The 134,028-nt window shown below is 41.4% G+C and overlaps 5 protein-coding genes across 9 annotated transcripts; 3 read left to right on the forward strand and 2 right to left on the reverse strand.

Moving 5' to 3' along the window:
• Positions 1-212: 212 nt before the first annotated feature.
• Positions 213-54,504, reverse strand: loxhd1a (lipoxygenase homology PLAT domains 1a; the record flags this gene model as incomplete). Its single annotated transcript, XM_080755581.1, has 42 exons — positions 213-693; positions 931-1,086; positions 2,024-2,162; positions 3,833-4,003; positions 4,908-5,093; positions 6,914-7,091; positions 9,080-9,197; positions 9,481-9,608; positions 11,684-11,869; positions 12,257-12,459; positions 13,574-13,709; positions 14,013-14,222; positions 14,556-14,710; positions 15,833-15,995; positions 17,411-17,527; positions 18,380-18,561; positions 18,707-18,874; positions 19,298-19,423; positions 19,876-19,980; positions 20,384-20,535; positions 20,769-20,902; positions 20,991-21,142; positions 21,602-21,938; positions 22,404-22,564; positions 23,498-23,690; positions 25,339-25,535; positions 26,410-26,486; positions 30,547-30,707; positions 31,128-31,282; positions 32,798-32,933; positions 33,394-33,480; positions 33,599-33,762; positions 34,493-34,628; positions 36,719-36,969; positions 38,168-38,291; positions 39,069-39,217; positions 40,115-40,213; positions 41,798-41,982; positions 44,107-44,187; positions 48,380-48,391; positions 49,235-49,349; positions 53,688-54,504. 42 exons carry the CDS (start codon positions 54,502-54,504, stop codon positions 213-215), a joined length of 7,383 nt encoding a protein of 2,460 aa, XP_080611707.1.
• Positions 54,505-59,671: 5,167 nt separating this feature from the next.
• On the reverse strand, positions 59,672-87,130 carry st8sia5 (ST8 alpha-N-acetyl-neuraminide alpha-2,8-sialyltransferase 5). 2 transcript variants are annotated; one of them, XM_080755474.1, is made up of 9 exons: positions 86,669-87,130; positions 83,828-83,938; positions 83,362-83,457; positions 78,907-78,999; positions 64,116-64,202; positions 62,450-62,594; positions 61,831-61,943; positions 61,537-61,629; positions 59,672-61,423 (listed from the first exon to the last, which is right to left on the reverse strand). In XM_080755474.1, the coding sequence occupies exons 1-9, from the start codon at positions 86,812-86,814 to the stop codon at positions 60,961-60,963; spliced, it is 1,347 nt and encodes a 448-aa protein (XP_080611600.1). In that variant the 5' UTR covers positions 86,815-87,130; the 3' UTR covers positions 59,672-60,960. The 2 variants fall into 2 exon arrangements, with proteins under 2 accessions (XP_080611600.1, XP_080611599.1); XM_080755473.1 differs by lacking the exon at positions 83,362-83,457.
• A 3,164-nt stretch (positions 87,131-90,294) lies between these two features.
• On the forward strand, positions 90,295-93,003 carry rpl37 (ribosomal protein L37). The gene is made up of 4 exons (XM_080756059.1): positions 90,295-90,364; positions 91,280-91,415; positions 91,828-91,912; positions 92,812-93,003. Exons 1-4 carry the CDS (start codon positions 90,362-90,364, stop codon positions 92,879-92,881), a joined length of 294 nt encoding a protein of 97 aa, XP_080612185.1. The 5' UTR covers positions 90,295-90,361; the 3' UTR covers positions 92,882-93,003.
• A 1,881-nt stretch (positions 93,004-94,884) lies between these two features.
• LOC308309567 (prostaglandin G/H synthase 1-like) lies at positions 94,885-105,976 on the forward strand. 4 transcript variants are annotated; one of them, XM_080755466.1, is made up of 11 exons: positions 94,885-95,105; positions 95,204-95,284; positions 97,265-97,381; positions 98,834-98,974; positions 99,602-99,745; positions 100,690-100,871; positions 101,419-101,502; positions 101,815-102,061; positions 102,356-102,642; positions 103,113-103,260; positions 104,082-105,976. In XM_080755466.1, the coding sequence occupies exons 1-11, from the start codon at positions 95,099-95,101 to the stop codon at positions 104,429-104,431; spliced, it is 1,788 nt and encodes a 595-aa protein (XP_080611592.1). In that variant the 5' UTR covers positions 94,885-95,098; the 3' UTR covers positions 104,432-105,976. The 4 variants fall into 4 exon arrangements, with proteins under 4 accessions (XP_080611592.1, XP_080611594.1, XP_080611593.1 ...); XM_080755468.1 differs by having other exon boundaries at positions 97,265-97,313; positions 99,606-99,745; XM_080755467.1 differs by having other exon boundaries at positions 95,246-95,284.
• Positions 105,977-106,852: 876 nt separating this feature from the next.
• On the forward strand, positions 106,853-123,821 carry pdcl (phosducin-like). Its single transcript, XM_080755451.1, has 4 exons — positions 106,853-106,939; positions 109,630-109,816; positions 119,882-120,063; positions 121,972-123,821. The coding sequence occupies exons 2-4, from the start codon at positions 109,642-109,644 to the stop codon at positions 122,533-122,535; spliced, it is 921 nt and encodes a 306-aa protein (XP_080611577.1). The 5' UTR covers positions 106,853-106,939; positions 109,630-109,641; the 3' UTR covers positions 122,536-123,821.
• The last annotated feature ends 10,207 nt before the right edge of the window (positions 123,822-134,028 follow it).

Below are 134,028 nucleotides of genomic sequence, written 5' to 3' on the forward strand. Positions count from 1 at the left end.
GTATAGTATTTCAAGGCAGGCCACATTCTCAGCTTGCAATGGAATGTAGCATGGTCTAAAAAAGAATGAACATAAAAACATCTAAGCGCAATTCCTGAGGTATCAACCTAGCTGGTGCAATTCAGGATTTCTTTGGTCATTAAAGTATGTAGTGTCACAAAAAATAATAACGTAATCGGAGGAACCTTTAGCTCTAAACACGTGAATGTTTCTTAGTATTTCGGGAACAGGACCCGGACGATCTCCCCATCGGCTCTCTTACTATCCAACCACTTTCCACAGAGGAAGATGGTGGTGACGCCATTGGCTGTGTTGGTGACCTCCACGCGATCCAGCAACCAGCCAGGACTCGCACCAGAGTCGTCGTGCTCCATTCGCACCTTCAGCAGGTCTCCCATCTCCAACATCTCCACAACGAAACGGTCGGTCTGCTCACGTTCAAACAAGTTACGGAACTTCTGTCGCAGAGGACGACATCCTGATTCTCCGTTGGTTCCATAAATTGTGATGAAAACATTGGCATCAGTGCCTGCACCCTTTTCATCCGCAGTGATGACGATGATCTCATATTTGACAGGCACTAAGCTGCGAGCCTTACTGGCAAAGCTCTCGATGGTCTTTGTGCACTCAAAAGTCTGGAATTCATCCTTCTTTGAACAGAGAGGGATGGGGGCATTGCAGCTCATTATATACCTGGCGTTGGAAAAAAGAAAAGGTATCATTAAACATGCCAAGGTGTCATGGTAATGATATTGAGGGAAATGTGTTTGACAACAAAACAAAAACGAATTATTTGTAATGGTTCATATTTACATGGCTCTGGGCATAGCCAACGAGCATATAGATTTAAATAACACCTCTTAACATTTTAAAATATCACCTGTTAATCAGTTTACATTTTCACCTGTTGATCAATTAAAAAAAGCTCACCTGTTGCCCAATTCCCTTTCTAGAACCATGACTTCCTCCACATGCCAAAACATCTCCCCTTTGACTTTTTTCCCATCCTTGGGGATGTGGCCCAGACAGATTCCAGCGATATCACCAACATTTTTGGAGGAAAACTCAAACTTGTCAACACTTCCCCTGTAAAAATCAATAAACAAATCCTATGGATTAATGCCAAGATAACATATTGCATCTCATACCAAGCGTTTATTTGTGGTGGGTGAGGAGGGACTGTAAGGACAGAGCAGATTGATATAAGCTTGGGCGGATATGGCAAACAAAGTGTTTTTTGACTGGGGGGTCATATTTTGACAGCAGGAATTGCCTGTCATAATTTTACCCCCCAGTATCAGGATGTATTAGGTAATTAGGATGTTGATATTCATTCCTCAGCCAACACTCCCCACTCACTGGACTACAATTCCCATAATGCTTTGGTGCACTGTTCCTCCTTGTGGATAGGGAGAGGGCTGTCTTACTGAGACAACACGTAGTCCAGGAATTAAGTGAGCCCAGTGTCCATAACTTCAGAGACACTGGGCTCACTGCTAAAATCTAAAATATCTAAAACCACATATTACACACATAAAGACCCCAGGAAAGTGTTCTATATCTTCTAAACATCATTAACATATTATTTTGGCAAAAAGGGTGAATCGTCGCTTTAAGTCCTATATAGGCTACTTCGTCATAGTATGGTGAATCAGATTTTGTAATATATTATGACAAATAGCAAAAATAGCAGATCTACAAGTTCACAACGTGTCACGAGTACGACGTGAGCTGGTAGATCGTCTATTGTCGTCCCATGACCATGTCACCCATGCAATCTTTATAGCCCTTGGCAGCTAAATGTCCAAGTATATACTATTGAAATCTGGATTGAAGTACATTGGAAGTATTGAAATGCCAGAAGAACCTAATCGGAGCATGAAGCCTGATTCATACTTCATCCCGTGACATACAAGCTCACAATGTGTGTCGAGTTTATACTGTATCGTAAATTAGGCTTAGCAGAGTTCCTCCACTCCTTGTTCATAGAAATGTCAGTGAACTAAACTCAAGAGCCTCCTACCGTGAGAACCGCTTCTTCTTTGATGAATTCTCCATCAGCAATTCTTTTGATCGCCCCTTCCTTCCTTCAAGTACAATCCAAACGTTCTCTTTGGTGTCGGCGTCATCTGTGTCTGCCGTTAGGACTATAATCTCGTATTCTTTTATAGAGAAAACATTGAAAATATATGTTAACCAAATGGGTGTTACATCAGTTGTATCGTAAAAAGAACTGGACTGTTATGATACAGTGTGCTATACTATACATGTTCATGATTACAATATCGGAGCTTTCATTGCTGTTGGGGCAGAAACCTTTTATCTCCATATTTACATATGTAAATGTATGTATGTAGTGTACGGGAAGAAGGTCAGTAGACCGAAAGCTTGCTAAATAAATACATTGATTGTGCGCAGATCTGAGCTCACTTAAGAGCTCAGTGACCAGCTCATGAACAAACACTATTTCTGAATTACTTTTGTAAAGTAATCGCTTCTGGAAAACAACAGAAGATATAACACATTATTGTCTGCCATCTTGCTTTTCGATGTGTACACTGTGTAAAGTTTATAGAAGTGTGGTATCTAAAGAGCACAATTAAGTACCTTTCTGAACGTACTAAGTATTGCGAGACTTCCCACCGTTTCCTGTCTGGCAGCCAAATCTTGCGATACCTCAGAGCCAGAAACGATACCTACTGCTGTTTAGATCCTCAGATAAAATTATATACTGTGCACTCTGTGCACATCGAAAAGCAAGAGATTAGTAAACAACCTGTGATATGTCTTCATTTATATTCCTGAACCGATTATATGACAAAGGTCTCAATTGTTCAGAAATAATATTTGTCATGAGCTGGTCCAGCCGGCTCCATTCACTGCCATGTATTCATTGAACTTCCGGTGGGAGTTTGGCTCCTATGAAAGTGTCATGGCACAGCCCAGTCACATGACCATTTCCCAAGAGCACAGGAAGTGCAGGGATCAGGGGTTCCATTTTAGGTATCAAAAAGAATGTTTGGTGGTGGTTTGTGAAAGAAACTCTTTTAAGGCTAATACTAAACCATAATCAGAAATTGATGAACCACAGAGTAGTGGGGCCGGAAAATGTAGACATCTAAAGAATAAAAGTTTGATCGGGGAACATTTCTGAGGGTTTAGCTCTGAATCCAGTAAGAGCTTTTGGACAGAGGGGAACCTGCTGTTGGCGTCTTGACTGGGTGAGTTATATACTTTTTTTCTTTAATATAACTCATATAGGCTACAATTTTATGGTTTTGATTGTTATATGTGTCTGTGGGTTTTATAAATGAAAAGTATTAATACGTAACGAATAATAACTACATTGGATCCATTTGGAACAGAGGTTCTTTATACATTAGCTGCATTTTGCAACACTATATACTATATCATAATGGGTTGAATCTGGAGTTGCAACACCAGCTGTTGTACTGAAAGCTTGAAAATCACATTGGTGAGTGGTTAAACCAGGCTACCCATAAGCAATACAACAATAGGCCTACCTATACCAATACACCAATACCTATGTAGAAGAATTTTGATATGCCACAGAATCTTTCATTTTTATATATGGTAGCAGTAGCATGTATATAAAGCACTGCAGAGCCTCGTGTGTGCGAGAAAGGAGGCCTTTGAAGTCAGCTAAGGCACCTACTGTAGTTCCTATCACCTAGCTCCTATTCTATCCCCTGTCATCGAAGTCCTAAGACCATTTTTATAGGGGTCGCAAATACTACTATTACAAGAATTGACTCCTGTATAACGACAGTTACCCAAATGTCTGTTCTTTGATGCACACAAGTGGACTTACTGGTCTTCTCATTGAGGTCTAAGACATCATTGTTCGCACAGGGCAGGTCCCTCATGATCTGTCCATCATCGTCGTTCTTGGCCAGCCAGCGGTCGTTGGGGAATCGAAAGTTTTTGTCCAGGATCTCGTCCTTGACATCGATGTACTCAAGGTGCCACCCTGGAGCAGGACCTGCTCATCACACCATATATGATACAAATGTTATTCAAACACATCACTCGTACTTTCTGATTTACCTCAAGTTCAAGTTATTTTATTTAAGAATGTACATAATGTTTGTTAACCCATTCTGAACGGGAACCCATTTTGGTGTTAGCATTATGTTATGCTTTAGCTATTGAAAAATAGCAGATCTACAAGCTCATAGCGCGCCACCGAGTGGCGCGCTACGAGCTTGTAGGTCTGCTATTTTTTGAAAAATCGAAGAACGACTGACATTTTTAGAATCTGATCTCAGGTCAGAATGGGTTAATCAGACCAGTGTGTGTCCAGTGGAAACCTCGTATGAATCTGATCTCAGGTCAGAATGGGTTAAGGTGTGTGATGGTGTGATGGGGCGGCAGTGGCTCAGGGGTAGAGTAGGCGGTAGGGCGCCTCGATGGGAAGCGCAAGGTTCTCAGTTAGATCTCCCAGAGTTGGTGTCGAAGTGTCTTTGAGCAAGACTCTGAACCCCTAATTGCTCCCAATGTGCATTGCATGGTTTCCTCTGCAATCGGTGTATGAATGTGTGTGTGTGTGTGTGTGTGTGTGAATGTACATTAATGCACTATCTATGTAAAGCGATTTGGATGCTATATTAATTCACCATTTACTATTTGATGGTAAGAAAGGTCACTCGGGTGGCGCTGTGTTAACGTGACTGCAGTGCCCACCACTGTGGAGGTTGTGGGTTCAAATCCACTGTGGTGCTTCCCGGCTTGGTCGAGTCGCCCTGTGCCCGAATGCAACGTAGATCTGCTTTTTTGCACAACAACATTGTACAATTTGTGATTGGTATTTAAAATAAGGCTTAAGGTATTCAGACAATTTGCTGCACCCACAATGTCACAGCACATCTGACCACTGATTGGCTAACCTTTGTTGTCATGCCAGACGCGTACTTTGCAGAGGTCTCCCAGGCTGAAGATATCTGAGAAGCGGAACGTGTCCGTTTGCTTGCGTTCAAATTTGTTTGACGTCTGGCATGCTTTAAGAGCCAGAGTTCCTGTGTCACCATTCTCTCCAAAGACGATGATCCAGACATTTGCATCAGTGCCTGCCCCTGAGGACATATGGAAGAGACAATTGTGTTATTGTCTAGTCACAGCTTTGCTCATATACATTGCTTATTATTCTACCCTATTGGTCTGAATATAAGACTACATTTTTTTCCAATGGAAATATCCTAAAAAACTGGGTCGTATTATAATCAGGGACTAGACTATTTGACATTCAATGTTCTTTTTCCACAAATGAGTCTTGAAAAATGTGGGTCGTCTTATAATCAGAGTTGTCTTATATTCTGGGGTGTGTGTGTGTGTGTGTGTGCTTTGGAAAACAGTCAGTGCCTAACTCAAACCACATCCAAGAGTTGGACTGATGTGTTGTGGGGAGGAGGCAAAACAGCAGAGGAAGACTACTGTACATTTCTCTCACTCCTAAAACCCCTCAGTGCATATTTTCAGCACTGCGGTAACTCTCTCTCTCTGTGTGTGTGTCTGTCTGCCTGCCTGCCTGCTTGTGGGTGCATGCGTGCGTGCGTGCGTGATGACAGCTCAGGCTTATTATTCCTCCCAGAGTCTCAGGGGTGCTACATGACTTGACTATGTCTTAATTTACAGTATCTGCCATGGGCAGAGACAGGGGTCCTTTGAAGTCAGCTCAGACAACTACTGTAGTTAATATTACCTAGCTCCTATCACCTCTTACCACCTATAGTGCCCTATCACCTACAGTAGTAGGCCTACCTAGCTCCTATCACCTGGCTCCTATCATCACCTAACATTATAGCTCCTACCCCTAGCGCCTATCTGCTAGTTCCTATACTTCCTATCCTTAGCCTAGCTACTATCCTCACTATCACCTAGCTCAACAAAGCTGTGTTATATCTGAAGAGATTTCCAAATAGTCATTGCATTGTTCCAGTCAAACAACCTATTGTTTCTGCATGACCTCAAACCATCTGCACCAGGGAAGAGAAGCTGGAATCTGCAACATTACAATACAGAGAGCTGCACTAATTAGTGTTGTGAAATTAATTGGCATTAAGAATGGACAATCTTTATTCCACAGAGGACAGAATCATCTTTCGGCTGTGTAATTCAGTGGAATGATTGCAGTAAGTTACAACAACATGTTACTAGTTATGCCTAATTATATGAAAGCGAGTTTATGACTCTTTATAATGAATAATCATCACAGTTAGGCAGAAGCCTTGCATCTCCATATTTCAACTTTTTGTTTTGTTTTGTTTTTTTGTTTGTTTAAAAAAATACACCCTCCAATTTAGTTTAATTGATTCCTCCCAACACAGATTCTGTGTTGTTGTCACTGGGAGGAACCCTAACCGGGAGGACGTAGCGTAGAGCCTTCGTCCTACTCCCACCCAACACTCCCTGCTGATGTGTCCCCCCAGCCCGTAGGAATACATGCAATGACCAATGAGTAGACCAATATCACCCTCCCCGCCCAGCTTCCCTCCCCTGAACACGGGCAATTGTGTTCGCATATCCATAGACGCTCAACCAAACCTGCTGGTGGGACTTTTGCCTGTAGGCATAAGTTGATTCTCACCTGCTCCTCCAGGTTTGGTGGTTAATAAATGCTTTAACTCCCCCCTGTCAGGTGAATGGACTCCTCATGCATAGAAGGAAGCATGAGGTCAGTCCACTGGTTGGCAGAGGAAGTGTAGCGCTCAGGATTACATTAGATAATTGATACTGGGTGAAAAAATGGGTTGAAAAATTGTGGGATAAAAAAATATAATAATAATAACTATCTTTGGGACCCCAATTCACACAATAAAATGATTTTCATTTAACTCAGAGAGTGTTTCTATTTGTAAACCAGTGTATTAATAGCTTGAATGTGCTGGAGACTGACCTGCCACATCGCTGGTCTTGACTGAGATGGTGTAGGTGGTGACTTCTACTTGGGGTTCATCGTCTACTACAGCAGCCATCTCACAGATCATGGTCCTCTTTGACCCTTGTGTTGAGGACAGCCAGTTCTCATACGTGAAGACAGAGACCTCCTCTGTGGCCGGGTTACGCAGCGTCAACTACAATGATTTTGTATAATGATTTGAAATATAATGATTTGATGATAACCACAAGAAATGTCAGTATCATGTCAATTATAACAAGAGCACTGATCAGACAAGTAGTTCACAGTTCAATGTGTGTCTCGCACAAAGCAGTCTGAGTAAACATTTTTTCACAAGATTATGGCAGTAGTAGAAAAAGTAAAGCACACCATTAGCTGTGGTGAGGTGCTGACAACTGGAAAAAACATTAACTTGAAATTGACACTTGACTATGATACTGACCATTATACTGACCATGATACTGACATGATTATGTTAGATTGCAACATAGTGGCAGAAAACAGCACATCTTTACATCTTTGCAAAAGAGAAAGCATTAAACCACATTACATCCACTTTAAATAGGACATTTTCCTTTTCATGTTATGCGCAAATAAATTAAGCAGTCACTTCTGGAAATGTAAAGGAATAATTAATAAGAGGGGGGGCGGGGGGGTTGTTATTGTTTTGTTTTTTTATCACAGTAGTTCCTGCCCTGCCCTCCCAAGGCAGGATGTGGGCGCATTGTACATTACTATGAAAGTCAGACAGATCAATATTAGGTTACAGTATAGTTTCCCACCTTCCATATTAATTTGGTCAGATTCCTATACGGAACACTGCAGTGTCCGTTTGAATACTCTAATCAACATCGATATCCACAGCTGTGGGAAGTAGTTTTGACCAGGGGGTACATGGGTGTGGAGCATCACTTCTCCCTGTCCACTCACTCGCAGCGGAACATAGAAAAGTACCCTGTAGGTGCCTTTCAGTACCATGACAGCAACGCTCTCACAAACCAAACAATGTTTTAAACTGGGCTGTTGCTCTATTGAGTCTATTCGAAGAAACATGGGTCTTTTTTTTATTAAGACAGGCAATAACCCTACATTATTCTCTCTCTGGTATATGCAATGAAAATCAAAGCACATTTAAAATCAAAACCTTTAATTGACTGATTAACACAATTGACACAAGGAATTAACTATCAGGCGGGAAGTGCGGGATGGGAGTCTTTCGGGAATGTCTTTATGCGCCGTCGTTTTCACATTATTGCAATATATTGTCACATAAACTTAACTCAATTGTTGCACGGCGGCCCAACCAGAACATAATACATGTACTGTATTAGTATTGTAACTAATTGTATATGTATTATATATTCACAATCTGGGAAACCATTCGATAAAAAAAGAAGAAATTTTGTGTTAAACCAGAACTCTGTTTTTATATTCTACAATAGGCCAATTTTCTTTCATTCCCCTACACCAGTCCCATTATTATTTATATGAATATTTATTTTGCATCAACATTTGTTCATTCTCGTCCATCCACTTAGTTCCTGCGGCTATGTCCATAATGTGTTTGTCATGCTGTACACACAAGATGCTTGGGCGGTGGCAAAAAATTGTATTGTGCAAGTCATTTGCCAAAACAGACCTTTTCAATAGAAGAAAACACCAGTGCACATCAACACTCGTACTCTCATACTCACACTCTTTTCATAAAGGCATAAATTAGGTTTAAGTCCTAGGTGTGGACAGACTGGACTTGGTGTCATTCCTGACGACTTAGTCGTATAGACATATTCATCAGAGAGAAAGTTGTGTTTTGTTGTGGTCAAAGTGGTATGCTAGATGTGGTTCTGAGTTTCTGACATGTCGCTGTCACGTCCAGGCCTTGGACTGCCTCTTAGTGTCTGAGACATTACCGACCTCACCGAGACTGGGGCGTCGGAGATCAATCCCCATACGAGACACACCAAAGTTGAAATGGTACCCAAAGACAAAGTTTTGATATTTTGCCTGTTCCCTTTGATGATGTCAGAATACAGAAATCTGATCTGCACATAACAGTTTGGAGAGTCAGTGCTAACGATCAGTTTTGAGAAACATTTGCCTGCAGTCTGAACAAAAACCTTAATAACCTATTTTGTTACTGTTGTGAATGTTGTCTGAGCATACCTGATCAAGGAACCAGTCAGGTCGGCTGCCGGATCCATCGATACGCAGTCTCATCTTCTTCAGGGGGGCAATATCATCAACCAATAGGCTGAACGTGTCTACCTGACCTCGCTCAAACCTGCCAAACACCACATAGAGACAGATCATACAGTATGTTACAGTAACAGCGGAAAATGTACTTTATTTAGAATCTATTGAATTGACAAAATATAACATTACAATGTGGCAATAGCTAACATTTATGTGCCAAGGGGGCAAATTATTGAAGGTTTTGGCTATATAAAAATACCAAACTTTATTTAAATGGAGTTTACTATACTGTGTTTGGTATGGTGTTTGCAGGAATGATCATTTAAGATTTCATGTGCATGCATGGGCACATTCAGTCTGCATTCAGTCACCTATCTTCATTTTTGGCCAGTGGCATCTCCTCAGTGCTCCCATTGGCTCCAAACACTGACATGTAAATCTGTGTGTCCGTTCCTGCATTCTGCACGTCACCTGTCGTCACGGTCAGCTCATAGATGACCTGACAACAGAGATGACATTATAATAATAATAATCTTTATTGATAGAGCACCTTTCAGACACAAGTGTAGTTCAAAGTGCTTTACATACAAGTAATAAAATGGGGGGTAAAAACAAAAGTAATGGGTTCAAATCTGGTCAGTAGAAATTTGTTGAAATGAACAGTGTATAGTGAGGTTGCCAGTCTGATATGTAAGGGAAGAGAGTTCCACATCCTCGGTATGTAACTGGCAAAGGCAGCTTCGCCGTGTCTCTTGCCATTTGTTGGGATTTCGATCAGCCATTCTGTACAGAGTGACCTGAGGGGGCGAGCTGGGACATACTCATGTAGGCAGTCTGACAGATAGGAGGGCACCAGGCCCTTCTTGACGCAAGTAAAATAACTAAAAAATCTGTCCTAAATTTTACAGGGATCCAGTGTAGGGATGCTAGTACTGGGGTAATGTGGTCCCTTTTCCTGGTGTTTGTTACGATTCTGGCTGCTTTGGATTAGTTGTAGACGGTCCATGGTTTTCTTGGGCAAGCCTGTATACAGTGCATTGCAGTAATCTAAGCGAGACAATACAAGTTTCTTGTTCTGACTCTTGCAATGTTTCTTAGGTGGTAGTGACATTACTAATGTGTTTTTCAAAATTTAAATCGTGGTCTAGAATCACACCCAGGTTTTTCACAATTGGTTTGACCTGTGAGGACAAGTTTCCGAATTTGTTTGTTATTGCAAGCTTTTGATCGTCTGTACCACTGCTCAATGCTGGAAAGGCAGTTTAACAGGGGGAGGAGTGGGTCGCTGCTATCTGGATCTACCGACAGGTATAACTGGGTATCATCAGCGTAACTGTGGAAATGGATACCATGGCTGCGGATGATTTCTCCAAGCGGGAGCATATAAAGGGAGAACAAGAGTGGACCAAGGATCGAGCCCTGGGGGGCACCGAACAGGGAATTTCGCTTCTCTGAGACGCGATCCCCGGCCTAGACTCACAGAATAATTCCGGCCTGTGAGGTAGGTGCGGAACCAATTGAGTGTGGGTCCTGAGAGGCCTATTCAGGAGTATTCCGTCGATAGTGTCGAACGCAGCACTTAGGTCGAGGAGGACAAGGACAGAGACTTTCTTCTGGTCTGTGTTCAGCCTAATGTTCATGACTGTAATGAGTGCTGTTTCTGTGCTGTGTCCGCCTATAAAGCCGGACTGGAACTTTTCTTGAATGTCGTTTTCTCTCAGAAACGCCTCAAGCTGTTTCAGAACAGTTTTTTTCCATGATCTTGCCTAAGAAAGGTAGATTAGAGATTGGCCTGTAGTTGTTCATGAGAGAGGAGTCTAAGGTTGGTTCCCACTGACGGTGGGGTGTGTGTTGTTGTCGTTATGACATATAATACTGTTTCTAATGTTCAAAAAATGAAGCAAACTCCTCGCACTTTGACTGAGGGTTCATGGAGATGCTCGTTAATGTGAGGGGAGTTTAGAATCCGGTCAATAGTGGAGAATAGTATTCTAGGGTTGTTAAGTGTTATTACTTATGATTCTAGAAAAATAGAGAGATTTGTTGTATGTGTGGATGCACTTTGAGAAAACACGCACGTCTGTACAGAATTCAAACTGTAGGAATTGTTGTTATTACGGACAGAAGTGATTCTTTTCTTTTCCAACTGCATCGGGAGTTCAGTACTCGGGATTCAAATACAAAAATATAAATGTGCCGTGTTTCGAGACTCTCAAAATCTGCATTACTTAATTTACAAGAAGTCTACTCTACACATATAGAGAATGTAGAAGAATTGTTATTTTGATCGTTTGCCTGCTGTCTCTCCTATGACACCACATCAATACAGCATGGAATTGTGGACAAAATCTTATGTAATGAGAACAAAAATATTCTACATTTTGGGTCTGAGAGGCTAAATCTCATCGGATGGTGGTGCGAGGCTCAAATGCCACAGACCAAGCTTCGCACAAAGCTTTTGCGACGCATTGTGAGCTTGTAGATCGGTTATTTTCACTAGTCTGGGTCCCGGGCGAATATAACATTTCTGTTTTGGGTCACAGGCTAAAATGTTTGGGAACCACTGTTCTGTACCTGCTGGGTGATGGCGATGATGTCGGCATCCAGCACGTTGAAGATCCGAGCAGTCAGGCCGTCTCCTCTGTCTTTGGCCAGCCAGCACTTGCAGGGAAAAATGTATTTGACCCCTCTGGTTGGCACGGCAACGGCCAGCTCATCGACCAGCCAGCAGCTCTCAGGAGTGGCTCCGTCATGACCGAGCTGCATGAAGAGACACACAATCACTAGTGTGTGTGTGTGTGTGTGTGTGTGTGTGTGTGTGTGTGTGTGTGTGTGTGTGTGTGTGTGTGTGTGTGTGTGTGTGTGTGTGTGTGTGTGTGTGTGTGTGTGTGTGTGTGTGTGTGTGTGTGTGTGTGTGTGTGTGTGTGTGTGTGTGTGTGTGTGTGTGTGTGTGTGTGTGTGTGTGTGTGTGTGTGTGTGTGTGTGTGTGTGTGTGTGTGTGTGTTAAAATTACGGTTCAGATTAGACATTTAGGGCTGTATTTTGTGTGCCTAACTTGAGTAAACTAAAGACCTGGATGCGCTCTTTGGCCAATCAGAATAGCCAAATGGCATTGATCCAGATCACTGCATGTCTCTTTTTCCTCACCTCCACATTCTTGATCTCTCCTACGTCTCCGCCGTCAATCTGGAAGCTCTCCAGATTTCCGACCTCAAAGCATCCGTCGTCGTGATCCAGCCACAGCCTCTGGGTCCGGCTCTGATTGGCTCCAGTGACGATCACGAACGCCCTGCTGGTGGTGCTGGCGTCCTTATCCACACCCGTGGAGATACTCATGTGGTAGGGAATGACTAAACAGGAGAGCAACATATTATAGTAATAATGATGTGGTAGGGAATGACTACACAGGAGAGCAACATATTAACCCATTTTTACCTGAGATCAGATTCTAAAAATGTCTTCCACATCCTGACAGTTTTCTGAAAAAGATATGTTTCTATGTCAGTCGTTTTTCAAAAATAGCAGACCTACAAGCTCGCTATGAGCTTGTAGATCTGCTATTTTTCAATAGCTAACACCAAAAGGGGTTCCCGCCCAAAATGGTTAAGTAATCGCTAGTTCTCTGGTTCTAGAACCGGTTCTGTTCTAGATTCTTGGAACCTGGGTGCTTTTACGGAATTTCCGAAGCAACTTTTAAGGTTCTGAACCAATTCATTTTCAGTGGAAACATTCTGAACTGGTTCAATACTAGGCGGGAAAAAATAACTGAACTGGTTCAACCCAGGTGGAAAAGGGGTCTCGAAAGTGTATACAAATAGAACCCGTTTGGTTCCATTTGTGCACTCTCACAGTTACAGACCGTAACGGTATAGGGTCCACATACTGTAGTGTCGTCCGTCCCCCCCCGTCCCCCCCGTCCCCCCTACACTATGTGGCTTAGGTACATGTAAGGGGCCATTTAGGGTCCACATAGTGTCCCCCTGTGGCTTAGGTACAGTATAGATCCATTTAGGGTCCACATAGTGTCCCCCTACACTATGTGGCTTAGGTACGGTATAGATCCATTTAGGGTCCACATAGTGTCCCCCTACACTATGTGGCTTAGGTACGGTATAGATCCATTTAGGGTCCACATAGTGTCCCCCTACACTATGTGGCTTAGCCGGTACATAGAGTTACAGACATGTAAGGGTCCATAGGGTCCACATAGTGTCCCCCTACAGTACACTATGTGGCTTAGGTACAGTATATAATATGCTTCATTGTAAGACGAATAGAATGAAATGTTTTCAAAGTATGTTTTAGAAAAATGTTATCAATTTAGACATTTATAGACACTCAAATTATGGCGAAGGTACAAGCAGCAAACTGTTGCCTGATGTATGGCTGTTACTACTTTGTGTGTTATTCTATGGCTACCAATGGGCATGGTGACAATTTAGTATTGTTATATTGTTTACTTACTAGGTAGTTCTTCCATGACCTCCTCCACCTCCTTGTTCTTCTTGCTCTTCTTGTTCATATTACTGTCCAGACTTTGGGCTGTCAGAGCTGAGCTGCTCTTTTTGCTGTCCAGACCCTCTCTCTCCCCCTCATAATCCTGTATCAATCAGCGAGAGAAATAAGCAACCAGGTCTACGAAAACAAGCGACTAGGCCACATTACTGTAACTATACTGTAACCTACATACTGTATACAATTAATTTGAAAATAGCCGATCTACAAGCTCACAACTTACATTGCGACGCATTGTTGCAGGCTTGTAAATCGGCTATTATAAAAAAAATGTTGAAAGAAGGCCATTACATCTATTTCTGGGGGCCCTTGACATGAAAGGTTTTTCAGAAAACTGTCAGGATTTAGAAGACATTTGTACGCACGCACACGTGCATGCGCATGCTACCTTGACGTAGAAGACCCTCTCGATGCGTCGGTCCTCTCTCTTCCTGGAGAGCCAGCGTTCACACAGGAACAGGAACACCTCCTCTGTGTCGGCGTCGTACACCTCCACCTGGTCCAGGTACCAATCAGGTCTCATCATGCTGTTGTCATGGCGTATTTTCACCTTGAACGCCTGTCCAAGGTCCACCGCCTCCATGGTGAACTTATCCACCTGCAACCATCAGAGAACGTTGTGGCATGTACGCACATGTCATAAATAATTCATCATAATAGTAATAATAACTATAATAATGGATATAAGAGATATTTCCCATTTTCAATACATGCTTCTACTTCCACTACATGTCAGAGGCAAATATTATACTTTTTACTCGACTACAATTATTTGAAATCATGAGTTACTATATAGTTACTTTGTAGACTGTGGTTATTAGGAAAACATGCATTAACCACTTTTACTTAAGTAAAACCTCTCACTAGATATTAGAGTGTAAAGATGTACACTCTCAGGGTTCAACGAACAGTGCACGTTATGTTCTCTTACAGATCCCCGCTCAAACTTGTTGCCGTTGGTCTCTGACTTGCTGAGCTTGCGTTCTCCGGTGTCTCCCTGGTCTCCATATATGGTGAGGAAGACGGCAGCGTCGGTGCCGCAACCGTAAGTGTCACCCGTCATGACTGACACGTTGTACGTGTGAACTGGAGGAGGGCACAGACACAGACATGACTGACACGTTGTACGTGTGAACTGGAGGAGGGCACAGACACGGTACAACTTTACACCAGTGGGTCTCACACACCTTTTCTTGTCAAGGACCCCCAAAATGATACTCATTATCCTGCGGACCAGACCCCCCATTTGAAAATATATGCCAAGGACCACCATACCATTTTCATTTCCAGGGCCTGTTTGACCTGAATTAGGCTACGGTCCCCTATTTTAATGGCATTTCTATCTCTGGGACCCCATGCAATGTATATTGTAAAATAAAAGTTAATTTAACTCTGAGAGTGTACACATGGAACCAAATGTTGGACCTGTCCATTTGGTTCCATTTGTACACTCTCTGAGTTACAGATAGATACATAAGGGTCCATTTGGTTCCATTTGTACACTCTCTGAGTTACAGATAGATACATAAGGGTCCATTTGGTTCCATTTGTACACTCTCTGAGTTACAGACCCATAAGGGTCCATTTTGTTCCTAACTATCATTTAGCTGGGGACCCCCTGGAACTCCCTCAAGGACCCCTATACATGCCCAATATAGAAACGCTAGGATGAAAGTGGATAAAATATATATATTGTTAGGGTTGATAATTACTTGCGCAAGCAGAGCGTGCAAGTAAAGTTGTTTGTCCGATGCGTACGCCGTGGCTGCATGAATTGAGGTAATGAAGATATGTACCAATGCCAGGGTATAACTGGCTTTCGATGGTGACGTAATAAAGGTAGGTTTCAGATTACATGCATGTATACATAGAGGCATTACCTTTAATCCACCCGACACTGAAACATATCTTCATTACGTCACTCTCAGAATCATGCAGCCACGGCATACGCATAAAACAACCCAAGTAACCACAGTATCAACTTACAAATTACATATACATATATACAACCTACATGTATATGTAAGTTGTACCGTTTATATGAAGATATGTACCTCTATGTTTCAGTGACACATAGCTAAACCTAATAACTCAATATTGAAACCAATATTTCACAGACTTATGTGTACTGTACACACAGACAGTGACTGTAACTGCATGTAGCATGTGTGCATGCATGCGTGTGTGCGTTCGTGCATATGGACATACGCTCCAGTGCGTCGTCAACTTCGACCTCAGTGACCTTCAGGTTGCCGTCCCGAGACAGTTTCTGAGTGATGATGTCAGAGGGTACCAGCTCTCTCACTATTTCTCCATCATCCTCTGATTTGGCCAGCCAGTCTTCACATGGGAAGATGGTGGTTTCTGAACCCTGGAGAGAGACATTCACATGAGAAGATGATGGTTTCTGAACCCTGGAGAGAGACATTCACATGAGAAGATGATGGTTTCTGAACCCTGGAGAGAGACATTCACATGGGAAGATGATGGTTTCTGAACCCTGGAGAGAGACATTCACATGAGAAGATGATGGTTTCTGAACCCTGGAGAGAGACATTCACATGGGAAGATGATGGTTTCTGAACCCTGGAGAGAGACATTCACATGAGAAGATGGTGGTTTCTGAACCCTGGAGAGAGACACTTCAAATACCACACTGTGCATGGATGCATGCATGTGTGCAATAAAGTCATTCAACCTTTTAGTAAAGAGAACACCTCCACCTGCTGACCAAAGAAAGGATTGTTTTCTCTTGGGTCTCTCAAGAATCGGCTTTATTGCCACATCTCATCACAGATTTACAAAGTATAAAAGAGTGAGTGAAATGTGTTTTTGTCCATATAGTTCCTGTTTCCATGTATCATTTTTCCTTAGAAAATGAAAGAAGTATCAGAGAGGGGGTCCCCACCCCCTCTCTGATATCAAGATCAGCAAAGTCAGAAAACTACATAACATAAACATATTCATGGTAGTCAATGTTTGTATTCTATTGATAACTTTTTTTGATGAATCAAATAATCCAACATCTGGCTTTCACTCGTGACATCATGTGGCAGCCAAGTCTATGGACTTTTAATGTTTGCTTTAAGCAATGCTACATTATAATCATCATAATGAGTACTTTCTACTGTTGGTACTTTAAGTACATTTTGATGCCAATACTAATTAAATTTAGAATTCAGGACATTTACTTGTAAAGGAGTATGTCCTATAAATATACACACACATAAAACGGCTTTCTATAACATGCAAGGACTAATGTTTTAAACTGGTGTATTGAAAACTGTTCACTGATTCTTTGCTTTGTCTCTCCTGCACTGCTGGTGGCATTTCCCTTGATTTAGGAAGGGGCCAAGTGCTATGCAGGAGAGGGGTGTTTCTTATGCTGTCTTATTATTGTCTGAGTTTACATGCTGATTTATACTTTAATTGTAACGCATTATTGAGAATGTTTAGGTTACTTGTATTCAAGGTGTTATTTATGGAAGTATTTATATTGAAAGTATTTATTGAGAAGAAATGGTGCTAATTGTGGTAGGATCCACTCCTATTTAAGGGAGGCTGCAGGGACAGACAAGTTATTTGGATGTGGGCATTGACACAAATAACATCCCTGAGGGAGAGCTACAGGGCCTTGTGTGATCAAGGTACAGCCTGAAGAGAGCTCTCATCCTGGTTGGGTTTTGTTAAGGAGTGTTGCCCAAGTATTTCTTTATCTTTTGGTCATTTCTTTATTTTGTTTCTTATTAAGTATAACATTTGAGTACTTTCTCCACCACTGGGTACCTTTCCCTTCCTGAGCAGCCGCCTGATCTCCACTCGGTCCAGGTGCCATCCGGGGTTGATTCCTCGGTTGTCGTGTTCTACTCGAATCTTCTCAAACACGTCGCCAATATCCTCCAGCTGCACACAAAATATGCAATATGTAACACTTCTTAGTACAGGCTAGGGCACATCCCAGATCCCAGTGGGCCAAGTGATTAATACATTGACCACATAACTGCGATATACTCTTGAACTGTGGAATTAATGTCGCTGCAGAACTGCCTAAAAACAAACTTTAGAATCCTCCAATGGCTTCCAGCGAGGTAAGGATTAAGGAACATGCATTCAAGAACATAAAAACCTTTGGTATCCTTTGAAAGCCTCAAGAGTCAACAGTAATGTAAAGTATACATCATTAAGTCGATGCGCAAAAACTGTGGCATGGTCCTACCAACCAATTAAACTGTGGCATGGTCCTACCAACCAATTAAACTGTGGCATGGTCCTACCAACCAATTAAACTGTGGCATGGTCCTACCAACCAATTAAACTGTGGCATGGTCCTACCAACCAATTAAACTGTGGCATGGTCCTACCAACCAATTAAACTGTGGCATGGTCCTACCAACCAATTAAACTGTGGCATGGTCCTACCAACCAATTAAACTGTGGCATGGTCCTACCAACCAATTAAACTGTGGCATGGTCCTACCAACCAATTAAACTGTGGCATGGTCCTACCAACCAATTAAACTGAAAAGCCTGTAGTTGACTGGATATCCTGGGTCTTATTCTAGTAACTAGTTCCTAGTATTTTCCTGCACCAAATCACTTCCTGAAAATAGCTGCATCTATCTATGACACGTTGTGAACTAGATCAGCTATTTTCACAAAATGTTTGTCTGCAGAATAGGGACACAGGATTTCAAGTGGTTAATGTTGGCAGTTGCTCAAATACAGTATTTGAGACCATAAGCTAGTCTTGTTTACCTCGACAATAAACATCTCGTCAGCTCCTCTCTCAAAATAAAGCCTCCTCTCTCTCTTGTTCACACACAGAGACTTCTGCTGGCTGCAGACTGCATTCCGTCCATACAGGACAATGGAGACATCTGCGTCCGTCCCTGCTCCAAACTCATCACTGGTGCAGATTTTAATCTCGTAAGGCACAACTAAGGAAAACACAAGACGACATTATTAAGTATTAATATATTATGCACATTAGATACTTGTTGTACTTGAAAAGTAACAGATTTGAACATATGCAACAAGTGCTGGATTAGTTGAATATATGCCATACATACATACAGTACATACATGGTGTATAATACACTGTCTGAAGAGTGTTAGGGAACAGGTCCCTGGCAATGGCTCCATCATCTTCCCCTGTGTCCAACCACCGACCACACGGGAAACATAACTTTTGGCCAAGAGATGGAGCATCGATCTCTACCGAGTCAAGGAACCAGCCTGCTGATCCTCCTCCTGAGACATTGATGCGAATTTAGATCCATTTGCGTGTGCTGTATGTGTATATTGTGTACAATAAAAAAAACCCTAGTCTTAATTTAAACCAGCAATTCGTAACGTTTATGTTCTACATCAGTGGTTCTCAAACATCCATGTCAAGGACCCCTAAATTGATACAAATTGATATGTGTTTGAAACGATTTAGTGCCAGGGCCCGCCGTCCGTCATAAAAGAACATCCGTCAAGTCCAAAAATAAATAGGGCTTAACTGTTCCTCAGTTTAATGTGGACCCCTTGTAAACCCCTCAAAGACCCCTGGGGGTCCCATCTATGAGTGTCCTACTCAGGATTGGAACTGAGGTCTCCTACATGATAACATTTCTACCATTCAGCCAAGAGACAAAAAAATAATAATACAACAATATTTGTCTTTACCACGGTTGTCATGTCCAACGCATATCTTCTTGAGTTGTCCCAGATCCACAGCTTCCACAATGAATTCATCGGTCATACCCTGCTCAAACTTATTCCTGTGGGTCTTTGAAGCCTTCATGCTTATTTTGCCTGTAGATATTGAGGTATTATCTAACCTGTGGCCTGGGCCGCCCCTCATGGGCGACAAAGTTCACAGGGAGGGAGGGGGACTTGTCTAGCCCGGTAAACCATACTGGTCACGTTAATTCAAATAATGTGAATTCACGTGACCAGGATGGTTTACCAGTTGTCTGCATGGGGGTAATTATTGTCAAGAATTGTTGCCAATTTAAGCATTTAGCAGATGCACTTAATCCAGAGCGATTTACAGTAAGCAAGAACAACACATCAAATACATCAAGGATCATAAGCAAGCTAAGAGCCTAACATCCGTCTAACAGTCAAATATCTGTATAATGAAACTATACACTATGTCTGCATAAAATGCTATCTAATTTACATACATTGCCTTTGCATATACACCATAAGGTCGTTAAGGCTAGTGCAAGTGGTAAGAATGCATCAGTGTCTGTTTTTGTTACCTGTATCATCCTTTGTACCATACAGGATCATGAACACGTTGGCGTCTGTACCACCATACTTCTTATCACCTGTTTTTATCCTTACTGTGTAGGTTGTGGACATGGCTGTCACAAGAGAACATTGAGCAAATTAAACTCACCCAACAGCAATCACAAAGTGAACTCGGGATTGCTCAATTATATTTCTTTGTCAAGGACCTGAACATTAGGCTATTTCATGCGTTGCCGTGACAAGAGACAGAAATTATATTACAAATAAAAAATAAAAAATCTGATGCAGGAGGAAGGGAGCGCTCGTTTTGTGTTATGCCAAAAACAATTCCATCCACCACAGCTTGTCAATTCATACGGCGCGCTCACTCGCCAGCCCGAGGGTTCACTAGGGCGTGGCTTGCGAGCCTCAAGGCTGTCGACGCGGCTGCCTTAAGTAATTTTACGAAAGTAAAAACAAGCGCTCCTCTTCCCCAACCCTATAATTTACAATACCAACATGACGCTTGTTTCTCACCTTTCTGCTCCAGACCCAGTGTAGCTTCAGAATCTTCATCATCCTCATCATCACCCTTCCTCATGAAGGCCTCATCCACAGGAACCAGCTCCCTGGCTATCTGTCCATCGTCCTCATCCACAGCCAACCAGCGTTTACAAGGGAAGTAGTATCTAGAATAGCATTGTCATATATTTTTGAACTGTAATTTCTACTTGACCCTGGTTTGGTATATGTGAAATGTAATGTCGCCTAATGTGTCTAATGAATAATGATAGTGTCATAATTTGTGGTATGGGGTCGAATATAATATGATATCTAAGGTGATTGATTGATTGATTTACTTACTGGATCGAGATGCAGTATATAATCCAAAACAAAATAGTGGGTACAACATTTAACGTACGTAGTGTCATCTTTGTTGTCTACTATCTCCACTCTGTCCAGGAACCAGCCAGCGTGGGCCCCGCTATTGTCATGACGGATCCTTAACTTCTGCAGAACCCCGAGTTCTACTGCCGTTACCTCAAAAACGTCCTCCTGGACCAGGCACAGAGAGTGAAGACAAGTCGGGACTTGGGAGTCATATGGGTCCATGCTTCACTATGCAGTCCAAACTGCAGCTCACCTTGCCTTTCTCAAACTTGTTGAGGTTGTTGGCCCTCCGGAGATGTCTCTCTCCTGTGTCACCCTTCTCCCCGTAGAAATTGATGTAAACGTTGGCATCAGTCCCCGCCAGCCACATGGTCCCAGTGAACACATGAACCTCATACAAGATCACTGCAAGGCAACCAGTCATACCAAAATACCCCCCAAAATATATAATAATGTGAATAACCGTAAAACTTAGAAAACTCTCTCCTCTGCAAGTTTCATAATGGGCACTGAGCCGGCAGGAACTCGTTAGGAAGATTTTCAGCCAAATCTGTGAACTCCGTCTATACAGTGTCTTTAATGCAGTTTTCTCTTTAGTGGGTTGGTCAGGTCAATCAATTTGCACTTGTGCATGGGCACTAAGCATTGGCACGTGCATGCAGAGATTGGCCAAGCTCATATTTCACTTTGAAACAGGTTGAGAATCACCACTAGACCCGTACAAATCTTCTCTTATGGGGGTCCCTGGCATATATTTTCAAATGTGGGTCTGTGGGCTAATTATTGTCAATTTGGGGGTCCTTGACATGAGAAAGTTTGGGAACCAATGCGTTAACAAATAACATGTCACAATGCTCTCCTCACCTTCCAGGTCTTCAGAGTCCTCAGGCAGCAGCTCAACCCAGAGCTCCCCGTCCTCCTCATCCTTGGCCAGCCAGCGGCCACAGGGAAACGTCAACGAAATCACCACCTCCTGCAGCTGCTCAATGGTCTCGTACTCCTCCTCCTCCTTTTTCTTCTTGTCCTTTTTCTTGTCCTTTTTTTTGTCTTTCTTGGTGTCCTCCTTCTTCACCTGGACCTGCACCATGCCCATGGTCAGCCACTTCAAGTCCACCGTCTCCAGAAACCAGCCATCACCGATGCCACTTCCATCGTGGCCGATGCGCATCTTGTAAATTTTACCAACATCGAGGCCCTCAAGCTAGGAAGAGCACAGCGTTACATTAGTCATCCTATTTACTTCTCCAGACCACTAGACCAGTATTTCTCAACCTTTTTAATTTCAAGGACCCCCAGTTTGATGTGCATCAGGCCACAGATGTTTCTTTTTTTCTTTTTTTTAATGCAATAGACTAGAGAATCATTCTATTTGGGCTGTGGGGGCTGCTTAATGTCTGATTTAACTTGCTTGGTTTCTTCCAATAAATCATGATATGTGTCATCAGTGACACTGATGACGAAGGCTGGATAGTCGAAACGTCTGTCCATTGATGATGTAAAGAATAAAACAGTGACGCAGTCTGACTGTCTTGGTCAGCTGTGCGACCTTTTACCTTTATTACAATGATGATTTAAGCAGGAGCAGGTAACGCACCTTAATTCAGAGCGCGGTGGGCACAAGAAAAGTTACCAAATGCATTTCTTAGACATAATGAGACAGACAGACCTTGAAAATCTCAGTGGTTCCACGCTCATAATTGTTGGAGCGGCTCTTGAGGTTGATGAGCTCCGTTTTACCATGTTCTCCATAGATCTGACAGAAGACGTTGGCATTGGTTCCAGCCGCATGACGGTCCCCAGTGACCACTGTCGCTTCATAGTTTATCACTGGGAAAGAATCACACAATGACAATGGTATCACGGTTTTCGGTTCACGGGGTGTTGTGTTGCATAAACGCATTGAACACTGAGTTTAGGGATGCAACAGTTCATTAAAGTAATCAAAAATGTAATAAAAAATAATAGATTTCAATAAAGTAATCAATATTAGGGTGGAATAAAGAAGTTCAATTTACTGTATTTGGTAAATTTTTAAACCAGTTAGCCTGGGGGCGAGAAGCGTGCACTGGCCATATATGGAGCGTATCTTGAGTGTACAGGGTGTGATGAGGTCATGGAATGTCGGAAACAGGTCAGCTACATATATGGAGATCTAAGGGTGGCAGCGGGGGAAATGTATTGAATATATACGGGGCTTACCCCATGTACGGGGATTTTGAGTGATACACTGACTGACTGACGTTCGGAAATGCATGATTCCATACTTAATTGTAAACTTTGCGGCAACCACAGTGGTTATCATGAGACTGTCCCAATATGATCATATATTGGCATTCCCATATATGGGCTATATATTGAACACAGTCAGGGATCTCCATATATGGGTATAACAGGGATTGTTAGGGTATCAGCTGGGAATGCCCATGTATGGAACTTTTTCACGTGATGTCACGATGACCTGGGGGCTTGCCAGGTGTGAGCGACGGGGATTTGAGTTAGGTGTCAAAAAGGTTTCATAGTTATCTGCGACCTCCGGTCACAAAAAATAGACATTTCTATTTAAATGTTCTAAATCATTAAAAAATACAAAACATTATCGATCGTACAAGCTCACAACACAATTTGAATATCTTTCACTTCGAGAGATATAGGCCTACTGTATGAAAAATGAGAATGAATATGAAAAACATCCTTCTTTATTTTCAGTGAATCCATAAAAGTACTGTTATTTACATAATAAATGTAATTATGGTCATTTACATTGCTCAACTTCCACGACTTCGCTGGGATAAATCTCGATCTCCACCTTCCCATCAGCCTCATCCTTACAGAGCCAGCGGTGGCTGGGGAACATGTACTTTTTCCCATGGACTGGCACTGTGATCTGCACGTTGTCCAGGAACCAACCTGCACTCAGACCCTCGTTGGTATGGCCAATAAGCATACGATGAATCTATGATCACAATTGAAGTGGATGTGGTACAATTAGCCATTAGGACGTGACATGTCGTTGTAAACAATCATCAAACAAATATCATATGGCTGCTCATAAACATCAAATATCCATTATCTCCACCAGGCCAAAGGTATTGCATTCAACTCTGTCTGTCTGTCTGTCTGTCTGTCTGTCTGTCTGTCTGTCTGTCTGTCTGTCTGTCTGTCTGTCTGTCTGTCTGTCTGTCTGTCTGTCTGTCTGTCTGTCTGTCTGTCTGTCTGTCTGTCTGTCTGTCTGTCTGTCTGTCTGTCTGTCTGTCTGCCTGCCTGCCTGCCTGCCTGCCTGCCTGCCTGCCTGCCTGCCTGCCTGCCTGTCTGCCTGCCTGCCTGCCTGCCTGCCTGCCTGCCTGCCTGCCTGCCTGCCTGCCTGCCTGCCCAAAGACCTCAGTTCCCAAATACTTTTGCAGTTGGTCAATGACAACTATGTAATTTTCTTGAATGAATCATCATAGTGTATTTGTCTCTCCAGGCTATGTGATGCACATCCTACAGTATACCAGTAAGTCACCCTGATCGAGCCTGAGGGCGAGAAGTGACCTAAAGGGCGAGGTCATGTGCACGCATCCGCCTGGGTGATGGCAGACTGCTGGCCGAGAAGTGATCTCAGCTCCATAGATCTAAGGGTGGAAGCGGGGGAAGTGTCTTGTTTGTACAGGCTTTGATGAGGGCCCAGGTAGGGCCGGGCCTTAATTTTCCGGCCTGTTGAGAACTCTAGCTTTCGCCGGCTGCCGGGCACGGCTGCACTAATAACTTTGGGGCGGGCCCGTCTAGAGTTTGAATGAACAGGCCAGCCTATCAGTCAAAAGGGAGATATCGAAGAGGAAGGACAGGTGGGGAGGGATCAACATGTGGAATGTCAGAACAGGTCAGCTCCCTATGGAGATCTAAGGGTTTGAGGTTTTTAGGTCGGATGTAGAGTTGTTGGCCGGCTCCATATATGCAGATCTAGGTGATGATCCAGTCTTCTACATGTATTGCTATCCAGGGTTTGATGAGTTTGAGATCTACACTATAACTAGCCAATTGATTGTATGGGAATCCCTCTGTTGTTTTGAGGTTGTATTTTCATTATTTGTCTTACGAAGAACAATATAGGGCTTACATGCAAGGAAATGTCCACCCCTGTGTTGTTTTCAAAAATCAAACTTGGCATATGAATTTGAGTTAAGGCTATATGACATTGTAATGTCATCTCCTAGTGATGACAACATGCCACATTTCTTTGATTGTGTTCACTGTCCAAAGATGTGTCTCCATGGTTGCACCATAATAATGTAACGACAGTGCTTTATTGTATACCTTCCCCCCACTGCCCTAAGCCTTTTCATGCAAGCACACAACCCCAAAAATATTGTCCCAGACGGAGAGAGAGATGAAGGGAAATAGGCCATATGCCTCCTGGCAGAAATGTGCGCTCTAATTCAGCCCACCTTTCTAGCGTATTTATATTCTTAGATAGATAGATAGATAGATAGATGGATAGATACCTTGATACCTTTATTATCCCGCCCAGTTAATTTCACAGAAGTTAAGCTTTACAGTATGAAAAGGTACTGTTGTGTACAGCAAAAATAAAACAAGAAGCATCAACAATACAAAGCACATACTTGTCCAATGTCAACAGTCTCCGCTATAAAAGTGTCAGTCTGTCCGTCCTCATAGTAGTTTCCCAGGTCATTATGGGAGACCACTAGCATCATTCTGCTGGTGTCTCCCTTCTCTCCATACAGCTTGACGAACACCCTGGAGTCAGAGCTAGCCCCGGGGACATCGCCTGTCTTAATTGCAATCCAATAGTTGATATCTGAAGAGAAATGGAATTACATAATACATTTCATGAAATTAATATGGTAATTGAAAAGAAACCACACAATTTACAACCAGTAAGACGCGCAAACGCGGGAAGCGAACGCAGCTGAGACCCTGCAGATCATGTCTGTCTGTCCCGCTGTTACTGTATATGTGGACCTGGCCCCTTTTGTGCCCATATATGGAGCTGAGTGGACCTGGCCCCTTTTGTGCCCATATATGGAGCTGAGTGATTGCTGATGCAACACACTCCATATTTGGATAGCGGGACAGACACACGGACACACGGACAGACAGACAGACAGACATGATCTGCTAGGTCTCATAGTAAGTGCTCACTGCGTTCGCAACTAATGTCATGATATGGATATAATATTGATGGGATGTCCCGATCATGTTTTTTTGCTCCCGATCTGATTCCGATCACTTGAAAATGACATGATCGGCCCCGATTTCCGATCACGTGATCGGATCGGGACAACCCTAATCATAAGTGTCAGGTAGAATCCTTGTACTGTAGGCTATGGGTCCAAAATCATTACTTTTTAGGAAAGGGAAAAAACAAAAAACAACACTCCAATGGATCCGTATTTAGTTTAAAAAAAAACAAAAACCTGGCATCCCTATTTTTGGCATGTCATTATAGGCAAATATCATAAACATCTTCCAAAATAGATCTACAAGCATGTAGAAAATGCGACACAATTGTGATCTTGTAGATCGCCAATTTCCGTTACTTTGCAACGTTGTAGGGCATTCGTTTATGAAAGCAGAAAGTTGAAAACAAAAATTTGAAAAATGAAGATGGAAGCTTTCTGCCCGACAGAGATGATGAGACATCTATCTCTCTTTGAGCACTCTTTACTCACTAAAGAGGCGGAGCCCTGGACCAGCTGGAACTAACTCACGGACAATCTGACCATCATCTTCATTGCGGTCCAACCACCTGAGGAGACATGATAATAGGTCCATTCACTACATGAAACTACACTGTCAAATCCTGAGCGTTCATTTACTCTCTTGAGGGTGTACGGATGTAACCAAATCGACCCTTATTGGACCATTTGGTTACATTTGTACACTCTCAGATTTATAAATTAACATTGTAGAACAGCCATTTTTAATGTTTACTGGATTAAAAAAAGAACGGTATGAAAATCTGATCCTTCTCTCCTTCTCTACTCTCCCCCCCCCGACATGGTCGAGGCAGGCGGTGTGCCTGACATTTCTGTGGCAGTTCACCCTGCCACTGAGACTGAAGATAACCAACAGAGTTTGAATTTGCAGAAAATGAGTTTAGTTTGACATTATTTATTGTGCATTTGTTGATTGATAATTGATTGTTGACTTCATTGAAGGGAGCAACTACTGTGGGGTATGGGGAACATGCCAACAGTGGGAGGGTTTGTTTAGAGAACTCTTTAATCATATTATGTAGATAATTTATAATATTATGTGACACTAAAATATGTTATGAATTGTGATGTCTCTGGACATTGGGAATGCACTGGTATACTGGTATGATTGTGGAATCAATTGCACTGGTATGATTGTGGAATCAATCCAGGGTTGGTTTGGTCCATGGGAGGGGCCTAGCCTTTATAAGGAGCACCTGCCACTGCCTGGGCAATCAATTGGATTGCACAGGGTGCAGAGCAGACCTAGATAGAGCCAACCTGGCCAGTGGGCTGTATATACTTCTTTTTTTTGTATGCTGTTTGTTGGAACGACTTTCATGTGAACTCTGCAAGGTGAATAAAAACATATTGATTGTTCATCAAAAGACTTGTTTTCAGTACCTTTCACTATTTTTGAGCTGGTTCAGTGCCATTTTTGGGCCCACACTACCTTCACACTAGGACAAAGTGTGACAATTTCCACCAGTTTTTCATTGCCACTCTTGCAAAAGAATTGCTTGCTGCAGGTTGATACAATGTCGGGTCTCTACTCTGTATGAAAAGTGTCTGGAAACAACTTATTTTTCACAATAGGCTATAATAATAATAAGACTGCATTAAATTGAATTGTGAGATTGTATAGTCTACCCTATCCAGTGGTTCCCATACTTTTTAGCTTGTGACCCAAAAGAGAAATGAGACGCGTTTTGCCTGGGACCCAAACTAGTGAAAATAGCCAATTTACAAGCTCACAAAACATCACTTTCGCACTTTCAGCTATACTTCTTAAACATAGGCCTATCTGCTTTGAAATTCATGGAATTTCTTAGATGTTTCTTTGATTTTTTCATTAGCCTACTGAAATGAAACCATTGCATTTGTTTTGAATTCATGAAATGTTTTGTTTTTTTGGGGAATGTTTTTGGAAATTGTTTTTAAAATGATTAAAAACTAAAATGTAGGAAACCAAAAATATAGGGACCCAAAATAAATTGTCCGTGACCCACAAATGGGTCCAGACCCAGTGTTTGGGACAAAGTGGACTTTATATCTTGTAGAAAATGTCAGAAAGGTACAACCTTCATTCAGTCCAACTTGAATGAAAAAAAGGAATGTTATTGTCTGGTGACAAGCAGATGTAACCTGGCACCATGCAGCTCAGCATGTGCTTTAGCACCACTTATAGGACAGACAGACAGGCAGGAGGGCAGGCAGACAGACAGACAGGCAGGCAGGCAGACAGACAGACAGACAGACAGACAGACATGGAGCTGGCTGACCAGTGTATTTACTATTTAGTCCCTATTTGTAACCAGACTCTGCTCCATCAACTCCCAAACTAGTTAAGCACCGGCCACTGGAGAACAACCAAGGGTCAACACAACACTATGGAGCTGCTATAGTGAAATCCATCCTTATCCTTTAAGTGGATTTGCTAGTCTATTCTTGTTTTTCAGCTTTAGCCAAAAAAGCCAAACAAATCCAAGTTTATAAACACAGTAACACACAATACAGTTAACGTTTTTTATTTAGTTATGTTAGTTCGTCAAAAATAGTATACAATAGGCCTACAGTATATGAGCAGGGGGGACCTTTACCTATTTTACACCCCAGCTAAAGGACAGAGAGTTGGTAATCAAATGCCCTTACACTTGAGAGTGTAAAATGAAACCAAATGGACCCGGGTTTCATTTTACGCTCTCAAGAATTAAATGATACATATAGGTTGCAGAGTTAGTTCAGTCAGATATACTCGAGGGGTTTCATGCTGTGCTCAAGGGCGCATACATATACTCAAGGGGTTAATATGCTGCATTACTATGTGGGTGTATTCACTGTGTGCAAGACCCAAATGTCATTCGCTGATGTGGCAGTCAGCTGACCAATTGGGCGGGGTACTTAAGCTCACTAGACTGCATGCTTCTTCCTGCCTTCCTTCTGCTCATGGTTCCTGGTTGTTGTTATGTGATGTTGCTCCCAAGACCACCGGTGGGCTCTGTTATTTATGTTCCCCATGGCTGGGTGGTTGTTATTGTATATCTATCTCCCTGCTCTTAATGTTTAATGATGGGATTTAATTGTGGTGAGCATGGAGAAAAATGTAGCAGAGCTGAACGCCAAGATAATATATTATATGCACACTTGTATTCTCATTCTATAATAAATATTAGTTAAATCTATTCGTGACTTATCTGACTGAAATTAATAATGGTTCTTTATAGCTCACTGTCTTTCTATAATGGCTCTTGGCTAGCTCACTGTCTTATACCTTACTTATTTACTTATGTACAAAGCTTATGGTGTCTCTCTCAACCTGCGCCACAGGTACATGAGCCAAGTCCAGCTTCTTCTCAGCCCTGAGTCCATTCTCCTGTGACATGTGAATGCTGGACCCTAGAGCCTGCCCTAAATCTCTGCCCACTGCAATACACCAGAATGCGATGTGCAGTACTAAACATCCAAGGCTGAGTGAGAAGATGGCAGCCAGGAGAATGAGGCTGGTCGGTGCCATTGATACTGGGAGCAAAGTACTGGCCAGCTAGTCAGATGTATATGGAGGATGGAGATGACTGGAGGGCTAGTTTTGACACTGGCAAGTTTACACAACTGATGAAGTCAAGTAAAGACGGCTCAAGGTAGGAACTTTGTTTTTTGCTTCTTTGCTAGTGCTGCTTGCTTGTGTTGTATGCTGTGCATTTGTGATTCAAGCTGGTGTACTATCACTGTCATTTTGGGACCCAATTATTGATTAGCAATGATGTTCTGTAACTGTTTGTGGCTCTGGAATTGAATGCTGAGGCTGCGGATCTACAGTGTGTATGTTGTGTTGCATCTGCCGAAGGTATATGCGAGTTGTAACAGGGAACAGTATGTGTGGCTCTTGATCACTTCAATAATCCGATGAGTGAATTTGCTATTTCTTTTTGATTCAAGCTAGTGGTTTTGGGCTTTGACATAACAACCAATTCCAAATGTTAATTTTCAATTGAAGACTGATAAACAGTACGTTATGTGTGTTGTGTTGTGTTATGTTAGCCCCGTGAGTCAGAACCCAATGGTACGGTTTCTGACATTTGGATAACTTTACACATAGACCTATGGCTACATGGTACACAAACCACAAACTAGTATACCAGTGATTGCCATTTTGCCTTCACACGTTATATGATCATTGATACGTAGCTTGCAGAGTTAGTTCAGTCAGATATACTCGAGGGGTTTCATGCTGTGCTCAAGGGCGCATAGAGTACATACTGTAGGCTAGTGTATACTCAAGGGGTTAATATGCTGCATTACTCAGCTGACCAATTGTGGTGGGGTATTTAAGCTCACTAGACTGCATGCTCTTCCTGCCTCCCTTCTGCTTATGGTTCCTGGTTGTTATGTGATGTTTGCTCCCACCACTACCCCAGCACCACCGGTGGCCTCTGTTATTTATGTTCCCCATGGGGGGTTGTTATCTGTCTCCCTGCTCTTAATGTTTAACGATGGTGTTTAATTGTGCCGAGCAGGGACAAAAATTTAGCAAAGCCGAACGCCAAGATAAAATATTATACAGTATGCACACATTCTCATGGGTTATCTGACTGAAATTAAATATTGCCTTTCCTGTCGCAAGGGAACTCAATGGCTAGAGATTCTGGTTGGCCCTCTTCCCTGACCAGAACCTTGTCCAGGTACCAGCCACAGCCTCCACCGCGGCCATCATGGCCCACACGAACCCTGTGCACCTGGCCCAGAGTCACCGACTCAATCAGGAATTCATCGTGCTACAAAAAAACATGAAGTCATATTAAGTTCAGACGCGGGTTCCAATTTCAACCTGGCATCCCTATACTTCGGTAAAGTCATCAAAGGTCAACCTTTTCAGGCATTAAAACTTAATAATAATCACAAATGTTCAGAAATTGTAAATAAATTAAATATCACAATTCTTTCTAAATGTTTTAAATATGTAAAAACAAAATCAAAAGGTTAACAAAATATTAAACATTAAACATTAAAACAAAAGTTCAATAATAAATATAGTAGATTTACAAGATTTTTGCTATTCGTCATGCGACAAAACGTATACGCTGAGAGTGATTAACATAGAACAATTCCAAAAACAAGTATTATTCCTAATATTCATCTTTAAAGTTATCAAAAATAATAATACTAAATAATTGTACTGTGAATCAGGTACTCACGTTGCCCTTTTCAAACTTGTTGGCGTTGTTTTTGCTCATGAACATTAGGCGGTCCCCTGTGTCACCCAAGTCACCAATGACATTGAGGAAGACACAGGCATCGGTGCCACTCCCACTGATGGTGCCGGTGCAGATGGTGACACGATACTTTATCACTGAGACGGATGGAAGCAGAGACCAACTCTTAGAACATTCTTATGGCAGAAAATTACACAATGCAATTAAGCAATATTACACAAGAGGGGTGCATATGTTGGTTAGACATATTAACAGTCCAACAGGCATTAGTCCGACAACACACTCCCGACATGCGTGGCTGGTTGACAACTAACCTGTGGCGGGTTAAAACTCACCTGTGGATCCTGACATGCGTGGCAGGTTCAAACTAACCTGTGGCAGGTTAAAACGAACCTGTGGCTCCCGACATGAGTGCCAGGTTAAAAGTGAAACTAACCCGTGGCAGGTTAAAGCTAACCTGTGGATTCCTGTAAGGCTATAGGTTTAGAGTTTGGGTAGGGTGTCAGACTAATGCCTGTCGGACTGTTAGTACGTCGGACCAAACACATGCACCCCTTACCCCTATCGGGTACCATTTTTTACAGTCTTTGGTAGGACTCGACCGGGGAGTGAACCTCAACCTCCCTGTCTCAGGGCGGACACTCTGGATCATCATTAGCAGAGGACGCTTTCTGGAGTCACTAGACAGAGCCCTCTGTAATCCACAATAAGCCTGTTTCCAGTTTAAATATTCATCATGAGCTAGAACAGCTGTTTGCGTGTGTGTGTGTGTGTGTGTGTGTGTGTGTGTGTGTGTGTGTGTGTGTGTGTGTGTGTGTGTGTGTGTGTGTGTGTGTGTGTGTGTGTGTGTGTGTGTGTGTGTGTGTGTGACTGTGTGTGTGTGTGTGTGTGTGTGTGTGTGTGTGCGTGTGCGTGTGCGTGTGCGTGTGCGTGTGCGTGTGCGTGTGCGTGTGCGTGTGCGTGTGCGTGTGCGTGTGCGTGTGCGTGTGCGTGTGCGTGTGCGTGTGCGTGTGTGTGTGTGTGTGTGTGTGTCATAGGCATGCATGCCAATGTATGACTTGACTCGTGTATCTTTGAGCAATCTACTTCTATGCCTGCATGTGTTACTATGACAACCACCTCACTGTCATGTCATTGCACCCACGTCCCACAAACATCCCCCCCTGTTTTAGGCCTCACTCACACCTAAGACACACGCAAGACACACTTGTGTCCTGTGTCTTGTGTGTGTTATGGTAGCCTCAATGCATTTCCAATGGGAGTCACATGGTTTCATGACACATTTGCATGCAACATGCAGCATGGCTGTCTTCTGCCCCCCCCCCCCCCATGCAACAAAGTTGTGTCTTCAAACCATGACACACACAACACACACAACACAAGTGTGTCTTGCGTGTGTGCCCTTAGGCCTCACTCACACTGTTGCAACATGCATACAACATTTGTCTTATGTCTTATTCCAATGCATTTCCAATGGAAGTCACATGGTTTGACTTTTTTTTTTTATGCGGGGGAGGGGGGCACAACACAGCCATCAAACACACAAACAGTGCTGACTGTGCCAATGTGCATGCGTGTGTGTGTGCGTGCGTGTACGTTTGTATGCGTGATCCATTACAATAGGTGACAGTGCCTGCATTATTTTGTCTCACAAGGCAGAGGCTCGGGGATGAGGGCACCGGTGGCTGGCAGCTCTCGGTTGATCTCGTTATCGTCCTCGTTGACGTCGAGCCAGCGTCCACACTGGAAGTTGTACTTCTCCCTCGTCAGGGTCTTCATCAGAGTGGCCTGAGGAAGAGGAAGATTTCATTGTGTTATACACATAGGTCCACAGGCCTCGTATCAGCCCTGTGGCCATCTTGCCTCCTCCTGGCACCTTTCTTTTTATAGTTTGAGTATAGGCCCACTGTACTTTGGCAGAAATACAGGGCTGAAGTGGTTAATGTACAGTATGTTTTGTATTAATCAAAATCTACAAAACTAAAGTTTTCAAATATTTGTAGTGGAGTAAAAGTAAAAGTATTGAAAATCGAAATACTCCTGAAAAGTAAAAACTAACTGAACAAAAAAATACCTCAAATGTGTACTTTAGTACAGTAATTGAGTAAATGTATTTAGTTACTTTACAAGACTCATCATCACCACTATACCCACCAACGATAATAAAGCTATGTATTTGAACAAAATATATCACTTAATTTTAAAGCCTAATATTGACAGATGAAACAAAGCACTGAATGGATCTCACCCTTGCTAAATGCCAGCCAGCAAATGGACTCCTCTTCTCGTGCCAGATTCTTATTTTGGTCAATTTTCCTATGTCTGGCATTTCAATCTATTGAGAATAACAGAACGAAAATAAATATATTGTGAAACGGATTTCTGATAATATAGGAGATAGCTTGCACATAATTATATGGTTATTAAGTGTGGAACATGCAGTTCATTCTCACCATGAATTGGTCCAACTGGCCCTGTTCAAAACTGTCCGATTTGCTGTCCAGTTTGATCTCGTCAGACTTCATGCCCTGCTCCCCGTAGATCTGAAGAAACACCTGAGCATCGGTTCCTGCCCCCTTCTCGTCTGTTGTCCAGATCCACAGAGACCATGGGTACTCTGGGGCAAAGGAGGAGGTACCGTGCATTCAGAAATAATCAGTGGTGTGCACAGACATTTAGAGGGGCAGGTGCAAGTATTGGCATAAAATGTACTTAATATACCAAAAGTGAAAGTAGTCATTATGTAGAAATATAAAATGCATGTAAATCTTTTGAAAATAGCAGACCTACAAGCTCACAATGGGAGCACATATACATAATTTGTAGTAGCGTAAAAGTACAATACTGTATTTGCCTCTGGTGGTAAAAGTACTGAAAATGATGTCAATATGTCAAAAAAGTACAGTACTTCAGTAAATGTACTTAGTTACTTAACACCACTGCCGTAAAGCCACTGCCTACAGTAGACTACCTGGCTACCTACACCCGAGTATAGGTAGGCATGGCAGGGTTTAGAAGACCCAAGATCGATAACAAAGAAGACCTCTTGCTCACTGTCTTCTTTATTTATTTAGCATAGAGCAGGGATTCGCAACCATTTTAATTGATGACTTTCATCTCTGCGATCCCAAACAACTACACAGTAAAATCCTCAGCGTTAACTGCAGTGTTAACTCAACTCAGTTACAGTACAGACCCAAAGGGTCCAGTTGGACTCCTTGGAGTTCCCAGACCCACCCAATGTTGAGTATCACTGCCTTTAGGCTGTATGGTCAAATTGAGTTGTGAGTAAAAGTGGGTGATTGACTTGAACTGCTTGTGCAAAGGAGAATGAGTTGATCACTCACGCTTGATTTTCCTCTGTCTGAGAGAAACCATCTCATAGAGCTCCCTCTCAATGAGTCCATCACCCTCGTCCTCGTCCAGCCACTTTCCACACGGAAACGTCTGCTCAAGGCCCGTGAACGGACAGTAGACAGTCACCTGGCGTGATGGGAACATTGGGAACAATGACACGTTCAATCTTGATACGTTCTACGGTATAGGTTCTGCTCGGAGTCGTAATATTCAATCATTATAAAATGATCAAGGGTGTCAGCTCACAGCTCAGCATTTTGTTTCCAGTCCATGGTTAATTATTGATTTGGCATTTCAGAAGCAGATTGGGTGAGCTACCTGCATGATCATGAGGTTAGGTTGGTCATATGTACAGTATCATAACCAATGGTTTGTGTACAGTCAAATCCAAATGCTCAGAGGCCTAGAGTAGACGTTGATAGCTGAATTATTCTAAAATGAGGAAACTCTAAAGCAGCAAGCAGGACCCAGCTTGACTGTGTGTGATCAATGAGAGCGACAAAACTGCCTCATCAATTGTGTCAGCAACAACTTGATAGCACTCAGGGTGCTACAATGATAACAACCAATTGCCAGAGTAGGACTTTACAGTTACGTGGCTGTTTGCATAGTTTGGATGCATGATGGCATGCATCCCAGAAATTAGACTAGTTATACTGTAGTAATATCATATTATATTGGTTAACCTATAAAGCCTAATACATACTTTATAACTCGTGTCGCTTGACAAAAAGACTGTAGATCTTCTATTTTCGGCAAGCACCATGCTTAAAGGTAGGTTAAGTGATAGGTTTTGGTTTAAACAAAAATATTAAAAGGTTAAATCACTAGTAATCATTGCTAGTATAGACTCTAGAGTGTTTGTTCAATAACAGTTGTCTTCCCGTCTTTCCAACTCTTTATCAGCTTAATTTTTTATAGTGTTCAAGTTCAAAATTTGCCTGCTTATTTCTTTGTGTCACCACTTGTTTTTCAATTCCACGTGTTTAATCTGTATCCTGACTGAGTTCTCTATCCTGATTGGATAAAATTGGTACCCCGACCTGAAATTTTCAAAAGCTGGAGAGACATGGAGACTACTATCTACTGAACAAACACACTATACAGCAATGAGTACTATCAAAATATAGGGCTTTTTAACACTTATTTTAACCAAAGAAAATTACTTACCCTACCTTTAATTTATAATAACATTAATGACAATTCAATAATTCATGTTTATGAGTAGCAAGTAAGCATGCGAGATACACAGTACCTTTAAGTAAGCATGCGAGATACACAGTACCTTTAAGTAAGCATGTGAGATACACAGTACCTTTAAGTAAGCATGTGAGATACACAGTACCTTTAAGTAAGCATGTGAGATACACAGTACCTTTAAGTAAGCATGTGAGATACACAGTACCTTTAAGTAAGCATGTGAGATACACAGTACCTTTAAGTAAGCATGTGAGATACACAGTACCTTTAAGTAAGCATGTGAGATACACAGTACCTTTAAGTAAGCATGTGAGATACACAGTACCGTTAAGTAAGCATGTGAGATACACAGTACCTTTAAGTAAGCATGTGAGATACACAGTACCTTTAAGTAAGCATGTGAGATACACAGTACCTTTAAGTAAGCATGTGAGATACACAGTACCTTTAAGTAAGCATGTGAGATACACAGTACCGTTAAGTAAGCATGTGAGATACACAGTACCTTTAAGTAAGCATGTGAGATACACAGTACCTTTAAGTAAGCATGTGAGATACACAGTACCTTTAAGTAAGCATGTGAGATACACAGTACCTTTAAGTAAGCATGTGAGATACACAGTACCTTTAAGTAAGCATGTGAGATACACAGTACCTTTAAGTAAGCATGTGAGATACACAGTACCTTTAAGTAAGCATGTGAGATACACAGTACCTTTAAGTAAGCATGTGAGATACACAGTACCTTTAAGTAAGCATGTGAGATACACAGTACCTTTAAGTAAGCATGTGAGATACACAGTACCTTTTAAGTAAGCATGTGAGATACACAGTACCTTTAAGTAAGCATGTGAGATACACAGTACCTTTAAGTAAGCATGTGAGATACACAGTACCTTTAAGTAAGCATGTGAGATACACAGTACCTTTAAGTAAGCATGCGAGATACACAGTACCTTTAAGTAAGCATGTGAGATACACAGTACCTTTAAGTAAGCATGTGAGATACACAGTACCTTTTCACAGTACCACCCGGCGCCAATGGCGGCGTTATCGTGTCCAATGGTCACCCTGCTGAGAGGACTTATGAGCTCACAGATCTCCACGTTGAAGATGTCAATCAGGGCGCGCTCAAACAATCCGCCCTCCAGGAAGATCTTGCCGCTGTTCTTCTGGCCCTTTGCGCCATGCATTACCAAGTGGATTTTGGAGTTGGTGCCTGCACCTCTCACGTTGCCAGTCATCACCTGGACATTGTAAACGATCCCTAGTATGGAAATACAGAAATACGGTCTGCCGTTCATCAATGTAACGGTGAATTATTGAAATATAATCTTATACCTGCGTGTTTCGTTGCTGTCAGAAGGTATACTGTATGTTCAAAACTAGCGATGCAGTATCAGCCACGTAATCGGTATCGGCCGATATTGCTGTTATCTGTCAATATTGGTATCGGCAAATAAAAATGACATTGTTGATAAGCATACATTTAGCATTGGCTATGTTGGTTATCTGTAGTCTACCAAGCTGAAGATTCTGAACATTTATTTCTTATTCATATTGAATATGTATTTGTTTCTCTAGCACAGTGGTTCCCAAACTGTGGTGCGTGCACCCCTTGTGGAAAAGTCAAATGGTGGTGCTATGGTTTTATTTTAAATATATTAACATATTATGCCAATATATGGCAAGTATATGCAGAATATAGCATAATTATGCTGCCATATTCAGGTTCATATATGTGGATAAATAGGAAATATATGTCTCTATAGCTTATGCAATTTATATTTCCATTTGGAAATGTGCTCTAGAACAAAAGGGGAAAATAAAAACATCACAAACTAAATAAACATAAGTCGTTATTTTAAACTTCGATATCGGTATCGGCCAATCATTTCCATATCGGTTACTTTTCAGGTAATGAAAATAAAAACCTGTGTTCCAATATAGCTATACTTTTGTCACAAGATCTTGACTGGCAGAATTGTTTCAGGCTGCGTCCCTTGCCTACCAAGGTCTCCAAGCCGAATGTCTTAATCTTATCTTTTGAAGACCTTAACTCCTGGGCAGAGAACCGGAAGTTAGTAATGGTTAGCAATGGCTATATACTGTATGTAGAGTTAACCCCAATGTTTTTTAGCATTGGGAGGTAAAGGGGAGACACTTGATTGTGAAGGGACGACAGAATGAGGAGAGGTGTTGTTGCTGCGTATTTGTCGAGAGTAATGGCGTCGTGCGATATTGAACAGTCAAAACTATATTTGTATCAATACACCTGTATCAACAGAATAATTATGTCATAGGTACAGTATATATGGGGGCCTCAAATTTGGTCTTGAAACGGGCCTCCAAATTCCTAATGCCGCCCCCTGACCCATACACAACACTGTAGGTCACATATAGCGACAATATTTGATTACTCCACCAAATCTGTATATATCCTTTTAGTAGTGAGTTATTCTTACCCATGGGTGTTCCTGACCCCACCAGTACATCTCTCTGTATTTTCCCATCACCCTCATCCATCGCAAACCAGCGGTTAACTGGGAACTCATAGATCTCCTTATTCCCCATGTCATCAATTAGCACCTGGAGACAGACACAGACCAGTGATCCTCAAATGTTTTCATTTCAAGGACCCCCAGTTTTTAATGCATTCCATTGAGTCACTAATGTTGACTAATCATTACAAGTGGCTCTTATTTTGAAGAGGAAGTCAGTTTCGGTTGTAGCCAAGCTGCCATTACAAATGATGCTGGCAAGCGCTATAGTCTAATCTAATGAAGTAGTAAACAAGAACGCACATGGATTAAACACAAGCTTTTAGCCAAAGTTCATGTATTTAAAATGAAAAACATGCATCTGTGACTAAAACAATTTACACACTTTGGAAGTATGTTCAACATGGAACCTCCGTGGCATTAGTAGTTCATGTATCCAAATATCTACCTGTTTCCGGTGCATGGTGAGCCTTTGTGACCAGTGTTGCCATATTTTGTAAGAGAAACAAGCGGCTAGGTCTATGAAAACAAGGCCAAATGTTTTACCACTTTAGTGATTATTTTTTCAATTTAACAAAAATGTGCTGTTATTTAAATTGAAGTTCACTTAGCTTGCTTATATTATTCCCTTAGTGCTTGTACATGGAACTGTTAATTTGGCTGCCAGGCCAATTCTTATAAACACTTAGTTGGATGGGGGGGGGGGGGTTCTGTTCGGGGTGCCAGATTGTGCGCTGTGCGATCACTAGGGTTCTAAACTGGTGTTGACTAGCTGTGTGTGTTTGGAGACTGGAAAGAAGGCAGTCCATATTTTTTGTTGCACATGGTGACCCTAGGCCGGGTCATAACATGCAGTAAGTAGTACCTTATCCAGACACCAGCCAGCTGATGAGCCTTTATTGTCGTGGCCAACGGTTATTTTCCGGAGACTCCCAAGATTTGGTGCTTCTATCGTAAACTTGTCCTCCGTTGCGCGTTCAAAGTTGTCCTTGTCACTGTCCAGTCGTCTCTCTCCTTTAATGTGCAATGAACACTATTTTCATGTTATGAGTCAAAGGCATTGCTATAAAAGTGATGCTAGCTATTTGTACACTCCAAACACTAAAAACGCTTAGTAATTTTTAAGTGGTGCAACCACTTCTACAACCAGCTCGCAATCCATGTACCTGTATGTGTACGTGTTTACGTGTGCAATGAGCACGAGTATGTTACTGATTTATACCAGTAGGGGGCGCCAGAAACAGAGAGAGGGGTAGTGCTGTGTCTCTAATGAGAGAGAGAGAGAGAGAGAGAGGGGGGGGGGTTGCACCACTTGGTTCACACAGGTGTGATTTTTCTTTATGTTGTTGCTTATGTACAAATAACTCACAACTGGTCATGAGCTTGTACTGTAGATATGCTATCGGGGAGTGATGTCATCGTACAACAAATCAGTCTTTAAACACTGATTAATATGAAGAAGGATAGCCTGGACCTGCCTTCTATCCATTCAGGCACTTGTCTAACATTTATTTATCAAAGCAGGCAACATATGACCAAGACGGACGAGTTTAGGCTACAAAGCCTTTCTCAGCGCAGCTTTGTAACCGAAACGTGTCCGACAGTCCGTCTTGGTCATGTTGGGCCCGCTTTAATAAATAAATAAAGTCCCTGAATGGACAGAACGTGAGTGCTGGCTCACGCTGGAACATTCTTACAGGTTTATTCACTTTTGGAACCACCTGCACCTGGCAGCTGGTTTATTCACTTTTGGAACCACCTGCACCTGGCAGCTGGTTTATTCACTTTTGGAACCACCTGCACCTGGCAGCTGGTTTATTCACTTTTGGAACCATCTGCACCTGGCAGCTTGCTCTTGTGATTGGAGTTTATTGCGCTTGTGTTCATTAGTTTTAAACACCACTAATTCACCTGAGTCTCCATTCTCTCCAAAGATGTTCAGGTAAACATTAGCATCTGTACCGCTGCCCTTCTGGTCGGAAGTGAAGACACTCACTATATATTTATTATCTGCAAAAAGACAAAACACAGCAATCACAAACATGGCATGAGGTTAAGACAAGGCCAGGCCACCGAAGTGTAATGCAAGACTGGCGTGCAAATAAGCAGTGGTGTAAAATAACCAAGTGCATTTTACTGATGTACTGTTCTTCAGTAAATCTTTGAGGTATTATTTACTTTACTTGACTATTTCCATTGTCTGATTTCAACCGAAGGTCGCCGTTAACTATGGAATTGTGCATTTGTGCATTTCCCATCAGTCAGTCAGTCAGTCAGTCAGTGTATCACTCCCCCCTCACGTGACATCACGTGACATCATCGGGGATGATAGTAAATCAGGGATCATAGTAAAGGCGACTTGCTGACGCAATTAAGCCCATATATGGTGATCCCTGATGTCGTCTTACTGGTACTTTATACTTCTAATGAAATTAAACCTAGACCTAGCTCTGGTCCATAGGTTAGAAGGAATTCTCCTTCGAAAGTATGAGACTTTCGAACCTTTGCGCACCTTCCAAAGGGTGCGCAGTCTGCGCACCTTCTAAGGAGAACTCCTTCTAATGCTATGGACCAGAGCTACCCCTAGACATGATGCTACAGTAGTAGGCTAGTATATGTTATGATGTTCAAGTACACACGCTGGTCATGATGTGTAAAGTATGTTGCAGGGACTTAGCCCCAAACCAACCCTTGATCCTGAGTGCCAAGCAGGGAGGCATCATGTTCCATTTTTCTAGTCTTTGGTATGACTCGACCGGGGAGTGAACCCCATGCAACCTCCCTCATGTCTAGGGTGGACACACTAACCGCCTCATTAGCAGACGATGCTTTCTGAAGTCATTAGAGAGACCTCTGTATTTCAGTTTAAATATTCATCACGTGTGTGTGTGTGTGTGTGTGTGTGTGTGTGTGTGTGTGTGTGTGTGTGTGTGTGTGTGTGTGTGTGTGTGTGTGTGTGTGTGTGTGTGTGTGTGTGTGTGTGTGTGTGTGTGTGTGTGTGTGTGTGTGTGTGTGTGTGTGTGTGTGTGTGTGTGTGTGTGTGTGTGTGTGTGTGTGTGTGTGTGTGTGTGTGTGTGTGTGTGTGTGCGTGCGTGCGTGCGTGCGTGCGTGCATGCATGGGGGGCTTTTATGACTTGGCTCATGTAGCTTTGTTCAATCTATTTGCCTCTAGCTGTTACTATGATAACCACTTCACTGTCACGTCCTGGTTTGCACCCACAAACATCGATTGTGCCAAATATTGCAGTATATAACACATTACAAAACCTGACACTGCATTTATTTACTTTTTTATTTTATGTGTGCTAAAATAATTACTTTGAGAGCTCAGATCTGTATCACTGAGCAATGTAACTAAATGATGAGGAGACACATTTTGGAAGATCAGTTTTTAATCAATGAACTGTTGAAGCTATTTCACCAATATTTGGAGGTACATCATGGCTAGGCAACTACACAACCCAAACCTCTACTTAAGTGTAATTTTGCTTTATAATGACACTTCTCCACGTATACTGCTCCTAAATAGTTAGGAATAGGATGAGTAAATGCAGAGGACAAATTCTAAAAGGTGTGTGCTGCAGGGTGACGTACTTCTGGGGAGATCCATTGGGTTTTGGCTGCCCAGCAGATATCTGACAATCAGGCCGTCGCCCTCCTCCCTGCTCAGCCAGTTGGTGCAGCAGAAGTAGAAGCGGAGATGCGGCCGCTGCATGTCCGTCACCACCACCCTGTCCAGGAACCAGCTGGTTCCGATTCCTGTGTTGTCATGCTCGATCCTGAGGAACCAGAGGTCAGCTATTCAGAGTAGTATGAACTCAATTGATTGATTGACTGACTGAATTAACAGTTTGCAAAATAGTATATGATTGTTTGGGCCATTGTGTGGTCCTATGTATTCAATTCATCAAGACATTTAAAGACATACCATAACCAAATCGTCAACACTAGTAGCAATAAAAGTACATGTATGTACAATAAACAATTGGGGGGGGGGGGGGGGTCATTTCCCTAGGACCAGTTGCAAATTGCAGACAGGTGCTCTTTTATTGCTTTAGTTTTGAAGGAGGATATAGGGACTATGGAGTCACAGTTTTGAAGGAGGATATAGGGACTATGGAGTCACAGTTTTGAAGGAGGATATAGGGACTATGGAGTCACAGTTTTGAAGGAGGGTATAGGGACTATGGAGTCACAGTTTTGAAGGAGGGTATAGGGACTATGGAGTCACAGTTTTGAAGGAGGATATAGGGACTATGGAGTCACAGTTTTGAAGGAGGGTATAGGGACTATGGAGTCACAGTTTTGAAGGAGGGTATAGGGACTATGGAGTCACAGTTTTGAAGGAGGGTATAGGGACTATGGAGTCACAGTTTTGAAGGAGGATATAGGGACTATGGAGTCACAGTTTTTGATGGCTGTCTGTAGGGTATTCCACATTTTGGTGGCATAGCAACAAATGTATCCCCATGTTTGTGCCAAATCTGCGTTGAACGAGATCAGTGGAGCTCCCTCTGATGTTGTACCTACGTTTGACTATTGAAATAGATCAGTGCATGGGCTCTGATCCCTTGAGTATCTTGAAGACCAGGCCCATTGTAAAGTTGCTGTAGGCTAGTCTGTACCCTGAGCCAATGAGCCATCCCACCCAGGCATAATAAGCAGGGGTTATTCTCCACAATATGTTGTGGAGAATATCACTACAAACCATGAGTCCATGATTATGCAACATTGCAGCCTCTGCACTGTTTTTCATCCCACATTGTCACAGCGATCCAGGTTCTGCCATGTCTCTGCAGTACTAATCTGGTTGCCCGCTTTCACTTTTGTCTGTGACGTGCATACAGCCCCAGCAGTAAGACATAAACCATCAACAACAGATGGGGCTTAACTCAATAACATCACTTAATGAAATCTCCAAAGCAGCCTTGCCGGAAAACTCAATTTGTAAGCTGATGTTATTACTATTCTCTGTGGCTGCAACATACAGAAAATGATATGGACTGTTAAGCAGTTGTAGGATTTACATCCATTTTGTTTATTTTATTTAGATAGTAGCTAGTAGACACAGGAAATACAATCGTCTCCACTCTCCAGTCAGAATTGAAGCGAGGACATTGTGATTATGTACAGTAGTATCCACTTAGTAGCTATTCATTCATTACAATCAGTAATCATTCCAGTAACCATTCTTTTGAATGTTTATTCAATGCCTATGTTGAATGTAACATTAGCCAGTGCATGGAACCCTATAGTATTCCTATTTTGGGATGAACATTCTGGGAGAAATAACTGATCTGCAAGTTAAAGGCTCATACATAGTCTGGATTTTCGGTGGTTAGGTGACCACCGAACTACAACATGACGTCACGAGCCGTGGTAAAGAGCAAACCACCGCCACCGCCCCAGCCCTTCTCTGTGTTTTTACTCACCACCGCTCAACGTTATTTCAGCTCCGGTGGTCACCTCAACACCGGAGCGGTGGTCACCTCACCACCGAAACTCCAGACTATGAATGAGCCTTAATTCTGCTGTTTTCAGCAAAGACATTTGTCGAGCGAAAACATGCTGAGGGTACCTGGTAGAGAGCCCTGGGTGACTCCGGTCAACTAAGTATATAGAGTTTAAGTGGTTAAGAGTGATGTATTTTGGCCCGGGCCGACCAAGTGGTCCAGGCACCCAGGCTGCTAATCCAGCCTGACAGCTTGATGCGGGTTCAATTCCTGACACTCCCCATCTCTCTCTCCCCATTTCCTGTCAGCTTACTGTAAACTATCAAATAAAGCAAAAAAAAAAGGCCCAAAATATCTTACAAAAATAAATAATAATTATGTATTTTAAATGTATATTACATCATTCAGTTTTAGTATAATAATTGAATCACTTAGTTCACTAAGCAGTACCTGAGCTTCTTGATTGGCCCCACGTTGTGTGTTTTGATGCGGAACACATCCGTCTTATTCTTCTCAAATGCCGTTCGACTTCTGTAATTTGGGAAAGGCACAATGTAAGATTAAAAAGTGTGTGCGATTGTGTGTGGATGGAACCATTTTGTAGTTTATTGTTTTCGAGTTCAGTGAAAAAAAACAGGGTAAAAACATGGCAGGCTGAACCTCATACTAGTACACCAAGCAACACAACTGTGGCTAATTAAATGAATAATGGGTGTAGTAGATTTAATGTGCATTGACAATACTGTTATTATACTTTACTACGTGAATCCTGGCACACCTAAATCTAACCCACCCCTTGTTCATTTGAAAAGATGCAGAGTGTTGCTTAGTCTGCCATGTTTTTAACCTGCTGTAGTTTTTTTTACAAAAAAAACCTACAGCAGTTTTTAACCTGAACTGGAAAACAAACTACAAAATCAGCCTAGTAGGGCACTGTTTCTCGAAGTTGGTGCCAGGGACCATCAAATGGACCCATATGGGACCGTAAGTAACTCTGAGAGTGCACAGATGGAGCCAGTTATAGAGTTAAATTAACGATGAGATTGGGGTCCCAAAGATACAATAATAATAATAATCATAATAATAATACATAAATGTATGAAATGAGGGTCTGGTGGCCTGATACGATGCCTATCACACTGTGGGCCGGGGTCCTTGAAATGAAAAGGTGTAATCACTGGCCTAGGGTTTCATGTTCCTTTCAGCCGTCAGAGTGATGATCCATGGGTCTACGTGGATGACTGAACTCCTCTGCCAGCTCTGCTGAATCAGACACCCTTGCTCTCAACAATAGAGGGTACCTGCTTTTGTCTCATTGTCTGTGACCCAGATCTCCTCCTACGCTCCCCTGCTTGCAATAATGGCCAATATTTAATCTGCTGACAAGGACATGGTAGCATGCACTAATCATGGCTCAAAGAGCATAGACAGAAGAATCACAGACAGAAGCGGCTGTACACCACACATGAACACAGCCTGTCCTGCAAAGAAAGAAGTTTGAGAAGCCATTGCAGAGAAAAAAGCAAAACCCTCACACAAACTTTGGAATTCATGCAATTTGAACGTGTGTCAATTACATTGGAATTCCAAATATTTTGTGTGTTTTTCTGTTTCTGTCTTGATTGCTCAATCAGACAGATGACAGGTGCTGAGATCCATACAGTGGCATCCATCACTTACCAGTAACATGCTGAAAAGAGTTCTCTTACATTAAACATGATACAGGTGGACCTAATATCTATCGGAGTAAGGTGAAACTCCTCTTCATTGATGTTGTTGCTATGCAATGGAACAACTTTCAAACTGGAGGCACTATTTGTGGAAAGTCATCATAGGCAAACATATTCCTAAAGTATTCTAGAAATTGGTTAAAAGAAATGTGTACACATTTCTAAAGATTTCTAAGAATGTCTATATCTTCAAAAGATCAACTATAGCTGATCTGCAAGCTCACAATGCATCGTGTTGCGACATGTTGTGAGCTTGTAGATCAGCTATTTTCTCTGTTTGCCGTATGGAAATGTACAGTATAGTGCTCAAGTTGTTAAATAGCGCTAAATTATAATAGATAAACATTCATTCTGTTCCAATAAGTGGATTATTCATGACATAGCATTGTACACGGAATACATGACATGTTGCTATTCTGCAGTGGTGTAAAGTAACTAAGCACTCAAGTACTATACTTCTACTCCACTACAATTATTTGAAAACTTTAGTTACTAGTTAATTTGTAGATTTTGATTATTTATCACTATAAAAAAGGGTATCTTTGGAAAACAAAGAAAAGGTCCCACACACTGTTGCTCTTTATTAGGTCGACGTCTTGGTCGATTAGACCTTCATCAGGACAGACATTAATATATGCTCTATTGCTCTACGCACCTAGCCTTCTGAGGTGTGCATCTGCCTTTTGCTAAAAAAGATTATTATTACTAAACATACATTACCCAGTACAGCCCTACCAATATACATTTCGACCATTTGAAAATAGTCCATCTACGAGCTCACAATGCATCGCAATGCAACTTGCACATTTTCTATTTTCTAAATATTTGTATACGTTTGAAAACTAGTGAAATGCGACATTCTGCATATGAGTACTTTCAACTTTTTGTACTTTAAGTACATTTCGAAACCAATACCTTTGTACTCAAGTACATTTTGAATTGCAGACTTTTACTTGGAACAGAGTAGTCCTATATAGGCCTATTGCAGCATTGATACTGCGTGTCTGTGGTGCAGAACAGAGTAGTCCTATAGGCCTATTGCAGCATTGATGCTGCGTGTCTGTGGTGCAGAACAGAGTAGTCCTATATAGGCCTATTGCAGCATTGATGCTGCGTGTCTGTGGTGCAGAACAGAGTAGTCCTATATAGGCCTATTGCAGCATTGATACTGCGTGTCTGTGGTGCAGAACAGAGTAGTCCTATATAGGCCTATTGCAGCATTGATGCTGCGTGTCTGTGGTGCAGAACAGAGTAGTCCTATATAGGCCTATTGCAGCATTGATGCTGCGTGTCTGTGGTGCAGAACAGAGTAGTCCTATATAGGCCTATTGCAGCATTGATGCTGCGTGTCTGTGGTGCAGAACAGAGTAGTCCTATATAGGCCTATTGCAGCATTGATACTGCGTGTCTGTGGTGCAGAACAGAGTAGTCCTATATAGGCCTATTGCAGCATTGATGCTGCGTGTCTGTGGTGCAGAACAGAGTAGTCCTATATAGGCCTATTGCAGCATTGATGCTGCGTGTCTGTGGTGCAGAACAGAGTAGTCCTATATAGGCCTATTGCAGCATTGATGCTGCGTGTCTGTGGTGCAGAACAGAGTAGTCCTATATAGGCCTATTGCAGCATTGATACTGCGTGTCTGTGGTGCAGAACAGAGTAGTCCTATATAGGCCTATTGCAGCATTGATACTGCGTGTCTGGTGCAGAACAGAGTAGTCCTATATAGGCCTATTGCAGCATTGATACTGCGTGTCTGTGGTGCAGAACAGAGTAGTCCTATATAGGCCTATTGCAGCATTGATACTGCGTGTCTGTGGTGCAGAACAGAGTAGTCCTATATAGGCCTATTGCAGCATTGATACTGCGTGTCTGTGGTGCAGAACAGAGTAGTCCTATATAGGCCTATTGCAGCATTGATACTGCGTGTCTGTGGTGCAGAACAGAGTAGTCCTATATAGGCCTATTGCAGCATTGATACTGCGTGTCTGTGGTGCAGAACAGAGTAGTCCTATATAGGCCTATTGCAGCATTGATACTGCGTGTCTGTGGTGCACAACAGAGTAGTCCTATATAGGCCTATTGCAGCATTGATACTGCGTGTCTGTGGTGCACAACAGAGTAGTCCTATATAGGCCTATTGCAGCATTGATACTGCGTGTCTGTGGTGCACAACAGAGTAGTCCTATATAGGCCTATTGCAGCATTGATACTGCGTGTCTGTGGTGCACAACAGAGTAGTCCTATATAGGCCTATTGCAGCATTGATACTGCGTGTCTGTGGTGCACAACAGAGTAGTCCTATAGGCCTATTGCAGCATTGATACTGCGTGTCTGTGGTGCACAACAACCCTGCTCCATGGTGTGAGTGACGGGGATTACAGTAGTCAGGCCTAACACCTGTGTTGGTATATCCTATCGACTGTGCAACCTTATCTACCGTACCTGTATGCCGAGATAAGAGCACAGCCTGCTGCTCCTGATAACATCAGCTCTCAGGCCTTTTTGTGTTTTATCCTTTTGGTCTGGAATGTTCACAGTCATGTATGCATTCTTGTCAATAAATACATCAATCAATAAACAGTAATGACATCGTGGTCTTCTTTCATTTACGTTGTAAATGGAACAGAAGACCTGCCATGTCACATAGTTCATCCTTACTCCAGATATTCTGAGTGTCCGATTCTACTGTATAGAGAAGAGATTCCTGCACCTCAATTGTAGCCTACTTCTGTTATATAGTTGCTTCAGAGGTATCATATGACACATCAGGGTCAGAGTAAATTGCCTACAAGGTCAGGTATACCAATTGTGTTAAATACACTGAAGCAATAACAGTTTAGCAGTAGGGATAGCAGTTTGTTCTCTCATTGATTTCATAGAGGTCACAGCATGTGAGACAACACTTTATAGGTTGTCCACATAACAGGAATACTCTCTTATACAGTGCCATAAGTGTAAAACAACATCAGCATCTTGACTCATAAGAAAATACCTCTTTTCTGTGCTGAGGGGTTAGAGGAATAGAAAAGGTTAACAGTTAAAAGTTGACATGAATATATTTTTATTACCAGCTATACCTGCTGTCCACCAAACAACACATACGATATAACATATGATTGATGTATACAATATTGCAGTACCAGTATTTAAAAGCTATCCCAACTCCTTTGCAGACAGTATCACAGTAGTATTAAGGCCATATAGCCAGGACTGTGTTGATTAAAGCAGTGGTTCTCAAAGTGTGGTCCAGGGATCATTGAGGGGGCTCCACGGGGACCCACCAAATGGACCCTTGTGGGTCTTTAACACCGAAAGAGTACAAATGGAACCAAATAGACAGGCCCATTTGGTTCCATTGTACACTCTTGGATTTGTGTAGTTTGGGGTCTCAAATGGGGGTCCATGGCATAATTCATAGCAGACTGGGGGACCCTGAAATGAAAAAGGTTGAGAATCCACTGGTTTAAATAATTTGTTTAACTGAGTAGAAGTGTGTGTGTGTGTGTGTGTGTGTGTGTGTGTGTGTGTGTGTGTGTGTGTGTGTGTGTGTGTGTGTGTGTGTGTGTGTGTGTGTGTGTGTGTGTGTGTGTGTGTGTGTGTGTGTGTGTGTGTGTGTGTGTGTGTGTGTGTGTGTGTGTGTGTGTGTGTGTGTGTGTGTGTGTGTGTGTGTGTGTGTGTGTGTGTGTGTGTGTGTGTGTGTGTGTGTGTGTGTGTGTGTGTGTGTGTGTGTGTGTGTGTGTGTGTGTGTGTGTGTGTGTGTGTGTGTGTGTGTGTGTGTGTGTGTGTGTGTGTGTGTGTGTGTGTGTGTGTGCGTGCGTGCGTGCGTGCGTGGCTCCCTTGAACTCACTTGCTGGCCAGGTGCACTTTTGGAGTCACTCCATACTCTCCGAATAGACTAACAAACACATTGGCATCAGTGCCTGCTCCTTTAACATCACCAGTGACAGTTACCACCTCATATACTGAAAGTGGGGAGAGAGAGATAATTATGCAAAATCTGAATCACACAGTATCAGTTAACAGAAAGACATGGCATGATAATGGAGAAAATATACACAAGATATATACAGTGAGGGGCGCCCACTGTATCTATATCGGCCACATGACATCATTTAGTGCTCTAAACAAACATAATTTATCCCTGGAGACTGTAGACTTGGCTGGCAAACGATTTACTAAATCAAACGATTTAGTAGACTTGGCTATAGCAAATGTCTACCAGCCAAGTCTATGGACTTTGATGTAAAGTGCTCTAAACAATCCCATAGACTTGGCTCCCATATGGCGTAATCTTCAAAAGCCATGCTTTGGAGGGGCTATTGCATCCCTCGAAAAATGACTTGGGTAATGTTTCATTCCATTCCATGCAGCATGGCTGCAAATAATCTGCAGTGTCTGCCTGGTAACCATGGCAACTAACACGCCAGCCACACCTCGCTCATGTTCCACAGCTTCATTTGACAGACAGACAGACAGACAGACAGACAGACAGACAGACAGACAGACAGACAGACAGACAGACAGACAGACAGGGTTGTTTCCAAAATAGCAGATCTACAAGCTCAGCTTATATATCATCTATTTTTGAAAATGTTTGACCTAAGTGGTTAAGCATGACATTGCACAATTTCCCTACAGAGCCTCCCAAAATAAACACCCTAGTCAGGATTGCTCTACTTTAGGCTATATAGCTTAGAGCTCTGTAATGGGTCTGCACTCTGCACTCATCTTCCATTCTTTTTCCTGCTACTTTTCAATGTTTTCTGTTGCTGCTGCAACTCTTAGTTCAATGTATTGGAAATCAAGCACACTCGCAACTTCTTTCTATAGGAACACGATAGTCGCTATCTGTACGCTAGAGTCAGATACTTGACACCAACTCAAATTAATTAACAGAAATGGGGGGGCTAATAGGAGCGATTTTGCTGTCCAACCAGCCATTGAATTGAGTATTTCAACCCGGACCAAGTAGATGCCAATAGGCCCATCATTACCACGGTAACCTCATCTAGGTGCCGTGCTCCTGATGGGAAAGGGCAGCAGGGAGTGCTTTACATTGCCAGTGAGACTGAGCGACTGTGGCTACCTACCAGAGAGCTTGGACTGTGGCTACCACAGAGCTTGGACAGTGGCTACCACAGAGCTTGGACTGTGGCTACCATGCACAGAGCTTGGACTGTGGCTACCATGCACAGAGCTTGGACTGTGGCTACCATGCACAGAGCTTGGACTGTGGCTACCATGCACAGAGCTTGGACTGTGGCTACCACAGAGCTTGGACTGTGGCTACCTGCACAGAGCTTGGACTGTGGCTACCATGCACAGAGCTTGGACTGTGGCTACCATGCACAGAGCTTGGACTGTGGCTACCATGCACAGAGCTTGGACTGTGGCTACCATGCACAGAGCTTGGACTGTGGCTACCATGCACAGAGCTTGGACTGTGGCTACCACAGAGCTTGGACTGTGGCTACCATGCACAGAGCTTGGACTGTGGCTACCACAGAGCTTGGACTGTGGCTACCATGCACAGAGCTTGGACTGTGGCTACCACAGAGCTTGGACTGTGGCTACCATGCACAGAGCTTGGACTGTGGCTACCACAGAGCTTGGACTGTGGCTACCTGCACAGAGCTTGGACTGTGGCTACCACAGAGCTTGGACTGTGGCTACCACAGAGCTTTGGAGTGGGCAGAATCATTCACGAGGCAAAGTTGTCACGGCAGTGATTTCAAGTCTGGCCGAAGCATATACTGACTGACCACTTCTCACTATTATGTATACACAAAAATCCCAGTGATATTAATCACCCATTCCCCATATCCAATAATAATAATAATAATACAATTTTGTTTTGTATAATTGTGGAAAATGTCAATACAAATATTTGACTAATAACAATAACAGAGCAATAACAACTAGGCATGTCCCTAAGCATGCTGAGAAGGCTCTCCTCGGCCTGGGACGCTACAGTATTTTGAAAAGGTGCCACTTCGGTTACCACCTTCATTGAGATTGGTGAACACTTTGCTGTTATGAGATAAGTGCCATGATCCAAACCTTTAATGGGCTGTCCCATAAATGTTCATATAAAATATATTATATTGAAATATTTTATTCACTCTTCTACTTGACATATCTAACTGTATTACTATTTAATGTAGCAGGACGGACTACAACGTGCAAAGATGTCAATACTGTATATCACCACTCAATAGTGTAACTATAGTCCAGTCAGTCCCAGCTTAGTAAGATGTTAAAGTAAAAATGTTTAGGACGGCCGTTGAGCCGATTCTACTCTATGGACACTTTCAAAGAAACTAGAGAAACGGTTGGATGGCACTTACACCGCCTTCTAATGAGAGCGCAAATCTGTCTTGGAAGAGCCACCCATCGACTAATCTAATATACGGCAACCTTCCCCGTGTTTCTTCACTAGTCCGATCCAGAAGAACACAATTTGCCAGCCACTGCTACAGAGCTGACAATGAGGTTATATCTTCCCTTCTTCTCTGGAGTCCTGCCTCAAAGCAGACCAGAGGTAGAAAACTGTCGTTCCCTGATGTCATCGCTAGGGACACAGGCATCAGTAAGCAGGAACTGGGGATGGCAATGAAGGACCGGGAAGTCTGGCGTGTTATTGTGAAACCCACGATCTCGACTACGGTCGAAAAATTATGATGATGATAGTCCAGACTCCAGACGTCTGATGCTACAGCAGACCTTTAGCAGTATAGTAGCTTCCCTGCTATTATCTATTGTCTATAAGAAAGGACACATTGGTAACAGTATAGTGGTTTTGTGTTACTGAGCAACAATGTAAGCTATATGTTAAATCCCTACCCTGGGGTTATGTAACTGAAAAGTGTTCAATATTGCATGTACAGGAGGGGAAACAATGGTATATGGCTTGTGTCAACACACTATGGGCAGTCCTCGCCATGTAGCCTATGACCGACTGTGGGGCAGAGGGGGGCTCCCTGACAGGATGGGGTTTCCCACCCCTTCAGTAGGACAGTAGCAAAATGGTCACCATGTGAATAAGGTCAATTTAGGAAAGAGAGGTCTAATAGACAACTTCTAATGGCTGTGGTTTCACCATTATACATGACTCGGAGAGCATTCAGATAGGCCTAGTAGTTATTATGAGCATCAGTGTTATGGCTTAACATTGGGGAACGTTTAGTCAACAAAGTACACGCATGCATACTGTATACAGTGTAAGACATGGCAGACCATAGCCCAGCTAATACTGAGGAGGTGTAGGAAAGTATACTGACACCTGATATCTAGCAATTTGAGAATACTTGAACAGAGACAGACTTAGAGATCCAATTAACAGGGGAGACCTATTAAAACCTGATTAAGAGAAAGAGAGACACCTCCAATCAGATGGATGGTGGCCCAGGAAATGTGACCAGAGACATCTATCCTCTCGCTCTAAATGTTGTTTAACCACAATCACTTAACCGATCTGTACACCCATTACACGCTAGGCCTGGGATACTGTACACTGGACTCAATGACCTCATTAAGTTAAATGAACAAATGGCAATAGGAAAGCTGAAATACAGGTAGGACATTAAAATGGCACACAGTGCCGTCGCTACGTATACGCGCAATACGCACTGCGAGTAGGGCAACACGCTGAGGGGGGGGGCAACAAAATTTGCCAAAAAGTGCCAAGCCGATCGTCATAATAACAAATTTCTCTAGCGAGCTCATTTTGCGATCTATGACCTACATCGCAACCTACGTATAGCTTTAGTTTGCGATTTATAGGTCGCAACCTATATGCGTTATAGGTCACGACCTATAACACATACGTCGCGACCTAAAGCTATAGGTCGCGACGTAGGTCATAGGTCGCAAAATGAGGACCAATAATTCCATTAAATGCCCTTAAACATATGGGCCCTTGCCTATTTTATACTTTGACTATTCAGAAATAGTTGATCTACACACATTTTGAAGCCCCCCCCCCCCCCATAATTGCCATGCCCAAAACAGGGAAGTCATGAAGTGTTCTGTTCTATTCTATTAAAGGGATGTGTTTCTGGCTCTCAGCCATGTCCCTGGCCTCAGCATTGTTCCCAGCCCATGGGCCCTGCACCCAGCACCTGTCTATACCTCCCCTCTGTCTCTGTTGAGTTTCATTCATGTGGAACATACCTGAGCTTTCACCCAAGAACAATCACAGAGGATCTCCCAGCATAGTATGTCCCATCCCCATGCCCATGCTCACAGATAACAATTTTAACATTTGTGTTGTGTTGTTGTTGTGTGACATGTATTCCTACCTTTCTTCTTGTGGTACTCGTCGTCGCAATCTTCCGATGAGTCCGTCACGTAGTTCAGAAGCTGGTTCTGGTAGAGCTCAGCATAGTCCACCTGCTTGCTCTTGGATTTTTTCCCCTTTTTCTTTTTGTCCTCCTGCTCGTCATCACTGTCCCCAGATCCCTTTTTTGGCTTTTTCTTCTTCTTCTTTTTCTTGGAATCCTCCTCTGAGTCCTCTCCTTCATCACTGCCCCCAGATCCCTTTTTTGCTTTTTTCTTCTTCTTCTTCTTTTTCTTGGAATCCTCCTCTGAGTCCTCTCCTTCTTCCTCCTCCTCTTCCATTATGGTTTCTTCGTCATCATGAGACTTCTTCTTCTTCTTCTTTTTCTTCTCTCCATCTTTGGACTTACTCTTGGAGCCCATCTCCGCCTTTGGTTCCTCTGTAGATGGTTTCTTCTTATTTTTCTTTTTTTTGTCCTCCTGACCTCCGTCTGTCACTTTCTCTGTAAGCTTCTCTGATGTCTTCCTCTTAGACTTGATGTCATTGTTATTCTGCTCGTTCCCTTCCTTCTCATCCTCAATCAAACCATCTCCTCCAGTGTCATTATCAGATTTGTTTTTCTTTTTTTTCTCTTTTGTTTTATCACTGCTTTTCCCTTTCGTCTCCTTCCCTGGGGACTCCTGGCCCCCGGAGGCCTCTGCAGTCTTGTGTTTCCTCCCACTCTTTTCTGGGTCTGCGGTCTCGCTCCTCTCTTTCGCTTTTGGCTTCGTTTCCCCCAGTCCGTCATCCGCCTCTTCGGTTTCTTCTGAACGTGTGGATTTGTTCTTCTTCGAAGACATCTTTTATTCATCCACACTTCCCTGACCTTTCGTTTCGTAAGAGCTGCCTTGAGTTTCTAACACTGTAAGACAATTCATTTGACCTGTGTGGCTGCCGTGAGGCGCTGCGGGGCCCTGCCCCAGGGTTCAGATACGACTGTGTGGGGGTGTGTGGGGTGGAGGTGGAGGAGTCTGGGCCCTGCCTGAGCAGTGCGGCCCACACAGCTCACACACTCACTCACGGTCATGAAAAATTACTGCCACCTCAGCGCTCACGTGACCCACGGGAGAAAGCCCTGTGAAAAAGGAGCCTTGCAAAGAGAACTTATCCTCTCTGCTACGGCACTCTCCATTATTCATGGTGTCAGGATCGCTTTACGGGCCGGTGGCGTCTCGCTTTTACTCGCACGCACGCACACACGCACATGCATGCATGCACGCACGCTGGTATGCAGTATGCACGCTCACTCTGGTATGCATGCACACGTGTATGTGTTTACGTGCATGTGGTTTAGGTGCATACAAGTGCATATACATAGCCTACTGTACACTGAACTCAACTCAACTAAACTTCAAGAAGTGTTGAACTATTTAACTTTACTAGATCACAGTGTAGGCCTTGTGAGGGATGTAAATTATCGATTGATTCAATTATTGATAGTTGATAACCTTATGTATCGATTAATCGATTAATTGATAAGCAGCGTTAGGACCAAATGGAAATTTCTTGTCTAAAACCGAAAATAAACAGAAACATAATTGCTTTGATAACATTAATGAGCATCAACAAGCATCAGTTGAACACAGACACACACACCACCCTCTGCAGTGCTTTATGGAGTCTGTCTAATTTCTCACCAAAGGCCCTTGAATATGATGATTAAGGATTACTATCGTTATGGTAAACTCACATCACATTTCATATCAACTTTAACCTTTTTCCTGCATACTTTTTCCTTTTTGATGGAAGATGTATTAGGTTTCTCGAGATGTCACTGGGCTGACATCTTGCAATTTTACACAAGAATAAAAAACATCCACATACTCACTTGCTCAATTAAGAAATTATGTTTAATCACAAGGTTTTGGTCAAAGACGTTGCAATTATATTTAATTATTTGAGCAAGTAAAGACAGTGTGTGTGTGCGTGCAGTTTTTTATTCTTTCATCTGTATACTCCAACGAACCTGTCAAAAAGATTTTGACACATTTGATTGCCAATTTTATCATATTAAACTGAAACACTAGAAAATAAAGGCTACGGTGCATAACATTTACATCAGACAAGAACTGCTGCAGTTCCATAACCTTGAAATACAAATCTACACCTGTGTATGAGCCAAATCATTCATTAGCTTTATTGGTGTCACCTGATACTGCATATGATCTAGCTTATAAGGCTGTCTAGGGGAAGGGGTGCATGAGAAGGGCATATTAATGGTAACATATCTATCAGCATTTGATAGCCCAATTCATGAATGACAGTAGCCTACAAAGACAAACCTCATTTGACCTGCTGAAATGACATGACTGTAGGTATATGTGTTATGCCTACAAAGACAAACCTCATTTGACCGGCTGAAATGACATGACTGTAGGTATGTGTCATGCTGCAGTCATAAGCCATATCATAGCAGAAAAAACGTGGAGATACTGTATGGTTTTAACTACCACAAAAAGTAGACCTTATTTATGCTTGAATATTGGGACATTTATTGCATTACTTTAAATGGCCATGTTTACTCCTGCTAATTGACTGGGACAGATTCTTGCTATGTTCAGAAATAGTAAGTCATGTCCTGTCTCCTTTAGCTATGGTCCAAAGGGAAGCACGCACATCTCAAAAAGTTATACAGGAGCTGAACAAAAAAGTACGTACAATGAGAAAGGAGGGTTGCCCGCACACTGAATATCTGCTCCCAGGAAACTTTATTGAAGAGTTACAACGTTTAAACCCTTCCGGTGTCTTCACCTTGACGAAGACCCGGAAGGGTCGAAACGTTGTAACGCTTCAATAAAGTTTCCTGGACGCAGATATTCAGTGTGTGGAAACCCTCCTTTCTCCTAATCCTAGCTGCCTGTAGGTTACAAGATGACTTGGCTCAGGACTCAGGAGGTAGAGTGGCATTCTTGGAATTGGAAGGTTCCTGCTTCGATCCTGCAGGCTCCTCTCCTGGCTGTGTGTTGAAGTGTCTTTGAACAACACGGCACGCTGAACCTTTAAGAAGTTCTCCCTAACGACAGGCTGGTGCCTTGCATGGTTGCCTCTGCCATCAGTGTGTGGATGTAATGTTCTTTTATATAGGCTCTGTAGATACACCAAAAAGATTCCCATATGATTACTAGCCAAAGAACCACTAGTGGCATAAATCTTTGTTTAGTGTCCTCAACTCTTGTCCTCCCTATGCACACACACACACACACACACACACACACACACACACACACACACACACACACACACACACACACAAAAGATGAATGATTAAGTCTTAAAATCCAAACAGGTTTATTTACACAATACTGGTATAAAGAATGACACAGAATCCAGTTAAGAAACACTATTGAAGTTGTTCTATTCTTCCGTCCATTCCATATACAGACATTCCATTCCATGTATTGTACATACAAAGTCCCTTTCCTATTCTATCAATACAGGTGGGCAGTCTATAAAATTATTCTAAAATTCAAGAATAAAAATACAGTAGAGGCATACACTCTGAAAACATATAGGAGTGAATAATATATGTTGCATACTCAGGCAGAGGCAACTTTATTGAGTGTTTTAGGAGAGTCGGCACATCAAGCAGGTGTTATCTCCACTCCAAACTCCAAAGTTCAAACCAATAGATACTGTATTTTTGGTGTGCTCGTGCTTATGAAAGTCACGTCTTTCATGCACACACTGTATAAAACTGTCTGTATACTGTAGATTAAAAAGGAGACAATAATTTAAATTAGTTAAATAGATTATTTATTTGAGTGGAAGGGGCCAAATGCATTGCAGATGTGATGACTCATGTCACTCATGACAGATTTAAAAAACAAGCAAAAATAATATAGTTTTTGTAGGTCTTGCTTTCCCACAAACCTATACAAATTCATAATGTAAAAGAAACAATATGACATTGCAGAAGCAGTAAAGCAAATCATTTCACGAGGCATAACAACCATTTTCAGTCTTTCATTTAACATCAATAAAAAATGCATCCAATATTACATCTTCATAAATCCATATAGATTTTGTTTGTGTATATCTCCAAATGCACTGTGAGTTTTAGCAGAGGTTTAAGTGTAAACATATTTCAGTGATCATCGAAGCAGGCACACACAAAGCCAAGTATAGAAAGTCATGCACGGCATTAACATGATCATGAATGGAGACTAGTTCTATCTTACAAGAGGGGAGGACATTTTCAGTTTCGATTGGAATTGAAGAAGAGAACTGTACACTTCCTTTTATCTGAGAGTTTTGAAAAACCTGTTGATTCAAAACAATATAAGAATGAGAGTTTGACATTTACATATACTCAAGATATAGTCTAGTAGCCAGCCCATAGAGCTCCATTGTGAACCCGGACATGTTTAGTACACCAAGGTTTTATGTTAGAAATGTTTAGTATGGGTCCCCATCATGTAGAAACTGCCGGATGCTAACTTGCATATGTTGGGCAATTTTCATAATTGGCATAATATGTGACCATACCAATTACAACCTAGGCAAAATATTCAAAATTTCATCATGCTTTATGTAGCATGTGATGTGTCAAACTATAGGGGGTTTTCATGATGCTGAATCCATTCCAGGCATTAGTTTAGCAAAAAAAAAAACATTCATTGGGCTAAAAACGGCTAAAAGGTGGGTTTTAAGCCCAATGAGGGTTTTTTTTGCAAAACTAATGCTTGGAATGGATTCAGCATCATGAAAACCCCCTAGTTTGACACATCACATGAAGCATGATAAAATTTTGAATATTTTGCCTTCTATAGCTGGTTGTTAATGGTATGGTCACATATTATGCCAATTATGAAAATTGCCCAACATATGCAAGTTAGCATCCGGCAGTTTCTACATGCTGGGGACCCATACTAAACATTTCTAACATAAAGCCTTGGTGTACTCAACATGTCCGGGTTCACAATGGGGCTCTATGGGCTGGCTACTAGACTAATAAGCAATCCATGTGGGTGAAGTGCATATCAGTGAGGTGTTTGATATCTCATAAGGCAGCATGGTTTAAGACAACAATGACAAGAGGCTGGGTTGCTCGACAGTGCTCTGAGACGATTTATACTTTGTTGCGCATTTTGTCTCACATCGAAAATAGCCATTGTCCCATTTGTCCGTGTGAGACGCCACCGTGCAATCAGGGGTGATAGGATGACCTATAAGTAGTTGTAAAGTTGCGATGGTGGTGTCATTCTCTAAAAATATCTCTAAAAACACTCAGTTTTCCAAAAGAAACATTTGATTAATCTTTCCAGTGTTTTAGTTTAATGGAATAAAATAGAACACAAAAAATGGCCAGTGTTTTAAAATGTTCATCTAGAGTTAATGTGGTGAATATGAAATATATCAAGACAACTTAAAGTTACAGATTTTATGTCAGATTTTTTTTCATCAATATTTTGTTTTCTCTGTCTTTTTTTACACAAACAATTAAAGCTGCCACTATAGTGTCTGAGAGAAATATAGAAGCGATGGGAAAGGGGGGGGGGGGGGGGGGGGGGTGGCACCGCAAAATCCTCAGTATTAATTTGGATGGATGATACACGTCCTATAGCTCCTGGGTGTGTGCGCTCATAACAACTGGACTGGAAGTCTGCATGTCTATGCCGAGACAGGACAGAGCAGGCTGTCAGGTCCTTGGGTGTGTGCAGCAGAATACTGAAGAGGTTATACCAGCGATTTGTTCTTTGCTGTGGCGTTGCTGGCGAACATCAACGCTGCGGAGCTGCATGAGCCCGACAAGCTGGTGAGGAAGGCCAGTGCTGTCGTTGGCAGCTGGACAGTCTTCAGGCAGGCAGTGACAGAGAGGAGGACGAGGGACAAAATGGAGACTATCCTGGACAGCCCTTCCTATCCTCTCCATGAGCTGTGGTAGAGGGACAACCCCTGACATCCCCTTGTATTTATCTTGTATTTATCTGCTGTGGGTGTGCTTGTGAACTTGTGAGTCTATTAATGGATCTGTATTGTATTAGTGTTTAGTTTAGTGCTGTATTTATTGCTGTATTTATTGTCTATTGTGCACGTTGTACTTTTACTCTTCTTACTCTGTGCTGCTGCATGTAACACCCTGAATCCCACTGGAGCATTAATTAACTGTTAACCTGTCCTATCCTGTCCTATCCTTAACTATGTCATGATAGGCGATAATTTGTGTTCATTTCCAAAATAGCAGATCTACAAGTTGCATTGCAATATGTGAGCTTGTAGATCAGCTACACCAGTGGTTCCCAAAGTGGGGCCAGGGGACCCCCAGGGGTCCTTGAGGGAGTTCCAGTGGGTCCCACTCCCCAACTAAATGATAGTTTGTAACCAAATGGATCCTTATGGGTGTGTAACTCTGAGAGTGTACAAATGGAACTTCCATTTGTACACTCTCAGAGTTAAATTAACATTGATTTTACAATATAAATTGGGGTCCCAGAGATAGAAATTCCATAAAATGGTGTCCCTAGCCTAATGCATGTCAAACTGGGGGTCCTTGAAATTAAACGGGTGAGAATCACGGCTAGAGCCGTAAACATCTTCTCCCAAATGTGGGTCCGCGGGCTAATTTGTTTCAATGTGGGGGTCCTTGACATGAAAAGGTTTGGGAACCACTGAGCTACACCATCCTGCGACAAAGTATTGTGTTAAGTGGTACACTGAGGACTTTGCTGTGCAAATCTAGAAGAGAAAGGGTGGGACATGATGGCCCTGTTTCAGCGTAACTACTTGTGCAATGTTGAGTACAAATCAACAACTCCACTAAAAAGACGTCACAAATACGACATCACGAGGAAGACCACTTTTCCACATAAAAAAAAAAAAAGTTATTGATTTGCTAAGTAAATTAATGTACACCTCAAGTAGAAATCATACTGTATGTAGTCGACATTAAAGCAGGCAACCTTCCATAATGTAAAGGAGCTACAGAGAACACAAAAGCATGTTCCAAAAGGCTATATCTTTCTTTTTCAGCTGAAAAGAAATACTGAACCATCTTATTTATCAACAAAATCCATCAGGTAACGCCGTAACTGTAACCATAAAAATGTACCAAAAATGTATAAATAAAGGTCGTCCACTTTAATCCTATGTACTTGACGGGGGTCTTATGTAGCCGATCTACAAGGTCACGTCGCGAGCTTGTAGATCATGCTATTTTCGCGAAATGTTCGTCCCCAGACAAGTGACGCTAGGGTCGAAGGGGTTAAAACGGTTAACTTCCACAAGACATTGTAGCAGGGGACACCGCGGGTGTCAAGTCACCTACACTGGCCAGTGTGCACGTTGACGATTCCGCGTGTGTGCATGTGCATGAAGTTAAAGATCTCATGGGGCATGGCGTGGAAGCCAGGACGAGGCTTGACGTTGTCGTAGTAGTGGTGAGTGATGAAGATGCCCGATGGGTTCATGGGAAAGGCCCAGAAGCCATAGAGGTGCACCTCCTCGCACATCTCCAGCGCGGCGGTCACCAGCATCAGGCCACTGCTGAGGCGCTTGGCTCGGACGCCCTGCACGGCCCAGAAGCGCTGCACGTTGAGCAGGTACTGGGGGTGGAAGAAGAACGCGCCCCGTTGGGAGTCAAAGTCGTCGAGCATGTACTTGACCCGGAAGGAGACGTCCGTGTTGCGGATGTTGTAGAACGCGGGAAGGACCACGGAGGAGTTATCGTAGTTCTGGAGGACCTCGTAAAACGGCCGCCGCCATTTCTCCAGCTTCTGGAACCTGCAGGGAAGGAAGTGGAAGTACATATGAAATAGCCTATAGAGATAGAGCCACAGACAGGCAGGCAGACAGATCTCAGACTGACATTTCACACTGCGGGATGATTATGGTACCTTTCTGTAATAATACTTGGGTTTATTGTCACCAGATCTGTTTTGGTGCCGACGTCAGCAGAGTACTTCTCACTGATGGGTGGTATATTACATCTGCGAACAAAAGACAAATATTCAATATTAAATAAATGACCTCATTAACCATGGTGTCCCTGTTTTGGGAATGACATTGGCTACTCTTTTCAAAAGATTTAAAGAATGAAATATACAAAAACAGCGAAAATGGCCAATTTATTTTCAAAACGTAATGTGGCAAATATAACTTAGACTTAAAGGATTCCATGCTGTGCATACCTAAAAACAAAATCTGCTGAATCAATCTCCTTTCCACATTTGCTGTTCTTGATGATGCCCCCGTTTCCAATAACAGCACATTTCTTGTATTGTGATTTAGTGTACGGCATGTCCTGGATGAAACAGATAGTCAAACGACATTCATTGCAGGATTTAGTGACATTTCACAAGCAAGAACCACACCATCAATCAGCAGATTTATTGAACAAAACAATCAAAACAAAACAAAAAACAAAATGAATGATGTCTGAGACTTGATTGCTGAGGTCCTCGATTGCCATCTATGGTGTGGGGAAGCTATGTAGGGAGTTCCCTGTAGCTCCCAGGCATGATGAACTCCCTCGGTGCCTAAATACGGATCGTAGAGAGTAGCAGGGGTGGGAGGGAGGGGCGCTGGCTGAATGCAAGAGCGAAATGGAGGGGAGATGGTTAGGAGAGCATTTGTATAGGAGAATGGAAGGGAATTGATCGAGGTGTGGTCCTGCTCCTGAAATTCTGATAATTAGCGCCAATAACGGAAGGTAACATGAGAGTAGTACAACACAGTCAACACAGATGAAAGCACACAGAATCCTACTGTATGTGTCAACAAATGTCTCGTCTTGCAATGTACACCCACATCAGGGAACATCTTGAAGACCTCAGTGGTGATGGGCAGGATACCGCTGGTGTCTACCTCATAGCGCAGCTTCGTACCTGCAGGTGTGTTCCTCTTGGTGGTAAACAGGAACGAAGGAGCGTTACAACACCGAGACAGAGACATCCTTTGGCGGGCACCGAAGAAAGACATGAAGGTTAGAATAGGACCTTTGCAACGAGAAAACAACAGTGGAAATAATAACTAATTGTATGGCACCAATGACTAAATTACTTAAAGGTCTGGTGACATTTTTTATGGTTTTCTGACCTCGATTGCACCCAAACAAACTGAACCTTGAAGATTCAGTAGATTTTCTGTGGTCTGGGGTTTAATTGGCCTCAAACAGTTCTCTGCCTGTGGATGATGATGATGTCATTCAAATCTAGATCTGGAACTATGCATTTAAGAAAATGCATTTCAACCAATGAAAAGTATTAACACATTGATTGTCAGGTATTAATTAATTCATTATTCTGCTACTAGCAGTGTTTTTACCTTATTTTGTCGACCCACGGATTCTGATGATTCTGATCACCGTCCACAGGCAAATCAGACCACTTTTTGAGGCTAATTATTCAGAAAACCCTGGTCCAGACCACAGAAAATCTACGGAATGTTCAAAGTTCAGGTTTTTTAGGTGGAATATTGAGGTGAAAATTTTTTTTTAAAAGAAAGAAAACAGTAAGACGTCTTCTAAAGAGCGAGGTCGTGTGCACGCATCCGCCTGGGTGACGGAAGACTGCTGGGCGAGCGCTGGCGCTTTGGCATGGGAGGGGTCAGATCAACATATGGAATTAATTCTGTACTGGCCATATATGGTTTGATGAGGTCAGATGAACATGTGGATGGATGTCAGAACAGGTCAGCTCCATATATGGAGATCTTCAAGGGTGGCAGCGGGAGCAGTGTGTTGAGTGTACAGGGTTTGATGAGGGCCCAGGTAGGGCCGGGACTTAATTTTCGGACCTGTCGAGAACTCTAGTTTTCGCCAGCTGCACTAATAACTTTTGGACAGGCCCGTCTAGAGTTTAAAATGGACAGGTATCAGTCAAAAGGGAGACATCAAAGAGGAAGGATGGATGGGGAAGGATCAACATAATTATGGAATATCAGAACAGGTCAGCTCCATATATGGAGATCTAAGGTTTTGAGGTTTGAGGTCAGATGCAGAGTTGCTGGCCAATATTGATGACATAAGGCTTCTCTATATATGGGCTTAATATTGATGACATCAGGGATCTCCAACCCTGATGATGTCACGTGATGTCACGTGGCATCATGTCTGGAGTGACCAACCAAACAACTGATTCAATGGAAATGCACGATTTCAGAGTTAATGTGACCTGCAGTCGCAATAATAAGAAGAAGAAGAATGAGAATGTCACCAGACCTTTAAAGGAGCAAATTAAATTGCGTTTAATAGGCTAATGCATGTCAAGAATAAGAAATACACTCATGGGTTGTGGCAACAATGCCTTCATCAGGGTAGCCTCAGAAACAGGGTAACTGATGTCGGCGTCTTTATGAAGACAAAACCCATGCACAAGTTGCACAACATACTCCAGAGGAAGAGACTGCAGGTCTGGATACCATATGGTTCTCTTTATTATTGTGGCTAACGTGTGTGTTTACGACGTGTGCTTACCTGAAGTTTTCGGTCTCGACTTTGTTCTGCTCCCATTTGCACACTTGCATGTTCCTCCATCTCTCAAACAGATCTGAGGTTTTCACCCTATATAGCAGACGCATAAGAGGATACAAAATTATTCCTGATAATGTATGCCAGTACAGAGAGGTGTGATTTGCTCTGGAATGAATGATTGCTTTGGCCGGCTCACACGGCTCATAACCCTTTATTGCGTAGCGGAGGTTGTTCTTTTGTAGTCCAAATCATGGTCCAATTGTGGCATTCATGTACTTGCCAACGTTATGGATGATAATGGTTTAAGATAATTCTCAGATCTGAAAGAGTATAATTTACCAGGTACCTCCTTTTTTATATTTGCAGCTCTGTTCGGCTTTGCGAGCCTATGGAGTTCCATAGACCAAACCAGCTACTCACCCCTTAGGTCACATTCATACCAGAGAGCTTTGCTGCGATTAGAACGAATTCTGCTGCGCATTTTCAGAAAGTGCACTTCGTTTGGCAGGTGTGAAGGCTCATTCGAATCGTAATGCGTATCAAAGAACCGCATTATACTCCGAGCAAAAACGGGGGTTTCGCTTCAAATCGCACTTGATTACGATTCGGTGCAAGTGTGAATGCAATCCGCAGTAAATAAAGGAAATTAAGCAAACAATGTGGCGGGTGAGGAGCTGAACACAGTTGGAGACGGAGAAAGCATATTTTACGCAGCGCAAAGATGTCCATTAATCAAGTACATTAATATCATCATCATATCATTAATCAATTGCTTAAGAAAACACATAAACACTGCAGTGCAGTGTAATAGTACGGTATTATAGCCTACATAATATTCTGTCTGTCTGTGCGTGCCGTAAACATCGAGTGCTGTCACTGTGGGGACTAGTGGAACTTTCATCTCAATAAACGTGTAAACATTTTGCGCTGCTGACTGTTAAATCAGTGCGCTCAGCGTGGTCCCTGCATGCCCAAAAGAACAGTGTGTGGCTGCGTGCGTATAGTGAGAGCGAGAGGGGAGGGGGGGGGGTCCAGTCCCAGACGGCACGACACATGCACGTTATGAGTATAATTTTATCACCATAGATTTCACTGTGTTGTAGGCTGTGTTGTAGGCTAGGTTTATGAATGGAACACATTGATAAAGGTCCCCCCTGATGCATTTCCAATTGCTACGGATGACAGTGTAAAGGCAAACCGCAGCAAATTAAATATGCAAGAATCCCAAAATCTCTGCCCATACGCATGAGTCTACCGAAGTATTAGGTGAGAATGTGACCTTAGTTACTTTCTTGTAACTGCAGGTCTGTCCAAAAATCAAGTTTCTATAATTTATAAAGATCTATCACAAAGATGTACTTCGTTAATACCCGTTATACAATCTTGGAACACAGATTTGGGATTACAACATCAGCATCAATTTATCAATTGGACCAGAGTTTGGGGAAATTATTATGGCATCCCGAAACCCAAATCATCAGCAGATTAATTTCAATGTTGTCCATAAAACATGTTTAACTACCCAGAAAGCATATAGAATGAGACTTGCTATATCACCAAACTGTACACTTTGTTCTTTAAATACAACTGGTACCTTTATACAAGCTTCTGGGAACAGATTACTAATTATCTATCTAAAGTATTACAAAAACATATTCCATGTTTCTTTAACTTTAAGTACAGTTCTGGCTGGCAGGAAGTACAGCTGGAAAAAAAAATTGGCACTGTGATGGCAAGCTCCACATTCTCTGCCCTTTAATCACTGGAAACAGCTATTAATTGATGTTGTAACAATGAGCTCCTTCTACAGCTAGATGCTTCTGTACTGAAATTTCGTTTAGATTAGCGAGAGGTGTGATTTTCTCTGGAATTAATTTTGCTTTGGCCGGCTCACACTCAGCAGCTGTTCTCAGTAACAGCCATCAAGCTTTGTGCCAGGACCTTCAATGAGACTGAGAAAAATGCCATCTCTGTGGAGGGTAATCAATTTAGCTAATTGTCCGACTACTACTACAAGAGGGGTTCAATGCTGGAAAGGAGGGCTCACTGAAAGGCCATTGGATGCTTGTACACTGACTGCACCTCTACCTCACTACGGTCACATTCTCACCTAATACTTCAGTAGACTCATGCGTATGGGCGGAGATTTTGGGATTCTTGCATATTTAATTTGCCTTCACACTGTCATCCGTAGCAATTGGAAACACAGCAGGGGGGACCTTTATTAATGTGTTCCATTCATGAACCTAGCCTACTACAACACAGCCTACAACACAGTGAAATCTATGGTGATAAAATTATACTCATAAGATAACGTGCATGTGTCGTGCCGTCTGGGACTGGACCCCCCCCCCCCCCCCCTCTCTCTCTCGCTCTCTCAATACGCACGCAGCCACACACTGTTCTTTTGGGCATGGAGGCACAGCGCTGAGCACACTGATAACAGACAGCAGCGCAAAATGTTTACACGTTTATTGAGATGAAAGTTCCAGTCCCCACTAGTCCCCACACAGTGACAGCCCTCCATGTTTACGACACGCACAGACAGACAGAATATTATGTAGGCTATAATACTATTACACTGCACTGCAGTGTTTATGTGTTTTCTTAAGCAATTGATTAATGTACTCGTCCTCATTTCGATCAGGGCTTCAGTCTCCTCATTCGACCACGTCTATCCACGGTAACGGGACATCTTTGCGCTGCGTAAATATGCCTTCTCCGTCTCCAACTGTGTTCAGCTCCTCACCCGCCACATTATTTGCTTCATTTCCTTTAATTACTGCGGATTGCATTCACACCTGCACCGAATCGTAATCGAGTGCGATTGGAAGCGAAGCGAAACCCCCCTTTTTTGCTCGGAGTATAATGCGGTTCTTTGATACGCATTACGATTCGAATGAGCCTTCACACCTGCCAAACGAAGTGCACTTTCTGAAAATGCGCAGCAGAATTCGTTTTAATCACAGCAAAGCTCTCTGGTATGTGTTGTAATATCTTGTTGAGGACCCTGGTCCGGTTCTGGCTGACCGGTAGTGTGTGTGCAGACTGGGTGGTGTGTGATAATCCAACTGAATTATTCCTGTGGTAACGGCGGCGATCGGACGGGCCCGGGAGAACAGTAATAACGGGACACTCAGACAGTATCTCGCCAAAGGTTCACATTTTATTACACACATACAGAATCATATATACTAACTCTGGATCCTCGTGTCCTCATGACGTGCCACAGAGACATAACAATAACATCGGCTAGCAGCAAGTGTCCTTGCTCTCTGAGATGGCTTCAGTGGCTAAAGTTACAGTTACAGTTCATGGCAGTATACATATCCTGTACATTTGTATATTCATGTACAAGTACACAGCATAGGCACTCATACACATATCCTGTTGTATATCACAACAGTGCCCTCTTTTGTTCTGAAAGAACAACTCTGCTGTGGTTACGGAAAAGCGTACAATCATGCCTCGATACCGAAAAACCTAGACAGTCATTTTAATATGACCCTTTCACTTAATCTGTGATAAATCTTTGCTAGGAAAATTGCATCGAGCCCTCCTTTATCCTCATCAACCATCCTAAGGACGAGCACACGCATGCGACATGTTTGTACGCGAAAAACAGAGACAGGGAGAGAGAGAGAGAGAGAGAGAGAGAGAGAGAGAGAGGGAGAGAGGGAGAGAGAGAGAGAGAGAGAAACACAGAAAGAAAAGAGGAGATCGAGCAATCCAAACTACATTATTCAAAACATAAAAAATTAATAGGAAGGGTTGGGAAGGGAACAAGGAAAATAGGATTGGGGGAAGAGGGAAAGGTACAATAAAATCAACACTGAAATCAATCTGAAATCTGATTGTGTTTAAATTACATCATTTCTAGCTAATGAAGAATCAACCTTTTTTAAGTCAGTTGTGTCTAATTCCAACACCATTACACGGATCAGTGTAGTCTGACTCTATTCTACTCTTGTTTTTTTCTTTATCTGTCCTTACTCACTGTCTGGCGCTACATAGCCACAGTATTCACAAACATTTTCAGCGACCGGTATGTTATCCACTGTGTGAGTACTCCTAGTCTGTAACAGGAATGCTGTGTTTACAGAGCTACCTACAGCCTTACTAATACATGCTTTAACACACATCAACCCAACACAGAAAACAAAGATGCACATTACTATTGGAATGGCTATTCGGAATAATAGACCTGTCCAACCTGACATTAATGAATCTAACCAACTGAACTCTCCTTCATCTGTCACTTCTCTATTCTGGAGCTCCTGTCTTATTTGAGTCATGTTGGTTAAGGCCTGTTGTATGATTTGACCATCAGCATCGTTTTGTGGGATAAAAGTACAACATGTCTGTTCCCCTTCCCCTATGAGTACACAAACCCCCCCAGATGCCGCTGTCAACAAATCTAACACAAGCCTGTGAGCCATGACCATCAAGCGCAAGGCCGTTAACTCCTTGCGCACACTCTCTCCTTCGATGACGGATTCATTGATAAATGCCATTAGTCTATACCTGTTCTCTTCCACTTCCTCACGTACTTCACCTACCCCCACCCATGGGAAAAGGGATTGTAAAAATTTGTCTCCCCCTGTCCACAACTTGTGATTGTGGGGTACTGTACTGCGTCCCTTCGTAACTGAGGCCCTCTTTGAACGACTGTGAAACGTGTTGGCATGTGCAGTGTGTGGAACAACATAGGTCGGATCTTGTAACCATACCATCGTACAGACCCCTCCCCAGTTGGGCGGGAGTGCGGTCCATACATTATGGCCACACAACCAAAACCAGTCCGGTAATACTCTGGTTCCCATGCATGTGGGAGCAATGACGGCACACAAAGTTTTGTTCCCATTGTCCAATTGTAGAGCAAAAGTAAGGTCCTTTGCATATGCATACCCACTCAATTTGGGATCTTGTTGACAGGTGTCATTGCAGTATTTTGCAGCATGCTCGTGCAAATAAGGGCAGTGGGACCAGACCCTGTCACACTTAGTTAATGTGACATTTCCCAATAGCCTAGTTCCATCATTGACAAAGCAGCTGTCAAATGTCATGTCCTCAGGGACAACGATTGGGCTCGGGAACTTGATAGGGTTCTGGGGCCCTGCAATGAGTTTTGGGCATTTGCCAACCAGCTTTGATGGGGTGTCTGTTAAATCCAAAGGTTTAGAAAAGTCTGCATCTTTCCAATCAGTGTTCACCCCAGGATGTGTCGCCAGTGCTACTAAGCACTGAGTGTGCTCCCAGTCAAGGTCTCTGACCTTGAGCATCGGTGTAGAGATAGATTGTGGCATGTGCGAGCACACGTAGCAGGAAGCGTTATGTCCCCTTGAGCGTGCTGTGAATCGGGCATATCTCCACCATGAATTGGTCATATAGACATGCTTGGGGTCATAACTGTCAGCCCATGGATCGTAGGATGCAGATATCGTGCCTCGAGTTGACCTTTTGACCTGGTCACTGGAGCACCGAGCGGGGACGGGAAAGTACTTGCATGCCATCCAGTGAACGGCTATTCCAGCCATTAGAAGCAGGGTGGTTAACCCAAAAAGGGTCCTGTGGCTGCATATCTTCCTCCGTCCCTCGCCGTCCTGATGTGCCATTAGCACCGTCAGCCGATATTCTGCTCCTTGGGGGCTGGCTTGAGCCTCGTGGCGTGGATCCATTGGGCGGCAGAATCTGTGAGTACTGCGGTCCTTGTCACCGCTAGTACTGTCGTCGGAGGGCCGTATGGGGGTTCCCCGACTCCTTTCGTTTTTAGCGACAGTATCAGCACCCTGTCACCAGGCTGGAACGGATGCGTTGGTTTATCTGAGGGAAGAGGAAAAGATAGAGACACGTCACCATAGATGCCATTCAATGTGTGGATTAACGCATCGGTATAATCACACACAACTACATCTAGATCCCCCGGGAGACAAGGCGCCCTCCCGCCTCTAACCCATGGAGTTGGAAATGGCCTTCCCATGATCACCTCAAAGGGTGACAATTTAGTGGTGGCACTCGGGGTCATCCTGATTTCAGCTAAAACAGCAGGCAAAACATCAACCCAGCTCTTTCCCAAGTCCATGGCTGCCTTTGTGACTCTCAACTTAAGAGTCCTGTTCATCCGTTCCACATAAGCGGAACTTTCCGGATGATATGGAATATGATATTTCCATTCAATCTGTAAATATTTACAGAGCAATCTAGTGACCTTTGCTGTGAATGCTGGACCTCCATCTGAATTCAAAGACATGGCTAGACCATACCTAGGGAATATCTCCTTTGCCAGTATTCTAACAACAGTCTTTGCCTTCTCGTTTGAACAGGGAAACGCTTCAGGCCATTTGCTAAATTCACACACAATCACCAACATGTATTTGAATGGACCCTTTTGGGGCATGTGAGTGAAATCTATTTGCAAAGATTGAAATGGTGCTGTCGGAGTTGGCAATGCGTCATGTTTGATGGGGACCTTCCCTTTGTGCGCTCTGACACAGATCAAACATGAGCCTATAATCAACTTCACTGTGCTTTGCATTTTTCTGATGCAAAACCTAGTCTTTAGAATACCAATAACACCTGTCTGACCAACATGTCCAACGCCATGAAAATGACGGACTAGAAATGGCAAACAGCTTAGTGGCAGGCATAACCTTTTTTCTCTGTCATATATCAAACCATCATCTGCTGTAATGCAACCCCTTGATGCCCAGTGCTCAAGATCTTCAATATTGGCACTGGTCTGCAATATCAGAATGTCTGTGTATTGCGGGGTGTATGTGGCAGCAAACATTGAATATGAGGTGTTTTCTGTGAAATGGGGAGATGGCAGGCCTTCACGGGAGGCCCAGCCGGCCACCCGGTCTGCAAAATTGTTTCCCTCAGCATCAGTGTCTCCCTTCTGGCTGTGACCCTTAACCTTTACTACAGCTACCTTATCTGGGAGGTTGACAGCCTGTAACAAGTCTGCTATTAATGTTTTGTGGGATATCTGCTTGCGGTCTGCAGAAACAAACCCTCGCAAAGCCCATAATTTTGCGAAACAATGAACCACATTAAAAGCATAGATCGAGTCAGTGTACACAGTTAAAGTTTCTTTACTATGTAATCTACAAGCTCTCAACAGAGCTACTAATTCAGCCGCTTGTGCAGAGATAAATGGTAATGAATACGCCTCAAGGACTGTGTCTGGCAGCTGGCACACGGCATACCCACATAGATAAACCCCGTCTGCAGGTTTTGAGCAGGACCCGTCTACATAAACATGCGCTCCGAATTCAAATGGAACTGTAGACAAATCTATTCTCGCTGCCGTTGAAGCATTAATCTCCTCTAGACAGTCATGGTCATATGGGGCTGTGTCCACGGTATGACTGGACTGTGCACTGCTGTTAGTAAGTAACGCATGCAGAAGTGCAGCAGGATTAGAGTCCGGCAGTGACTTTACAGTCAGGCCTATAGTATTGGTCAAAATTTGGTCATATCTACATCGTCGTTGTGCAGTCATGTGCTGTGATGAAATGTGCTGTAAAATAGTCAATACATGATGTGATGCATGTAGTATCAGGGAATGTCCTTGTACTATCCTCTGTGCGTCTGTGACCATCATCGCACATGCCGCCACCGCTCGCAAACAGCCAGGCATACCCTGTACAATAGAGTCAAAGGTCTTGCTGAGATACGCCACGGGCCTATAGCTATTCCCGTGCTCTTGAGCAAGTACCGCAGCCGTCGTGCTGGCGCCCTCTTTCACATAGAGATGGAAAGGAATGTCATAGTTCGGCAGGCCGAGGCCGGGACTCGAACACAGAGCTCTCTTTAAAGCAGAAAAGGAGAACCTCATCTCCTCTGTCCATACAATCTTATCTGGTTCAGTCTCTAAACATGCAGCCCTCAGAGTCCTGTCAAAAAAGGAACAATCTGGTATCCAAGCCCTGCAAAAGTTTGTTAGGCCTAAAAAGCTGGCCATCGCCTTTTTAGTCTCAGGCGGGGGAACGGCTTGTATGAGCTGGATGCGATCGGCAGACAATGTCCTTTTTCCCTGGGCCAGGATAAAGCCCAGGTATTTCACCTCAGGAAGTGCCCACTGAATCTTGTGCAGCGCTGCCTTGAACCCAGCAGCAGCTAAATGCTTCAGCAACATGATGGACGCCTCATGACAAAGTTCTTTAGACCCGGCTGATAAAAGCAGGTCATCCGCATATGTGACCAGCGTACATCCTGGCGGTGGAAAGAAGGACGCCAGCGTGGCGTGCACCACAGCTGAGAAAGCAGAGGATGAGTCTATATACCCTTGTGGCAATCTCCGGTAACTGTACTGTTGTCGCTTGTATGTAAAAGCTAGGAGCGGCTGAGTTTCCACATCCACAGGAATGCTAAAATATGCATTGCTCAGGTCACATGTGGTGAAGTGGGTATGGTCAGAAGGTATGACAGTCAGAATAGAGGGGATGTCAGCTACATGTGATCCTAATGGCACAATTAACTCATTGACCTTACGAAGGTCATGGGTAAACCTATATTCTCCCGAAGATTTTCGAATCGGGTTAATGGGAGTATTAAAAGGTGAAGTAGTGGGAAATATAACCCCCTGTTCAAGCAGAGACTCAATTATGGGACTGAGCCCCTCCTCTTTCTGTATGGAAAGTGGATATTGCTTACAGAAAACCGGGCGTGCGCCCTCTTTTAGCACCGCTTTATATGGTGTGCAATCTATATAGCCTGTATCCGCACCATGCGTGGCCCAAAAGGTGCTAGGGATGTCCCTTAAATAATCTGGAATAAGGAGCGGCTGATTCTGAGTAGAATGCTTGCTCAGAGTTGTCTTAATTCCTGGGCTGAGAGGGGAAGCAATAGGCTTAAAATAGCTTGCTCTGCCTTCCGTGGCTCCGCTGTCTGCGGCCAGCATGAACACTGCTTTCTTGTTATCTGATAACAACAACATGTCTGGGAACACTAATAACTGATCTATATACACATCGGAGCCAGGCTCACTGTCCTTCTCGGGGGAAAAAATACACAGTGGCGTCTGACTCAAAGGAGCTGTCAGCGAGGGGTTAATGGACTGTGCTAGAGTACCCAACATTCTCATATCAGCCTCTGAAAGAGTGACGTGAGACTGTGCAGGCCTTTTGGGCATGTGTGAGAGCATAACGTGATTCAGTGTATCTGTATGTAGTGTCAATCCTGTCTTTCCAAAAGAAAGCGTGCATCCCATTTTAAAAAGCAGGTCCCTGCCTATTAAATTAAAAGGGCATGCAGGTATCACAACAAACTTATGTTGTAAATTCAATGATGGATCATTTGGGGAACGCACATACATTGGATGCGTTTTTGGACATATGATAGGAGCCCCATTTATACCCACAGATTCGATCGATGCTGAAGAAACAGGACCATCGTAATACTTCATTGCCAAGGATGATTGATCAGCACCCGTGTCAACCAAAAATGAATATGAACACCATTTGTTCTGCTGATAATCAAACAATTCCAAACACATCATAGGCATTGTTTCTGAAGCACCACTTAATTGTAACTGTAACATTGCACGCACCGGGGCTCTAGTCTGTGGGCAGCCCTATTGATTTTGTTGAGACGGGCCGTTCCATTTCATGGGGAATTGGTGGTCTTGCACTTGCTGCGGGGCCTGCCCGTTATTCTGATTACCCTGGGCATGTCCCTGATTCTGACTAAACTGTGCATGGCCCTGGTTCTGACTACACTGTGCATGGCCCTGCTGACTACACTGGGCCTGGCCCTGGTCATTACCTTGACCCTGCTGACCCCTTTTAGCTTGCCACTTACTCTTTTTCCTGCAATCACGGCTCCAGTGGCCCGGTCTATGGCAGAAATAGCACTTGTCCTTTCTGCTGTAATTGCGGGAGGAGCCTGAGGCCTCCTCGCCACCCTGATGCTCACCCTGACCCTCCACCTGATGTGAAAACATTGTGGTTAAGGGGCCAATTGACTTTTCTAAGGGAAAAATACCTGCTGCATCTTTCTCTCTTAGCTGCTTCCCAAAAGCATCTACAGTCATCTGGCTCACATTGGAGAATATGATTCTCACTGCCTGTGCATGTTGAGGCAGCATGTTGCTCAAAAATGTAGAGATAAACAACACAGCCATCTTGTCCTCAGTGGGAAGCCCAGCATGTCCAACCCATGCACTATGGAAACGAATGAAGAAAGCAGACGCTGTCTCATTGTTCAACTGCTTGCAGGCGGCTGCAAACGTAATGTCTCGTGTCTGTGCATGTAATTTTGTTAGGTAGGCCTTTAGGTCAACAAACAAAGCCTTTACATGGTTCTGATCTTGCCAAACATAACCATCAGCAGAAGGGGCATCGTACTTAGGGTCTAAGCCTTTCACCTGTTCTAGCACTTCCTGCTCTGGGGTGTCTTTCAAACATTGTTCCAGAATGAACCTGTAATCAGGTCCTGTGAGCTGGTGATATCTACACACTCTCTGTAAATATGAGCAAAAGATGGACGGGTTCTGTGCTGGATTGGGTGCCTTGTCGCATATTGCAGACAGCGCAATGATGTCAGTGGGCTTTACCATGACTTGTCCTTCACCATAAGTCACAAACGGAAATGCATGTTGCATCTCAGACACATTAACCTCTGTGGGTTTTTTTATGACTTTTCTATCACTCAAAGTCACACACGGCAATGCAAGTTGCCGCTCTGTGACATTGTCTTTACCTTTGGTAGACTCTGACTCCACCCTATCCAGTGCTTCCCTCGTCAAATACATCTGTTCTCTCAGGGCAGCTATTTTAGCCTGTTTTTCAGCGGCATCAACCTCGCTGACCAATTCTGTACTTAAGTGTGCTAATTGTTGTTCCAACTCACGTTGACTTGCCAACCTAGTCTTGGCGGGCACATGTATGACCGTCTTACTCTCCTGAGCCCTTTTGGGTATGGCTCCTGATTCTGCAGTGGCTGCAGGTGGGGAGGCAGTCCTTACCACGGATGCTTGCACTGGCTGTAATGCGGCCAGTGCTCTACCCACAGCACCTGGGGATTCTTGCCACCTATCCGGGTCTCCGGACGGGGGTAGATGCTCCGGCCCTGTTTGGCCTGCACCCATTTCTATCCCCTCTGCTGCTGGCGCAGTGTCCCCACACATTAATTGAGCGATGAATTCATCATCCTCATCCTTATCTGCTGAAGGAGCAGATTTAGCAGGGAACGCATACTGCCTATTCTTGGCAGATTGGACACATTTATGGGTGTGAGCTTTATCCCATGTTGGCTTTGCCTTCTCCCAGGCGGAGAAAGCTTCCTTCATGTAAGGATAATTCCACTTGGAATCTCCCTCATAATCAAAAATCATACGTTTACACATTGTCATATGCTCTGCTGTGAATGACCCCTTTTTTGGATAAGGTCTTGCTAAGCGAGGAACACGCACCTCTGACCAGCCAGCCACTAGCTCAACAAATGGATCTGTATAGAACGATCCATGAATCCGAGTGACAAACTGTATGGGAGTCTCATTTGGCAGTGGGGTTTGTGCTGTGTTTTGTTTACTTTTTCCCCATGCCCCAGGAGGAACGTCTTCTGATGTTTTGTATTTAACATTTTGAGACCTGGTTTTGGATGGTTTCCCCTGGACTCCTAAAACCTCCCCAAACTTAACCTTGCTTTTACCCTGGCCCATTTCCAAGCTCCAAATAAGCGGCGGAAAACACAAAACAAATACAAACCAGCAGGAATATTCAATCTGTATCACTTCACACACCAGCCCTCTACTGATACCTCTGTTGGGTACCTAATGTGTTCTATCTAAAGTGACTTTTAATACAAATGATCAGAGTGGAATCCAAGTTTTGCTGTGGGAAACACACCACAGGCTTAGTACACAAACTGTGCTTTTTTTTTTTTACAGGCGTACCCTGTTAGACAACATCTAACAGATTAATTAAAACAACAGGCAAAACTCTCAGCTGTTGTGCGGACAAAGTAGGCTATTGATCCGGCTTATAACCTCAGCTGCGATGCAACACTGAAGGCCACTGACCTTTACAAGGAAAGTGTAATAATCACTGCTGGCGTACCAAACGTCAGTCTAAATATGGACTCTAACCATATTGCTGCGCGTATCTAACTACGCAGTCTTTTTCCAAACTCTGTCAAGTCACAAGAACTACACCAGTCACTTTCAAACAAGCTGACTAACAGGGTCTATGTCAGTGAAAATTTGGAGGCATACAAAATCTGTGAGAACGACACAGGCAGGATTTAACTAAAAATAAATCCTGCATACAACTATATGAACATGGAAATTACCAGACAAGAGGAGAGTGCACTTATTCTCTTAGAAAGAATATAACATGGAGTGACTCACCTCTTGCGCTGGTATCCCACTTCCTGGCACCAATTGTTGTAATATCTTGTTGAGGACCCTGGTCCGGTTCTGGCTGACCGGTAGTGTGTGTGCAGACTGGGTGGTGTGTGATAATCCAACTGAATTATTCCTGTGGTAACGGCGGCGATCGGACGGGCCCGGGAGAACAGTAATAACGGGACACTCAGACAGTATCTCGCCAAAGGTTCACATTTTATTACACACATACAGAATCATATATACTAACTCTGGATCCTCGTGTCCTCATGACGTGCCACAGAGACATAACAATAACATCGGCTAGCAGCAAGTGTCCTTGCTCTCTGAGATGGCTTCAGTGGCTAAAGTTACAGTTACAGTTCATGGCAGTATACATATCCTGTACATTTGTATATTCATGTACAAGTACACAGCATAGGCACTCATACACATATCCTGTTGTATATCACAACAGTATGAATGTGACCTAACCAGGTGAATCGTGCCTATTATTATTTTTGCGCACACACACAAACATCTCAGGCTGGGAGGCGGAGGTTATTTTTTCGCCTCTGTCTGATATGTCTTTGCATGGATAGTCTCACAAACCGCTGGACGGATTAGCATCAAACTTTGCATGCACATTCCCAGTAGGCAAATTGGCTTCTAAACAACACAGAACCAAAAGCAATTCATCTTAGAACCCGGCCATGGGTGCCACAACTGCTACAAATGCCACTGTTTGTTGCAGAAACATGATTTTATTTTAACCAAATTAGTCAAATGTTCTTGTGAGCCATATGTGACATTGATCATCAAAACAGGGTTTTGATATTCCATGCTGTTTGCCTGTAATAGGCTCTGAGCATGTCAATTAAATGATTCAATCATTCAGCCATTCAGATGAAGCTATGGGAAAATTAACTTGAAACGCATATGCCACCTTTACTGCTGGAAACCTGGACCACAGTCATGCACAGAGCCATTTGGCTTCAGACATTTTTGGGAGGGACCTATTTCTTACAACTAAATTGGGCTTTTAACATACAATATTTAAGATGTGGCATGCCTGTTAATGGCTGTATTATATCATAATACAAATATATTTAAAAGCTCTTAAAATTTAGCCATTCACACTGACAACAGGAGGAAACCGTACAATGCACCAACCACCTCAGAGGGAGCCAGGGATCCAACCAGTAACCTTCTGTCTCCCAAGTGGCCGCTCCACATACTCGACTGAGCCACATTATTGTCTCCACCAGGCCGAAGGCATGGGGAGAGTATGTTTTGTGCTCCGTCCGTCCGTCTGCCAAACTGTGCACACACACTCCCTGGATGCCAATGATGAACCTCTGCCCCAATTTTCCCACAACAGCCTGTTATAGTGCCACCATGAGGCAGATATTTGCAAAACACATTATTTTTTTAGGGAAATTTTGCATGCAGATTCCCACTAGGCCGAGGAAGAAATGCCAATATTCACATCAGCCTCATGGTGGCGCTATAACTGGCCCATTCGTGTTTTTACCTATAACTCCACTGATATGTGTAAATCTTGTATCATAGTTGCACACTCCCTAGAGGCCAAGGAAAATCCTTTGACCTGCATTTTTCACATCTGCTCTTATAGCGCCACCAGGAGGCCGACTTATGTAAAACATTTCTTTTTATATATTACTCTTTCAGATTTTATCCAAATCGCATGCAAATCGGTACACATGATCTCTATAGTCATGTAATCAAGACGGGTCTGTTTGATTTCTTATATTCCATTCTGTTGTTTTCAGGAGTGGCCCGTTTTGTACAAAAGGACGCAAATCATGAGACCTGTCCCCCGAGGCGCGCTTTTTCTAGTTATTATTGAAACACCAATCTATGTGTTTGTCTCCTGGAATATTCAGGATTTATACATTCTGTGTCAGTGTTGGTTTCGTCGACTTAAAACAATGACGACAAATGTCGTCAATGAGTACCTTTTCACTGACGAAAACTAAATAAAAACTAAAACTAAGATTAAATATATTGACAATTTCATCAACAAATACAAACTAGACTTTAGGGAGGGATGAGTGGAGAAGAGATCCAGTATAACTAAAAGACAACTATTTTTTTATTTGGTTGCGCTCGGGTGTTGCGCTCTGAAAATATCAGATCTACAAGCTCATAAGTTTGTAGATCGGCTATTTTCAGCATACAATCAAGTGTAAAATCAGCCATTACAAGGGCTTCCAAAATATTTTTTTGATGGCAATCGACAAAATCAACTGTATTTAGTCAACTAAAATCTTAGGATATTTAGTTGATTAAAACTAGACAGATGACTAAAGTTAAGTATGATGTCTGAATCAACACTGTTCTGTATTGCTCATTTCTGACTTTTACATTTTTTTAAATTGCGTTAAATCATCTCAGATTAGAGTATAAAATGACAAACATGCCCATTGGCAGGAGAGCACTCACATGGTCAGGACTTTGACATCGATCATTTCCTGCCTGAGCTCCTTGCAAGCAGTGGAGTTGAAGTCATAGCTGCCTTCATATGTGTCCAGATATCTAGAGGGATAGACACAGTTAGCCTGCAACCACACTAGACCTCACACTGACCGGATTACTATACTGTTGATGTATTATTATGGAGTGGTGTGTCATGGGAACAGACAATAAGAGACATCTTAAATGTGCCTAAGTCGAATCCTTTCGGCCTCAGTTAATGACATAAAGTCACCTTCTTGAAATAAGGCCAATAAAGTTTTTTTTTCAGAAAACCGAACAAAGTCATTCAAAACAATTATAAACATCTATATGATGATATGTCTTAATCATTTCACCCAAAAAGTGTATAACAATATATAACTATTGACAGTAACACTGTCAGTTATGTAACATAAGAGGATTTCTATTTGGACTTGGCAATTATAAACCTGATTTAGGCCAAATTATTTGTGGATTAATTGATTTTCTCCAGACTTAGGCAATTTTAGGCAAAGAAATCACACTAATGTGCTTATACTAAAAGGGGTGGGAACAGCATGATTATTTTCAATTAGGACTTTATTATTAGGCCAGTGTCATGAAGAACTGACTGGCAAAAATATAAATTTCCCAAAATAATGACATTATTTTAAGAAGGGGACGATAATGAAATCACTCTGGCATTTGGGTTTAAAGACATGATGAGATGACAATTGTACAAGTGAGGAAACTTATTATAGCTCACAATGTCACAAAAGACAGTGACACAGTCTAGTTTAGGATGGAGATGTTTGTCTGTTAGTATATTTACAGTTAGTATACAGACAGTTAGGCCTATAAAACAAATATATAACAATTATGTAATCCCCAAAACAGTCTAAACTTTACAGTTGACATCATGTGGGCGGGTTGGTGTATTAGATGGTGTAACTTACTGTTTTGGTTAGTACAGTACATCTGTGTGGTTCTATATGGTAATGAAATTGATGTGTTTGGAAGATATTTTCAAATTATACAAAAAAATAAAATACGTGATTGTCAAAGATTACATGAAAATCTTCCAATTGAATTAATGAAAACACAAACACTTTGATTTGTTAATATAGGCTACTGTAGCTGGTATGACATGCACACTCACACAGACACATGCTCATGCACATGTAATCATAAAGTACAAGCAACCGTCATTCTCCCTCTTGAAATCAACCCATTTACCCTGATTTCATTTAACTTATCTTGATATAGAGCTAAAGAGTCTGAATGATTTCATTCAGCATTTGCATGCAGAGAGGATTTGGAAATCTTAAAGACATTTGTGACACAGAAAATCACCTTATAAATCATCATGACGGAATGACGACATTAACAAAAAAGCACACAAATAATCAGATGTTTGGCATGGTGGTGGTGTGACTGTTCTGAATGGCGTCTGTGGAGAAAACTTTAAAGACATGGTCAAACATTTTTCACGACAGAAATGTTTTATTCTTTTAAGCTTGAACTTCAGATTAACTTGCCCATCAGTTGCCATTTGTCTTTTAAAAAAATGCAGCATTTGAGGACAATGATGTATTTCATGTAAATAGGTGTGAGGTTTTGGGAGGTTGCAGGCGAGTGGGGGTTGGAAAGGGATTTGTGTGGAGGTGATGAGCGCTTGCACCTCTAAATGTATTTATTTTGTTTCTATGTTTTCAAAATTAGTTGGAAAATGTAAGATACTGTGTACAGGACACATTTTACTTGGAAGATCAGAAGGCTTACAGTAAGTAAGTAAGGAATTGAAGTATCTAGTTAGTATAAAGCCTTCATCTGTGCTATTTCCTTAAATTACTTTCACTGCTTTGCTTGAACCCTAGCATCCCTATTCTGGGGCAAACGTTCACAGAAAATAGCAGATCCACAGCACAAGATCACATCGTGACACAACGCATTACGTTGTGAGATTGTAGATAATTTATTTCATTTTAAGAGATATAGAGGGGGAAAAAGAGCGAACCAAGTACAGAGCTGACAGCGTAACGGTATTCATTTACAAGTTATATGTGATTAACTCTTGAGTGACTAAATTACATCTGTGCTGTAAAATGTACAAAGAGAGATTCTATGTTTGGAAATCAAAGGATTAACAAAAGGTTCCACAGAAGAATAAACCACCACGTTACTACAAAGAGTACAAGTAGATCAAAGCAGTCACTGAAGTGAAAAACTAATTGCATGATATTTGGATCTCACAATTAATCCTTAATGTTAACCCCAAATTATTATCTGTATTAATACTCATTCATCTCAAAACAATTGTTCATATGCTATAAATTAGGCATGCAAATATACAGCATTATTTTCAATATATTGTACTACATTTTCATTAAACAGACACAAGGCAACAGATAGGCAATGAAGCTATCAAAAGCATTTACATAATTACAATATTGTGAATTATTTTTGCCTTTTTGGGCCTAACAATGCTACTCTAATTCCCATATCTATTGGTCACCGTATGCATGGTGTTCTCAGAGAAAATCTCCCTTTAGCCACATTTAACCACTTTCAATATGGCATACCTATTTTGGGCATGTCGTTTTCAAAGATTTTCAAAAATCTTCCAAAATAGCCCTTCCACAAGCTCGCAACGTGTCACGATGCAATTCATAGATTGGCTTTTTTCCCTATTTTTTAAAAGGAATTGAAAGTATAAAAGAGGTGTGGTTAAATAGACTTGTGCATAAGGATATCGAGCCATACAGTCACTTTACTGGGAGTTGACCTTGATACTGTATGTTGAGTGAGTCAACAGGAGCTTGGAATGGAGCCAAATATCTATTTTCTATTTCAACATTGGGGGTTGTCAAAAGAATATAAAAAAATAACTCTGAAAATGCATGTATGGAATGGAATTTCGAACGCATAGAAATTATATAATGCCACTTTCAAAAAGTAATTTTCAAAACTCAACTAATATTGGTTTTCATTACAACACAGTTGTTGCCAGCTACTAATATTTTTGTAATAATGTTATAATTTTGCACACGACATTATGTGGCTTTGTAGTTAAATATGAGTAAAGAAAGAAAGAGAAAATAAACATAAGAAAACTGAAAAATGCTAAATGGGATGAAATTAAACTTGAAAGGAACAATGACATTGACTGTCTACATCCACCAGATGATCCATGTATTTCTGTGAGGTTAGACAATTGATTATAAATATTGAAGTGGCATGTGTCCTATATTAAAGAATTACAATCTGGGATTTATTTTAATCAATCTGTGTGGTAGAGTATGTTAACACATTGTGCAGTGGTTGGAGGTGGTCTCCCTACTCTTCCATTGAGACATTTAGACCCTGATGTCGGTAGGACACCTACTGGTTGACAATGTCAATAAAGTTATTTGAAGCAGACGGCACCCCAGAATCATGGACAATAGATGTGCCGCCATCAGACATAAAATAGAGGGATTGCAGCTTTAATTTGAAGAACATTTTATATTCTTATTTATATTCATCCAGTTTTATAAAGATTAAATATTTGTATTGGGGTTAATTACTATACTAAAGAAACCCAGTAATTCACTGAAATGAATACTATTTCTGAATGTCCGTAACCTGCTAAGATCTCATTTTCACGGCACTGAAACTTGACCTCTCGGATACCTATAAACTAGAATGTTAGTGTTGTCTTTTAAAAGATAAAGTCATGATGCAACTTAATTTTAATCATGAATTAATAATTAATTCTCTGTCGTATATGACAGAGTAATAGGGTGAAAATAGTAGAGCATGAAATGTCAGCTTGTAGATCTGCTATTTTCATCGCTAAAAACAACAACATTGTACGACGAAGTATGATGCCGGATTTATTCAGTACTTAGATGTTTGGTAGTGTCTTACATGGAAAACAGCCGATGTACAAGCCGACAAGTCGATTTGCGATGCGTTGTCAGCTTGTACTTTGCCTGTTTTCTACAGTATATGTGTGTCACCGGCATGGAACTATGCGTATAAATGTGGCTTCAGTCTGGCTTAAATCATCATCAGGCTTAACGTGGAAATAAGGAGATCCAGGTGACGGAAGGAGACATATGCAGATGTGAGCAGGGGACGTATAGGGACAGCAGACAAGTGTCCACACTATGTGTATATGACATAGACACAGAGCTGTGCAGGACACATGACACACGGGTTGAGGAGGACGAGGTGCTGGATGGGGACACAGAGATACGAGGACAATACGTAGTTCAACCAGCTTCTCATGGGTTGGGTCAGGGTTTCAGGGTTCACGGTGAGAGGGATCAGACAACATGCAAGAGCAGATTGGAAGTGCAACCACCACTGAAAATATAGATATATATATATATATATGAGTTTATTCCTTTCAAACTAATGGAAAATACAGAGGCATTCTTGAGTTTCTGTGAATGTATAAATGCCTTCAAACCGGCCTACCTTTGAGAGCGTTTTTTTTTCTTCTTAATATCGGATATGCAGGGTGTGACTATTACGGAGATCTGTGAATCTGGCTGAAAATTCTGACGGAAACATCTGTCAACATGCAGACACGTTGAGTTAGAGATGACGTTGTCTAAGGTCACAGGTGGACGCATCAGTCAACCAGTCCACACATGCAGGCCTGGGTCAGCATCACTGTGATGAATTTTAATTCTCTCTCTCTCTCTCTCTTTCACACACACACACACACACACACACACACACACACACACACACACACACACACACACACACACACACACACACACACACACACACACACACACACACACACACACACACACACACACACACACACACACACACACACACTCACTCTCTCTCCCTCTCCCTCTCTCACTCTCTCACTCTCTCTCTCTCTCTTTCTCAGAGGTGTTAGCCGTAAATCACCATAGAAAGGTACCTTTTCCTCCCGGCGGTTCTGGCCGGCTTCAGAGATCCATCATCCGAGAAATTAACAGGACCCGTCCAATTTCCTGTCTCGTCCCCTTTGAGTCGGCTAAACTGTTGCGCACTAATAAGAAAATGAGTCAGTTTATTGGGGATTTATTGTCCTTTTTCTTTCTTTTTTTTGTCTTCTCCAAACGTCAAATACATTAAACCAAACCCTCACAAAACGAATGTGTTTGTGCACACATAAAACATACATTAAGGAATGTAAAATGCATTTCCCAGCATTCTGATTCCAGACGCCTGACAGATTTACTGCAATGACCTGGATCAGCATTGCATGATATCTATTCTGAGATTTCATTTCTACCTGAAATAGCCGATCAAAAGCCAGGCTTAATTACATCTACATCTATATCTACATCTATTAGGACTGCTGATGAGCCTGATGCTATTTAGATCAAAATACCATCTTTGATGCTAAGTTTAAAGCTGCAATCTGGAACAGTTTTAGTGCATGAATCTTTATTTTGACCAATCCACATAAAGAACGTCAATACAATTAATATAACTAGCACGCTGGTTATCGGTCTCCCTATATTCCATTGAGATCTACATTTCGTTTTCCCATGTGGAAGACTTGGGTTCGGTCCCAGGAAAGACCTAAGTATGATGGATTGCAGCTTTAAAAGCCATTCATGGTTCCATTAAGCTACAACTATCACTCAGATGTGATGTATCAGATTGGACAAACAGCAGACATTAACGCTGCTCTACACTATTTATATTTAATGAACAACATTTGTTTTTTTGTTACTATTTGAAAGTAGTCTTAAGGTTTTGAGGGCAGAACTGGCATGTAACTATAGGTTCATCTTTTAAATGCATGGGTAAGTACTTCCTTGAATGGGGATCACTCGTACAAAGATGGTACACTCTCATCAGGGTTGAATTAACACTGAGGCTTTGGTGTGTGACACTGAGTTGGAATGATTTCTTTATACTTTCTGCTCTTCCCAGAAGACATTGGTGCTGCGGAGGATATTTTTAGCTGTAACCCTGTTCAAGTCAAGCAGGGATGAAGGAAGTTAATATGCCTTGGTGTACAAAGTGGGTCACCCACTGTGTATTATTTAATAACCACTTTCAACCTGGTGTCCCTATTTTTAGCATGTCATTATTGGAAAAAAGTGTTTAAAACCTTTCCTATTATTAAGCAGAGAAAACAGCAGATCTACAAGCTTCATAACGATAACAATAATAAGCAGGTGAGCTTATTATCTCCTATTTTCTGTCTTATGACAAATTGCAGAAGCCCCAGAACAAGCTCACAATGTGTGGCATCATAATCTTGTAGATCTGCTATTTGTGCTATAAAGAAAAGAAAAAAGAAAGTTGAACATTTGAGTCATTAATGACAATCCCAAAATGATAGTGCTGTCAGGTTGAAAGTGAACTCCTTTCTGCCTTGTCATGTCACAGTCCAACGACCGCCACCACCACCAAAACTGTTGATTATTTGTTAATATCAGCGGAGGCAGGCCATGAGCAGACGCTATATGTCACTATACATATAGGAAAATCAGGGACATATGGACAGATTGATGTATGACATTGCTACAATTGACTATACAAGCATGTATCTGGTATATTTATGCTGGATTTAAGAAACTTCTAATCTGTTTATCCAACTCTGAAGATAAATGCTTGCATGATCACATTGCGGTTCCTATAGCTCACTGTTTCTCAACGTCTGATCCGGGGCCCACCAGGGGTCCAAATTGACCCTCATGGGTGTGTAACTCTGAGGGTGAACAAATGGAACCATTTTTCTTAAATCTTTGGGATGCCAATATACACTGTAGAATTCTCAGCATTGGTTTTACCCTGAGTGTCCCTTTGGACACCCTGTTGGTCCCAGAAACCCAGCATTGAGAACCAGTGTCCATATAGCTGTATCTCCTACTGTCTTTTCCAGTCACAGACTGAGATGGTTTCCTCTGGGTGTGTATACAGGAAGTGATAGATCCCGGTATGTTGATAGTGTGATTGTGAAAGAGTGTGTTGTTGACTGGGTGGGGCTGTAGGCTTATGGACTACGCCTTGTGTGATGGTTTTAGCATGCAGACAGACACCTCATAATATAAAATGACAGCATTTACAGTAGATCTGGAGACTTTCACAGAGTCACACGCACGCACGCACACACACACACACACACACACACACACACGTATGTGCGCACATACGTGCATTTGAGTAGGCTACCTACTCTTCATCGCTGATTCGCATGATCACATCCATTTATCCCCTTTTCATCATTTCATTCTTTCTGACCACTCACTCGGAAAATAAAATAAAAGACAAAAACAAAGGGAAAACATTGCCATACACAGCTTGGGTATACAGTGTATGGCATGAATGTGATGCTTCACTTTCAGAAAATAGCCCAAAATAAATCTAATGAAAATAGTATATGCAGCCACTGGAAAATGGATGGCTAATTGCTATTATTCATTTTAAAGCTCCTCCTCTCATCACCCAACCAAAAGCTCATCCAGGCTGCCCCCATATTTAACCCATATATTAAGGTGAACACATGTAATTCATAAACCTATAGGCCTATATCATAATTCTTCTTCTAATATGGCTTTTAGAAGCTACTTTCTGAATCATCTATTTGCATAAGCCTAATAGGCTACTGCAAAACAAAGGTGATTGAGAAAAGCCTGCAATTGATTAGGCTCTTATAGCATAACGCGCAAAAAATAAAGCAATGCGTTAATTGATGAGGCATGTTTTTTTCTTCTTTTTTTCATCTTTAAATAGACATATAAACAAAAACGACACTTACCTTTTTACGTAGTTTTTGCCATAGAGAATCTGTTGCAATAAGGTGACGAGTCCAAATGCGCAAATAAATATGAAGCAAAGAGACCTATTGCCGAGTATATCTTTACCCGACGTTGGGTCGGAGTATCCCATTCTTCGGCGCAACATCCACGGGTCCCTGCAGAAACCCCGAGTCAGGACTCTCTCGTCGCTGCATCCAGAATCAATCACAACGGTGTATTGGAATCATCCGAGGACATTTTCCATCGCGTTTTAGGCTGCTCTGGTGCCACAACATGGAGCTATGGTCTGGGGAGCATTGCGTTTATCATCAACTGTGATCTCACCGCGCTCGGCCTTTGTTTAGCTACTATTAGCAATCGTTCTATATGTTTTGCAGCTTGATGGCCTATGAAATATAAAAAGTCCTGTAGCCTATGCCTATGAAGGTCTTGACATCAATCGGAAATTCTGCGCTATTCGTCTTGACGTCGTAGCCTATAGGTGCAGTGGCTCGATCGAAAACAGGCAATGCAGATGTTATCCACAATATCCAGTTGGCTATGATTTTTTGTAAAAGCCTAACGCACATAACCTTGGTGCCTAAATCAGGGTTCAAGAAATGGCGTAAATCTAGCATATAGGCTCGGTTTCCTTTTGATTGATAAGGGCTAATTGCCACAGGAAAGAAAATAGCCTATCCTTCGTTTCAAGTCGAGGCAGTGTGGCGCGTGACCGAAATTCGCAACGAAGTGACAGGAGTGGTGCTGATGCTGATGATGCAGCCAGGGGCGCGCGCGTCGCCTCGGCAAGTTAAAGATGCTCGACAGCCAAAAAGCAAGGTCACAGCAACCTTTCCAATAGTAGGCTTAATAGGCTACACCTTCAACACGTGTCATTAAATAGTTTTGTCCAAATGCTCAACTAGTCTATCAAAGCAGAACTGTGGCATTGCGGAGGACAGCAATTTCCCCACACAGCATTGTCTCTGTGTTTTCCAAGTTTACAAAATCATAAGCTAGACTTTTATTTTTTGTTATGTCATATATGGAAATTTGACAGATGCCAGATCATAGCTTACCCGCAATTTCCACCAGATGGACTACAATTTAATGTAAAATAATAATATGCTTGTAGACTATAGCTATTTTTGCACGAGATGAAGCATAAATGCTTAAGTCATGGTTAATGGAGTGCAATCCCTTATACGGTTCAGTAGTATAGGTTATTGGTTATGTCAAAGGATCTCAGAGAATCAGTAGGCCTATTAACCAATTAGCTTTGTTCTCCACTACCTGGCTGGTAATAATAATGTAGACTATTGTACTTGTAAATTTAAAGTGTTCCACAAGGTGATGTAGACCATGCAATTGACAGGACTGAGATATTGTGGTGACATGGGTGTGTGTCGGAATTAATCCAATGCTTAAAGATGAAGTGCCGTGATTTTTGTATACTTTTTCTGTTTTGTATGCGTGTCTATGGAGTTAACATTAATATTTTTTTTACGTGCATGGTATTCAAATATGTCTTCCCTGTGTATTTCTTCCTGACAGCTGAAAGTCAAAAGGCCCAATCGAAAATACACCACTTTAGTGTCATCATAAAATCATCCCCTCCCCTAACCCCTCCCTTATTATTACATATACAACAGCTTTGGGTGAGGCTTAAGTTCAAGTGCTAAGGTGAAAACCAGGAATACTTAATGAACTGGTGGGTGCAGTGTCCACATAGAAACATAATTTTAACACTTTCTGTAGCCTACACATTTTTGAAAAGAGTATAATATAGTAGTATAGTAAGTAGGCTACCATGATCATCGTGTTTGCTTTAGAAAGCAATAGCTTCAAGTTCTGGCCTGTGCCGGCCTATAGCGGTCTGGGCACGCTCCTAATTGCCGGTTAGAGTCCCGTTACTATAGACAAACTTTTCTATATGTCACTTGTCACTGTATGTCCTTGTTTATTTTCTGTCTCCAGTTAATCAATCAATCAATCAATCAACCAATCAATCAATCAATCAATCAATCATTAAAGAAAACTAAAAGCCTAAAAAGCAATAGCTTCTGTAGATGCCTGAAGCCCTGGTGAAGAGCATCGTTGGTGCGAGAGCAAACATCTTTAGCTTAAACCAAGAATCAGAATCCATTTTATTGTCACATCACTGGTTTACAGGTGAAAAGAATTAGGCAAAATCCGTGCAATTTTGAAAGGGAGAAGAGGAAAGGACATGGGGAGGATAGCAGGAACAAAATATCGATTCAAGGGACACGAAACACACAAATGAGCTGAACAAATTGGTGATAGCTCTGTGGTTGGAGCTGTAGTGTATATAGGCTACTGGTGATTCTGGAGGTGGATGCGGAGGGGAGGATGAGGCGGAAGCTGGAATGAGCTTCAGCCTTAGACTCTTGTCTTCACCCCCTGGCGCAAGAGTGACTTCATCAGTCCTTTGTCCTGTAACCTTCAGGCTACACAACCAAGTCCCTGTATACACACTCTATGTTTAATGACTCGATTAATAGCTCAGGATTTATGACTCATGTGTTACTCTGGCACATGGCAGGATGTACACTAATAAAAGCACCAGGAGAGTTGCCTGCATGCTTTAGGTTAATTGCTGTAAATATTAATATATATTATATAATAAAATAGATAGAGGTTGCTCATGACACTGTGTGTATATAGGCTGGCTGACACTTATATATCAGCCTCATATACGCTCTGTCAATAGCCTTAATGTCTGCTGATGCCTTTATTTTCTTATATGATTTGTCTGTCTGTCTGTCTGTCTGTCTGTCTGTCTGTCTGTCTATCTGAGTGTGCCCATGGAGTGTGCCCCCTACCCACCCCTTTTCCCCCTCACTGTATGTTTCTTTTCCCTTTTTGCCTCCTTCATGATGAATTCCCGTTCTGTTCTTTGGCTTTATATATACAAAAGTGTATATTTGTATGTCTCTAAATGTTTTGATGAATTGAACAAGGTGGACCCTCTTGTAAACAAGTGTAATGCTTTATTGGGTCGTCCACTCACAGTTAACAGTCTTTGTATTTAGTTGTGCTTGAATTGTACTGTAATTCTGCAAACTGTTAATAAATATTTCAATCAATCAAAAAGTTAGTTCTGCTGTTCCAGTGGTAATGCATGCCTGTGTTTGTGTGTGTGTGTGTGTGTGTGTGTGTGTGTGTGTGTTTTCGTGTTTGTGTCCTTTACACAAAGCGTATAGTCCATAAGCCTACACGCGCGTGCGTGCGTACCCTACTCTATGGTGCCATTGGTGCGTACACATTATTAATATAAATAATACATTATTTATGTGCTACAGGTTATCTGGTCAGCATAATTTATGTTTTTGAAGACAGATCAGTAGTTTCGCGTTGCCAGACTGTTGCCTCTCGCAATGAGACTAACAGATCAGTAACTGACCCAAAAGGGATAGCATTTAGGTAAAACTCTTTATGTATATTAATAATAGAACATGCACTCCTGCCATCCTGCAAATGCACTGCATATTCAATATGAACTTTCTTTCAAATGTATGAATGTAAACTAGGAACAGCATAGGCATTTTTTAAATTGTAGAACAAAGCAGGCACAACATTCTACATAAACACATGCGGTGACAATTTTATGTTACACAGGAAACGTTCCAGTTCTAATTTAATGCTGCACAACTTCCTCTTCCGGCCTCTTTTCCCATCGCTTCAGGAAGAAAATGGTACGGTTGAACACCGCCAGAAAGAAATCTCTAAACATCTATTTAATATGAGGTTTATCTAAACTGCATTGTGTCCCGATACGTAGATTTTGATACATATTAGTATTCAGCGTTGATATTGTTTGCGATTAAAATCCAATTGCGTTCAATTTAAGTGGACGATGTTCCATCCAATGCTGCTATTTCGCTAATGGGATAGAATACAGCCATGTTGTTTACATGTGTATTTTTCGAGAGAAAACAATAGCGTATTGAGAACATTTACTTACGGTAACGATGCGTTAACCGTATATCAGTTAAACTGAAGATATCGAACAATATTTGATTAGCGTTGGGCAGGTAGCTTAGCAATAAGTAGCATTTTGCTGTGGCTGGCTATAAGTTCTACTAGCTGGACTAATTTCCTAGTTGCTTATGGTAGGTTCTCTACTAGTACTTGCAGAATGATATAGCTGTAACCGTTACGTCACTTTATTTTCAGTGACATAATGCAATAACGACAGTAGTTTGAGTGCAGTTTGCCATCACGTTAGGTTTTGCAGTTGTACAATTACTCGGCTCATTATAATCAACGTTGGGTAATGGGTACATAAAGTAGACTCAATATAGCTCGCTACTTTTAACTAGTAACTAGGGTTTTTAGTGTAGCTAAGTTTTATGAACAGTAGTACAACTGTTTGTTTAGGTAGCTTAACTAACTTGGTTGCCTGACAATGTAATATGGGACTTGATTGCTGTCTTGTCAATGATGTTATCAAATACAAATGTCTGAACTTATGAATTTTCAGTGATTCTATCTTAGTTATACTGAGACAAGACATCGCAGTCCAGTTGTATCCATCATGTGTGGTGTTAATGTTGACCTGAAGGAGTTATGATGACTAACTTCGTAATTATTGAACTTGTGTATTTCAGACGAAGGGAACATCCTCCTTTGGAAAGCGGCGCAACAAGACGCACACTTTGTGCCGTCGCTGTGGATCCAAGGCCTACCACCTGCAGAAGTCCAGCTGCGGAAAGTGTGGCTATCCAGAGAAACGCAAGAGAAAGTGTAAGTAGGCTACTGTTGACTTGCACAAATAGGAATTTCACCTGTTTACATCCTGCTAATTCTAAGTTATGTAAAGATCTGTAGCTTGTATTCTTTGAATTGTGATCGATGGACTGTAAATGCCTGCTCCTTATACTGACCTGGCATTATTTTGCCCGCAATTGTCTTGTCAATGATGCTATCAAATATAAATGTCTGAATCTGTCTGATTTTTCAGTGATTAATATATCTATTTACTGAGACAAGACATTGCAATCCATTCATACATCGTCTTATTTAGGGTGGTTATTTTTTAGCTCATGCCTGTAATAGCCTACATAATGTTTAAGCACAATAACAGCCTGCTAATATTGACATATTCTTTGAAATGTGAGGATCAGAGATGTAATTTAAATGTATTTTGGACTTGCAGACAACTGGAGTGCTAAGGCCAAGAGGAGGAACACCACCGGCACTGGCCGTCTTAGACACCTGAAGGTTGTCTATCGCAGATTCAGGTTTGTACTGTACTTAGTTGATGCCATTGCAGTGGAAGAGCTTGTATTGTTTGACATGTCAGTAACAACTAGATTAGGTGGCATTATTAGTTTAGTTGCCCAACACTATGCGACTTGTAATTGCTGCCAATTGTCTTGTCAATGATGCTACCAAATATAAATGTCTGAATCTGTCTGATTCTTCAGTGATAATAAATCAATTTACTGAGACACGACTTTGCAGCAATGATTCACTAAGTGGATATTGGCTTATCCAATTTATCTTGCGTATACCATGACCGCCTCTCAACAACAGTCTTGTAAACGGATGCATTGTATCTAACCGTAATGGGGTACATACTTAGTTAATACTTTAGTCATTGGTTAGACTTGGTTTAGGGTTAGGTTTAGGTGTGCTTCCCTGTGGGAGGTTAGGTTTTCTCAGTGGCATCCTACTTGTCCTGTAGTCAATCTTAAGATCTGACCCAAAAGAAATTGCAAAGGTATTCGGTTTTCAAATGTGATGAGGTCAGCCACATTTGGGCAAGTGGCTATGGCCTAATTTAGCCCAATGAGTGTTTTACTTTTGCTATTTATTTTGTTCAGGCTCCTTAGATTGACTGGCCTACTGCTGTGACAATTGTTCTTTGACACTGACATGCCTTGTGAACCAATGTAGGATGAGCCTCTAGTTATGAACCATACTTTAAAATAACAGTTACAGGTTTTTATTTTATTTTTCTCCTTATAATTCAAGTCAAATTGGGGATTAGATGGACTTCAGGATAGAAAACCAGAAGTACTAGAGAACCATATTTAGGAGCAACTACTGTTTAAATATTAAAAGTAAAAAATGTGCTGTTCCACTGTATCTTCCAGGTAATTCAGCAAAATGTATTTTCTTTCCTCTGTTTTCCTAGGAATGGCTTCCGGGAGGGGACTACCCCTAAACCAAGGCGGGCAGCAGTTGGCCCGTCCGGTGCCCCTTAAGTGATCTGCGTTATTCCTTGTCACTTGGGCAAAGCTAACATGTTCTCCTGGTGACTTTTTCACAGTTGGCTTTCAGTGTTGCTGCACTGTTGGTGCAAAAATAAATGTGTCAGTTAATTCGAGTCTTCACGTCTTTTGATATTTTTGCATCATTGCTTCAGAAACTACTTTGTCACATCATTGTTCAAGTATAAGTAACCTGGTGGTGGTTTCTAGCTATACTAGTACTTGTAACGATACACAATCTTCAATGTCTTGGTTGACATTTTTATCGTGTCAAACACGGTAACCACTCTTTTCTTGACATTAATTTGAGCTTTAAGGGACGGACATTCACACTGTTCACTATTGTATGTTTAAAATATATATATAGATGGTGGAAAGTACTGTTATCCACTTGGCTTGGAATGATTTTTAAAACATAGTATAGTGTGAGTGGCCCTTTGCACAGGTTTCTCAATTCATTGGTAATTGAAGCAAAATTGTCTGTTTCGAGGGTGTTCAGAAACTTTGTCAAAGGTCATTCACTGACTTCATGTCACTCATACAAGTACAAGCCATGAAGCCACTGACTTCAAGTCACTCATACAAGTACAAGCTGTAAAATGTTTCATGTTCCTCAAGACTGCCAACATAAATACAATTTACACAAGATAATGGAGTTAATACTAAGTTATACAAATATATACTATAATTGTAAATGCAGTCAAGAGTTTGATTTCCAGTTGGTGATCATGATGTAATAGCTCTTGGACATTTTATTGAAACCTGCTGTTTCAATAAAAGAATCGTACTACTAGTAAATGCACCACATTTCAGTCTCGGCTTAAACTTGTTTGATACCGTACCTGAGCCATAGACTCAACAACCAACTTTAGATGTAATTGTGCTGAGCTATAAGAAAAGTTATTTTTATCAATGCTAGCATTATGCCGAGGCATTTACTAATTAAAAGTAACTCGGTGCTTTATTCATTTTTACAACAGTCTGATTCAAAGCTGTATGATTTCTTAATGGACTTGAAGGGTATGTATCTCACTTAGCATTTGAATATTGACATCAAATTGTCATCAAGCCATTTTAATACACACCATGCATGGCGAACAAAAAATATATTCTACATCTGTATGAAGTGAGAACCAGCTGAGGAACGAGTGCCATCTCCATGTTCCCCCTACACCCTGGACCAGAGCTAGGAGCCTGTTTTTGTTTGTCACCTAAATCTATTCTGCACTAGAAAATAACTGAAATTGAAATAGGTGGAAATGAGATAATATCCTTTCAATCATTAAAATTGAGTTATGAGTTATAGTGGAATATTGGAGTTGAGTCATTCAGTATGGATGCACTGCAATGGAAACCAAATGGAATTAAATACTAATATTAGCTAATGTAAGTTCTGCCACCCATGCATAGAGTACACAGCCCATATGATTTGTCCCCAAGTACTGCAAAGTACGGCTCAGGTACATTCTCTTTGAACTTAATTTGTTGGTGCATTTACTTGGAAGTTTCCACCAGGTTTCAACTGACTGAAGTAGACCATTAATGCCATCTCTTAGATGGAAATAATGTAATGCAATTACATTAATTACAATTAATTATAAGCATAGATTCTCCTATTGCTACAGAATCTATATGAGTGTCTGAGTCAGGTGATGGACATAGATCCGACTAACATAGTCAGGTGATGGACTGTCAGATAGGGGAAAGGGAACTTCCATTCATTCCAATCTGGGGGGCCTACAGTAATCTCAGCATTTACAGGAGGAGATACAAGGATACAAAGCACAATCAGCACAGAAAGTGAACCTGTTTTACTTGCTTAGGCTTGCTTGACAGGTTTCAATAGTTCCAGGATGACTCAATTTAATGTTTCACGTGACGGTGGAGTTCGGTCAACAGGGGGCGACAAAGACGTCGTAGATTGTTACCTTGTCCCATTGAGTCTCTTGAATGTGTTTTGTGTTATGTCTATCCTCAGTATCCTGAGCTCTCTGGTCCATGCTCCATGGATCGCGTAGTTAGAGAAAGAAGAGATAAGAAGTACTTGTCGCTTCATGAAGCAGCCAGTTTACATTCCCGTACATAAAGTACTCTTTCTCTCCAGTTCAGTACAGGATGTGCAGATTCCATATGGCTGCACCTTTAAAGTAGTCTATTTTTGGGACCAGGAATGGTTGTTAGGCTACTGATTACTGAACCTTGACTGCTATAATGAGATGTAAGTATTCATTATTCAATTGTGAACTTTTCCTTGTCTTTTTCGTTTTTTGTGTGTTTTATTGTTACAGAAATGTAAATCTGTTTCTCTATGTGAAGCCTCTTTCCTAGGATCACTATGTGTTCTTTTGCTTTTGCGAGCGCCTCTATGCTGCAGTGATGAAGACACCTCCAATACAGGTACATACTCATTGAGAAAGTTAAACCATGAATGGGTGAATGTAATGCACAATCTATGTAAAGCGCCTGCTACATAAATGCACCATTTACCATTTATCTGATTAATTCCATTCAGGCCTCACAGAAGCTATACATAAGCTACTCTAATTATTCTATAGATCCATAGAGCGTGCATCTTGCACTGAAACATTGCTTTTCCATCCAGTTCTTTATCCCAGTGTTTCTCAATTTTTTTAATTTCAAGATTTCCAACAATAACTCAGAGTTATAGACATGTCCACTTGGTTCCTAACAATTTATAGGATCCCTGGGCCCCCCCTGGACCCCACTTTGAGGACCAGTGCTTCATCCCAGTGCGTGTGTGCTTGAGCAAGCATGCTCGTTTAATGTGTGCATCCATGAAACAGTATTTCTCCATGTCTGTTTCACTGAGCTAGTCTAGTCTTGTGCATTCTTTTATAGGATTCCTCAAAATGACCAAGCAAGATTAAGCCTGGGGTCGTCATTATTAATGTTAATGGAACATACCATTCTGTCTTAACCTGCTTGTAGGCGGTAGAATTCCTTCTTGCAATAATTAACTTGCAGGAACTTCAGGTTTTCATTTGTGAGCACTGAGCACTAAGCTTAATCACTTAAACACTATACTTAGTTGACTGGCGGCCCCAGAAGTCTATACCAAAATTATTTTCCGCAAATAGCTGATCTACAAGCTCATGAACGTTCACCTCAGAATAGGGGCGCTAGGGTTCAACATAAGTGCATAATGATCTGCTGAGATAACTGATCTGTTGCTGATATGTTTACAAAACATTTCCGTAACCATGGAAAGCTTTATGATCTGTGGACCGGAAAAGACATGTCCTTACCTGCGTGAGGGTGATGCTTCGGGGAAAAAGACCTCCTAACGGACCTAATCCATTGCATTTCTATTTTATAATCTGCACAGTTGGTTCCTAATTGCAGTATTTACAGTAATTAGACTAGATTACCCCATTCACCACACCATAACATAACATCCCCATCTGTAATGACACGCCCTCATTCATTGTGTAATGTTACAAATTGTGTGCCCAAACAGACATACATATTTTGACTTGAGCAATGACACAGACCTAACCACAAACCTAATTTACATAAGTGATGGTTTCATTCCCCCCTCCAATTGATATGGACATATCATTTATTTATTTATTAATGTTTTTGCATTTATTCACTACTAATTTGAGTACTTTACTACTTTGATTTACCGTTTTGCTTAGTGTAGGTATGAGACAGAGAACGAGAGAAGGGGGAGAGGGGAGAGTGAGTGTGTGTGTGGGGGGGGGGGGGGGCGGGGGGGGTCAGTGAAACAAAGATCCCTTTGTTTGATTATTATTTGTTAACCTTGTGTTGCTAGGATGCTTGTTTGTACAAGTTTACTGACATACAAGCCTCACATACATGACACTCTTCATGTTCCCACCAAAAGGTTAAGTCTTGATATATATTAGTTACGATACACATTTATGATCATTTAAATTCTTGTTCTATACATTGTCCGATAATGATCTCACGGGGACTTTAATATTATTATTATTAACATCACCTCACATTACTTTCAAACCCGGTGTCCCTATTTACGGTATGTCATGACTCATTATAGGTAAAAACTTCATACACAAATTTCATTAAAAAAAAAAATCAAAATGAGCGAAAATAACAGATCTACAAGCTGACAAGTGTCACATCATGACAAGTACAAGTATTTGCAGAAATACGGGTTAATTTGGTTCCATTTGTACACTCATTTTGTATATCCGTGGGAAAAATGTCCACCACAAGCCAGTGGTGACTGAGTGACGATGACCACTGGTATGATAAGTGGTTAAGAAGTCAAGTAGGATCAGAGTATACATGTCATGTATAGTTTATAGAATTTCAGCCTTGGAATATTTTAACTCTCGTTGACTGGGCTTGTTTTTCTTGTTTTCCTTGCAGCAAATCCTTGCTGTCATTTCCCTTGTCAGCACCAGGGAGTCTGCGTAAGGTACGCTCTAGACAGATATGAGTGTGACTGCACTCGTACCGGTTACTATGGTGAAAACTGCACTGTCCGTGAGTCCAATTTCCTTTTGGGATCAATTCACATATCCTTTAATAACCGTTTGCATTGAGAGGAATGCTAAGTAAATATTGTTGCTATTTCCTTTCACATTGGACAAAAATGTCTAGTCAAAGAAACTCATCTGATGTCAGGGAACATTGCATGATCAACAAGTAGGAAGATACCATATAGATGTGAATGTTTGGAAGTTTGGAAGGTACAGTGTTTGGAAGAGAAAACCGCACCCTTGTATCTACTTCATTTACATTGTAGGGCAGCAGGGGTATTCAATTAGATTAGGCCGGGGGCCACAACTGTAGAATGATTGTGTGTGGGGGGCCGCACAGTGTGCGCCCGAAGCGCGGAAATTTGTGGGTTCTCAAAATGCTTTTTGTGCTCAAACACGAAGATTTATGTATATTTCCGCACAGTAATGAGCAGGGTAATTATGTCTATACAGGTATATGCCACCTTAGAATAGATGTAGGCCTAGACCTATTTGACAGTGCATAAACAGCATTGCTTTGACATTAACGACCATCAGCTGGACGGACACACACACACACACACACACACACACACACACACACAAACATTACATAGAGCAGTGATTCCAAAGTGGGGTTCGGGGTCCGGGGACCCCCAGGGTCCTTGAGGCAGTTCCAGGGGGTCCCCAGGGAAATGGTTTGGAATCAAATGGACCCTTATGGGTCTGTAACTCTGAGAGTGTACAAATGGAACCAAATTGACCCTAACAGGGTTTATTATTGTGAGAATGCCCTCCTATGTGACACAGTCCGAGTAGAAAAAAACTTGTAATTTTATCATGATTATTAGTGAGGACCTATTATATGAAGATAGGTTGAAAAATGGTCCTTTAATGATTACCGTCATTATGGTAATCTCACAATTAATATCGCACACACCATACCTGTAACTTTTATTAGCCCTATTATTATTATTTAAAAAAAAAAAAACTTTTTTTTCCCAGAATTCTTCCAGGGGCCACAGGGGTCCCTGTTGTAGGGTCTAATTCTAAGGATCTGCTTCATATACTGTAGGATCAGTAACGCAATTCATAATCAAATGTGAAATAGTTGTCCGCTAGGCTAATTTATGCGATTACATCACCCTCGCTAAGTGGAATGGTATTCAACCAGCGCTGTAACTGAAAACAATAGAAAATAATGTGGAACAGAGTTCATATGACAAAGTCAATGAATTAATGTGTATGAATGAATCGATTGAAAACTGGGTCATTTACATTTTTCTGCATAAGAGTGGCTTTGTGGAACTAAAATTACTTTCATGTTTCATGAAACAGAATTCACCCTAAAAACAAAGCACTAAGTATGATTGGTATGATTTGTCAAAGATGTAATAATAAGTAAAACAGAAACATTACAGTATTCAAAAAATCCCAATAAAACATGATTATGTCATTATGTGTTGTGCATCCTCAGCGGAGTTCAGGTCCAGGGTGCGGGACCTCTTGAAGCCCGGTCCAGATGCCATCCATTACTTCCTGACCCATTTCCAGTGGTTGTGGGACGTCATCAACAGCACCTTCCTTCGGGACGTTCTAATGCGACTAGTCCTGACAGGTCCACAATATATCATGATGATCACATCGTTATTGCCTCCTTTTATCTCCAATGCCCAAGTCGTTATGCTTAATTTAGGGTACAGTTGATTGACTACTTTATTAGACAGAAATGTAAAAGGCACGAGGTACAGTCTACAACACATTGTGGTCCTATTTATGAATGTAAAATCACACCCGTGTGAACCGAGTGTTGCAACTCCCCCCCCCCCCCCCCCCCCCCCTCTCTCTCTCATTAGCAGGCAACAGTGCAGCACTCTCTCTCTCTCTCTCTGTTTCTGGCACAACAGCGCCCCTACTGGTGCTCATTAACCAACACATAGGTGAACACGGACATTGCTGTTTCTTGGAGTGGTTACTCAAAAAAATAAACTAAATGTATGTATAGTCACACATGGATGACTAAAACAGCCATGTCCTGTTCACTTCCATTATATGCGAGCAAAAGGATAGAGCTACTGGTGACATCATGTAGAGTTTACCTTTGATGAACCTTACTATATACTTTCTTGTATGCCGCTGTCGCCTGCAACAAAGTATGACTCAGGCTTCATTCAAGGGCTTAGTCATAAATACTTAACTTATATACAAACCTGTTATACATGTTTGATGTGTGTGTATTTTACAGCTAGGTCCACCTTGATCCCCAGCCCTCCTACGTTTAACTCTAAGTATGGGTACCTGAGCTGGGAATCTTACTACAATGTGAGCTACTACACTCGTATCCTACCCCCTGTACCCGAGGACTGCCCTACCCCTATGGGGGTCAAAGGTTAGGCATCTTTATGTCATTTCATCAATGTATAGAACCATGTTTTTAATAACCACTTTCAACCTGGTGTGCCTTTGTTAGACATGTCATTATAGGCAATTTGAAAACATAAAAAATAGCAGATCTGTTACAAGCTCTATGTTTGCTATTTTCACTATGCGTTGTGCAATGACGAAAGAAAACACTGTGTTTTGTAGGAATCATAGTGTTAGGACAATAACATGTGCAACATAATGAATAATATTTTTGCTGGAACAGCTACTATGTCAATTGAGACTGAATTGTTCACAGTGACATCAACAGACAGTTGACCTTGAAGAGTACACTGGTATGCTGTACTGTGTACAGCCATGTTTTGACAAAGATACAGACTTAAACAGTCTTTCCCAAACAATGGGGCTGGACCCATTTTGGGGGTTTTATGGCTTTTATGGCTTTTTCCTACAAAGAAAATCCACACATAAAATATTTGTTTAAATAATAATAATCCAAACATTTTCAGATTAAGAGAAATCCAAACTTTTTAGTAAAACTAAAAGAAAGTGAAAAAAGCTGATCAAACAGAAGAGCACTTTCTTTTTATTTTTTTAAACAGGGCATGAGCTATTAATTTATACTACCGTACTTTATAATTTATAATACTTTATACAAATTTAACTAAAATCTTTGCTTCTGGGGGTCCCTGGAACAATATATTCTCAGAAGGGCCTGGGGGTTCGAGGCCAAATGCATATCATTTTGGGGGTCGTTGACATGAAAAGGTTTTACACATATGTGTGTGTGTGTGTGTGTGTATATATATATATATATATATATATATATATATACACACACACACACACACACACACACACACACACACACACACACACACACACACACACACACACACATATGGTCTCTCAATGGGTTAAAGTGAGTTATGCTGTGAATGTGTGTTTCAGGCAAGGTCGTGCTGCCCAGCCCAGAGCTGCTGGTGAAGAAGCTGCTGTTGAGGAGGACCTTCAGACCAGACCCCCAGGGCAGCAACCTCATGTTCGCCTTCTTTGCACAGCACTTCACTCACCAGTTCTTTAAGACACACAACAGCATGGGTCTGGGCTACACCAAGGCTTTAGCACATGGGGTTTGTTTTATTATTATTCATATTATTTATTTATTTAGGGATTGGTGATAACATACCAAAATTGTACAATGTTCATGTCCGTATTATGTATTATTACCGGTATGCCAAATTGGTTGTGCCTACTTTTTGGTAGGCTATGTTCAAAAGCTTAGTATGTGTAATGCATACTACATTTGAGAAATATTACAATATTACAGTATGCATTCTTCACACCCTTGTATAAATGTCCCACAATGCAGTGTGGTAGCTATGAGGACAAGGACAACAGTGGTTGACACAAAGCTCTTTATTATTTATCTGTAGTACCTCTGCTTTGTCACAAGATGTGGCAATTTCCTAACATTCTGTGATGCTGTCTGAAAGGTACTTATGCTGTTGTGTAAGCACTGGAAATGATGTTAAAAATGTATTTCTGATTAGTACGGAGCATGTAGTATGGGATTTCAGACATGATTTAATATCTGCTGTAGCCACAACAGATATCCACGCCCTGTTCATGTGACTTAACATCTGTGTGTTTCTCTGTAAACGTATCGTTGGAGTGCAGGTGGATGCAGGCCACGTCTATGGAGATAATCTGGCTCGTCAGCTCAACCTGAGACTTCTCAGAGATGGGAAACTGAAGTACCAGGTGACAAAGATGTTCCACTCTGAACTGAGATAATTTCCATTGCGACACTTGGAAACATGGAACAAAGCAACACTTTATTATTTAAATAGGTATTTACTATTAACTAACGCATGGCAAAGCTTCGGATCCTTGACATGTTTGACAGCCACTGACTTCAATATTTATCATGGTGTTCATTGATATGTAGTATGATTAACGACGTCACTGATGTTACTGCAACAGTGGAGAGCTTGGTGCAATACCAAGAAATTATAATTATGAGCAACATACAGTAGGAGTTAATTTAGTGTTTTTTTTTCTCTCTTCCATCAGTTAATTGACGGAGAGATGTACCCTCCTCTAGTGGCTGATGCACCAGTTAAGATGAACTACCCCCCGGGGACCCCTCCAGAGATGCAGATGGCTATTGGTCAGGAAGTGTTCGGTCTCCTGCCCGGCCTGGGGATGTACGCTACACTGTGGCTGAGAGAACATAACCGGGTGTGTGACATCCTGAAGGCAGAACATCCCACATGGGATGACGACCAGCTCTTCCAAACCGCACGGCTCATCATCATTGGTGAGCTGGCCAGTGATATGAATGTATGCTGTACTGCGTAAGCCATATCAGCCATGTTTTGACCCCAAATGTACAGACTAGACTAGTATTTAGGGTTTAAGTGGTTAATATTGTGACATACATTACTTTTGTATTAATCTGGGGCTTGGGAGTAGTTTTCCACCAAAACAGAAGGCCCCATATAGACCCAAGGACCCTTGGGGCCAACAACACTGCTTACTACTTTTAAGGCGATAACTAAAGAGAATAAAAAAATGTCCCTCTCCCTTTCTCGTTTCTGTTGGTTTTCCCCAGGTGAGACAATACGCATTGTGATCGAGGAGTATGTTCAGCATCTGAGTGGCTACCTGCTGAAGTTAAAGTTTGATCCATCTCTGCTCTTCAACGCACAGTTCCAGTACAGCAATCGCATTGCTCTGGAGTTCGTCCAGCTCTACCACTGGCATCCCTTGATGCCTGACAGCTTTTTAATTGATGGGGATGAACTCTCCTATGAACAATTTCTCTTTAATACTTCTGTTGTCACACGATATGGCGTAGAGAAATTAGTGGATGCCTTTTCACGACAAGTTGCCGGCCAGGTAAGGAAATGTTACACATATTAGAAGCTCAGTTACCCAATAATCTGATTTTCTCATGTTTCCACGTATTTACGTGAGCGTGGTCCCGTGAATTTGTTGCGCGCGTGCTCGTTAAGTGCACACGCCCGCGACTCACCAGACCTGGATTCTGTTTAGCTTTTTTTTTTACGCTTGCGTTGTTGCGCCGCTCTTCAACAGACCTGGAGGAGACCTGTGTTGATCTAGGCAACAACGCCTGCGTTCCTCGCCTCACGTTTGCAAGGCCCTTTACATTGCGATGTGTTGTAAACTTTCTTTTTAACAGGGCTTAAGTAGTTAAATAAAATAAAGTTGAATATGTAATATATACTTAATTCTGTTTGCTTTTAAGTTAAATGTTCTCAAACAGAAACTTTTTTTGCATCAGATCCAGTTTCCAGTGTGCATAATGTGCATGTTTCAAGTTGTTTTACTCACTGTACGTTCCACAGGTAGGTGGAGCCAACAATATGCACGCTGTGGTGACCGGAGTTGCTGTTAAGACCATCATAGAATCCAGAGTGCTTCGTATCCAGTCCTTCAATCAGTACAGAAAACGCTTTAATCTTCAGCCTTACACATCTTTCACACATTTCACAGGTAAAACAGCGTGATGAATACATTCTGTGTTGTGTTGTGTTGTGTTTAGCCCCAGTATGTTCCCTCAGCACTACGCTCATTCTGTAGCTCCGAGATGAGGTCACACCCTGGGCCCCTCCCACTGCGGTTCAGAAACGGCGCATGTTTCCACATGGAACGCTTAGTCTTACCCTTTTCTGCACAATGAATCCAAAAAGTGAAGGGCCAAAATAGTTTTACACTAATTCAAATTTAGGAAAAGAAATCCAAACAAAAATCCAAGTTTAAACGAGGTTACACGAGCGTTTACAGCGGTTGTTTAGTCAGCCGCTTCCATGTTTATCAAGGAAGTCGTGCATGTGCGCGTGCATGTCGAGTGAACTGAAGTCAGTTGGAAATATAATTCCACATTCGACCAGGGGAGGCACCGGGGAGGCGCTAAAGCTTTTCAACTTCCTTGTCACAGCTGATTTCCATTTTTCGTCTTCATTCTCGCAGTCTCCTCAACTCTCAGCATGCCCCCCCCCCCTACCTCCCCATTCACCTCTCTTCTACACTATATGAATTACACTGTAAAGTCCCAATGGACACTTACGGATCCACCGTATTTTATACTTTGTCATATGACAGTGCCCCTCAAAAGTAGCGAGCTGATCTACAAGCTCACGTGTCTAATCACGTCGAGTTGTGAGCTTTAGATATTAAAATGCATTACTGTTGCACCCCTAACCTGAGGACTTAGGAAGACTAATGTGTGTGTGTGTGTGTGTGTGTGTACTGTGTAGTGAATTCGACTGATTTTAAATCTCATTTACCACACTCCGGTGGTAAATGTTTTGCAGGTGAGGAGGAGGTCGCAGGTGAACTGGAGGACATGTACGGAGACATTGATGCTCTAGAATTCTATCCCGGCTTACTCCTGGAACGGACGCGGCCGGACGCCATATTTGGAGAGAGCATGGTGGAGATGGGGGCCCCCTTCTCTCTGAAAGGTCTATTAGGAAATCCTATATGTTCTCCAGAGTACTGGAAGCCAAGCACTTTTGGAGGCCAAGTAGGATTTGATCTGGTCCTGTCGGCCTCATTGAAGAAGCTGGTCTGCCTCAACACCAGGACGTGTCCCCCTCACGTGGCTTTCCATGTGCCCGAAGAGACCAGTGCTCCAAATGGACATATGGATGATGAGTTATGACATACAGGCTATGTTCACACTGGCAGACCAAATCCAATGTTTCTGGCCTATATCCACACTTGAATCAATCCCATTTTTACATGAAGTCAAAGCAGAAGCGAATCAGCTTTGAACCACATTCCTAGGGGCTTTGAAATGTGATTCAAATCTGATTTCTAAGAGACTATGGACAATCGGACACTGAAGATTGATGATTTTATACTTGGTTTTATGTTGGCGTTGCATGAGGAAAATCTCCCATGTACAATCTCAGAGACATCATGTTGGCCTATTGGACCAAGTGGGGTCTGGTGTAACTTAGATTTGGAGGTCTGTAACTGATAGTGTACAAATCTCTGGGTTAAATGAACACTGAGGACTTCACAGTGTAGATTAGGGTTGTCAGAAATAAACTGGGCGTTCTTGAAATGAAAAAGGATGAGAATCACTGTGTTAGAAGATCCAATCTGCTGCTAACAGATTCATGTTCAGTTGTTTACCCAGACCTTTAAAATGATGACCACATAGTGTTGTGCTGCATGCTTATTGGACAAACTTGACCTCAATGTGAAATCATGCGTGTGCAAGCACGCACGCACACATGCACGCGCGCACACACACACACACACACACACACACACACACACACACACACACACACACACACACACACACTCTGACATACAGTAGGTTCTTTATTAAAAATGTAGACATTTAACATGTTTTTGAAACGCTAATAAATTAAAGTGAGCATCACTTTAGGGATTGAGAGTACCAATCATGATCGAGAGTGGGCAGGCCTTGGTGTGCGTGCTGTTGGCCTGTTGCGTGTACCCCCCACTGTAGTGCGACGTGCGTGCATGTGCACATCTTGTTACCGGGGCAGACCGGGGGGTTTTCCAAATCACCCAAATCACTGAATGATCCTTTAACATTGAGCACTTCCGCATTGAAAAAATGCGGAAGTAGACCGTTCTTCCGGGTGCTTCAAAACACCACTGAGCAACTTCCATCGAAATGAATAGTAGGGGGCGGGGCAGCTCGCCCTCTATCCTTTGTAATGGGGACAACTGGAGGCTACATGTACTGTTTCTCTCCTGTAGGGATGTCAGAGTGGTGGTCTGTGGTGGTAATCAGTCCTAATAAAATGTTACATCATGCTAACATTTCCTGGCAACTCGAATAGTCTTATGATGTGAGCGGTGATAGAACAGTGGGATGAACAGCCTGGTGTCTTGTCCTGCTTCACCTCTACAAAACCACCCAATCAACAATCTCAGCCATGTGAACAGCTGAGGTTTTGCAAACAGACACTGATGCATGACACTGTTTGTTGCTTAGGCTGGTAGGACAGGGTACTTTCATTGCACAATGCAAATATCACAACAAAGGACCTTCTGTGACTTTCCTGTCCTACTCTACCCCGGATTTGAACCCCGGTCTCCTGCACAAGTGATTTACCACTGATCTAATACAGCTTAGAGGTTAAGCTTAGCTTAACCTTAAACCTAAATATGAATGAGGTAATGCCCCTTCACCATGCTCCTTTTTTGACCCCTTTTTGACTGTCATGAGTTGAATGGGTACAATAAACTTGCTTTTCAAACGTGGAGAACTGTTATCATACTTCTTAAATAAGCAACACTCAGTCAGCTCAAGAATTCCACTGGCCATCACCTGCATGGCAGGACAGGATCACCTGCACGCCACAGGGATTGTTTATTGTCTCCATCATGCAAAGGCATAGGGAGATGTAAGTTTTGCGCGCTCCGTCCGTCCATCCGTATGTCCTGTGAACAGCTAATCTCCGGCACCATTGGCTTGATCGCAGCCAAACTGCACTGCACACACTCCCTGGTTGTTTATTAAATGGATCGGTGACAGCTAGATTATACTTATTTTAGGCCAACATTATCTCGGGCAAATATATGGCATTTGCTTGATGAAGACCTATACGGTCGAAATGTTGCGCCATTAAATAAAATAAGTTTGGGATTTGTTTTATCTTCTTCAACTTGATTCTTGCCTTAATGTCCAGCCAAGACTCTGTTACAAGTACATTTACATTACATTCAAAATCTACAAAGTAGTAACTAAAGTTTTAAATGTAGTGGAGTAAAAGTACAATACATTTGGACATTTGAAATACAAATACCGGTACCTCAAAATTGTACAGTACTTACAGTAAATGTACTTAGTTACTTTACACCACTGGGACTATTTATATTGAGCAAAGATTGAGAATTTGAGATAAAACAAAGCTAATTGTGAATTCTGTACATGGCTATCAGTATCAGTATAAGAGTCTAACAGTGCCATCTAGTGGGGGACAACGTGTACATTTCAGCACCTCCTAAACGAGGCGCGTCCCTCTTCACGTCACATGATTGGTGCGTTGAGGTGTCTGTCACGTACCGCTTGGGCGGTGATTGGATGAGAGGTGGGACCTCTTTGTTGTCAGGAAGCTAGTCTAAAATCCACAGTTCTGCGCTGCTTGTGAACGTCAACTCTGGTGAAATAAATTACAAGGTAAGATCAACTTTAGTAAATATGATGATTACAATCCATTACGTAAGTGATGGATGGATATTCAACATTAATACGGGTTAGAAATGCCACCATGGGCCATTCGTCTGATGGGGAAATGTCACGGAATCCGAATTAGCGATAGCTTAGCATAGCTTGCTAACGATAGCATCTCTACAGATTGGTACTCAGGACCTCTTGACCTACTTTTAACCACATTAAAAGGTTCGTCATTGTATGCGTATGTCTTTTACAGACAGATGTTTAAGAACAAAACGTTAGCAGATCTACAAGTTTATAACACGTCGCGATCGGTGAGTTGTGTGCTAGTAGTTCTGCCATGTTCGCTAATATTAAGTCGTTAACAAACTAATTGGATTGCAGGTTTTCCTCTGGAGGTTCTGGGACCTTCTTTGTTAACAACCAACATAGGCAGATGATTAATTATTACCGTTAAAACAGCATAAAACACACTGTGCAGATTTGGATAATACTTTGATAATATTTGGTGAATGGTGTAATAACAATAATTGTGTATGATCACTTGTCACTATGGTGTAATAATACTTGTTTGGTCTAATAATAATTGTCCGGATTGGAGATTTAGTTATTTCACGTGCCAGCCCTACCGTACTTTAAATCATTTTTTTCAAATATAATTATCCAGCTCTGATCCATCTGTGAGCACCAAGTGGTGTTTGGTGTAATAACACCAAACACAATTGGCTTTTTGAGCTTGTAGACTAGGCTATTTGTGGTAAAGTGATTGGGTGGAGAGTAGACATCAAAAAATGGTCCAACTAAGTGCAGAGCCAACTCGGGTACAGTAAGTGATTCAAGTGTTTAAAATTGATCCTGTACTAGTTTTAGTCTGTTCTTGTTCTATACAATGACTGGTGTAGCAGTAGTGGCTCAAAGCCTTTGCCTGGTGATGACCCAAAGTCTACTATCTCCTTAGCCTCAATTTGCAACTACATTTTTTTAATAATGTGATGAATCTAGAGTTGCAATACCCTCCATTGACTCCCCACTCATCCAATTTGCGTTTGCGATCTGCTTGTCTTAGACAATGTTAAACTCACCAACAGCTGTAGTCCAAGCTTGAATTATCCTCTTTCAATCTGCCGAGCTTGTTTTTCATAAAAAATCCCTGTAGACATGTTATGAGCTACTTTCTGTCAAAAAAATCTGTGCAAGTGATTCTTTTTCTAAGTGTTGGAGTTTGGAAGCGCTCGTCGTAAATCACTGAATGGCCCTGCATGCCATCTGTTTTGCATTTGCACATAATGCAGGAGGCAGCAGCGCGACCCCTTAAGAAAAACGAGCACTTCCAAACTCCAACACACTCCACAAAATAATGACTTGCACAGAATTTCTTGACAGAAAGTAGCTCATAACATGTCTACGAGGGAAAAAACAAGCTCGGCAGATTGAAAGAGAATAATTCAAGCTTGGACTACAGCTGCAATGTTGGTGAGTTTTACAGTTTCACATCGTTAAGACAATCAGATTGCAAACGCAAATTGGATGAGTGGGGAGTAAATGGAGGGTATTCATCGCATTTAAAAAAAATCGAGATTTGCAAATTGCAACTACTATCTCCTGAGCTTTATGCTAGAAATTAAGACGTTGACTTTCCACAAGGGAGACTCTGGTTAGAATCCCAGATACTGGGCGTTGCTCCGACAGATGAACTTTTATCTCTGGAAAATCTATCAATGAATCAATCAAAGTCTACTGACAAAAGCTGCATTATTGTTGTTACTTTATTGTTCATCCTAGTTTATGAATTCTGCCTTGACAGCTGCCAGCCTGGTTAGCCATGCTTGACTGACCATGTTGAGCAGTCATTTAGTCTGTCTAAATGACATGAATCTGTGAGGTTTGAGTGGTTGATAAAACAATAGAGCTGGTGGCCTCAATGTCCACAAGATTATCTATCTTTGGGTTTATGCAAATCATGATGCGCTGCTGCTATTGTTGTTTCTGAGTTTGCTCATGGCAAGTGGTGGTTTGTCTGTGCACAAGCATTTGCAAAATATTAGGTTACTATTTTGTAATTTGTATCTTGTATCTTTTCATTATTTTTTTGTGTAAATTAATGACCTACATTTCATCATACAACTAAACCAAAGGTGTAACACAAAAGTAGTAGTACAAGCTCACAACACGTGGCAATGGGTTGTGAGCTGCATTGTAGAGCTGCTATTTTCACCACTTTAAAATGTTTTTAATGTTTTTAAAGTGGTAAATTTAAATAATAAATACATTTGGACCACCCAACAGCAACAACATGCTATACTAGTAGTAATGCATTATTTACATACAAATATTCACTCGCTACGATTATTCTATACATTCCAGGAGTCTGTCTGTATGTCCTTTGTTTGCATGTCTTGGCATGGGGAGAGTAGCTGTTCATCTGATTGACTTCACCTCGTCATTGTATAGAAGTGAAGTCTGTTCTCCTGAACAGGCACGCATTGTGCACTGCAATAGTCTACGAATAAACTGTCATTTCATCTGTTTAACACTTAATACTAAGTCCCGAAGCAATAATGTACTACTACTACAGTAGGTCTACACTCTAGTCTACACAGACAGGCCTATATTTTTCATCAGTAGCATCAGTGTGCTGAGACACCCTCTCTCTCTCTCTCTCTCTCTCTCTCTCTCTCTCTCTCTCTCTCTAGTGAGCAGTAGTCATGACGACACTGGATGACAAACTCCTGGGGGAGAAGTTGCAGTACTATTACAGCAGCAGTGAAGACGAAGGCAGTGACGGTGAAGATGAGGAGGCGCAAACCAAAACCATCCGTAACCCGGATGTCCTGGAGCCTGAAATAGATTACAGCGCAGATGGAAGTGCTGTCAACACAGGTATCTTAACACTTACAGCTCTAGCATTTATTGACAAATTATGATATAATTCACGCCAGAATTTTTCCCAGTTTAGCTCTTATTTTGAAAAGCCACCTTTCCAGACTTCCGGTACTGTTCATAAAATAGGTAGTAGGACGATGCCTGGTCAGGTCCTCTGTAGCAAACGGAGCTAAGCCGGTGCAGTGGAGGGCTTCACATCGTCTGCTCCCTGCCGTGGAATAAACCTTGTTTTGACCAAAAATGCCATCTGGGACAAGGAATAGGAGGCGATTAAAATAAACGGATAGAAGGGGTGTTTATGGTGATGACGATCTAAGATGGCGTGGCACAGTGTTATGACAACAACAGCTACCACCCCGATGCTAACGTATGTAGCATTATGACTTGATCGATCGAATGCACTATAAAAGCGCAATTGCCGCAGGGCTACGCCAATGGCGTTAAGGGTCGCATTAAATAATACGCTTCAATTGATGTACATCTAGGTCAATGGTGCGAAGTGGGTTAACACGTTGGTTCTCGACGTCGGGTCTCTGAGTACCACCAGGGGCCCAAATGGACCTTGCGTGTCTGTATCTTTGAAAGTGTACAATTGGAGGTCCCATTTTGTATATTCTCAAGAGTTAACTAAACATTGAGTATTTTCCACTGTAGATTGGTGTCCTGGAGTTGTTTCAAATGTGGGTCTGTGGCCTAATGCATAATAAACTGGGAGTGTTTGAAATGGAAAGGGTTGAGAATGTGCACCTACGACGGTCTCACATGCTGAAAATAGCCAATCTACAAGCTTTTTTTTTTTTTTTTTTAAGTAAATTTTATTCAAAGAGTATGACATGTCATTTTCACAGACAGAGAATATGACTCTTCGTTTTTTTACATTTTCTCCCACAACTCCTTTCCCAGTCGTCCCCACCCACCCACCATCTTTCCCCACGAGGCCAGACATACAAACAACATATAAACACATAAACACAGGTATAAAACCAATAGGTTGAGTACAAAACAATACACACTACATACAGTATATACACAGGTATAAAACCAATAGGTAGACAAGATACTAAAATACAAAGAAAGGGATCATATGGTTATGATTAATAAACAACTTCAATGGGGGGTAAAATTAAGGGTAATAATAATAATATTGAAATAAAATAAAACAAAACATAAAACAAAACAAAGTATAAAAATAAAAAACACAAGAAAAATTAAAAAAAAATAAAAACCTATATATATACACAGATGTATATAAAAAGATAACGCGCTTAATTGGCTCATTTCTCGACTCTCATGTGTAATGATTTCCGATTATGCTATATGTATATGCTGCACCAGGTAGAGATCTGCACACCCACACCACGTGTCTTCAGTCAGGTGAAAGTGATTCTAAACTGCTTACATACGATATTAAAGGTTGCCAATAGTCATAACATTTGTCAGAGGACCCTCGAATCGTGAATTTGATTTTTTTCAAGTTTCAGAAAGGACATAACATCAACCAACCATGATTTAGCCGAGGGAGGGGACTCAGCCTTCCACTGTAAAAGTATTCTCCAGCGGGCGATTAATGAGGCGAAGGCAATAACATTAAGTTGTTTTCTGGGTAAAACTACATCCTCCTCCGGGATTCCAAAAATTGCAATTTGGGGGCAAGGCAAAATGGTTGTCTCAAGCACCTCAGAAATTATGGCAAAGAAAGATTTCCAGAATGGTATCAATTTGGGACAAGACCAGAACATGTGGGACAGATTCACCGGTGATTGTGAACATCTATCGCAACTATCCGTCACGCCCGGATATATTTTAGATAATCTTGCTTTACTGTAATGAGTTCTGTGGAGAACTTTAAACTGAATGAGGCTAAGCCTAGCACAGGAAGAGAGGAATTAACCCTCTCCATTGAATCTACAAGCTTTTAGAGCTGATAGATTGGCTATTTTCACACACGCATACATGCCAGGGTGGCATTAGCCTGAAAGAGAATCATGGTTTTCTGGGCCATCTCCAGGCTTTGACTCCAGCCGGGGACTCCAGGTTTGGAGTGACGCCCCTTTGCACTCCGTGACTTATTGGTTATTTGGTAAGCGAAAATACAAGGTTCACTCAATCACTCTCTCATATGCCAGTTCTCATGCATGTCTCGCCCAGGTGTTTTTTTCTCCTTTTGAAACAAATGGCTAGGGTGACATTGGCTCAGGGAGTCGAGGGGTGGTCTGGTTCGATCATGGCTGCTCCTTGAGCAAGACGGAGGCGGTGTCCCTGAATATCATATGATTTAAAAGCAATTGATATAAATCAATAACCAAAACTTGTTTTGGGGCGGGAACCCCTTTTGGTGTTTCAAGCATTCTGTTATACTTTAGCTATTGAAATATAGCAGATCTGCTATTTTTGAAAAATCGTAAAAATGCGGCACAAATCTTTGAATAGGTATATATTCTTTCAGAGCAAACTAGGCTTGGGCGATATTGATTTTTTGATATCGGTATTGATACCGTGAATAATATCGCGATTATCGGTATTATCGATTATCAGCCTTTTTAATTTGTCTGGAACCCGAAATGCTGCAAAACATCAGTATGTTTTTTTACGAACCAACTTGCTAGGACTTGTTACTCTCACCGGCGCCATGTTTTGTTTGCTTTCCTGGGCGGAGGCGGTCCGACAACGCTGCTGTCGCCTCGTCACCGTAATTCAGCGTCAGTGCCAGTCAATGCATGGACACTAAGTTTTTAAGCAAATTATAGTTGTTTAAAATGAATTACTTGTAAATTCATCACACAGACACACACATACAGTAATGTAGATGTTTATTTAAAAGAAAATCCATATTTACATGACGGTAAAATTACGATATTGGGTATTATCGGTATTAAATTACGATATTACGGTATTATCGGTATTCAATATTATTTATATACTCCACGATATTACCGATATTGATTTCAAATATCGCGATAAACGGTAATATCGATATATTGCCCAAGCCTACCGTACGATATGGGCTATAGCCCACGGTCCAAAATGATGAGAAACGAGGCTAACTTTTTTTTCCAAAATTTCAAAAAACATGGGCTATAACCCATCGTTTTTGTCATTTCGTAATTTTTTTCAAATCTTCAAAAATGATGAAAAACGGCGCGCTATAGTATGCCGTACGATATGGGCTATAGCCCACGGTCCAAAATGATGAGAAACGAGGCTAACTTTTTTTTTCAAAATTTCAAAAAACATGGGCTATAACCCATCGTTTTTGTCATTTCGTCATTTTTTTCAAATCTTCAAAAATGATGAAAAACGGCGCGCTATACAATGCCGTACGATATGGGCTATAGCCCACGGTCCAAAATGATGAGAAACGAGGCTAACTTTTTTTTTCAAAATTTCAAAAAACATGGGCTATAACCCATCGTTTTTGTCATTTCGTCATTTTTTTCAAATCTTCAAAAATGATGAAAAACGGCGCACTATAGTATGCCGTACGATATGGGCTATAGCCCACGGTCCAAAATGATGAGAAACGAGGCTAACTTTTTTTTTCAAATTTTCAAAAAACATGGGCTATAACCCATCGTTTTTGTCATTTCGTAATTTTTTTCAAATCTTCAAAAATGATGAAAAACGGCGCGCTATAGTATGCCGTACGATATGGGCTATAGCCCACGGTCCAAAATGATGAGAAACGAGGCTAACTTTTTTTTTCAAATTTTCAAAAAACATGGGCTATAACCCATCGTTTTTGTCATTTCGTCATTTTTTTCAAATCTTCAAAAATGATGAAAAACGGCGCGCTATAGTATGCCGTACGATATGGGCTATAGCCCACGGTCCAAAATGATGAGAAACGAGGCTAACTTTTTTTTTCAAATTTTCAAAAAACATGGGCTATAACCCATCGTTTTTGTCATTTCGTCATTTTTTTCAAATCTTCAAAAATGATGAAAAACGGCGCGCTATAGTATGCCGTACGATATGGGCTATAGCCCACGGTCCAAAATGATGAGAAACGAGGCTAACTTTTTTTTTCAAAATTTCAAAAAACATGGGCTATAACCCATCGTTTTTGTCATTTCGTCATTTTTTTCAAATCTTCAAAAATGATGAAAAACGGCGCGCTATAGTATGCCGTACGATATGGGCTATAGCCCACGGTCCAAAATGATGAGAAACGAGGCTAACTTTTTTTTTCAAAATTTCAAAAAACATGGGCTATAACCCATCGTTTTTGTCATTTCGTCATTTTTTTCAAATCTTCAAAAATGATGAAAAACGGCGCACTATAGTATGCCGTACGATATGGGCTATAGCCCACGGTCCAAAATGATGAGAAACGAGGCTAACTTTTTTTTTCAAATTTTCAAAAAACATGGGCTATAACCCATCGTTTTTGTCATTTCGTAATTTTTTTCAAATCTTCAAAAATGATGAAAAACGGCGCGCTATAGTATGCCGTACGATATGGGCTATAGCCCACGGTCCAAAATGATGAGAAACGAGGCTAACTTTTTTTTTCAAATTTTCAAAAAACATGGGCTATAACCCATCGTTTTTGTCATTTCGTCATTTTTTTCAAATCTTCAAAAATGATGAAAAACGGCGCGCTATAGTATGCCGTACGATATGGGCTATAGCCCACGGTCCAAAATGATGAGAAACGAGGCTAACTTTTTTTTTCAAATTTTCAAAAAACATGGGCTATAACCCATCGTTTTTGTCATTTCGTCATTTTTTTCAAATCTTCAAAAATGATGAAAAACGGCGCGCTATAGTATGCCGTACGATATGGGCTATAGCCCACGGTCCAAAATGATGAGAAACGAGGCTAACTTTTTTTTTCAAAATTTCAAAAAACATGGGCTATAACCCATCGTTTTTGTCATTTCGTCATTTTTTTCAAATCTTCAAAAATGATGAAAAACGGCGCGCTATAGTATGCCGTACGATATGGGCTATAGCCCACGGTCCAAAATGATGAGAAACGAGGCTAACTTTTTTTTTCAAAATTTCAAAAAACATGGGCTATAACCCATCGTTTTTGTCATTTCGTCATTTTTTTCAAATCTTCAAAAATGATGAAAAACGGCGCACTATAGTATGCCGTACGATATGGGCTATAGCCCACGGTCCAAAATGATGAGAAACGAGGCTAACTTTTTTTTTCAAATTTTCAAAAAACATGGGCTATAACCCATCGTTTTTGTCATTTCGTAATTTTTTTCAAATCTTCAAAAATGATGAAAAACGGCGCGCTATAGTATGCCGTACGATATGGGCTATAGCCCACGGTCCAAAATGATGAGAAACGAGGCTAACTTTTTTTTTCAAATTTTCAAAAAACATGGGCTATAACCCATCGTTTTTGTCATTTCGTCATTTTTTTCAAATCTTCAAAAATGATGAAAAACGGCGCGCTATAGTATGCCGTACGATATGGGCTATAGCCCACGGTCCAAAATGATGAGAAACGAGGCTAACTTTTTTTTTCAAAATTTCAAAAAACATGGGCTATAACCCATCGTTTTTGTCATTTCGTCATTTTTTTCAAATCTTCAAAAATGATGAAAAACGGCGCGCTATAGTATGCCGTACGATATGGGCTATAGCCCACGGTCCAAAATGATGAGAAACGAGGCTAACTTTTTTTTTCAAACTTTCAAAAAACATGGGCTATAACCCATCGTTTTTGTCATTTCGTCATTTTTTTCAAATCTTCAAAAATGATGAAAAACGGCGCGCTATAGTATGCCGTACGATATGGGCTATAGCCCACGGTCCAAAATGATGAGAAACGAGGCTAACTTTTTTTTTCAAATTTTCAAAAAACATGGGCTATAACCCATAGTTTTTGTCATTTCGTCATTTTTTTCAAATCTTCAAAAATGATGAAAAACGGCGCGCTATAGTATGCCGTACGATATGGGCTATAGCCCACGGTCCAAAATGATGAGAAACGAGGCAAACTTTTTTTTCCAAAATTTCAAAAAACATGGGCTATATAACCCATCGTTTTTGTCATTTCGTAATTTTTTTCAAATCTTCAAAAATGATGAAAAACGGCGCACTATAGTATGCCGTACGATATGGGCTATAGCCCACGGTCCAAAATGATGAGAAACGAGGCTAACTTTTTTTTTCAAATTTTCAAAAAACATGGGCTATAACCCATCGTTTTTGTCATTTCGTCATTTTTTTCAAATCTTCAAAAATGATGAAAAACGGCGCGCTATAGTATGCCGTACGATATGGGCTATAGCCCACGGTCCAAAATGATGAGAAACGAGGCTAACTTTTTTTTCCAAAATTTCAAAAAACATGGGCTATAACCCATCGTTTTTGTCATTTCGTCATTTTTTTCAAATCTTCAAAAATGATGAAAAACGGCGCGCTATACTATGCTGTACGATATGGGCTATAGCCCACGGTCCAAAATGATGAGAAACGAGGCTAACTTTTTTTTTCAAAATTTCAAAAAACATGGGCTATAACCCATCGTTTTTGTCATTTCGTCATTTTTTTCAAATCTTCAAAAATGATGAAAAACGGCGCGCTATAGTATGCCGTACGATATGGGCTATAGCCCACGGTCCAAAATGATGAGAAACGAGGCTAACTTTTTTTTTCAAAATTTCAAAAAACATGGGCTATAACCCATCGTTTTTGTCATTTCGTCATTTTTTTCAAATCTTCAAAAATGATGAAAAACGGCGCGCTATAGTATGCCGTACGATATGGGCTATAGCCCACGGTCCAAAATGATGAGAAACGAGGCTAACTTTTTTTTTCAAACTTTCAAAAAACATGGGCTATAACCCATCGTTTTTGTCATTTCGTCATTTTTTTCAAATCTTCAAAAATGATGAAAAACGGCGCGCTATAGTATGCCGTACGATATGGGCTATAGCCCACGGTCCAAAATGATGAGAAACGAGGCTAACTTTTTTTTTCAAAATTTCAAAAAACATGGGCTATAACCCATCGTTTTTGTCATTTCGTCATTTTTTTCAAATCTTCAAAAATGATGAAAAACGGCGCGCTATAGTATGCCGTACGATATGGGCTATAGCCCACGGTCCAAAATGATGAGAAACGAGGCTAACTTTTTTTTTCAAAATTTCAAAAAACATGGGCTATAACCCATCGTTTTTGTCATTTCGTCATTTTTTTCAAATCTTCAAAAATGATGAAAAACGGCGCACTATAGTATGCCGTACGATATGGGCTATAGCCCACGGTCCAAAATGATGAGAAACGAGGCTAACTTTTTTTTTCAAATTTTCAAAAAACATGGGCTATAACCCATCGTTTTTGTCATTTCGTAATTTTTTTCAAATCTTCAAAAATGATGAAAAACGGCGCGCTATAGTATGCCGTACGATATGGGCTATAGCCCACGGTCCAAAATGATGAGAAACGAGGCTAACTTTTTTTTTCAAATTTTCAAAAAACATGGGCTATAACCCATCGTTTTTGTCATTTCGTCATTTTTTTCAAATCTTCAAAAATGATGAAAAACGGCGCGCTATAGTATGCCGTACGATATGGGCTATAGCCCACGGTCCAAAATGATGAGAAACGAGGCTAACTTTTTTTTTCAAAATTTCAAAAAACATGGGCTATAACCCATCGTTTTTGTCATTTCGTCATTTTTTTCAAATCTTCAAAAATGATGAAAAACGGCGCGCTATAGTATGCCGTACGATATGGGCTATAGCCCACGGTCCAAAATGATGAGAAACGAGGCTAACTTTTTTTTTCAAACTTTCAAAAAACATGGGCTATAACCCATCGTTTTTGTCATTTCGTCATTTTTTTCAAATCTTCAAAAATGATGAAAAACGGCGCGCTATAGTATGCCGTACGATATGGGCTATAGCCCACGGTCCAAAATGATGAGAAACGAGGCTAACTTTTTTTTTCAAATTTTCAAAAAACATGGGCTATAACCCATAGTTTTTGTCATTTCGTCATTTTTTTCAAATCTTCAAAAATGATGAAAAACGGCGCGCTATAGTATGCCGTACGATATGGGCTATAGCCCACGGTCCAAAATGATGAGAAACGAGGCAAACTTTTTTTTCCAAAATTTCAAAAAACATGGGCTATATAACCCATCGTTTTTGTCATTTCGTAATTTTTTTCAAATCTTCAAAAATGATGAAAAACGGCGCACTATAGTATGCCGTACGATATGGGCTATAGCCCACGGTCCAAAATGATGAGAAACGAGGCTAACTTTTTTTTTCAAATTTTCAAAAAACATGGGCTATAACCCATCGTTTTTGTCATTTCGTCATTTTTTTCAAATCTTCAAAAATGATGAAAAACGGCGCGCTATAGTATGCCGTACGATATGGGCTATAGCCCACGGTCCAAAATGATGAGAAACGAGGCTAACTTTTTTTTCCAAAATTTCAAAAAACATGGGCTATAACCCATCGTTTTTGTCATTTCGTCATTTTTTTCAAATCTTCAAAAATGATGAAAAACGGCGCGCTATACTATGCTGTACGATATGGGCTATAGCCCACGGTCCAAAATGATGAGAAACGAGGCTAACTTTTTTTTTCAAAATTTCAAAAAACATGGGCTATAACCCATCGTTTTTGTCATTTCGTCATTTTTTTCAAATCTTCAAAAATGATGAAAAACGGCGCGCTATAGTATGCCGTACGATATGGGCTATAGCCCACGGTCCAAAATGATGAGAAACGAGGCTAACTTTTTTTTTCAAAATTTCAAAAAACATGGGCTATAACCCATCGTTTTTGTCATTTCGTCATTTTTTTCAAATCTTCAAAAATGATGAAAAACGGCGCGCTATAGTATGCCGTACGATATGGGCTATAGCCCACGGTCCAAAATGATGAGAAACGAGGCAAACTTTTTTTTTTCAAAATTTCAAAAAACATGGGCTATAACCCATCGTTTTTGTCATTTCGTAATTTTTTTCAAATCTTCAAAAATGATGAAAAACGGCGCACTATAGTATGCCGTACGATATGGGCTATAGCCCACGGTCCAAAATGATGAGAAACGAGGCTAACTTTTTTTTTCAAATTTTCAAAAAACATGGGCTATAACCCATCGTTTTTGTCATTTCGTCATTTTTTTCAAATCTTCAAAAATGATGAAAAACGGCGCGCTATAGTATGCCGTACGATATGGGCTATAGCCCACGGTCCAAAATGATGAGAAACGAGGCTAACTTTTTTTTCCAAAATTTCAAAAAACATGGGCTATAACCCATCGTTTTTGTCATTTCGTCATTTTTTTCAAATCTTCAAAAATGATGAAAAACGGCGCGCTATACTATGCTGTACGATATGGGCTATAGCCCACGGTCCAAAATGATGAGAAACGAGGCTAACTTTTTTTTTCAAAATTTCAAAAAACATGGGCTATAACCCATCGTTTTTGTCATTTCGTCATTTTTTTCAAATCTTCAAAAATGATGAAAAACGGCGCGCTATAGTATGCCGTACGATATGGGCTATAGCCCACGGTCCAAAATGATGAGAAACGAGGCTAACTTTTTTTTTCAAAATTTCAAAAAACATGGGCTTTAACCCATCGTTTTTGTCATTTCGTCATTTTTTTCAAATCTTCAAAAATGATGAAAAACGGCGCGCTATAGTATGCCGTACAGCGAACGCTTTTTTCCCCCGACGTCAGGCCTAAATGGGTTCATCAATAAAAAAAGGCACCATTTACAATGGATGAATGTAAAAATATACAAAAAATACCAATAGAACAAATTGACAGCATAAAACATGAGCGTGAACTGTATACAATAGCAAATAGTAGTCTGAATTTCTAGAACTAAAATAATAATTGAAACGATTACAACTCGTATCGGTTAAACGCTTAATCGCACTGTCTCACATCAATGTACATAGTACATAGCATTATCAAGCAGACTCATCCTAATTTTTTTTTTTATTCTTTATTGTTTTCTTGTGGATAAGACATTTTGTGTTATACATACAGCCTTCTTGAGGTGACGTTTGTCATTTGGGTTCAGGACCACCAACCAATCAATGATTGGTTGTTATTTGTGTTCAGGACCAAAGGGTGTGATCAATGATTGGAGGAAATATAAACAGCTGGAGGTGGAGCAGCGACAGGAGCAGAAGAAGGAGATGGAGACACTGATCAAGAAGCTGTCCATGACCTGTCGCTCTGACCTGGACGAAGAAGCAGACAAACTGAAACAGAAAGAGCTACAGGACAAGATCAAAGGCAAAGTAAGTTAAACCGCTTGTACACGGTACAATGAATACTGGGTATTCGTTTAACTCTGAGAGTTCAGTGAATGCTTTTAAATCTATAATGTAGATTTTTGTTTTTCAAACGCACCAGTAGAGGAACACATGCAGTTTTACAGTAATAGTGTGGTACGAGGTGTATTTCCGTAGGATTTTTTTGCTAAAAGAGATTTTTTTGCTTTGTTGGCTTTCATAGGGACCAAACTGTCAGAAAATGTTGGGGTTCAAATATTCACGACGCCCACCCCTTATTTGGGGGGTCATATATTTTGGGACCTCCCATAATAGACATAATCTATCCCTAATAGACAATTAATGTCCGATTTTCATAATATTAGGGTTGTTTTATAGGTTTTTAAATATTCTGAATTGATTTCTTACCCTTTGAAAGTAGCCAGAATAATCTTTTCTGACTTTTGGTTGGGGTCTTTCTTCACCCGGGGCCCCCCGGACTCATCTCAGTACTCATTACATTCCTCGCTCTGCTCCTCTTCCGACAACAGAAAGACAAAGAGAAAAGAGAAAGACAGCAGCAGCCTGGCTGATCTTTATTTAGCAGCAGTATTTGCTACACTTGGGTCTGAGGTACCTTACTTTGAAAATAGCTGATCTACAAGCTCAAACTACAACCTTGTAGATCAGCTATTGTTGGCTAAAGTTCTCCTTGGTTCAAGTGGTTTAATGTAAAAAATGAAAAAAAGTTCCTATCCCACAAATGATTTGGTGGGCCCCTGTATAGTAACTCTGAGGACCCCCTAGTGGTCATGGGCCCCCTGTGGAAGACCCCTGGTATTGGCTACTACTATTTTTTTTTATATCAGAGCCCAGCTACAAATACTTTTATGCTTCATTTATGATCTAATTTGACGTTATTCTGGAACAGGAGCAGAGCAAGGAATGTAATGAGAACTGGAATAGGCCCAGGGGTCAGTCCGGGAGGCCCCAGGTGAGGAAACACCCCTACCAAAAGTCAAAAAAGATTCTTCTGACCACTTCAAAAGTTTAAGAAATCAACTCAGAATGTTTTAACACATACAAAATAATTCTAATATTATGAAAATCAGACATTAACTGGCTGGCATACTGTTCTGGGAGGTCCCAAATAGATGACCCCGTCAGAAACGGGGTGGGGGTCAGGAAAATTTGAACTCCATCATTTTCTCATAGTTTGGACTCTATAGAAGCAAGATCTGCACAAAAATCTTACGGGAGCTGTTTTTTTGACGCCTCGTACCACACTATAATGACAGTTTACAGTCAAGGAAACTGAAAGTTTGTGAGATTAGCCCCGGGCACGCACGCATGGGGGAGCCCAGGTTCGAACGGGCAACCTTGCGGTTGCCATCCAGCCACTCTACCCCTGAGCCACCGCTGCCCCAGAAGTTTGTATAGGCACTGCCTTGGGTGAGGGTAGTAGACTTTGGGCTGTATTTTGTGTGTCTTAAGTACCAGGTCTTATTACCTAACTTGAGTAAACTAAAGACCTGGAGGCGTGATCAATGCTCTTTGGCCACTCAGAATAGCCAAATGGCATCGATCACGCCTCCAGGTCTTTAGTTTACTCAAGTTTGGTAATAAGATCTGGTACTTAAGACACGCAAAATACAGCCCAATGTGTGCTAAAACACAATTTCACATTTTGATCTGTAAATTAGCATGCTTCAGCCCTCTTCAACATCTGCAAGCCTTAATTTTTTAATGCCACTGGATTTAAACGTGTCCTCGCCTCGGTTAGTACGGTTACTAAGAAATTGTTATACTACATTAACCATTATTATAGTGAGTATGCAGAACAGTTTTGAGCCCTGAAAAAAATGCTTTGGTGAAGGAGAGGTAGGTGTGATCTATAGCACATGTAATACAAACATCCAAAACCCATCCTCACAGATGACGATGCAGGAGTACAACATGCTTCAGGAGGGCCAGGATGACGAGGACTTCCTGCAGCACTACCGCATGCAGCGCATCGAGCAGATGCGACGCCAGCTGTGCCGCGGCAAGCGCTTCGAGCAGGTCTTTGAGTTGGCCAGCGGAGAGGAGTTCCTGGAGGCGCTAGACAGCGAGGACAAAAGCACCCTGGTCATGATCCACATCCACGAGCCAAACATCCCAGGCTGTGAGGCCATGAGCGGCAGCCTCCTCTGCTTGGCCCAGGAGTACCCGCTGGTCAAGTTCTGCAGTGTGCGCAGCTCGGCCATCAGCACCAGTGACCTGTTCAGAGGCAGTGCTCTTCCTGCCCTGCTGGTCTACAAAGGTGGGGATCTGATAGGCAACTTTGTGCGAGTGACTGACCAACTAGGAGAGGACTTCTTTGCTGTCGACCTGGAGGCCCTGCTACAGGAGTACGGCCTGCTGCCGGACAAGTCTGCCTTCGCCGCAAAGACTATTCGCAACGGAGCCATCGTTCAAAACAACGAGAGCGACGAGGACTCTGATCTTGATATAGACTAGAACTGCATTATAACACTCGTACACAGGAAGCACACCTATACATAGTCACACATAGTCTGCATGGACTATTAGACACCTTTTTATGTAGGAAAAACACAAAAGTAAAGACTCAGCCAGGGTTGAAGCTTTGCATGTGTTTACTAGAATATCATCATACAAACGGTTACAAAATAAAATTAGATCCTATGCACACACAGCGATGTACACACCACCAACCTTGAGGGCTTTCTCCAAGACCTCATCATTCCATGTGACCATTATCTATCCCTAACGTGATGTGCTTTTCCTTTTCTTTTACATATCTGTAACATAAAGCCTGAGTTATATTTGATTGTATGCAGGTGTCGCACAACAGAAATAGCCCAACAGATATAATATTTTTTAAACAAACCCCAAATATTGGGCAAATCAAACTCGGCATATTGGAAATGTGCCCAAGTTTGTCTTTCTGACAGGAAGGAAGTGGTGGTCCATTCCTGGGTTTTCGTGCAGTGTAACGCATTTCATGGGTTTCGGGTTTCTTGTTTGTTTCCATACGCTACAGCTCGGTCTCGGATAAGGTTCTCAACCTAATCTGGGCCATCTGAACTCAGAACTTATACTTTTAAAATGTTCCCCAAACAGTGGAAACAGCCCATCTACAAGCTCAATGCGTCGCAATGCCATTAGTAGTGAGCTTGTAGATCAGCTCGCTTTTTTAACGAGTTTGTTTTTTTATGACGTACGTCCCCTTCCTCAGTGTTGGTTGTTATGAGCGTGAACAAACAAAAAATCCATTTGCAAAACAAAGGGAAAACGGCGTCCTCTTTCCTTGAATTTGAGGGTGAATCTACAGTCTGACTCGAGAGACCCAAAAAAATGACTATTATTGCTACTATTCTTCATTGGTTTTCCTCAGCCAGAGGAATCTAGCCTTTTCCCATATTACAGGAGGGTGCTCTGACAAGAACTCTGGTTTCTTGTTGGCCACGGAACAAACACTGAAATGCAACTAAATATAACTTGGACTTAATATAACTTAGGAGGACCTATTATTGCCATGCAGACTGAGGACTATATTTGTTTGTTTTTGTTGGAGCCATGTCAGATTTCAACTATTTATTCTTTAATTGTGGAAAAGCTTTGTTTTTCTGTTTGTTGCGTGTTCATGATCATAATTGTTGTGTTTAAGTCTTTAGAGCATGACACATGCTCGTCATTTTTGTTAGTTTTATATCTTTTCTAAATGTTTGTCAAAACCTGCAAACCTGTTAAGATTATAGAGAAAATAAACCGGATGATTTGAATCATTCTTCTCTCGGTCTTCTTTCTTGGGGGGAAAGGCAAAGATCTTCTAGAAAACATTAAAACAAACTTTGAGATATTTTCAGACAATTGACTACGTTTTAACCCTCAAACGATTTTCATTTTTTGATGATGAAAAAAAATAGTTTCAGACATTTTAAATTTGAGAAATTTATAATGGGATCAATGGCAGATTTCCGCATGTAAAAAAAAAAAAAGCACTTTCACCTAGAAGGGGGGGGGGGGGCGTCAAGTAAAGATTTGAGTGGGGTTTGAACCCACAACCTCCAGATCATGCAGCCAGTGTGCTAAGTCACATGACTCCCATGCTGATCTCACTGGGGGAAAACTGTATGAGTTTAAGAACTAACAATACATTGAAAAATATATTCTGGATGTGACACTTACAAGCCGAAATCTCCCCCCTTCTTCCCCCTCCATTTTTCTTCTTCCCCCCCCTCTTACAGTCTAATGTTCCCCAGCTTTCATTTTTGACCATGGGCTATAGCCCATATCGTACGGCATACTATAGCACGCCGTTTTTCATCATTTTTGAGGATCCGCCTATGCTCATTGTGCAGAATGTCCCATTTCAAGTTTTCAAATGTATAAAAACCTTTTAGAAAATGGCAGCTGTACAAGCTCAAACAATGCGCCGCATTGCGAGCTTGTAGATCGGCTATTTTCAAATATGGTCAAAATGTATGGGAATCCAGGTGAATGGGTGCACCTACTGCACCTGACCTACAGTAGTCACATGACCAGCAGGAAGCACAAAAGTCTTGTTCCTCCTAGTTGAGAGCCATTTTGCCTCTGCTGCATGAAATGGGGTACCCTCTCATGCAGGGTACGCAATTTCCGCAATTTCCATTTAAACCATTTCCACCATTTCCACAATTTCCGCAATTTCCGCAATTTCCGGATAACTTTTTTTTTCAAAATTTCAAAAATTGCGGAAATTGCGGAATTTTCCGCAATTTCGCAATTTTTTATATTTTGAAAAAAAAAGTTATCCGGAAATTGCGGAAATTGCGGAAAATGAAAAAAACATGGGCTATAACCCATCCTTTTTTTTCTAACACTCCGCAATTTGCTAATGTTTCCCATCCTTTCCGGTAAATACAACACATTGAGCAGGGCACTGCAGGGAGTTGAACCCCGTTCCGGTAAACCAGAAGTCCGACACCAGTGCCTTAGTTTTTGTGTTGTTCATTTACAGGTCCAGGTGTGCATATACATGTGCGCCTGTGCGTGTGTAGGTGCACGCTTCAATATAACCCATCGTTTTTTTCATTTTTTCAATATTGTCCAATTCTCCATGAGTAGCTGTCTGTCTGTCTGTCTATGAGTAGCTGTCTGCCTGCCTGCCAGCCAGCAAGTTGGTTAACAGAAAAGAAATTGTTATGGCTGAGTAAAATAAAATACAATAAACACAATTTGCCTGAAAATAGATTACCCAGCTATGACCTTTTTCATGAAAAAAAATGAGTAGTGATATGGCTGACTGAGTAAAATAAAACAATCTACCTGAAAATAGATAGCTATAAGTGAAGAGAAATTTCCGCAATTTCCGCAATTACCATTTCCGCAATTTCCATTTCCGCAATTTCCTCAATTTCCATTTCCGCAATTTCCGCAATTTCCATTTCCACCATTTCCACCATTTCCGCAATTACCATTTCCACAATTTCCGCAATTTCCGCAATTTCCGGATAACTTTTTTTTTCAAAATTTCAAAAATTGCGGAAATTGCGGAATTTTCCGCAATTTCGCAATTTTTGAAATTTTGAAAAAAAAAGTTATCCGGAAATTGCGGAAATTGCGGAAAATGAAAAAAACATGGGCTATAACCCATCCTTTTTTTTCTAACACTCCGCAATTTGCTAATGTTTCCCATCCTTTCCGGTAAATACAACACATTGAGCAGGGCACTGCAGGGAGTTGAACCCCGTTCCGGTAAACCAGAAGTCCGACACCAGTGCCTTAGTTTTTGTGTTGTTCATTTACAGGTCCAGGTGTGCATACGCATGTGCATTGTGTATTCAACTATTTGGGTAACATGTGAGCTTTATCCTCTAATTCATGGGCCTGGATTTTTTTTCTCCAAAAATTCAAAAAACGATGGGCTATAACCCCGTACGATATGGGCTATAACCCATCGTTTTTGTCATTTCGTCATTTTTATGAAATCCTCAAAAATGATGAAAAACGGCGCGCTATAGTATGCCGTACGATATGGGCTATAGCCCATGGTCCAAAATGATGAGAAACGAGGATAACTTTTTTATTATATTGCTAGGTATTGCTAATGTATTATAGTAACCATCCACAGTACAGTATAGGATCACATCACAGCCATTCATATTTACACCTCAGCTCATGAAGAACAGCAGCCAAAGGTTTCTGTACAGCCCATTATATTGTTGCTGTCGAGCAGAGAAACCCCTTACCTACATATTGTAACCTTTTGTGTTTTTTCGTAAATTAACGCCCTACTTGATCATAGTACAGCGCCACACAAAATCATTAAAAGTATCAGATCTGAATCATATAATATAATAAAGTAACAGTTTTGGACAGTAACGGGTGTCCACCCAACAGAGACGATCAGATACCCACAGGCTTTCCCTTAAAACAGTGTGTCAATAACTGCTGTTGATCGATTAGATAAGACACAAAAAGTAAAGAAAAACACGCAAACAATCAAATCAAAAATCACCGATTAATATTCACAAATAAATACAAACAATTTACATGGAATACAAAAGACTGAATGATGTTCTGAATCCTGTACAGGAGTGTGCTTTTTCAATTTCAAGACAGACCACAGTCTTAGGTATATGCGACGGAATGTTTCCTTGTATCTTACAGATAAGTGGGTGATTGATCCACTTAATGTGAATCAAACCCATGTTATCATAATAAAATCAACAACTCTCTTTATCTCTTTATGAATACAGTATCTTTGCTGAAAACAAGCTCACAACCCTGTGAGCTGGTAGAGTGCCTCCTACCGCCAGTTCCCAGAACTTACCACACTTCTTACTTACTTACAAGCCATGCTACTCATACATTGAGTTAGCGGTGCCGGTAGCAACCCGAAACGTGCGATTAAAGGGGCGAGCGCCAAACCAACCGGGCTACAATGTGTACAGACACTCTCTTTTCTCTCAGAGTTAAATGAACATAAAGGACTTTTTTTGCTGTGTTCCTTCCATCAGAGGGGGTTTGGCAGTGACAGCCGAAGGAAAGCAGCAGCACATACAGTTACAGCAGTCAATTGGTCCCTGGTCGAGGAGAATACATATTTTACAGAATTATATCCTCTCAGCTCTGTGCAGAGAAATAATCACACCCACGGAGACAACAGTGAACTTTTTGTCCTTTTTCTTTCCCGTATTGTCTTGTTAGTTGAGTTTTTGTTTGTGTCTGTAAAAAAAAAGATAACACAAACTCTAGACTTCCATTGTAAAGGTTTGAAGGTTAAATGTCTGTATTTATATGTCGACTCACTCGGATGCACTGAAGATATGACTGCTGTTGGTGGCCAGGCCGTTGATGGGACTGTCGTGTCCCCTGACGTCCCCTAGGGGTGCCAGAGTGTCAGTGTTCCAGAGTCGCAGGACTCCGCCTCTGCAGCCACTCAGCATCATCATGGGGCTGCCTGGTACCATGGCCAGGGCACTCACCCAGTCCGGGGACAGCCCTGGGAGGCTGGACGACTGCTGCAGTGGGGCACAAGTACATACGTTAGTATAGCGGTTAAGTGCATGTACACTGCTGTTTGAAGCGCTGGTTCTCAAAGTAGAGTCCGAGGACCCCTGTTGGACGTAGCGCGTGGAAGGAACACGTTATTCCAAACAGTTCCTCTCCCCTCCATCAGGCGCCCCGGGCTGGACCACTGGTGGAGAACCACTGCTCTAGTCTATATATAACTCGTGCACACACACCTGTAGCAGTCGTTTGCTGGCCACGTCCCATTTCTTGATGCAGTAGTCTCTGGAGCCGCTGTACAGACTGTCTCCCTGCAGGAGCAGCGCCTCCATGCCGTCGTTATGGGCAGGCTCCATTGTGTAGCTGGGAGTGACGCTGCCCTGGGCCCCCTCTGTCACCTCAAACATCTGGACGCACACACACATACGCATGCACATGCACAGTTGCACACACACACACACACACACACACAAAATTAACCACTTAAACCCTATGTGTACAGTATATACTTCGTTGACCGGTGTGTTGTCCCACAGGGCTCTGCACATACGCTATAGCCTATATCGTACGGCATACTATAGCGCGCCGTTTTTCATCATTTTTGATGATTTGAAAAAAATGAAAAAATGAAAAAAACGATGGGTTATAGCCCATGTTTTTTGAAATTTTGAAAAAAAAAGTTATCCTCGTTTCTCATCATTTTGGACCATGGGCTATAGCCTATATCGTACGGCATACTATAGCGCGCCATTTTTCATCATTTTTGATGATTTGACAAAAATGAAAAAAACGATGGGTTATAGCCCATGTTTTTTGAAATTTTGAAAAAAAAAGTTAGCCTCGTTTCTCATCATTTTGGACCGTGGGCTATAGCCCATATCGTACGGCATACTATAGCGCGCCGTTTTTCATCATTTTTGATGATTTGAAAAAAATGAAAAAATGAAAAAAACGATGGGTTATAGCCCATGTTTTTTGAAATTTTGAAAAAAAAAGTTATCCTCGTTTCTCATCATTTTGGACCATGGGCTATAGCCTATATCGTACGGCATACTATAGCGCGCCATTTTTCATCATTTTTGATGATTTGACAAAAATGAAAAAAACGATGGGTTATAGCCCATGTTTTTTGAAATTTTGAAAAAAAAAGTTAGCCTCGTTTCTCATCATTTTGGACCGTGGGCTATAGCCCATATCGTACGGCATACTATGGCACGCCGTTTTTCATCGTTTTTGAGGATTTGAAAAAAATGAAAAAATAACGATGGGTTATAGCCCATGTTTTTTTTTAATTTTGAAAAAAAAAGTTAGCCTCGTTTCTCATCATTTTGGACCGTGGGCTATAGCCCATATCGTACGGCATACTATGGCACGCCGTTTTTCATCGTTTTTGAGGATTTTAGAAAAAATGAAAAAAAACGATGGGTTATAGCACATGTTTTTTGAAATTTTGAAAAAAAAAGTTAGCCTCGTTTCTCATCATTTTGGACCGTGGGCTATAGCCCATATCGTACGGCATACTATGGCACGCCGTTTTTCATCGTTTTTGAGGATTTGAAAAAAATGAAAAAATGAAAAAAAAACGATGGGTTATAGCCCATGTTTTTTTTTATTTTGAAAAAAAAAGTTAGCCTCGTTTCTCATCATTTTGGACCGTGGGCTATAGCCCATATCATACGGCATACTATGGCACGCCGTTTTTCATCGTTTTTGAGGATTTGAAAAAAATGAAAAAATGGAAAAAAAAACGATGGGTTATAGCCCATGTTTTTTGAAATGTTGAAAAAAAAAGTTAGCCTCGTTTCTCATCATTTTGGACCGTGGGCTATAGCCCATATCGTACGGCATACTATGGCACGCCGTTTTTCATCGTTTTTGAGGATTTGAAAAAAATGAAAAAATGAAAAAAAACGATGGGTTATAGCCCATGTTTTTTGAAATTTTGGAAAAAAAAGTTAGCCTCGTTTCTCATCATTTTGGACCGTGGGCTATAGCCCATATCGTACGGCATACTATAGCGCGCCGTTTTTCATCATTTTTGATGATTTGAAAAAAATGAAAAAATGAAAAAAACGATGGGTTATAGCCCATGTTTTTTTAAATTTTGAAAAAAAAAGTTAGCCTCGTTTCTCATCATTTTGGACCGTGGGCTATAGCCCATATCGTACGGCATACTATAGAACGCCGTTTTTCATCATTTTTGATGATTTGAAAAAAATGAAAAAATGAAAAAAACGATGGGTTATAGCCCATGTTTTTTTAAATTTTGAAAAAGAAAGTTAGCCTCGTTTCTCATCATTTTGGACCGTGGGCTATAGCCCATATCGTACGGCATACTATAGCGCGCCGTTTTTCATCATTTTTGATGATTTGAAAAAAATGAAAAAATGAAAAAAACGATGGGTTATAGCCCATGTTTTTTGAAATTTTGAAAAAAAAAGTTATCCTCGTTTCTCATCATTTTGGACCATGGGCTATAGCCTATATCGTACGGCATACTATAGCGCGCCATTTTTCATCATTTTTGATGATTTGACAAAAATGAAAAAAACGATGGGTTATAGCCCATGTTTTTTGAAATTTTGAAAAAAAAAGTTAGCCTCGTTTCTCATCATTTTGGACCGTGGGCTATAGCCCATATCGTACGGCATACTATGGCACGCCGTTTTTCATCGTTTTTGAGGATTTGAAAAAAATTAAAAAATGAAAAAAACGATGGGTTATAGCCCATGTTTTTTTAAATTTTGAAAAAAAAAGTTAGCCTCGTTTCTCATCATTTTGGACCGTGGGCTATAGCCCATATCGTACGGCATACTATAGCGCGCCGTTTTTCATCATTTTTGATGATTTGAAAAAAAATGAAAAAATGAAAAAAACGATGGGTTATAGCCCATGTTTTTTGAAATTTTGAAAAAAAAAGTTATCCTCGTTTCTCATCATTTTGGACCATGGGCTATAGCCTATATCGTACGGCATACTATAGCGCGCCATTTTTCATCATTTTTGATGATTTGACAAAAATGAAAAAAACGATGGGTTATAGCCCATGTTTTTTGAAATTTTGAAAAAAAAAGTTAGCCTCGTTTCTCATCATTTTGGACCGTGGGCTATAGCCCATATCGTACGGCATACTATGGCACGCCGTTTTTCATCGTTTTTGAGGATTTGAAAAAAATGAAAAAATGAAAAAAACGATGGGTTATAGCCCATGTTTTTTGAAATTTTGAAAAAAAAAGTTAGCCTCGTTTCTCATCATTTTGGACCGTGGGCTATAGCCCATATCGTACAGCATACTATGGCACGCCGTTTTTCATCGTTTTTGAGGATTTGAAAAAAATGAAAAAATGAAAAAAAAACGATGGGTTATAGCCCATGTTTTTTTTAATTTTGAAAAAAAAAGTTAGCCTCATTTCTCATCATTTTGGACCGTGGGCTATAGCCCATATCGTACGGCATACTATGGCACGCCGTTTTTCATCGTTTTTGAGGATTTGAAAAAAATGAAAAAATGAAAAAAACGATGGGTTATAGCCCATGTTTTTTGAAATTTTGAAAAAAAAAGTTAGCCTCGTTTCTCATCATTTTGGACCGTGGGCTATAGCCCATATCGTACAGCATACTATGGCACGCCGTTTTTCATCGTTTTTGAGGATTTGAAAAAAATGAAAAAATGAAAAAAAAACGATGGGTTATAGCCCATGTTTTTTTTAATTTTGAAAAAAAAAGTTAGCCTCATTTCTCATCATTTTGGACCGTGGGCTATAGCCCATATCGTACGGCATACTATGGCACGCCGTTTTTCATCGTTTTTGAGGATTTTAAAAAAAATGAAAAAATGAAAAAAAACGATGGGTTATAGCCCATGTTTTTTGAAATTTTGAAAAAAAAAGTTAGCCTCGTTTCTCATCATTTTGGACCGTGGGCTATAGCCCATATCGTACGGCATACTATGGCACGCCGTTTTTCATCGTTTTTGAGGATTTGAAAAAAATGAAAAAATGAAAAAAAAAAACGATGGGTTATAGCCCATGTTTTTTTTTATTATGAAAAAAAAAGTTAGCCTCGTTTCTCATCATTTTGGACCGTGGGCTATAGCCCATATCATACGGCATACTATGGCACGCCGTTTTTCATCGTTTTTGAGGATTTGAAAAAAATGAAAAAATGAAAAAAAACGATGGGTTATAGCCCATGTTTTTTTTAATTTTGAAAACAAAAGTTAGCCTCGTTTCTCATCATTTTGGACCGTGGGCTATAGCCCATATCGTACGGCATACTATGGCACGCCGTTTTTCATCGTTTTTGAGGATTTGAAAAAAATGAAAAAATGGAAAAAAAAAACGATGGGTTATAGCCCATGTTTTTAGAAATTTTGAAAAAAAAAGTTAGCCTCGTTTCTCATCATTTTGGACCGTGGGCTATAGCCCATATCGTACGGCATACTATGGCACGCCGTTTTTCATCGTTTTTGAGGATTTTAAAAAAAATGAAAAAATGAAAAAAAACGATGGGTTATAGCCCATGTTTTTTGAAATTTTGAAAAAAAAAGTTAGCCTCGTTTCTCATCATTTTGGACCGTGGGCTATAGCCCATATCGTACGGCATACTATGGCACGCCGTTTTTCATCGTTTTTGAGGATTTGAAAAAAATGAAAAAATGAAAAAAAAAACGATGGGTTATAGCCCATGTTTTTTTTTATTATGAAAAAGAAAGTTAGCCTCGTTTCTCATCATTTTGGACCGTGGGCTATAGCCCATATCGTACGGCATACTATAGCGCGCCGTTTTTCATCATTTTTGAGGATTTGAAAAAAATGAAAAAATGGAAAAAAAAAAACGATGGGTTATAGCCCATGTTTTTTGAAATTTTGAAAAAAAAAGTTAGCCTCGTTTCTCATCATTTTGAGAAAACTTTTGTTTATGAAAACAAAAGTTAGCCTCGTTTCTCATCATTTTGGACCGTGGGCTATAGCCCATATCGTACGGCATACTATGGCATGCCGTTTTTCATCGTTTTTGAGGATTTGAAAAAAATGAAAAAATGGAAAAAAAAAACGATGGGTTATAGCCCATGTTTTTTGAAATTTTGAAAAAAAAAGTTAGCCTCGTTTCTCATCATTTTGGACCGTGGGCTATAGCCCATATCGTACGGCATACTATGGCACGCCGTTTTTCATCGTTTTTGAGGATTTTAAAAAAAATGAAAAAATGAAAAAAAACGATGGGTTATAGCCCATGTTTTTTGAAATTTTGAAAAAAAAAGTTAGCCTCGTTTCTCATCATTTTGGACCGTGGGCTATAGCCCATATCGTACGGCATACTATGGCACGCCGTTTTTCATCGTTTTTGAGGATTTGAAAAAAATGAAAAAATGAAAAAAAAACGATGGGTTATAGCCCATGTTTTTTTTTATTATGAAAAAAAAAGTTAGCCTCGTTTCTCATCATTTTGGACCGTGGGCTATAGCCCATATCATACGGCATACTATGGCATGCCGTTTTTCATCGTTTTTGAGGATTTGAAAAAAATGAAAAAATGAAAAAAAACGATGGGTTATAGCCCATGTTTTTTTTAATTTTGAAAAAAAAAGTTAGCCTCGTTTCTCATCATTTTGGACCGTGGGCTATAGCCCATATCGTACGGCATACTATAGCGCGCCGTTTTTCATCATTTTTGAGGATTTGAAAAAAATGAAAAAATGGAAAAAAAAACCGATGGGTTATAGCCCATGTTTTTTGAAATTTTGAAACAAAAAGTTAGCCTCGTTTCTCATCATTTTGGACCGTGGGCTATAGCCTATATCGTACGGCATACTATAGCGCGCCATTTTTCATCATTTTTGATGATTTGACAAAAATGAAAAAAACGATGGGTTATAGCCCATGTTTTTTGAAATTTTGAAAAAAAAGGTTATCCTCGTTTCTCATCATTTTGGACCATGGGCTATAGCCTATATCGTACGGCATACTATAGCGCGCCATTTTTCATCATTTTTGATGATTTGACAAAAATGAAAAAAACGATGGGTTATAGCCCATGTTTTTTGAAATTTTGAAAAAAAAAGTTAGCCTCGTTTCTCATCATTTTGGACCGTGGGCTATAGCCCATATCGTACGGCATACTATGGCACGCCGTTTTTCATCGTTTTTGAGGATTTGAAAAAAATGAAAAAATGAAAAAAAAAACGATGGGTTATAGCCCATGTTTTTTGAAATTTTGAAAAAAAAAGTTAGCCTCGTTTCTCATCATTTTGGACCATGGGCTATAGCCTATATCGTACGGCATACTATAGCGCGCCATTTTTCATCATTTTTGATGATTTGACAAAAATGAAAAAAACGATGGGTTATAGCCCATGTTTTTTGAAATTTTGAAAAAAAAAGTTATCCTCGTTCCTCATCATTTTGGACCATGGGCTATAGCCTATATCGTACGGCATACTATAGCGCGCCATTTTTCATCATTTTTGATGATTTGACAAAAATGAAAAAAACG

Source organism: Protomyctophum bolini, assembly GCF_963924005.1.
Source record: "Protomyctophum bolini genome assembly, chromosome: 22".
Lineage (NCBI taxonomy): Eukaryota > Metazoa > Chordata > Actinopteri > Myctophiformes > Myctophidae > Protomyctophum > Protomyctophum bolini.

Coding starts and splice junctions, on each gene's coding strand:
- st8sia5 (XM_080755474.1), bottom strand. CDS start 86,814: ATGTTGCGCCGAAGAATGGGATACTCCGACCCAACGTCGGGTAAAGAT. Junction 62,595..64,115: donor GTCGAGACCGAAAACTTCAG/GTAAGCACACGT, acceptor TGCCCGCCAAAG/GATGTCTCTGTCTCGGTGTT. Junction 61,424..61,536: donor CCAAGTATTATTACAGAAAG/GTACCATAATCA, acceptor CCTTCCCTGCAG/GTTCCAGAAGCTGGAGAAAT.
- rpl37 (XM_080756059.1), top strand. Junction 91,416..91,827: donor AGAGAAACGCAAGAGAAAGT/GTAAGTAGGCTA, acceptor TTGGACTTGCAG/ACAACTGGAGTGCTAAGGCC. Junction 91,913..92,811: donor GTTGTCTATCGCAGATTCAG/GTTTGTACTGTA, acceptor CTGTTTTCCTAG/GAATGGCTTCCGGGAGGGGA.
- LOC308309567 (XM_080755466.1), top strand. Junction 95,285..97,264: donor TGAAGACACCTCCAATACAG/GTACATACTCAT, acceptor TTTTCCTTGCAG/CAAATCCTTGCTGTCATTTC. Junction 102,062..102,355: donor CGCACGGCTCATCATCATTG/GTGAGCTGGCCA, acceptor GGTTTTCCCCAG/GTGAGACAATACGCATTGTG.
- pdcl (XM_080755451.1), top strand. CDS start 109,642: ATGACGACACTGGATGACAAACTCCTGGGGGAGAAGTTGCAGTACTAT. Junction 109,817..119,881: donor TGGAAGTGCTGTCAACACAG/GTATCTTAACAC, acceptor ATTTGTGTTCAG/GACCAAAGGGTGTGATCAAT. Junction 120,064..121,971: donor AGGACAAGATCAAAGGCAAA/GTAAGTTAAACC, acceptor CCATCCTCACAG/ATGACGATGCAGGAGTACAA.